Below are 123,913 nucleotides of genomic sequence, written 5' to 3'. Positions count from 1 at the left end.
CCAAAATATGTCAGTGAGTCATATGCTACATTTATATGTGAATTACATAGAATTTCCAAAAGTAAGCACATCTAGAAGGTCTTAAAATAGTCTTTACCTGGTTTTCTTCAGCTTCTTGTTCTTCTCCATACCTACTGATTCAGATTCTGCTTTCTTCACTCCAGTATGCTGGAGTAAGTCACAGAAACTGTGCAGACTTGGGTTTGCCATTTATTCTTACTCTGAACTTCACCTCAACTCTCCCTGATGTCTGGAGATGCTTTACTTCATCTCTTATTCATGCTTTCTCATGTTTCCCATGGTAGATGTTCCAGGCTTCCCTTGTTTAAGAAGTGCTTTTGAATTTACCTGTATATTATCTCCTTTAACCTCAACTGTATGAGGAAAGTCTCAAATTTGGTGGCTAGCCCAAGGTAGAACAAATGAAACTTGAACTCTTATCTTATGATGCCATGTTTGAGAGTCTAGCCCAATCACCTGTAGCCTTTTCTTCCCCAGCTTCTTAAGCGTTGAATCACTTATAAACTCAGCAGGTATCTGCCTTTAATTGGGTGAGAAAAGCAAGTCACTCACTTTTTGCTAAAAAAAAAACAACTGTGATTTGTCGCAACTCCTCTCAGACATCTGGCTTCTTTTTTTCTATTCCAAGGTTAACCCCATAAGACTTTTGCTCTTTATTCCAACCTTTCCTGCCTTCTTAAAACATTGCTGTCCCTACATTTTCAATCAGTCCTTAACTAGCACATTCTTTTACCAAATTCTCCCTTGACTAGGCTGCCTTTCAACTTACTTACCTTTGTGACCCTCACCATTACATTTCGCAAAAGACTAGTCCCACTTTATGCTTTCACCCATTTTTTCCCTCTCCCAAAGTCCCTGTTGAGACTTCGCTCTTGCGGATCACAAGTGACCAGTCACTGCCCTTTTCTCACTCAGGTCTCTTTAATGTTCACCATTGTTATGTACTTTTTCATCCTTAAAACTTGCTTCCCTTTTGCCTTTTGAAATATTCTACTCTCCTGGCCTTCTAATTGCTTGGACAGCTTTTCACATTCTCTTTCCTCACTGATTCCGCTTGCTCCACTTTATCCCCTGCCTTTACTTCTTGTGCAGTTGATCCTCAGATTCACACTTTCGGTACTGACCTCTCTCTTGAGCTTTGGTCATAGCCATTTATTATAAACCTGTGCCCAAATGTAGCCCCATCACCTTAGGCCCCACATATCTTAAACTTCAGTGAACTTCTTTTTATCACTAATCTGTATTCTCTGAATTTTTCTGTTTTATTCTCTCAAGGATATTATTCTCCTGCCTCCAGCATGACACTTTATAGTGCTCTTAGCTTCCTTTTTCTTTTTCCATATCCAAGCAGGTACCAGTTTCTTTCCATCCGTACAGCCAACATCTTACTGTGGAGAACTTTCAGATGATAAGGACTTACTTTGAGGATTAGAATAGTTTCTGAATTATTCCTATCCTCTGTTTTTTTTCTCTACACAGTTTTTCCAAATTAATTGTAAAAATATGGGACAAATCAACATTTCTAAAAGCTTCAGTAGCTCCCAGGCTCCCTCTATAGGGTGAAATCTGGATTCCTTAATAGATTCATGAAACTGACCTTTTAGTTGGACTTAAATATTGCCAAGCACATTTCTTAGTCTTATCCAATTTTCTCTTCAGAATTCTTCCACCTTTATTATTTAAACATACTCTTCACACTACTTTCTTGAAACTTTCCCTGTTGTTTCAGCGCTCCAGATTTGAACTCCAATAGCTATTTTAATGGAGAAAGAAATGGCAACCCACTCCAGTATTCTCGCCTGGAGAATCCCATGGACAGAAGAGCCTGGTGGGCTACAGTCCATGGAGTCACAAAGAGTTGGACACAACTGAGTGACTAAAGAGAGAGAGAGAGAGCTATTTTTAAACAAATTTATTAAAGTGTAGTTGATTTACAGTGTTGCATACAACATAGTGATTCAGTTATATATACATTGTTTTTCATGTTCATTTTTCATTATGACTTATCACAGGATATTGAATATAGTTCCCTGTGCTATACAGTAGGGCCTTGTTGTTTGTCCATTCTATATGTAATAGTTTGTATCTGCTACTGCTAAACTTCCAAGCCATCTCTTCCCTCACTCACCCTCCTCCTTGGTAACCACAAGTTTATTCTCCGTGTCTGTGAGCCTGTTTCTATCTCATAGGTAAATTCATTTGTGTCGTATTTTAGATTCCATATATAAGTGATATCACATGGTATTTGTCTTTCCTTTTCTGATTTACTTCACTTAGTATGCTAACCTCTAATTCTGTCTATGTTGCTGGAAGTGGCATTATTTCATTCTTTTTTATGGTTGAGTAGTATTCCATTGTACATATGTGCCAGATCTTTTTTATTGTTCATCTGCCGGTGGATGTTTAGGTTATTTCCATGTCTTGGCTATTGTGAACAGTGCTGTTGCAAATATATGGGTGCATTTATCTTTTTGAATTACAGTATTGTCTGGATATATACCCAGAGGTGGGATTACTGGGTCAGATGGCAACTTGCTTATACTTTTAGTTTTTCAGTTGTGCTACATTCTGGTATTAAGTGTTTTTAATTTATTATGTATATATATGTATATATGTGTACATGTACACACACACACACACGTATTTTTTGTCTCTTTGTTAAGATGAAAAACCCTTGGCAACCAATTCCATGCCTACATAGTAGACATCTAATACAGACTTGTTATTGATGAGGCAAGTGAACGATCCCAAAGTAGAATGGGGCTACTTGCAACCAAGAGATTTATGGATCATGCAGACCACAAGTGATATGGGATAAGATTATGGGAGAGAATTATTTAAGGAGTCTCCTTTCTTAGAATTAGTTAGTGTTTTAGTCCATGTTCACATACTGCTTCATCTTTTTGGGTACCCTGGGAAGCAAATAGTTACAGGGAAGTGCAAAAGTCTTGGGATCAGAGGAATAGGACTGAGGAAAGGGCCAGGTCTGTCGAAGTGTCTAAGGAGTTTCACTGCACTCCTGTGGCTCAGCGGGTAAGGAATATGCCTGCAATGCAGGAGACACAAGGGACAAGGATTCAATACCTGAGTCAGGAAGATCCCCTGGAGGAGGAAATGGCAACTCAGTTCAGTATCCTTGCCTGGAAAATCCCATGGACAGAGGAGCCTGGTGGGCTACAGTCCACAGGGTCACAAGAGGCAGCGATTAAGCCACTAAACCTGTAGCCCAAGATAGGGAAAGTACCAAAGGCAAGAAGGCCAGGAACAGAGGATGACCCATCAGGAAATCGGCACATCTGGATTGGACAGTTTGCCTTATTAGCACCACCAGACATGGGGTGAATGTACAGTAGTGAACCAGAGAACTAGAGAGCTATGTCAGGCTTCCCTTTCACCATTATCCCTGTTTCTGTCATTCACCATCCTTCCCTCCTTTGAAAAGCAAAAGAATCCTTTCTTCTAAGATCTGTGCTTTAAAGCCCAGTCTCATCTACTTCCTCCTCTGTCTTCATCCTTTCTTTTCTGATGGGTTTTTCTTCCAACTCATACCCATATTTAAGTCTCTTCTTCTACCTTACAACCCCGTCTTTAGCTCTTGATTTCACTTTCCCTCTTAAAAAGAATATTTTACATTTGCTTCTGTAATCCTCCTCACATTTTACTCCTAAACATAGTATAAACTGGCTTTTGTTCTCACCATCCCCTGAAATTGCTTTTGCTATAGTCCCTGATAACTTCCCCCTTGCTCTGTCTAGTGGATACTCTTCAGTTATTATCTAACAGAATTTGTTATAGCTTCTGACATTGACAGTTTCTTCTTGAAACTTTCTCCTCCTCGGTTTCTCTAACACTATGCTTGATTTTTCTTCCTCTTCCAGCCCTTCTCACCACTACTTTTCTTCTCCTTGCAGTGTACTATTTCTTGCACCTGGCTCTTAAACACTGCTACTTCCTAGGGTCTTTGAGCAAACCTTTTTTTTTTTTTTTTTTTAAAGAGAGCTCCCTTGGTGGTTGTGGGGTTTGGAGGTGATATAGATAAAGCACCAGTCCGCTTTATATAGGGGCTCTTTTTGCCGATACTATTACTGTCTGTATCATATCTCTGAATCTACTCCCTCCCTGCTTTTCCTGCTTTAGTTCACATTCCTATCATATTTTGTTTGGATCACTGAGTAGTTTCTCTATTTCCAATTCATTCCCCATAATCCTGTTAGAGATCTTATTTTTTTTTTTTTACCCCCTGCAGTTTGATCATAATCTTCTGTGGCTTTTGAATACCTTCATTTATTCATCAAATATCACTTAAGCACCTGGAATATGTTTTCCCCAAATATCTTCATGGCTTGCTTCCTACTAGAATAATAGTTTCCATGAAGGGAGGGACTCCTGACTGCCAGGATATAGCTTATTGTGTGGAACAAGGTAAAACTCTGTTCTCATGCGAATTATCTTCTAGTAGGGCTTGACGTCCTCTGCCAGTCCAGCTAACCTCATTCTTGCACTGCGTCACCCTCATCCTAGCATGCACCCTGAGCTTCAGCCTCTTGTATAGTTTTTTTTTTTTTTTTAGCCTCTTGTATAGTTGTACAAACTTCTTGCTCTGCCTAGGACACCCTGTCCATTCTCTTGTCTAGTTAATTCCTATCCATTCTTCAAAGCTCAGTTTTCAGATATCAGCTTCTCTAGAAGTCCTTTTTGCAACAAGCCTTTATTAGGTGTTCCTCTTTGTGCTACCATGGTACTCTGTGATGACCTTTTTAGCATTCTCATTTCAATTGTATACTTGTTTCTCACTACACCCCACTCCTCCCACACTAAGAACAAGGTATAATATTTTATTTCTGCATTCCTAACATTGGGCAAGTCTCATAGATAGTATACTTTAATAAATGTACTATGCATGAATTTAGTGGTCAAGATTCATGTTTAATTTCTAAGGAACTGATCATAATGGTAGGACAGATGACTGGAGACATTTCTTGTTTATTGTAGTAGATCACTTTTGCTGTTCAGATTTATTTTCCCCCCAGAGTCTGAACCTGTAGTGCCATCTAGTGGAAGTAGCTGCAATAAAAAGCTATCAGTTCAGTTCAGTTGCTTAGTCGTGTCCTACTCTTTGAGACCCCGTCTTTGAGACTGCAGTCCGCCAGGCTTCCCTGGCCATCACCAACTCCTGGAGCTTGCTCAAACTCATATCCATCGAGTCAATGATGCCATCCAACTGTCTCACCCCCTATCATCCCCTTCTCCTCTTGTCTTCAATCATTCCCAGCATCAGGGTCTTTTCTAGTGAGTCAGTTCTTTGTGTTAGGTGGCCAAAGTATTGGAATTTCAGCTTCAGCATCAGTCCTTCTAATGTCCAAGGGACTCTCAAGCATCTTCTCCAGCACCACAGTTCAAAAGAATCAATTTTTTGGTGCTCAGCTTTCTTTATAGTCCAGCTCTCACATCCATACTTGACTACTGGAAAAACCATAGCTTTGACTAGAGGAATCTTTGTTGGCAAAGTAATGTCTCTGCTTTTTAATATGCTGTCTAGGTTAGTCATAACATTTCTTCCAAGGAGCAAGCGTCTTTTAATTCCATGGCTGCAGTCACCATCTGCAGTGTGATTTTGGAGCCCCCCAAAATAAAGTCTTTCACTGTTTCTATTGTTTCCCCATCTATTTGCCATGAATTGATGGGACCGGATGCCATGATCTTAGTTTTCTGAATGATGAGTTTTATGCCAACTTTTTCACTCTCCTCTTTCACTTTCATCAAGAGACTTTAGTTCTTCTTCGCTTTCTTCTATAAGGATGGCATATCTGCATATCTGAGGTTATTGATACTTCTCTCAGCAATCTTGACTCCAGCTTGTGTTTCATCCAGCCCAGCATTTCTCACGATGTACTCTGCATAATAAGTTAAAGAAACAGAGTGACAATTTATAGCCTTGACGTACTCCTTTCCCAATTTGGAACCAATCTGTTGTTCTATGTCTGGTTCTAACTGTTGCTTCTTGACCTGCATACAGATTTCTCAGGAGGCAGGTCAGGTGGTCTGATATTCCCATCTTGAAGAATTTTACAGTTTGTTGTGATCCACACAGTCAAAGGCTTTGGCACAGTCAATAAAGCAGAAGTAGATGTTTTTCTGGAACTCTCTTGCTTTTTCAATGGTCCAGCGGATGTTGGCAATTTGATCTCTGGTTCTTCTGCCTTTTCTAAATCCAGCTTGAACATCTGGAAGTTCATGGTCACATACTGTTGAAGCCTGGCTTGGAGAATTTTGAGCATTACTTTGCTAGCGTGTAAGATGAGTGCAATTGTGCAGTAGTTTGAATATTCTTTGTCATTGCCTTTCTTTGGGATTGGAATGAAAACTGACCTTTTCCAGTCCTGTGGCGACTCCTGAGTTTTCCAAATTTGCTGGCATATTAAGTGTAGCACTTTCACAGCATCATTTTTCAGGATTTGAAGTAGCTCAACTGGAATTCCATCACTTCCACTAGCTTTGTTCATAGTGATGTTTCCTAAGGCCCTCTTGACTTCGCATTCCGGGATGTCTGGTTCTGTGTGAGTGATCACACCTTTGTGGTTATCTGGGTCATGAAGATCTTTTGTGTACAGTTGTTCTGTGTATTCTTGCCACCTCTTAGTATCTTCTGCTTCTGTTAGGTCCATACCATTTCTGTCCTTTATTGTGCTCATCTTCACATGAAATGTTCCATTGGTATCTCTTAATTTTCTTGAAGAGATCTCTAGTCTTTCCCATTCTGTTGTTTTCCTCTATTTCTTTGCACTGATCACTGAGGAAAGCTTTCTTATCTCTCCTTGCTATTCTTTGGAACTCTGCATTCAAGTGGGTATACCTTTCCTTTTCGTCTTTGCCTTTCACTTCTCTTCTTTTCTCAAATATTTGTAAAGCCTCCTCAGACAACCATTTTGCCTTTTTTGCATTTCTTTTTCTTGGGGGTGGTCTTGATCCCTGCCTCCGTACAATATCATGAACCTCCATCCATAGTTCTTCAGGCACTCTGTCTATCAGATCTAATCCCTTGAATCTATTTGTCACTTCCACTGTATAATCATAAGGGATTTGATTTAGGTCATACCTGAATGGTCTGGTGGTTTTCCTTACTTTCTTCAATTTAAGTCTGAATTTGGCAATAAGGAGTTCATGATCTGAGCCACAGTCAGCTCCCAGTCTTGTTTTTGCTGACTGTATAGAGCTTCTGCATCTTTGGCTACAAGGAATATAATCAATCTGATTTCAGTATTGACCATTTGGTGATGTCCATGTATAGAGCCTTCTCTTGTGTTGTTGGAAGAGATTGTTTGCTAGAGCCAGTGCATTCTCTTGCCAAAACTCTGTTAGCCTTTGCCCTGCTTCATTTTGTACTCCAAGGCCAAATTTGCCTGTTATTCAAGGTATCTCTTGACTTCCTAGTTTTGCATTACAGTCCCCTACATTGAAAAGGACATCTTTTTGGGTGTTAGTTCTAGAAGGGCTTGTAGGTCTTCATAGAACCATTCATCTTCAGCTTCTTCAGCATTACTCATTGGGGCATAGGCTTGGATTACTGTGATATTGAATGGTTTGCCTTGGAAACAAAGAGAGATGATTCTGTCGTTTCTGAGATTGCATCCAAGTACTGCATTTCGGACTCTTCTGTTGACTATGATGGCTACTTCATTTCTTCTAAGGGATTCTTGCCCACAGTAGTAGATATAATGGTCATCTGAGTTAAATTCATCCATTCCTGTCCATTTTAGTTTTCTGATTCCTAAAATGCCGATATTCACTTTTGCCATCTCCTGTTTGACCACTTCCAATTTACCTTGATTCATGGACCTAACATTCCAGGTTCCTATGGAATATTGCTCTTTACAGCATCGGATTTTACTTCTATCACCAGTCACATCCACAATTGGGCGTTGTTTTTCCTTTGGCTCCATCCCTTCATTCTTTCTGGAGTTATTGCTCTACTGATCTCCAGTAGCATATTGGGCACCTACCGACCTGGGGAGTTCATCTTTCAGTGTCCTTTTTGCCTTTTCATGCTGTTCATGGGATTCTCAAGGCAAGAATACTGAAATGGTTTGCCGTTCCCTTCTCCAGTGGACCACATTTTGTCAAAACTCTTCACCATGACCCGTCCGTCTTGGGTGGCCCTACATGGCATGCTCATAGTTTCATTGAGTTAGACAAGGCTGTGGTCCATGTGATCAGATTGGTTAGTTTTCTGTGATTGTGGTTTTCAGTCTGTCTGCCCTCTGATGGAGAAGGATAAGAGGCTTATGGAAGCTTCCTGGTGGGAGAGACTGACTTGAGGGGGAAACTGGGTCTTGTTCTGATGGGTGGAGCCATGCTCAGTACATCTTTAGTCCAATTTTCTGTTGATGGGTGGGGCCGTGTTCCCTCCCTCTTGTTTGACCTGAGGTCAAACGATGGTGGAGGTGTTGAAGATAGTGGCGACCCCCTTCGAAAGGTCCACAGTGCAGGGCATGCACTGCCGCCCTCAGTGCCCCAACCCTGCAGCGGGCCACCGCCACCCCACGCCTCTGCCCGAGACTCCTGGACACTCACGGGCGAGTCTCGGGCGGTGTCTTGTGGGGTCACTGCTCCTTTCTCCTGGCTGTGGTGTGCACAAGGTTTCGTTTGTGCCCTCCGAGAGTATAAAATCTACACTGTGTAAAACCTGGACAGTGCACGCTGTTCTACTCTGTTTATTTTGAACAGAGACAGGGAAGGGAGAACTTGGTTGGGTTACATTATTGGTGCTTTTATTTCTGTCTAGAAATTCACTATACCTTGAGGTGTTTCTAATTGTGAGATGTAACAAGTGTAAATATTCCTTTATAAGGGATATTTTGTGATAAATGGGAAACTCTTCAACTTTGAGGTGTATGATGCAATGGCTAGAATGATCTGAGCTTTGATGCTCTCCTTGTGTAACTGCTTTTAGGTCAGAGTGGAACTAAATAAGACTTAAGTTCCATTATTATTAATACTTAACTGCCTACCTTTTCAGAGAAAATTTTTCTGTTGTGTAATTCAAGATCTTCTTGTTCTTCTCACGTGACTCCTAATTGTCTGATCAAATTATTTGCCATGACCCCAAACATTCTGTAGTTGTTGTATCAGGAAGGTGCACCTAATCATTATTGGTTTGGTATAAATATAAGCTCTTCTTAGACTGTTTGTACATTAAGGCAGACACTGTTCATCTCTCTGTGTAAATTCCACTGCTATACTTTTAAGCTCATTAACCTTCTAAAAAGCATCTGATACGTTATATTAAACAAGTTTAATGTGGGTAAATGCTTTGTGATCATGTCTTTCACATAAATTTATCTTCTATATAAATATATATACAGTTAAGTTAGTAATAATATAAAGAAAATGGCACATTTAGAGTCTGGATTCTGTGCTGCATGTGGTGATGATTCTTGTGATTCAGGTAAGAGCAGCTGTTGTGGAGTACTCATCCTGTTGTGTTAGAGCATGGATCATGAAAGTCTCGCTTTGCACTCTTTATGATGTTGCTTTATAATTTAAAATATGCTGTTTTTTCCTCTTAGGGGTCTTTTATGGCTTATATTTAATGAACATGCTGACTTCCAAGATTAACATGAAAATTTTGATTTAGAGGTGACCCTTTGTTTGGAATATGTTTGCCCTAGATATCTTCTTAGCTTATGGCTTATTCCCTATCAAAATGGTAAGTCTTTGAGGGCAAGGACTGTTGTCTGTTAAATTCTATGTATATCCACAGTGTCTAGATGCATGCCTAGCCCATATTTGGAGCCCAATAATTATTTATTGAATGGATGTATGAGAAAATTGAGGCATGGCTAGGTAAAGACATTGGTCTAAGGTCACATGAGAAGTTACTGGCCGAACTGGGTAAGAATCCATGTTTTATGACTCCTACTCTGTTGAGTGATTCAGTACAACACATTGTCTCTAATCAGTACTGGGTCCCCTGCCCTGGGCCCTTTGCTTTGAAAGAACCGACTATGGTGGCCCTTCTCCAGTTACATCCTATCCCAGGGGCCAAGAAATTCTAAGAATACATTTCCCTACTACTTTACCCACCCTGCCTCCCCAAACGCCCCATGACACACACATATTCCAGCGAGATTCTTACTACCAGGGACCCTTGAAATTCCCTGACAAATAACCGGAAGCCTACTTTCAGGGCCTCTGCCAGCTCTTCTTTGTAGGCAGAATAAGTGTGCCCACATCTAAACCTTCCGAGTTGTCAAAGGACAGCTGTTGCAGGTGATGGAGCTTGATCAAATTTGTTGAAATATCCATACACGTGTGTGACTCCCCTCTATAGGGTGGAAGGAGAAAAACAGATCCTGGGCTGGATGCCTCTGTTTCTTCTCTTGCTTATGGTCCCTCACTGTTAGTGACAGCCCTACTTACATGGTAAATCTGGTTCTCCTCACATATTAAATGTCATTTAAAGGAACACTTAGTGAATATCTGTATTAGACCAGACCTTGTGCTTGGCATTTTCAAATGTGTTTTCTCATTTATGTGTTCACCTAAGAAGACTCAGAAGTGACTTGCTTAAGGACCCACAGCTGATAAGGTGCCAAGCTAAACGCAGTCTCAGGAGGTGTATCCTCAGGAAGTGTTAAGTATTCCACATTTATCAAGACTGACACACATATAAACGTGCACATATAATGCAATTGTATGTATCTTTTATATGTGTCTTGTATATGTGTCTTATATATTATATATGCCATATAAAATGCATAATTAAATATTATATATATCCATGTGTATGTATATATCTGTGGGGTAGATGTTTGTGTTACATATATACATGTGTATATAGATCTTTGTACTGATAAAATAATGTTTTATTAAAAACACATGAACAATTTAAAAGAGTGTGAGTAAATAGTAAATCTCCGATGCCAGGCCTTGAGTCAGAGACAACCAAACATTCTGTAGTTGTTGTAGTCACTTTTTTGTTGTTGAAGATACTCATATATTTTAAAACTTTCCACCAACGAGTTTGAACTTTTTTTAATCTGGAAGACTTTAAATATAAGTTGTATACAAGTGGAGAGAAAAGGATAACACATCCCCAAGTATCCATTACTCAGCTTCACCAGTTAATAGCGTTCTGTCATTCTTATTATTCTTAAGGTACTGATTTGGAAAAGCAAAAAATGAGGAATTTCAAAAAAAATCTGCTTCATTGACTATGTTAAAGCCTTTGACTGTGTGGATCACAACAAACTATGGAAAACTCTTAAAGATATGGGAATACCAGACCACCTTATCTGTCTCTTGAGAAACCTGTATGCAGGTCATGAAGCAACAGTTAGAACTGGACATGGAACAACAGACTGGTTCAAAATTAGGAAACGAGTACATTAGGGCTGTATATTGTCACCCTGCTTATTTAACTTGTATGCAGAGTACATTATGTGAAATGCCAGGCTGGATGAATCAATCACAAGCTGGAATCAAGATTCCTGGGAGAAATGTCAACAACCTCAGATATGCAGATGATACCACTCTAATGGCAGAAAGTGAAGAAGAATTAAAGAGCCTCTTGGTGAGGGTGAGAAGAGGAGAGTGAAAAAACTGACTTAGAACTCAACATTCAAAAAACTAAGACCATGGCACCAGGTTCCATCACTGTGACAGATTTATTTTTCTTTTCAGGGCTCCAAAATCACTGCAGACAGTGACTGCAGCCGTGAAATAAAAAATGCTCCTTGGAAGAAAAGGTATGACAAACCTAAACAGCATATTAAAAAGCAGAGATATCACTTTGCCAGCAAAGGTCCGTATAGTCAAAGGTATGATTTTTCCAGTAGTCATGTGCAGATGTGTGAGTTGGACCGTAAAGAAAGCTGAGTGCTGAAGGATTGATGTTTTTGGTGTTGGAGAAGACTCTTGAGAGTAAGGAGATCAAACCAGTTGATCCTAAAGGAAATCAACCCTGAATATTCATTATGCTATAGCTGAAGCTCCAATACTTTGGCCACCTGATGTGAAGAGCCAACTCATTGGAAAAGACCCTGATGCTGAATGAGGTGGTTGATTGGCATCACCGACTCAATGGACATGAGTTTGAGCAAACTCTGGGAGATAGTGAAGAACAGGAAAGCCTGGCATGTTGCAGTTCATGGGACACGATTTAGTGACTGAACAACAACTTATTTGAAAAGGTTTAGATGTAAAGGTGGAAAATTTTGACTTTTTGTCTAAATTTTTTATTTTTAAAAATGCCATACATAGTTAAATACCAATTTTATATATTTATTTTACATTTCTTCCTTTATTTCAGAGAGGACTCAGATGAGAGTTAGACATTTAATAATGTTTTTATAACAATAAATACAACTTACTTGATATGTATGCATTGTGTTTCATGTCATACTGTTTTCTTTGCTGGATTCTGTGAGACTGCAATTTTACTTTGTTATAATTGGTCTACTTTCTGTTTTTTGTTTTTTTTTTTTTTTTATCTCCCTTCATTTGGAAGAGCTGTTGAAAATGATAAGCAAATAAATGCCATTTTTTTTTATCATTTCTGTGAGTGATAGAACTTGAAAGTGATGAATATGTAAAGGCAGACTATGATTTAACATAGAGGATTTTCTAGTTCAAATGACAGCTCACTTTTCTGAGCTAAAGTGCACCCACATCTTGGTAGCAGCATTTAGAGCGTGAGTAGATGATAACATTTCATGGCATGCAGAGAAGTCTATACAGTATTTCCAGGAATGTTGCTAGGAAATATAAATAAATAATGTTTCTAGTTGCAAGGAAATATAAATAATCCCCACCAACTGAGGCAAAGCCTAGTTATTTATTTCTATAATGACAGCAACTATTTTTTTTCTGAAGTACTTATTTTCTAGGTAGCATTTAAATCTGCTCTGCATTTTAATTCATTCTTCATTTTTTGTACAGTGTACAGGACCTGAAAGCTTTTTCTCCTGTTGTTAATGAGGAGCATACCTAATATTAATGAGGTGTTTTCAGGAAACTCTAGTGTGATAAATACCTTCTGTCTTCTGTGTTCCATGCCTCTCTTTTAGACAGAATTCCATCAAGAGAAAATCTTCAGAGTGATACCATCTGGAGGGCTGGGCTGGGGAGGGGCCTTGCAGGGAAGATGCTCCTGAATATCTGTGTGAGAGGAGCTGAGAGCCAGCAGGCTGGGTAGAAAGAAGATTCAAAGGCTTTCTTGGAAGCTGCATTTGCAGAGCAGAACACTTTTTCCTCATTTATGTATCCAGTGTGGCTTGGTGCTGCCACTGCTCCAGACTTACATTGTCCAGTGTGAGAACCACTAGTCATTAAGTGGCCTTTGAGCACTTGAAATGTGGTTAATACAAATTAGAAATGGTGTAAATGTAAAATGCATGCAGGTTTTAAAAAGATTTATTATGGAAAATGCAAACTGTCTCATTTAGTAATATTTTATCTTGATTGCATGGTAAAATATTTTATCATTGATTGCATGTTAAAATGATACACATTTTAAATATAGACTTTTTTTAGAGTAACTTTAGATTTACAGCAACACTGAGCAAAAAATACAGAGTTTTTATGTATGCATTTTCTGCCCCTGCCCCAGCCCAGTACACACAGCCTCCCTCGCCATCAATATCCTGCACTAGGGAATTACCTTTGTTATAACTTGTAAACCATCACTGATACAAATTATCACTCAAAGTCCATATTTTACATTAGGGTTCACTCTTGGTTTTGTTCATTCTGTAGATTTTGACAAATGTGTAATGACACATATCCACCATTATAGTATCATACAGGATAGATGCACTGTGCTGCATTTATTTCTCTCTTCTCCCCAAACCGTTGGCAGCCTCTGATCTTTTTATTGTTTATTGTCTACAGTCTTGCCCTTTTCCACACAGTATGTAGTCTTTTCATATTGTGTCCTTTCACTTAATCATATGCATTTAAGAATTTCCATGTCTTCATTGCTTGATAGTTCATTTCTTTTTAGCACTGAATAGCATTCCAATATATGAATATACTGCAGTTGCTTGTCTTAAAGTGACAATATTTTAATTAAAGTCTATTAAATAAAACCTATTGCTAAATTTATTTTCAGTTGTTTCTTTTTTACCTTTTAAATGTGGCTTCTAAAAAAATTACATAGACTGTTTAATTAAATTTCTGCTGGATAGAACTACTTTACATCTTGGTAAAACAGTGTTACTGGTAGAGTTAATCTTTAATACAACCTTGTTCAAAAACCTGTGGAAGTTTTGCGGCCTCCGACAAAGAAGATTCTTCTCTAGTACTTGCTTGGGTCTGGTGCCTCTGTTGCCCTCAAACTACTTGGGATTGCCGTGCTCCTCCCCCAGCCCCTTCCAACAGAGACTTATGTTATTTAATTGATTTCATCAAAGACCAGATGATAATTGACTGGGTCTTTTACTACCATACTAGTTTCTCTGGGGCACATGAGTATGGGGTCTGTGGCCAAGTGGCTTTAAAATAAAAAGCATTTTCTTAGAAGAACTGAAATAAAACTTTATGAGTTCATGAGTACCATCTTTCTAGATTCCTTATATATTCGCAGGGTAGCAGTGGAGACGCAGACATAGAGAACAGACCTGTGGACGCAGTGGGAGAAGGAGAGGGTGGGGTGGTTAGAGTAGCACTGGAGCATATACACTGCCATATGTAAAACAGAATTTGCTGTGTGACGCAGGAAGTTCCTACCTAGTGTTCTGTGGCTGCCTCGGGAGGTGGGAAGGGGTGGGAGGTGGGAGGGAGGGGACGTATGTATACCTATGGCTGATCGATGTTGATGTATGGCAGAAATCAATGCAATGTTATAAATCAAAAATAAATTTAAAACAGTAGGAGTTACCTTTTTTGTTTGAACTCTTAGAATTTATCTTTATATGTGATTCATATAATGTTTCTAAAAACTAATTGAAATAGGAGTTCATAATCTAATTCATTCCTCTTTTGTGTTCTCAATGATAGTGACATTGCCTGTCAGTGGGCCAAAACTGGTTCTTGGAGCATGACAAAGATCTTACTCTTTAGTGTATAATGCATATGCTGAGTTGTTTCAGTTGTGTCTGACTATTTGCAACCCAGTGGACTGTAGTTTGCTAGGCTCCTCTGTCCATGGGATTCTCCAGGCAAGAATGCTGGACTGGGTTGCCATGCCCTCCTGCAGGGAATCTTCCCAACTCAGAAATCTAATCCAGGTCTCCCACACTGCAGGTGGGTTCTTTACTGCTGAGCCACCAGGGAAGCCGCACATGGGGCCCTTGCTGCTGCTGCTGCTAAGTCGCTTCAGTCGTGTCCGACTCTGTGTGACCCCATAGACGGCAGCCCACCAGGCTCCGCCGTCCCTAGGATTCTCCAGGCAAGAACACTGGAGTGGGCTGCCATTTCCTTCTCCAGTGCATGAAAGTGAAAAGTGAAAGTGAAGTCACTCAGTCATGTCTGACTCTTCTCAACCACATGGACTGCAGCCTACTAGGCTCCTCTGCCCATGGGATTTTCCAGGCGAGAGTAGTGCAGTGGGTTGCCATTGCCTTCTCCAACATGGGGCCCTTCAGTTCAGTTCAGTTCAGTTCAGTCGCTCAGTCATGTCCAACTCTTTGCGACCCCATGAATCACAGCACGCCAGGCCTCCCTGTCCATCACCAACTCCCAGAGTCCACTCAAACTCATGTCCATCGAGTCGGTGATGCCATCCAGCCATCTCATCCTCTGTCATCCCCTTCTCCTCCTGCCCCCAATCCCTCCCAGCATCAAGGTCTTTTCCAATGAGTCAACTCTTCGCATGACATGGCCAAAGTATTGGAGTTTCAGCTTTAGCATCAGTCCTTCCAGTGAACACGCAGGACTGATCTCCTTTAAGATGGACTGGTTGGATCTCCTTGCAGTCCAAGGGACTCTCAAGAGTCTTCTCCAACACCATGGTTCAAAAGCATCAATTTTTCAGAGCTCAGCCTTCCTCACAGTCCAACTCTCACCTCCATACATGACCACTGGAAAAACCATAGCCTTGACTAGACGGACCTTTGTTGGCAAAGTAATGTCTCTGCTTTTTAATATGCTATCTAGGTTGGTCATAACTTTCCTTCCAAGGAGTAAGCGTCTTTTAATTTCATGGCTGCAATCACCATCTGCAGTGATTTTGGAGCCCAGAAAAATAAAGTCTGACACTGTTTCCACTGTCTCCCCATCTATTTCCCATGAGGTGATGGGACCAAATGCCATGATCTTAGTTTTCTGAATGTTGAGCTTTAAGCCAACTTTTTCACTCTCCTCTTTCACTTTCATCAAGAGGCTTTTTAGTTCCTCTTCACTTTCTGCCATAAGGGTGGTGTCATCTGCATATCTGAGGTTATTGCTATTTCTCCCGGCAATCTTAATTCTAGCTTGTGCTTCTTCCAGCCCAGCGTTTCTCATGATGTACTCTGCATATAAGTTAAATAATCAGGGTGACAGTATACAGCCTTGATGTACTCCTTTTCCTATTTGGAACCAGTCTGTTGTCCCATGTCCAGTTCTAACTGTTGCTTCCTGACCTGCATACAGGCCCCTGCTGAACCACAATTTCTTGTAACATTTTTCTCTTTGGTCTTTTTCATATGTTGCTCCTTCTGCCTGGACATACCACCTGCAGCCCCTCCCCTTCCTTCATACACAGCCTTTGCCTGGATAACTCCCAGGAGTCTTTTAAAGTTTAACTTCCTCCAGGAAGTCCTCCCTGACCACCCAGCCCCACTCAGGCCTAGATTGTGATCACAATCTTTTATTGTGATTGTCCTTACTATTGCCCTTGCCATATATTATTATACCTGTACATTAAACTCATCTGTCTTCATTACACTGGGAGTTCTTTAAGGACAAGAATTATGACTTATTTTATTGATCTTTTTGTCCTCTTTGGTTATTATAGGGCCTCACACAGTATTTATTAAATAAAGCAACAATTTTTCTATGAGATTTATTTTATATAATTCTATTTAAAAGGAAAAAGAAACAAAAAATAAAGCCTTGATGTTTTATTTAGCTTGTAAAGCTTTACTGCTGATAACAGTATAATTTCAGATTGACATTTATAAATGTTAAGTATAGCTCCCAGGTGCCTGTTATTACCCCTGTAAAACTCTCGGTGAAATGTACCTGACAATCCTAGGAGAAGCAGATTGGGTGTTCCTCTCAGCTGGGGGCAGGGGCTGGCTTGGGGAGATACCAAGATAGGAAGCAAGGGTGTTGTTTTTCAGAAGTTTGGAGGTTGGTGAGAGGTACAGATTCATGAATGATAGTGATCATTTTTCCTTACATTTGTATCATTTTTTATAGTTTCAGTTCAGTTCAGTCGCTCAGTTGTGTCCGACTCTTTGCAACCCCATGAATCACAGCACGCCAGGCCTCCCTGTCCATCACCAGCTCCCGGAGTCCACCCAAACTCATGTCCATTGAGTCGGTGGTGCCATCCAACCATCTCATCCTCTGTTGTCCCCTTCTCCTCCTGCCTTCAATCTTTCCCAACATCAGGGTCTTTTCAAATGAGTCAGCTCTTCGCATCAGGTGGCCAAAATATTGGAGTTTCAGCCTCAATATCAGTCCTTCTAATGAACACCCAGGACTGATTTCCTTTTATAGTTTACAGTACACTTATTCTTCACCAAAGTCCTGTGAAGTAGATATTATCAACTCCATTTTAAGGATGCTGATAATAAAAGCCAGAATGTGTTATGAAGGTAAGAGAGTCTTTTTTTTATTTCTTTTCTAGACTTTAGGTATTTCCCTCAAGTCTGAGGTCCACAAGTTTTAAATCTGTAGCACCTTACCAAATTCTGCACTTTTCCTTTGTATAATATTGTGGAGGTACAACTCAGGCTGCAGCTTCACTCTTAGCAGCAGGAACTTCTCTCTAATGAATGACGTACTCCATACTGACAATTTCTCAAGTGAGGTGCATGAGATTAAGTCAGGTCAGTTGCTTTTCTAATTTATCAAATCTTTTTATATGTAATCCTATATATTTACCCAAGATGAAGGCTATGATTGCAGCTGTTTGTGCAGTGGACAAAGACTGGAAGGGCGTGCACAGACATGGTAATCGTTAGGGTGGTGGATTTAGAAGTAATTTTTTCTCTATATAAGTTAAAAATAGTATATAATTTTTAGAGTAAGTACATACCCAAGTTTTTTGCACATTAATTAAGGAAAGCTAATAGTCATCCACTTTGAATCTTACTAGATACTTAGCTAATTTAACTCAGTTGTTGAACAGCCATTTTCTCTCTGTCTTTCCACCTCCCATCAAGAAATCTCCCACCCTCTCCTCTCAGTAGCATGATAGTACTCTCTCAGAGTCATTGGCTCAAGCCACAGCATCATACCACATTTATCTGGAAAGATTTGTTTCTCTATTTCATGACCTTGTCATTCCTCTTGAGAATCGGGCCTAATGAATTCTTGCTTTTCCCCTCCTGAAGCAAATTACTTTGTTCCAAAGAGGTCAATCTTGAATTTCTACTGTGCCTCAAAGGGGCATGGATCAAAAATCAAAAATTAAAATGAAACTGGGAGCAGGAAAATTAGTTTAGAGTCTTGGGCAATTGTTCACTTGAGAGAAGATGCTGAATTAGGAACCATAAGGATGAAGAGGAAGTAGATGGATTATAGAGGCAGTTTGACAGGCCGATTAATTAGGCTGTGTTAGGGATCAAAGAAGACTCTCAGACCTCTAGCTTGGATGACTATGTAGATACTACAACTCACAAAAATGAGTCTGTTTTGGATGTGTTTAAAATGAGATAACTTTGGATGGAGGTGCTCAGTCAGTAGTTGGAAACATGTCTGTATCAGGAGAAGGGGATGAAAACTGGAGATAAAAATTGGAGAATTATCAGATTTCTTTTTTTGGTAACTACCAAAAATACATGTGATCTTTCAGTTAAAGTGACCCTCTTCCTTTGATTCAAATTACCATCTGCTTCATAATATATATTTGAGACATTTTTACTATTTTCATACTGTTAATGAAAGGATTCTGGACCATCATTTGCCCAGGGAGCAGCTGAGTACCTGAAACAGAGAGGAAGGTCAAAGGGAAAGAATTGATCATTTAGTGAACTCAGAAACTGTCTGTGCTCTGCATATAACAGACTGTGGGTGGTCTTCAAATGATAAAAGAGAATTTTCATGGCCCTTTCTGGCAGTGTAACTCCAGAGGATTATTTTGGTTTTGTTTCTGGTTTGAATCACAACTTGGTTCCTAACGTGAATCTGAGCAGAGACCTCTAGGCCTTTTCTTTCCACCTGGTAGAGAGCTGGCTCAGAGTTGGCACACCCATGTGAAAGCTCTTAAACAAAACTGGTCACCCTTTGTGCTGCCATTTCAACTGACCAGTGGTTCAATGACATGTATACGTACTGTATATGTATATGTATACATAAGGCTGAGTGCCAAAGAATTGACGCTTTTGAACTGGAGAAGACTCTTGAGACTCCCTCTGACAGCCCAGAGATCCAATCAATCTTAAAGGAAATAATCAAGCCTGAATATTCATTGGAAGGACTGATGCTGAAGCTGAAGCTCCAATACCTTGGCTACCTGATGCAAAGAGATAACTCATTGGAAAAGACCCTGATGCTGGGAACGATTGAGGGCAAGAGGAGAAGGGGATGACAGAAGATGAGATGGTTGGATGGCATCACCAACTCAATGGACATGAGTTTGAGCAAAATCCGGGAGATAGTGAAGGACCGGGAAGCCTGGCATGCCACAGCCCGTTGGGTCACAAAGAGTTGGGCACGACTTAGTGACTGAACAGCAATGGAATATGTACTGGAGGGTTGCCTGACCTGCTTTACAATAGCGGGTAGATAGGTAGTGTGATTATTGCTTTTCCTTAACTGAGCAGGACACATCTGTGGAGGGCCCTGGAAGCCCTTGACAGGAGAATAACCTAGTACAAGCTCCTGAGCTTTGGGGGGCACCCTTTCTAACAAGGCCATTTCCACAGTTGGGATCTTCCATAGCATCATAGTTCCCTGCTCTTTCTTTTCTTGCAAATACGTAGAGCGTTCATGTATAGAAGGGTCGCTCTCTACTGTAATGAGGATGGGTGACTACTCTCTACTTGAACGCTTGGCCTGATGAATCGGGTGTAGCTATACCCAGCCTAAGCACTCCATTCTAATGAGCTCAGAGGATTGCTCTGCTCTTTCATATTTGCTTGGAAGTTTTTTCCCCAAATAAGCCGCCTTTTTTTAATTCGAAAATTAAAACATGTTTAAAGGTTACTTCCCACTTACAGTTATTACAGAATATTGGCTATATTCCTCATGTTGCACAGTATATCCTTGAGCCTATCTTACACCCAGTTGTTTGTACCTCCCACTTCCCCACACCTATATTGCCCCTCCCCACCTCCCCACTGGTACCCAGTAGTATCCACTGGTTTGTTCTCTACATCTGTATGTCTACTGCTTTTTTGTTATATCCACTATTTTGTTATTTTTTTAGATTCTGTATTTAAGTGATATATAATTATACAGTCTTTCTATCTTTCTTTAAGTTGTCTTTCCCCAGCTTATTTCTCTTAGCAGAATGTCCTCTATGTCCATCCATGTTGCTACAAATGGCAAACTTTCATTCTTTTTTATGACTGCTGCTGCTGCTGCTAAGTCGCTTCAGTCATGTCCGACTCTGTGCGACCTCATAGACGGCAGCCCACCAGGCTCCCCCGTCCCTGGGATTCTCCAGGCAAGAACACTGGAGTGGGTTGCCATTTCCTTCTCCAATTTTATGACTGAGTAGCATTCTATTGTGTGTGTGATATAAACACACATATCACATCCTCTTTATCCATTCATCTGCTGATGAACACTTAGATTGCATCTATATCTTGGTTATAAATAATGCTGCTATGAACATTGTGGTGTGTGTGTCTTTTCAAATTAGTGTTTTTGGTTTTTTTGGGTACATGCCCAAGAGTGGAATTGCTAGATCATATGGTATTTCTATTTGTCATTTTTTTGTGAAACTTCTTACTGTTTTCCACAGTGGCTACACCAATTTATATTCCCACCAACAGTGTACCAAGGGTTCCCTTTTCTCCACATCCTCACCAACATTTGTTATTTGTGTTCTTTTTGATGATAGCCATTCTGACAGGTGTGAGGTAATATCTCACTGTAGTTTTAACTTGCATTCCCCTCATGATTAGTGATGTTGAGCATCTTCTCAAATGCTTGTGGGTCATCTGCATTTCCTCTTTAGAAAAATGTCTATTTAGTTCTTCTGACCATTTTTTTAAATTGAAATATAGTTGATTTACAATGTTGTGTTGTGTTTTGCTGTACAGAAAAGTGATTCAGTTATACATATATACATATTCTTTTTCAAATTTTCCATTATGATTTATTATAGGATATTGAATATAGTACCTTGTGCTATACAGTAGGGCTGACCTTGTTTATTTTATATATAGTAGTTTGTATCTGCTAATCCCAAACTCCTAATTTATCCTTCTCCCTTCTCTCCCTTTTCTCCTTTGGTCGCCATAACTTTGCTTTCTATGCCTGTGAGTCTGTTTTTGTTTCAGTAAATAAGTCCATTTGTGTCACATTTTAGATTCCAGGTGTAAGTGATTTAATATGGCATTAGTCTTTCTCTTTCTGATTTCACTTAATATGATAATCTCTAGGTGTGTCCACCTTGCTGCAAATTCTTCTGCCCATTTTTAAACTGTGTTGTTTGTTTTCCTTGATGTTGAGTTGTTGGATATCTATCCCATATTGGTCATATCACTTGTAAATATTTTCTCCCAGTCAATGGGTTGTCCTCATTTTTGTCAATGGTTTCCTTTGATGTGCAGAAGTGTTTTAGTTTAATTAGGCACCATTTATTTATTTTTGCTTTTGTTTCCTTTACATTAGCAAAGTGAAAAGTGAAGTCGCTCAGTCCTGTCAGACTCTTTGTGACCCCACGGACTATAGGCTATCAGGCTCCTCTGCCCATGGGAATTTCCAGGCAAGAGTACTGGAGTGGGTTGCCATTTCCTTCTCCAGGGGATCTTCCCGACCCAGGGAGCTTCGCAACCCCAAAAGATCTTGCTGTGATTTATGTCAAAAGGTGTTCTGCCTCTGTTTTCCTCTAGGAATTTTATAACATCTGGTCTTACACTTAGGTCTTTAATTTGAGTTTATCTTTGTATATGGTGTCAGATACATCCTCTTTTATATTTACATTATGTAGCATTAGGGTTAGTGTCCCTTTTGCATGACTTTGACCAACACAGAGATGTTTTACTCTACAAGGACTGCAAAAAGGATTTTAGTGAGAAGGACAGAAAAAAGAAAAAAGCTGTCTTCTATTTTGAGAGCCCCAGGACAGAAAAGATTGTAATCTACCTCTAGCCCAAAGACAGCCTTAGTACTTGGCAATTTAGTTTAGTCACACGGAGCCAAAACTGCCCCTATCACTGAGTTCTACTTGTTTGAAGATTGGCCCCACACTGGTTTTGTTTTTCATCTTTTCATGCTCTCTGGTCTTTTGTGACATTTAAAATAGTAACTTGTGGTTTGAGAAGGCCATTAGTCAATTCAGTTCCTTTAACAGCATCCACCTGCTGAGCCATTGTGCTCTAGTCTTCAAGTGTCCTCTGACCCGGTTTGAAGCAGTAGCTATTTGGACAAGGTTTTCCCTTGTGTCCCAACTGTTCAAATATTAAACATCTATTCTTGGTCAAATAAGGGGAAAAAAGCTAAGTTGGTCATATCTTTTCCTGTCATGGTTGCTTTGACATTCATTTGCCCTTTCCAATATACATTTGATACTTAATAATAACTAATTTTATTAATTATTTCTTATATGTTAGTGTTAGGGACTGAATTGTGTTCTCCTGAATTCCTGTGTTGAAGTCCTACCCGCCAGTACCTCAGAATGTTACTGTATTTGGAGATAGGGCCTTTAAAGATGTGATTAAGGTTAAATGGGATAATATGGGTGGACCCTAATCCAATATTACAGGTGTCATTATAAGAAGAGGAATAGACATCAGAGATGTGTGTCTGCAGAGAAGAGGCCATGTTAGGACTCACTGAAAAGGTGGCCATCTGCAAGCCAAGGAGAGGGGCCTTAATATGAACCAAACCTCGCCCTTTCCATTGCCCTTTTAAGGCTGACGCAGTGCCTTAAGAGGCTAACACAGGAGGGTAAAGAAAGTCTCCATAAAACCCAGAGAAGAGATTTTTAGAACTCCTCTCTGGATCCTGTCTGGAGTCACAACTGAACCGGAAGATTTTAAGACTTAGCACTTACTAGTATGTGTATAGTTAATACCAAAGTCATTAAATTTAAACTTGACCTTCAGTTTGACAATTAAAAAAAAAAAAAAAAAGATGAACCAAACCCACTGACTCTTGGATCTTGGATTTCTAGCACCCATAGCTATAAGAAAGTAAATTTACTTTCTTGAGCCACTCACAGCCATCTCCCGGGAATAGCTGGGTAAATGTATTTGCAAATAAATATTCTTTTTCCTTTCCTTTATATATTGGTTAACATTGTGCGTCACAAAGGTTATCAAAAGATCAGAAACAGATATAAGTATACATATAAGAACATGCAATAGAGTAAAATATTATAAAAATTCAGTGGGGGTAAGGAATTAATGAGTAGTTTTGGAGAATCACTTGAAAAAATAATAGTTAACTCCCTTACCTCACAGATTATACTAAAAATTAGCTTCAGATGAAATAAAGATTTAAATGTTAAAAAAGAAACATGGAATATTAAAATATAAAGATGATCATTTTTATATCATCTAGGGGTACTGAAGGCATGTAAGCATAAGTACTAAAAGAAGAAACAAAAATGGAAAAAACTGATAGATTTGATTATATATAAACAGTATATTCGGTCCTGGCAGAGTTTCCGTGCTCCACATTTGTGAACTCAAGGAAATATTTATAACAATTAAGCCTATTCTTCAGGTATTTTTGAGGCCTAACAACACAGAACATATAAACTGGTCTCAAGAGACATTTTGGATCATCTGGTAAAGACTGCACCTCAGCAGGTTACAGCCATCTTCTGAAGTCTTAGAGATCGTCCCCAGGGGACTTTTGGGATCACATCAAGGTGAAGTTAGAGTGAGTTAGGAGGAGGCTTGAAATTTCACTGCCAGCCCCTTTGTGAAGTAGGGAAGGGCTGTGGTGGAAAATGCCCAAGTGTAATTGAGGAAGCACTGAATCTCTTCCAGGGAGAGGGTCCATCTTCCTTATAGATGGCTGCAGATCTTCATGAGCAGTGAAGCTGAAAGTTTCAGTGAGTCCTCATAGTTTAATACATATAATATACAGGATAGCCAATATTTATATAACATATACGGGTGGATTCTTTATCAGCTGAGCCACAAGGGAAGCCCAAGAATACTGGAGTGGGTAGCCTATCCCTTCGCCAGCAGATCTTCCTGACCCAGGAATTGAACTGGGGTCTCCTGCATTGCAGGGGGATTCTTTACCAACTGAGCTATCAGGGAAGCCCCTCACACACACAGTATTAGACTTTTTATAGCACTTTTACAAATGACCATGCTTTTTCAGAAATAGTATGGTTGTGATGAGAGATTTGAGTTTGAATGCTTTTTCAATCTGTTGTCTGTATAATCTTTGGTAAGTTACTTAACCTCTCAGGACCTGTTTTCTCCTCTGTAAAATGGTGACGGAGCTTGGGTCAAGGTGATACCCATCTTATAAGGACTGAAGAGACAAATACCTAATATGATGTTTGAGACATAGGAGGCACTCCATTTCTTTCCTTCTCTAAAGATTGTAATTTGTGTCAGGGGATCTCAAATTTCTATAATAGTAATGATTATAAAGGTAACATTCTCTTCAAATATATCTCTTGTTACACAGTGATTCTTAATTCCAACAGTGGGGGTGGAGGTGGTGATTTATGTATGAGGTGGTGATTTATGTATTATTAAAAAGCACCCCCACATCCTCAGTGAGAATCCTTGGTCTACTTTGATACCCCAAGGATCTCTTGCTACTTTGATATTTTTACTCATAGCGTTATTTCAATGAAGTGAGGATTTGCCTTCATGGGAAGATAATACCTTAAACAAATGAAAAAGATGCCAGGGAGCATTTTTTTCTTGGCGTGGGGGTGCATGGGGAGTTTTGATGAAAAGAATGGTGAAAAGACAGAGTACTCAGGGCCTAGAGGAGAGGTGATTGGGCTGTATGGGAGAAAATGGATTAAAGGGATGATGAGTGGAACTGAAGACAATCACTATTTTCCTCATGGATCCACATTTAGCAGGCTGTGACTTGGCTTCTTCTGGGGGCCACCTGCTGTCTGTTAATAGAAACTACTATCTTTATGCTGTAAACGTCTCACGTTTCCAGTCTCATCTACCCTTGTTATGAGACCTGGACCCACCACTTGAGTCATATAGGGCTATCTGAGCCAACTCATCAAAGTCATATTTAAGTACCATAAGATCCTGGAATTTTATCTGTGAAAACCTAATAGTTCTTCTTATGATACATAAATAGTTACAAAAAAATCTTGGCAGCTGCAAATAAGGAAGGCAAAGAGAAGGGAAATGGTTACAGTTTGCTGTGACCCTCTCACAGGATAGATGAACTGAGTATTACTTTTGTTTAAAGAGTGTGATATAGGACGAAGATATCCATAAAGTTCTTATTTGAAGTGTTGTTTAGAGTTTTGGGTTCAGTTCATTTCAATCACTCAGTCATGTCCAACTCTTTGCAGTCCCCTGGAGTGCAGCACCCAGTTCCTGTCCATCACCAACTCCCGGGGCTTACTCAAACTCACGTCCATTGAGTTGGTGGTGCCATCCGACCATCTCATCCTCTGTTGTCCCCTTCTCCTCCCACCTTCAATCTTTCCTGTCATCAGGGTCTTTTCAAATAAGGCAGTTCTTCACATCAGGTGGTCAAAGTATTGGAGTTTCAGCTTCAACATCAGTCCTTCTGATGAATATTCAGGACTGATTTCCTTTAGGATTGACTAGTTGGATCTCCTTTCAGTCCAAGGGACTCTCAAGTGTCTTCTCCAACACCACAGTTCAAAAGCATCAATTCTTCAGCGTTCAGCTTTCTTTATAGTCCAACTCTTACATCCATACATGACTACTGGAAGAACCATAGCCTTGACTAGACGGACCTTTGTTGGCAAAGTAATGTCTCTGCTTTTTAATATGCTATCTAGGTTGGTCATAACTTTTCTTCCAAGGAGCAAGAGTCTTAATTTCATGGCTTCAGTCACCATCTGCAGTGATTTTGGAGCCCCCCAAAACAAAGTCTGTCACTGTTTCCATTGTTTCCCCATCTACTTGCCATGAAGTGATGGGACCAGAGCCATGATCTTAGTTTTTTGAATGCTGAGTTTTAAGCCAACTTTTTCACTCTCCTCTTTCACTTTCATCAAGAGGCCTTTAGTTCTTCTTCACTTTCTGCCATAAGGGTGGTGTCATCTGCATATCTGAGGTTATTGCTATTTCTCCCGGCAGTCTTGATTCCAGCTGGTGCTTCATCCAGCTCAGCATTTCTCATGATGTTCTCTGCATATAAGTTAAATAAGCAGGGTGACAATATACAACCTTGATGTATTCCTTTCACTACTTGGAACCAGTCTGTTGTTTCATGTCCAGTTCTAACTGTTGCTTCTTGACCTGCATACAGATTTCTTAGGAGGCAGGTCAGGTTGTCTGGTATTCCCATCTCTTGAAGCATTTTCCACAGTTTGTTGTCATCCACACAGTCAAAGGCTTTAGCATAGTCAATTAAGCAGAAGTAGATGTTTTTTTGGAACTCTCTTGCTTTTTCAGTGATCCAGTGGATGTTGGCAATTTGAACTCTGGTTCCTCTGCCTTTTCTAAATCCAGCTTGAACATCTGGAAGCTCATGGTTCACGTACTGTTGAAGCCTGGCTTGGAGGATTTTGAGCATTACTTTGCTAGCATGTGAGGTGAGTGTAATTGTGCGGTAGTTTGAGCATTCTTTGGAATTGCCTTTCTATGGAATTGGAATGAAAACTGACCTTTTCCAGTCCTGTGGCCACTGTTGAGCTTTCCAAATTTGCTGGCATATTGAGTGTAGCACTTTCACAGCATCATCTTTTAGGATTTGAAATAGCTCAACTGGAATTCCGTCACCTCCACTAGCTTTGTTCATAAGGGATCTTAAAATTGAAAATGCTAAGGATACTTCTTAGGCCAGACAGTTAGATTTGAACTGAAGAGATAAGATAATGCTGCAGGTCAAATTATGACTTTGAGAAGAGACAGGCATATCATTATCTGGGGGAGCCATGCAGTTCATAGACACAGAGGCTCCTAGGGTGACAACTCCAGACCCCCCTTCTAAGTGGTGACTTAACCTCTTTGACCCAGCAGATTCTATCAGTAAATAAGGCTTCCTGGGAGTGTCTGCTTGATCCTCTTCTATGAGCAAACTTCCAGGGACTACCTAGGCTCTGTCCTTATTTTGTCATTAACTTTATAGTGTCCAAGTACTCAGCAATGAAAAACAATAGACAAAACAATGTGCGATTTTGTGATAAATTGCATTTGTAGACAGAAGAGAAGAGTGAAATCAGAGACAGCCTAAACAAAAAGTTTTGCCTGAGGGAAGTAGAATTTAAGGAAAGGTAAAGGAGAGCATTTCTCAGGTTCTGTTTTTGTGACTGTTAGTTTTTACTCATGGCTTGCATACTGAAACTCCTGGATGACTGATGTCAAAAAAGGAATAAGACAAGGTTAGAAGGAGAAAGGCGCTCAGGCATATATTGGGACAGTGTGAATTAGAGTAGCCAGTTGGCTGTTAGGAGACTTACCAGCTGAAGGGAGATTAGGAATTACAAATTTCATTAATAGAAGCCTTACTATGCAGTAATGACCCCCTGCATATCCCATCCCCCAATTAACAATGAAGAGATTGAAGTCAGTGTACACTTATAACAAATCTGGGTATAGCTGGTAGCCAATAATTCTCAAAGTTTGACTTGTTCCCTCAAATTGTTATACTTCGGAAATATTCTAGCTTTTGGCATCCAGAGTTGAGCTTCCCTAGATGTGGCGTACATTGTATCCTTGCCTTTGTACTTCAGGTAATACGAAGCATCTGTTGTCTGATGCATCCGCACACACCGTGTACTCAGAGACAAGGCCGAAGAAACAACGTGGGCTGGGAGTGGTTGCATTTTCAGTTCACTCTCTGAGTTTGAAAGTGAAAGTCGCTCAGTTATGTCCGACTCTTGGAGACCCCACGGACTGTATAGTCTGTGGAATTCTCCAGGCCAGAATACTGGAGTAGGTAGCCTTTCCCTTCTCCAAGGGATCTTCCCAGTCCAGGGATCGAACCCAGGTCTCCCGCAATGCAGCCAGATTCTTTACCTGCTGAGCCACAAGGGCCAGCATTATTCTCTTCCTACAGAAGACCTTTGAGAACAAGCTGGGAATGCAGCAGAGATATTTCAAAGTCCCCTGGGAATTTGCCCTTTGGCAATTAAAAATTTTTTTAATATTTTACTCCTCTACCAACTACTAGTATGATTTTGGGCAAATTATATAGCCTGAGGATAGCTAATTACCCACACTTTACCCTGGGCCTCTGGATCTTCATCTGAAAAGTGAAAGGACTAGGAAAGAGGATTCTGAAGTCCTTCCACCTCCTAAGATTTGAGAGTTTAATAATTCCTGAGTAGTAAAAATCAGATTTTTTTTTTTTTTTGATACTAGGGCAATGGGTTTGTGCACTGATATGTATTCTCCCTCAAATGGGAGATTTGCCTCAAGCCTACTGTATATTCCCAGGTGGAGACTTGGCAGGCTGGTAAAGCCTAATGTAGTTTCCTTAAGAAAACTAGAAACTAGACCAAGTCACCTTGCCTTTGTTCATAGGCTCCTATCATTTCCACTCATTCATTTATTCATTCATTCAACAAATATTTATTGAAGGTCTGCTATGTACTAAGTACTAATCTTTAGAACCTGATCTCATGCTTTTTATCCATTTTCCCTTAAACTAATGTTCTTTGACAAACTAGGCAGACAGCAGCATAGGAAATGTATATTTAATCCTTCTCTTGAATGGTCAGAACTCTAAAGTCAAGTTTTCTATAACAAAATGTAATATAAGCACAATTGGTCCAAAGTGCCAGGGAGGGCAGTATGCGCCACGTGAAAAATACAGGGAGGGAGTTAGAAACCAAACATCTTTTCTATCAGAGCTTCACTTCTCAGGGCCTCATTTCAAAGGTTCATTGCCCTTGCTTTTGGAAGTCTCTGCTTCAAGGAAGTTACATGGTTTTGTTGCCTTAATTTGAACTTTGACTAGGCAGAGTCCTGAGATCTAAATTCAGAGTGAGAGAACTTGGGATGAAAATCAGGCAACACTCTCACCAGACTTGGTTTGTAGAGTAGGAAAAAAAGGAAAGGCAAGTGGAAGCTCCAACCAGCTGAGGGTCGTCCCAGCAGGAATTCCTGGTTGCCTGAAACTGAGTTCTGGCTCTCTGTGCTGAGGCAGCAGCCAGAGAGACAGAAGCTAATGCCTAATTTTAGGAGGCAAACAGGTTTGTTTGCTTCCCTCTTTTCTAGATACTTTTCTACTCTACGTCAGAGTTTCTTAATCTCAGCCCCACTGACTTTTGGGGCTGCGTAATTCTCTGTTGTAGATGGACGGCCTGTGCATTGCAGGAGGTCGAGCAGCATCCCTGGGTCCTGTCCAGCAGATGCCAGTGGTACCCCCACGTTGTGACCACAAAATTGTCTCCAAAATTTTCGAGTGCCTCTGGGGGTGGCACAGAATCACCTGGTGGAGTCCCCCTGCTCTAGATGCTGGTGAAAACTGAGGTGATCACTGTCTGATCAGGATATAAAGAAGAAGCCTCAAATCTTATGATAACCTAGTATCACACACGGTCAAGATGAGAGGTCCTTTCCCCGGACCATTCAAGGATAAATGTCATCTGAGAAGTAAAATAGCATCAGTTTGTTTTAAAAATAAGGTGCTGACATAGTTTAGAAAATCAGTGTCACCCAACTACATTTTTTAGTTCAAATTATGATCATTTTCTACATGTTTTTCTTGGCATTTGTCAGGTGGGAGGAGATGCCAGGGCACTTTTGCATTGAAAAGTGAATCATTTGACCCTTCATTAAAATGTATGCGTGCATGCTTAGTCACTCAGTCGTGTCCAACTCTTTGCGACCCCATGGACTGTAGCCCTCCAGGTTCCTCTGTCCGTGGGATTCTCCAGGCAAGAACACTAGAGTGGTTTGCCATTTCCTTCTCCACAGGATCGTCCCAACCCAAGGATCATACCTGGTCTCCTACACTGCGGGCGGATTCTTTAGTCTGAGTCACCCGGGAAGCCCGCTAAAATGCAGCCACCTCTAAACTGTGAAGTGGCGGTACATTATCAACTTCTAACTGAATCCACTACAGTTTAATTTGTGGATTATAAAACATGGAATATAGTGCAATCAGAACTTTCTAGAAACTTCCTCAGAGCACCATCACAGCAATATAGCTGAAGATTCAGAGACAAAAGAGATGCAATATCCTATTATCTTACTTCTTGGGTGGGGATGGTGAGGTCCCTGAGATATGGGGATACACTTGTCCCACATGCATTTTACTTGGTAGTATTAATACACTTCTCTAGTTCAGATGAATTATTTCTCAACTTTTAATATATGTCTTTGAAGATAAATTTATCTTGTTCATATTGAAGTCTTCTGTGGGTTGCTTTTGGCTTCTTTTTGCTTCTTGATCTTATTTGTTCACTCCTGAGTTCTAGACATGAATTCATTTCCCCCCAGAAATATAAAACTAGGTCATATCTTGTGGTGAAATAGTTCTGCAGATTCCTGGGATTCTGAAAATAATAGCAATAAGATACCATTACAACCATTCAGCAAACACTTATCAAACACTGAAAGTCTCCCTTCCACTGTATGAGTATATTTCTTGTTCAGAAATGGATTTGTTTTTCTGTATTTTGATGATATTCTATTGAGGCTGCATGGTGTCATGGGTCACTAGGGGAAATGAGATGACTTGAGTCTCCCCTTAAAAAGGGGGATCATCCTCACAGCAAACAGAAACTGAGAGAGGAGCTATGGGCAAGCTCCTAGATGGAAGCAGAAAGATGACTTCTATCTGAGTTCTCAACCAAGGAATGTGTGTGACCTGAAGTGTCATCATCAGTTATAATGTGTATCTCAAGTAATGATCTCTTCACTTATTTTTAAAAAAATGATTTAAGGTTATCCCCCTATAGTTCTAGAGAGAAAGAAGTGAAGCTATAGCTAACCAGGTGACAGTATATAACTCTTTGCATACTGCATGTGAACATATATTCATGTATGTCTTATTTTATTTAAAAAAAAGATTGCAAATCCCTGCTCTAAGGGAATACAAGATAAAGATGAATAGGCTATACTTTATAGGTCAGATTATCTAGTTGTAGTATATTAAAAACTCATTTACAGTGTCATGAGAATCAAGGAAAGAAGAAAGGGTTCCTTCTAATGAGATCCTCAAAGGATAGTTTCCTCAGAGAAACCTCCCTCCAGTGACAACCACGGAGTTTGGAAATGATGGAAACTGGTAGGTTTCCTTACAAAAAAATCTCTTCTGTACACTGCACCATAGTGTTTGGAGAACAAGAGAAAAAATGAAAAGCAGGTTGAGAGATCCCCAGCCAAGATGGTGGAGTAGAAAGACCCTGAGCTCATCTTCTTTCATGGGCACACCAAATCACAGCCATTTGCAGAACAGCCATTGAAAAAAACTGGAGTCTACCAGAAAAGTTCTACAACTAAAGACGTAAAGAAGGAACTACAATGAAACAGGTAGAAGAGGCAGACTCATGATGTAGGCAAGTCCCCTACTCCGAGGTGCGTGACCCAAAAACTGGAGGATAATTACCTTGCAGAGGTACTCCCAAAAGAGTGAGAAATCTGTGCTCCACATCAGGCTCCCCAGCCCAGGGGTCCTACACTAGGAAGATAAACTTCCAGAACACTTGGCTTTGAAGGCCAGCGGGGCTTACTTTTAGGAGATCAAAAGAGCTGGGGAAGAAAGACTTCACTGTTAAAGAGTGCACATAAAATCTCACATGCTCTGGAACCCGGGCAGAAGCAGTAATCTGATATGAGCCTGGGTCAGACCTACCTACTGATCCTGGAGAGCCTCCCAGAAAGGTAGGAAGCAACTGCACATCACCCTGGGAATACAACTGCTGATGGCAGCCACTCTGGGGAGCTTCTGTCATGTGGACACTGACAAACGCCAGTGTGAAATTCTGCCTGTAGCTCATTAGCACCAAGACCTGGCCCCACTCAACAGTCTGTAAGAGTCAGCAGTGCTCGGGTGTCTCTGGCCAAGCAACTAACTGGGCAGAGACACAGCTCTGCCCATCAGCACACTGGGTGCCTTAAGACTACCTGAGGCCATAGCTGCCTCTGGATGTGGCCTTACCCACCAGAGGGCCCAGGACCTAATTCCATCCACCAGTGGGCAGGTACCAGCCCTAGAATCCTCTGGGCCTGGATGCTGCCTTCCAGGAAGCCTGTTCTAGCCTCTGGGCCAGTTTCAACCACAAGGGGGCAGACACTACATGCAAAAAACCACAGTCCCAAAGCCTGCAGATCTAGCTTGCCTACCAGCAAGTCAGACCCTGCCCTGAGAACCAGATGGGCCCCAGCCCTGCCCTCTAGCAGGCCAACACAAACTTTGAGACACTCAGACCCTGGTCCCAACGGTATCAGGAGTGCCCCTCCCCCCTCCCCCAGCAATCCAAGACCAGCTCTGGGCCCTGCAACCAGATTCCAGGACATAGATTTGCCCACTGGTAGATTGGCACTGACACCCTTGCTCTCACTCACCAGACAACATTACCAGAGTTCTTTGGACCCTGACTCCAGCCATCCGTGACCCAACACTAGCCCTGGGTCCCCCTGAGGTTCCATAGTCAGCTGCCTCTGTAGCTAGCAGCCTCAACTCATGTGGATAGCCTGGATGCCAATTGGACCAGGGGCCAGCCAAGCCTACTAGACCTCCCACATAGCCAGCCTGCAACAACAGGAGGACCCATGCAACCCTCATATAAAGTACTCAAGAGCATATAGTTTGGGTGATGAGAGGCGAGTGTGCTGTTGGGACTCCTAAGAGGTCTCCTACAAAATAGCACTTCTCCAAGGTGGGAAAATGTAACCAACCTACCAGATACATAAAAATACAAACAGCTTAGCAAAATGAGGTGACAGGAAGATGTTCCAGACAAAGGAACAAGATAAAACCTCAGAAGAACCGAGTGGAGCTAGGCAATCTACCTGGGAAAGAGTTCAGGGTAGTGACTGTAAAGATGATCAAAGAAATAGGGAGACACAAAAAGCGAGAAGTTAAAGGTTTTTAACAAAGAGAAAATATATAGAACAACCAAACAGAGGTGAAGAATAGAATAGCTGAAGTGAAAAATACACCAGAAGGAATCAACATTAGAGCAAGTGATGGATGAGTGAACTGAAAGACTGTAGTGGGAATCACTGATGCTGAACAGAAAAAAGAAAAAATGAAAAGAAATGAGAGTTTGAGAGACCTCTGGGACAACATCAAGTGCACTAATAGTCATGTCCCAGAAGGAGAAGAGAGAGAGAAAAGGACTGAGAACATATTTGAAGACATAATAGCTGAAAACTTCTCTACTCTGGAAAACGAAATAGACATCCAAGTCCAGGAAGTGCAGAGAGCCCCAAGCAGGAGCCAAAGAGGAACATATGAAGACACATTGTCATTAAAATGGCAAAATCTAAAGGGAAAAAAATATTAAAAGCAGCAAGGGGAAAGCAACAGATTACATACTAGCAAACTCCCAGAAGGCTATCAGCTGACTTTTCAGCAGACACTCTGCAGTTCAGAAGGGAATTGCCCAATATGTTTAAAGTGGTGAAAGGGAAAAACCCACAACCAAGAAACTTCTAGCCAATAAGACTCTCTCCTTCAGATTCCATGGAAATATCAGCAACTTCACAGGCAAGCAAAGGTCAGCACCACCAAACCAGCTTTACAAGAAATCTTAAAGGAACTTCTCTAAATTAAAAAGAAAAGGCCAAATCTAGAAACATGAAAAGTATGATGGGAAAAAGCTCATAGGTAAAGGCAAACATAAAGGTAGGAAATCACATCATGCACAAAGCTAGTAGGAAGGCTAAAAGACAAAAGCAGTAAAAATCGTCTATATCTTTAGTAAGCAGCTAAGGGATACATAAAACAATGAGATGTGAAATGTGATGTCAAAAAACAGTAATCAAGATGGGAGGAGAGCCCAAATGCAGAGTTGTACTTTGAAATTAAGAGATCAGCAGCTTAATACAATCATCTGTATATTTTATTGCTATTTAAAAGCCTCATGGTAACCACAAACCAAAAACTTATGCTAGGTACACAGAAAAGTAAAAGGAATCCAAACATAATACTAAAGATGGTCCTCAAATCACAAGACGACAAAAGAAGAAAGGGGCAAAAAAGCCTTAACAAAAAGAACCCCCAAACAATTACAAAAAATGACAATAAGAATATACATATCAATAATTACTTTAAATTTAAATGGACTAAATGCTCCAATCAATAGACATAGAGTGGCTGGATGGATAGACCTGTATGTATGCCACCTACAAGATACTCACTTCAGATCTAAAGACACAGAGACTGAAAGTGAGGGGGAGAAAGATATTCCATGTAAGTTGGAATCAAAAGAAAACTAGGATAGCAAAACCTATATCAGATGGATAAACTTGAAAACAAAGACTGTTATAAGAAACAAGGACACTATATAATGATCAAGGAATCAATCCAAGATGAAGATAAAACACTTGCGAATATATATGCACCCACCATAGGAGCACTTAAATCCGTAAAGCAAATATTAATGGATGGAAAGGGAGAAATCAGCAGTAACTCAGTAATAGTAGGGGACTTTAAAACCTCACTTACATTAATGGACAGATCATCCAGACAGTGTAAAGTCTCCAGTTGGTCTAATGTGTCATTTCAGGCTAGTGTTTCCTTACTGATTTTATATATATTTATCTAACATTTAATTTGAAAGCATCAGAATACATATTCTTTTCAAGCACACGTAGAACATTCTCCAGGGTAAAGCGCGTGCTGCTGTGCGGCAAAGCAAGCCTTGGTAAAATTTTAAAAATTGAAATCATATAAAAACATTTTTCCAATCACAATGCTCTGAAACTAAAAGTCAACTATAAGGAAAAATGACTACCAAAAAAAAAAAAAAAAAAGCCCACCAAAAACCCCCCATGTGGAGCCCAAAGAGCATGCTACTAAACAACCGATGAGTCAATAAAGAAATCAAAGAGGAAATAAAAAAAAAATGCGTGGAGATAAATGAAAATGAAAACACAATCCAAAAAATCTGTGCAAACAAAAATCTATACAACAAAAGCATGTTGTTTATAGCAAAACAAGCTTAACTCAGGAAACATGATCTGACCTGATCCCCACAGCAGCCCCAAAAGAAAGGGTTTCCTCTAATTTAATTACTTGCAATTTTTGTAATCTTTGCAATTTTTATAATATCCATGTACTACCTTATCCATGTATACAACATTATATTTTTAATTCAATCACTATTTTTTAAAAATAAATGTTTTTTTGTTTTTTTTTTAACCATACTCAAAAAAGCAAAGCAGCTAACAGATTTTTGCCTGCCCTTGAGGACTTATCTAGGCAAAGAATATATGTGCCTTAGAGAGTGTAAGGTATTACAAATTATACAGGCTCACCAAGGTGATGTGAAATAAGAGGACCATTAGGAAATGGGTGAAGGAAATGTGGGCCTGAATTACCATAGAGTAGAGATTTCCAAGAAGGGAGACACAGGGAGCAAGGACAGAGGGCAGTAGTAGAGAGCCGAGAGAAGGAGGAACCTTAGGAAGAAAAACCTAGAGAACTGTGACCGCAGAGCTGAGGACTTTAACTTTGATGTGACAATGCCCTGAGAGTCACTTTAGCTTGCAGAGTAAAGGAATGCTACGATGAAAATAGCATCTGAATTTTTTTATTCTGGCACCGAGTTTCCTATCACCTGAAAGAGAGTAAGATAAGTACAAGATTCTAGAACTAGTTGGGGCATAAAATGATGAAGCTGGATTAGGGTAGTCTGAAAGACATGGGCAAGGACTGTACAGCTTGGGATCAAATTGACCTGAGGACAGATGGGGGACAAGAATAGCTCTAAGGTTGTGAGCCTGGTGCATGGTGGTGGTCACTGAGTAAGGGGGTAGTGTTGACTGTGACTTCATAACTCGGCAGTGTATGCAAAGTCTGCATGCAGAAGAATATTTAGGAGGAAGTGTCCTACCAATAATTAGAGCCAAAGGACTGAAGGAACAGCGGGAAGTCTCAGCAGGAAGGCTAGTTGGTGAGCGCCTTGTCAAGTCTCTAGTCCACAGGGGCTTTGTTGGGGGGTGGGCATTGCTGGGTGGGGAGAAGCTGCTTATGTGATTATGCCCATGTTTCTTTGTGCAATTCAGAGTAATCAGGGCCAAATATCTCTTTCTCTCCAGTAAGATGTTTTCCTTCAAGGATGACTCAATAAATGAAAAGGTGTTTGAATTTATACAAATATTTGAATTGTATAGAGTTGCTTTTCCTGTAAGTCTGTCAATGAGGTCTATACTCGTTGTTAACAAATGCTTACCTTTTACAATAGCAGTGGAAATAGTGCCTGCTGCCCTGACATTATTAATGTTTCTCTCTGAGGCTGGGGGCTGCTTGATTCTTGATAGGGACACAAGCACAAACATATGCAGAGGATCCCCAACACCATTTGTGATTCATCTCACCTGTCATACGAATGACTTTGCATGTTTCTGTGTGACCAAGGTCTGTTATTTTAGCATCAGATAAAAGCAGAGTGGCAAGAGTGCCCAGTCTACGCCAGAATAAGCAGAGACACACAGGGAAGCCTTTGAGTTCAGCAGCTGTAGGTGGCTTCGCCTCTTAATCTCTGAGTCTGTAAAGGAAGAGAAAAAAGTTCAGGATCATAGAGGAAAAGGTGATGTCTTCTGCATGTGGCTGGTTAACAGAGAAAAGTACCCCCAAAGCAGAACACGTTGTTCCTAATATAACTTGTGCCCTAAGTTGGGGGGAATTTTGTAACCCATTCTCCACCTTTCTGTAATTAGCTTAAAAGCAGAGCTTTCCCTTTCCTGAGAGATGTTCCATTCTCTCTTCCAGTCCAGTGAGCACTCAGCCAAATGAAAAACGATGCCAATAAACAGATTGCTATTGGTTACCAAATAAAAAATAGGCTAAACCAACAGCTACCGCCAGTCCTTGGTTTCAGACACATTTTTTTCCCTCTAGACAGTGACCTTTACAGGTTCTGTGTCATTTGCTTTCATCACAGCGCCACCAAGTAATGAGAAAATATTGTTCTCATTTTGAAGTAGAGAAAGGCAAAAGTGAAGAATTAAATTACTCTTTACTCTATTTTCTCCCTAGATAGTCCAATGTCATTTAGTCCATTTCAACGCTGACACTTAATAGCTGTGTGACTTCAGGCAAGTTTAGGCAAGTTAATCTATATGTGCTTCAGTTTCTTCATCTATAAGATAGGGCTAAAATAATAATCAACTTCTTAGGGTTCTTATGAGGATTAATGAATTCATACGTATAAACACTTAGAACAGAACCTGGCCCCATAGTAAGCACTCAATAGGTATGAGCTATAAAAAACAACAGTAACCCCACTCAAGCCTGATAAACATTACTTCCATTAAGTTGATCATTTCTAAATCCACCTCCTTAGCCCCAATTCTGTCCTAAATTCCCCATCTGTATTTATAGTTACTAGAGTATGTCAGTTTAAAAATGTAATATTCAGCAAATATTTTTGAGTGCCTGTTGTTTGAATTCAAAGGAGTCTAATAAACACCCTCTCCCCCACTGAGCTCTGAACCAGTTAATGAGTAAGACCAAAAAAGTGAGGCAACTGGAAGACTAAAATCACCTTTGTTCTTGATAAAGCTGATAATAAAGAATTAGGCTTTGTCTGCAGGGAAGTGGGCTGCATGCATCTTAAGACCCGGGCCTGCTTTCTCCTGCAAGGGCAAATCCTGCCCCTGAAAACTGATGACTCAGAGGAGCTAATTTCTGGTTAGCTAGAGAGAAAGGAACATAATTCCTTGTGTTATAGAATAACGCAAGCAGCTCAGCTCTTGTGTTGAGCTACTTATGCTTCCCCTAATAAACTCACTGATGGGGTGAGTTAATTCCTCCTCCTCTGAGAAAGAGTGAAAGAGGGGAGAAGAGAGAGACCAGAAGGGTTACACTGGTGGTAGAGGTCTCTTCCCGTGGAAGAAGTCTGTGGCGTAGGGATGAAGCAGCCTCCCCCAGACTTGTCATGTGCTGGGTCCTATGCTAAGCACCGGACATCTCTGCCTTTGTACGCAGTGGACACTTTCAACACAGCACCTCTAAAATCTTTAATTTCCTCCCAAACACGTTGCTTTTCCTACATTTTCATTATTGTTGTTGTTGGTAGCATTACTAACCTCCTAAGCAATCTGGGTAGAAATATCAGACCCCTCTCAAGTTATTCCTTCTCTTGTCCTGCACATTTGTGTCACCAAGGCTTGTAGATTATTTTCTTCATTAACTTTTGATTCTTCCCCCTTTCCTTCCCATTGTCACTGCCCCAGTTAAGATCCTTGTAATTTCTCGCCCGGACCTGATATAGGCTCCTGACTTCATGCCTTTCTAGTCTATTAAAGTCATTTTTCCCCTTCAAAACCCAGCTTGAACTCTTTCTCATCTATTGAGCCACTGTACTCATAATAACTCTTTCCCCTAGATGCCATATCCACCCTGATTAACTTCTCTTATGACAACTGTGCTATTCATCTTAGTGTTTCATAGGACTTACAAATTGCTTTTCATGTGTTTGGCACTCAATAGATACTTGTTGAATGAATGACCCCAGTTAGCAATAAGAGAACACAGGATATAAACCCCACAGGCTCATTCAGTTGTTTAAAAACTTACCCTGTGCGTGGTAAAAAGGAGTTATGTTAGTTTATGTTGATTTTTGAGCTATGTCACACTTCTAAAAGTTGTATATAGTCCTAGTGCTGGTATATGGAGCACTTGTTCTAATGTATCCAATAAGCATGCGCTGAAAAAGAACCTGCTCACTGAAAAAAAGCTGTGCTCAATTTCTGTGGCTTGTTCAGTTATTGCCATTTCTATTAGGAGCATTCGTTATGTAGTTTGGAGCTTTTAATTGAGATCTAAACTGAGATACTCTTGTTAACACTCCTTGTTTTAAATGCCTAACACTTCATTCTCCCTTCTCTTCTGGGAAGGCCTTTCATCCAGGTACTATCTCATTGGTCTAAGTACAGGTAGCTGACTGAAGTTGAGCCTTTCGGGGAATGTCGAGTCAGGCTGAGGGACTGACCTTCAGTCTGGTTACTCTCTTGAGTGAAAGAGACTTTTACAGGTAAGAGCTCTTGGCAACCATATTTTTCCCTGTAGACTAAAACAAAAGAGTAAATTAGAATTTACTAGAGAATAAACTAGAAATGAGAGACAAAGAATACCAATGGAATTTAAGTTCTTGGTTCCGGCTGCTCCTAAAGTCATACTGTACTTCTTGACCTTGGTTTCATGAGATATCCTAATACCCTTTTAGCTTGGGCCCGAGTTGGTTTTGTCTTGTGTTATAGGCAATTAAAAGTGTTCTAATTGGTACAGTCATCAATTTGTTCCACAGGATAGTGGAAGAGCTCTCTTTTTCTCATGTAGATGATTTTTTTTATTAGATACTGCTTTACCAAAGAAATCCTTCTGAGTTAGACAGGGCCTCAGAATCCTAAACACTGCTCTCCAGGCAGTAAGAAGGCATACAAATGAAAACTAATTGTCAGCTTTGCCCTATAGGCCATAAATAGTTTTGTATTAGTTTTGTTCTTACATAATGCAGTCTCAACTGGAATTGTGATTGAGGTCTCAGTGAAACTTTCTGTGCCCTGGTACATAATTTATCTGTTAAAGAAATTAAATTTTAATTTATACTTGATTATAACCGCAATACATTCATACCACAAGTGTGAAGGAGCCCACCTGTCACTTTGATATCCCCTGTGGCTTTGGCAATGTTGTTTTCAATCATACAGGAGTAAGTGTTGTTGATTGTGACGTTGTAGAGTACGGACACAACCTTCATGGTCACATTCTCAGAGTTCAGCTCAAAACTAGTGTTGGAGACGTCTGAGAAGTTGGCTCCCTGGTCAACTTGGGATGCCCAGACCACTGTGGGCTGGGGAAACCATCGGGGAGCCTCACATCGTAAGCTCTCCGAGCTGGCGTTATAGTCCACGTTCACCTCTGGGATGCTGAAGGCTGCAGGTCAAAAGGACAGATGTCAAGCTTGGACGATAAGACAGTGTAGTCTTTGAGGTGCTAGGTCTTGCAACAAAGACACTGAAGTGACTCAGTACTTTCCCAGTGGGCTGTGTATGGCTCATTGTATCATAGATGCAAAAAGTGATTTGCTCACAATATTGCTATATATCACAACATTCTGGCCAATATCACAAACTCCGAGGACCTACGTTCTAGATGTAATTGTTACACAAATAAATTTCTCCGTGTAAGAGGAGCTCCAGTGATCATACAAAAAATTTTATTAGCTAGGGAAGTTGGGTGTTTATTTTCCCAGGCACCCTGTGAAGCCTCCTGAATTTTATGTATTTTTCTGCCTGGAGGGTAAAGTTAGGGTGGGGAGGGAGAAGGAAGAAAGAAAGAGCATTCACCTATCACCCACAGAAATTCCATACACAGGACTTGTCATCATGGAGATCTGAAGTTTGCTTGGGTAGAGATTGCCCTGGTATCCATGAATAAAGACAGGCATTTGTTTTCTTCTAAGATGATGCTCCCTGGGCTGGCAAGTACATTTTGAAATTAAAACTAACTTCCTCATCTATCTAGGCAGAGAGACACTTGTAAAAAATGTTAAGTTGTGGACTTTGGCCAGTAAATGTTTATCATGCCAAAAAGGCAGGATACACATTGTTAATATATTCAGCATCTTCCTTTGCCCAGGACTGTGCTAGCGTTGAGTGAGAAGTAGAAGGACAGCTTTGCTATACCCTTAAAGAGCCTGCAGCATAGCAGGGGAGACCAGACTCACACACTTGGAACAGGTTAGGAATGAGCTCCTGGGAGATGATGTGGGAACCTGAGTGTACATGACAATGAACCTCCATTTATAGAGGGTGTGCTCCGGGCTATGGACCAAATTCTAGACATTATTTCATTTGTTTGTCAAAACAGTCTCAGGTATATCTATTGTTGTGACCACTTTAAAAAATAAATTTTTAATTCTGGAATGATTTTATTTATCTTTTGGCCATGCACAGCAGCATGTGGAATCTTAATTCCCCAACCAGGGATCGAACACGTGCCCCCTGCATCGAAAGCGTGGAGTCTAAACCACTGGACTGCCAGGGAAGCACATGGAGTAATTTTAGATTTATAGAAAAGTTGAAAAGTTAGTACAGAGGGTTCTTGTATACTCCTTACCCAGTTTCTGCTAATATTCCGCTAACATAACCGTGACACATTTGTCAAAACTGAGAGACTATTAATATTGTTTATATATTACTATTAACTCCAGACTTCATTGGATTTTATCAGTTTTTCCACTAATGTCTATTTCCTATTCCAGGATCCCAATCAGAATGTCACATTGCCCTTATTTGTCATGTCTTTTTAGATTCCTCTGGTCTGTGATATGTTCTCAATCTTTCCATGTTTTTCATGACCTTGACAGTTTTGAGGAGTACTCAGTTCAGTTCCGTTCACTAGCTCTGTCGTGTCCAGCTCTTTTGACCCCATGGACTGCGGCCTGACAGACTTACCTGTTCATCACCAACTCCTGGTGCTTACTCAAACTCTTGTCCATTGAGTCGGTGATGCCATCCAACCATTTCATCCTCTGTCGTCCCCTTCTCCTCCCGCCTTCAATTTTTCCTGTCATCAGTGTCTTTCAAATGAGTCAGTTCTTCGCATCAGGTGGCCAAAGTATTGGAATTTCAGCTTCAGCATCAGTCCTTCCAATGAATATTCAGGACTGAATTCCTTTAGGATGGACTGGTTGGATCTCCTTGCAGTCCAAGTGACTCTCAAGCGTTTTCTTCAACACCACAGTTCAAAAGCATCAATTCTTCTGTGCTCAGCTTTCTTTATGGTCCAACTCTCACATCCATACATGATTACTGGAAAAACCATAGCTTTGACTAGACAGACCTTTGTTGGCAAAGTAATGTCTCTGCTTTTTAATCTGCTGTCTATGTTGGTCATAGCTTTTCTTCCAAGGAGCAAGAGTCTTTTAATTTCATGACTGCAGTCACCATCTGCAGTGATTTTGGAGCCCCCCAAAAATAAAGTCTGTCACTGTTTCCATTGTTTTCCCATCTATTTGCCATGAAGTGGTGGAACCGGATGCCATGGTCTTCATTTTTTGAATGTTGAGTTTTAAGCCAATATTTTCACTCTCTTCTTTCATCTTCTTCAAGAGGTTCTTTAGTTCCTCTTCACTTTCTGCCATTAGCATGGTATCATCTGCATGTCTGAGGTTATTGCTATTTCTCCTGGCAATCTTGATTCCAGCTTGTGCTTTATCCAGGCCAGCATTTCTCATGATGTACTCTGCATATAAGTTAAATAAGCAGGGTGACAATATACAGCCTTGACATACTCCTTTTCCTATTTGGAACCAGTCTGTTGTTCCATGTCCAGTTCTAAATGTTGCTTCTTGACCTGCATACAGATTACTCAGGAGGCAGGTTAGGTGGTGTGGTATTCCCATCTCTTGAAGAATTTTCCAGTTTGTTGTGGTCCACACAGTCAAAGGCTTTGCTATAGTCATAAAGCAGAAGTAGATGTTTTTCTGGAACTCTCTTGCTTTCTCAATGATCCAGCAGATGTTGGCAATATGATCTCTGGTTCCTCTGCCTTTTCTAAATCCAGCTTGAACATCTGGAATTCACGGTTCACATACTGTTGAAGCCTGGCTTGGAGGATTTTGAGTGTTACTTTGCTAGCATGTGAGATGAGTGCAATTGTGTGGTAGTTTGAACATTCTTTGGCAGTGCCTTTATTTGGGATTGGAATGAAAACTGACCTTTTCCAATCCTATGGCCACTGCTGAGTTTTCCAAATTTGCTGACATATTGAGTGCAGCACTTTAACAGCATCATCTTTTAGGATTTGAAATAGCTCAACTGGAATTCCATCACCTCCACTAGCTTTGTTTGTGGTAATGCTTCCAAAGGCCCACTTGACTTCACATTCCAGGATGTCTGGCTCTACGTGAGTGATCACACCATCGTGGTTATTTGGGTCATGAAGATCTTTTTTGTATAGTTCTTCTGTGTATTCTTGCCACCTCTTCTTAATATCTTCTGCTTCTGTTAGGTCCATGCCATTTTTTCTTTTATTGTGCCCATCTTTGCATGAAATGTTCCCTTGGTATCTCTAATTTTCTTGAAGAGATCTCTAGTCTTTACCATTCTATTCAGGAGTACTAGCTAGATATTTTGTAGAATGTCCTCTATTGGAATCTGTCTGATGATTTCCTCATGATTAGACTGAGATTATGGATTTTGGAGAGGAAAACAATAGAAGTTAAAGTGCCGTTCTCATTATGTCCCATCAGAGAGTGCATGCAATCAGCAAGACTTAATCATAAGGATGTTAACTTTGATCACCTGGCTGAGGCTGTGTTTGCTAGGTTTCTTTGGAAATTGGACTTCACTAACACACCTTAAGTGTGGTGGTTGGGGGAGCAGGGAAGTTCTAAGCTCCACCTCCCAGAAGGGGAGAGATCTAAAAATATTATTTGGAATTCATCTATAAAGAAAATTTTCTTTATCTCACTCATGTAAGAATAGACTTGTGTATTTATTTTCTACTTAGTTATAATTTAACACTATGTTGTTTATTTTGTTGCTCAGATCATTCCAGCTTTGCCACTGGAAGTCCTTTCAGCTGGCTCCAGTGTCCAGTGACTCTCTTAATCCCTATTTTAATATGGAGAAGCTAAGTCTCAGTGAGGTTACCTTGCCCAGGCCACTGTTATGTGCCCAGGTCTGTCTCTAGATCTGTGCTTCAAACCATTACATATACATGTCATGAGAGTTCCAAGAAAGACCTGTGCAGACTAACTTAGGCTGGGAAGTCTCAGAATACTTTCTATCTTTCAAGGCTCATATTAAATGTCAAATTCTTGGCATGGGGGCCTTCCCATACCTTTACTCCCTATGCATTTGGATATGATCTCTGAATCCCCAAATCACTCTATATTTTCTCTTCAAGCATTTAATACACTTGTGGCTCAGTGGTAAAGAATCTCCCTGCCAATGCAGGAGACCGAGGTTTGATTCCTGGGTTGGGAAGATCTCCTGGAGGAGGAAATGGCAACCCACAGCAGTGTTCTTGCCTGGAGAATCCTGTGGACAGAGGAGCCTGGCAGGCTACAGTTCATGGGGTTTTGCAAAGAGTTGGACACAACTGAGCAACTAAACAAAAAGCACTGTAGGACTTCCCTGGTGGCTCAGACGGTAAAGCATCTGCCTACAATGTGGGAGACCCGGGTTCGATTCCTGGGTCGGGAAGATCCCCTGGAGAAGGCAATGGCAACCCACTCTAGTACTCTTGCCTGGAGAATCCCATGGATGGAGGAGCCTGGTAGGCTACAGTCCACAGGGTCGCAAAGAGTCAGACATGACTAAGCCACTTCACTTCACTTCACCAATTATTATAGATTTTACACATATTTCTTATCTCTGCCCTGACCCTCAACTCTATAAACTCTATACTATGAGCTCTGGCTCTAGAAGGAAGGACAATTATCTTTGTTTTCTTAATCATCTTTTTACTCTTACAGTATCTGAGTCCCTTGTACATAAATTCAGAAAACGTTAAATTTAGTTGGTAAGGAAGTATGGATTTCACGGGAGAAGGATTAGTGAGTTTATAGGATAATATTGTTTTGGTCATTTACCTTTGAACTTCTCCTATAATGGTTTCCACTGCTGTGAGTCCCTGGAGGTACTGATTTCAGACTTGGGCTAGAGCCCACTTAGAACAGAAAAGTCTCAGACTGGATTATAAATAGTCTTCTCTCACTAGCAAGACTGAAGGCTACCATAAAAGAGAAAGAACAGAGAGCTACTAGGGAGAAAAAGTATTTTGGAAAAATATCTCAGGGGATATATGAGAAAATTCAGAAGAGACTAGAGTCCTGAACAAAAGATTTTAAGACTTAATATTATAGTGGGTTACTTGTGGAGTTGGTGTGGGTCTTAGACAGCAAGGATGGCTACTAACAGAATTCAGATGGTCTTTGTTGGATATTAGTCACTCATGAGCTATTCACACTCTATAGTCTCAAATATCTCCTGGCCCTTTCCGTCCCACTGTGCAAAAGTAACTTACCTCCAGTTTTATATTCGAGGTTAGCATTCCCCTTGCCCTTAGAAGTGATGATGTAACACTTATAGGTGCCAGCATCTGTGAGTTGTACATTTTTCAGCCTCAGAGAGGCATTACCAACTATTACTTGATCAGAAAACACTGCTGTCCGGCCTCTGAACATTTCATCCTGGTTTGACAGGACATCTTTGCCTTCTTTGAACTCATGGACCAAGCCCATGACACCTTCCTTCAGCCACTGTATCACGATATCAGCAAGTTTGATGTCAGGTTCAAAAGTGCAACTTAGGATGCCATCCTCCCCGATGTTCCCAGCTGAGGTGAGAGTAGTGACTGTGATGGAGTGTCTTCCTACAATTCAGGAAACAAGGGTCAATGCCAAGGGAAGCTTTGGAACATCTACAACCAAATCCTTCATCATTAAAAAGCCAAACAGTGACTTCTGTAAAAAATTAGAAATATACAAAACAGGAGAGTCATGAAAAAAGAAGACATAATAGAGCATTAAGACAATAGTTTTGATACCTTCAGCAGATCTGCCAATAGCTGATAAAAAAAGCTATACTATAGCTTTTTGAGACCAAGCAACCAAAACCTTGAGACCAAACAAGAGGAGAATGTATTGGACTTGAGTTTTGAAGATGAGAATTCCAATCCTGGCTTGGTCAGTTAACGAGGTTTTTGAACTTGACTACACCTCTGGGTTTCAGAAAATTGGAGGTAAGGATATCTGTCTTACCTACCTTAAAGAGCTCTTGTGAGGATCAAAATCAAATGGATGTGAACTTGATTTGCAAACTGTAATTAGCCATATAAGGTGATTGTTATTCTTTGTTAACCAGAAGTGGCATAGAAATGAACTCTCATGTTAACTAAATGTGGCTAATAATTCTGAAGAATGCTAAATTCTAAAGTGCTGTTACTTTTATCTCCACCTGAATGATAAGGAAACGAAGGCATAGAGAACAGAAGTGACTTGATTAAGGTTAGAGTGCTAGCTATGGTGTAATGAAGAATGGTACTTAATTCAATTGATCTGGGGCCGAAGATAGAAGTCACACCCTCCTCTCCAAACATATCACAAGTAGAAGCATTAATTAGGGTAATAGTCATGTCCACTGGCTCTTCTGCACTTGCCCACTCAGTCTGTAAAGGATTGACCAACTCTTCTTGCTGTACTGGAGGCTGCTGATTGAGGATGTTTGTGGGGTGGTTTAATTAACTGAATATTCTTGAGAGCCTCCTTCTGTGATTTGGATGTGGAGCTAAGGAGAAGGATGGGTCTTTGAGCTCCAGAAGAGAGTGGTACAGGCCCAAAGAAGTGTGGGGGAGACCATGAGAGGAAAAAATGAAGGGAGTCCCCCATCTCCAGTGCTGTCTTAGATCCTGAAGGTTTTCAGGTCTAGTTTCTGTCCACCCTCCTTTAAACAAACACTGATTATAATGGTCTGCACAAACATCTCTTTCTTACAACCAAGAAAGTCCTACATATGATGGGTGCTGAGCACTTCTCAGCTGGACTTCTCAGCTTCCTTGTTGGTGTTCCTGCCTCTCATCTTTGCATCCAGGTGGACCTTAAAGAACAATCTTAACATCTCAGTTTTTTTTTCTTTAATACTGTTTTTTATTTTTTAGTTCTAAATTTTTGTTTTGGCTGCACTGGGTCTTCATTGCAGTGTATGGGCTTAGTTGCCCTGTGGCATGTAGGATCTTAATTCCCCAAACCAGAGATGGAACCCACATCCCCTGTACTGGAAGGCAGGTTCTTAACCACTGGACCACCAAGGAAGTCCCCATGTCAGTTTTCTAATCACTGACCTTCCATGACTGCCAAGGGCTATGAAGTAAACTTCAGACTAATAGCATGGCCTTCAAAGTGAAGTACTGCGGGCCACATAGGAAATGCACATATATATTAGCTCTTATTGCTGCTTTTCCAGCCATACTTTCTACTACATTCTATACTGTAGTTTGCTTATCAAGCAATTTATTTATTTGTTGCTTTCAATGGAAAAATACATAAGCAAAGGATGCTTGCTATTTTTCAAATTTAAGAGGTTAACATTTTGAACATAGGGATATCTTTGGCCTCTTGTGTCTTCCAGCCCATAAGAGGTTGGAAATGTCTCATTAGCTCCTAGGCCTTTGTGAACAAATGAAGGTAATGGATGTGGGACAGAACTGGAAAAGAGAGCTAGATGAATTTATATTATAAAGAACAGAGAGCTACTAATGGAAGAAAAAATTATCAGTAAAAAGGAGACAGAAGAAACAAAAGCACGTGCATAGGCTGAGTTGGAAGGATGTTTTGGAGGCTTTAGAGTATGGGAAATGAGAGGCTGTGGCGTAACTGCCATGAATGGCCATCTATGTGGGAGATTTGGGAAAAAAAATATGAAAGAGAGTAGTATGCAGTTTAGCTGTGTAGTATGAGTGCAACATACCCCACCCTCTGCCTTTTCTTTCTTGCCCTTTTGTGCTGCTCTAATAAAATTCTATTTTTATTTTTGCAAAGATGTACTTGATTTTTTTCAATAAAAGAAATAACATTAAAAAGTTCAATGTAATAACAAATTTGACACATCTGCTCTTCCTGTACAGAATCCTGGAACAGTGGGGCTCACAGGCTCTAACAGAGGACCTCATCATGAGGAAGGAGTTTGCCCTGCCTTGGCATTTTCTTTTCATTATTTTTATTTATTTGCCTGCGCCAGGCCTTACAGCACATGGGATCTTTAGTTGTGCCATGTGGGATATAGTTCCCTGACCATGGATCACATCCAGGCCCCCTGCACCGGAAGCGTGGAGTCTTAGCCACTGGACCACCAGGGAAGTCCCTTGCTTTCGTATTTTCTTGAACATTGCTTTAAATATTTAATTTGCTTTTTATTTGTTTTTACTTGACAGATTGATATCCAAGATATTGCAGGCTAGTACTGGTTGTAATTGTACTGTGCATCTTGACACATACCCTTGTTCATCTTGCACCTACAGTTTATAGTTCCTTCTTCTTTATCACCAATTGTCTAAATCCTACTTATATTCAAGGCTATTCAGACTGAGGGATTCACATGAAACCCTTTTTGATCTGCCAAAACAAAGTTAATAGATTCTCGGGAGGCGAGAGGGGGGATCGGGATGGGGAACACATGTAAATCCATGGCTGATTCATGTCAATGTATGGCAAAAACCACTACAATATTGTAAAGTAATTAGCCTCCAACTAATAAAAATAAATGGAAAAAAAAAGTTAATAGATTCTCTTTACTCTTCCTGAACGCTTTTCTTTGCCTTTATTGTAGCACCTGTCTCCTTTTACTTTGTCTCTAGTCCATCTCTGGCACTAATTCGTAAGCTTTTCAAAGGAAAAGCTGTCTTAATCATATTTGTAAGTCCTGTAAATGTTTTGATGGTTACTTTTATGTGTCAGCTTGACTGGATCACAGAGTGCCCAGCCATTTGGTCAGATATTCTGGGCTTCCCTGGTGGCCTGCAATGCAGGAGACCTGGGTTTGATCCCTGGGTTGGGAAGATCCCCTGGAGAAGGAAATGGCAACCCACTCCAGTACTCTTGCCTGGAAAATTCCACGGATGGAGGAGCCTGGTAGGCTACAGTCCATGGGGTTGCAAAGAGTTGGACACAACTAAGGGACTTCACTTTCACTTTCTGGGTATGTCTGTGAGGATGTTTCTGGGGGAGATTAGTATTTGAATCAGTAAAGGAGATCACCTTCCTTAATGTGGGTGGGCCTCATCCAATCAATTAAAGATCTCATAGAACAAAAAGGTGGAGCAAGAGGGGTCTTATGCTGCCTTTGAGCTGGGACATCTGTCTTTTCCTGCCTTCAGTCTTGAACTGTGATTTTTTGTGATTTTGAGCCTGCCCATTTTTAGGCTAGAACTACACCATCGGCTCTTCTGGGTCTCACACCTTTGGACTCAGACTGGAACTGAACTATCTGGGTCTCCAGCTTGCTAACCACAGATCTTAGGGCTTCTCAAAGTCCACAATCACGTGAGCCAATTCCTTCTGAATTTCACTCTCTCTCTGCCTTTCTCTGTCTCGCCTCCTCCCTACATCCCCCCGTCACACACACACACCCACACCCACCCTAACGGTTCTGTTTCTCTGGAGAACCCTGACTGATAAATTTTGGTACTGGAAGTGGGGGTGCTGCTGTAATAAGTACCTAATAAGCATATGGAGGAAGTTTTGAAACTGGGTAATGGGTGGAGGCTGAAAGAGCTTTGAGGTGTGTGCTAGAAATGTGGATGTTAAGGGCCATCTGGTGATGTCTTAGATGGGAAATGAGGAACACATTATTGGAAACTGGAGGAAAAGCTGTCCTTGTTAGAAGGTGGCACAGAACTTGGCCAAACTGTGTTCTAGTGTTTTGTAGAAGGTAAAACTTGTGAGCCATAAAATTGGATACTTTGCTGAGGAGATTTCTAAGCAAATTGTTGAAAGAGAGGTTTATTTATTCCTGACTGCTTATACTAGAATATGGGAAAGGAGAAAGATGAATTGAAAAAAAAATTGTTAAGCAAAAAGGATCCATAACTGAGATTTAGAGAATTCTCAGCCTATCAATATTGCAAAAAATGAGAAGACTATTCTGAAGATAGCACTCAGGGTGTGGGTGAACATCCATTTGATAAGGAGATGATATGTATGACTCATGGATTTTAACAGCCGCCACAACAGAAGCCAGGAATAGAGATAGGATTATATATTGCCAGCTTGGTACAGAAAAAACCTAAGGGTATAGAAAAAGGAGACAAAATGAAGGAAGGCTACCAGACTTCTTAAATCCTACAGTAAGACCAGACCACGGTGCTATTCAGCTCTATGCTTCAACAGGCCAGGGGACCTCTCTTGGAACTACTCCGTGTGTGATATTTTGTCATGGCAACCTGAGCAAACTAAGACAAGTGCCTAGTGCTGTTTCTATAGAGAAAAATAATGTTTGTTGAGTGAATGAATAAATGAATGAATGAAAATCAGTTGAAATCAAGACACTGTTTGAAATAATGATTCTATCCAAAGTGATTGTAGGAGTAAGGAACATTTGGCAAGATTATCCCATCTAAATTTTGGGGAAATGTGAGTCAGTGAAAAAAAGAAAAAGCAATGAAAATACACCATGATTCTCAATAAAATCTTAAAGCAAATGTAACTATTTTAGAGCAAGGGTAAATTTGATTGTAGTTTATAAAGTCCCATTAAAGTTGAATTGAAAAATTACTTTTTAGAAAAAGTATATGATTAGCACAATTTATGGAGAGAATGAAATGGTAATGACTTATCTTAGTTCAGTAATTATGTTACCAAATTAATTTTAATGTGTTGGCCTTGAGCCCACAGGTGGAGAATTTGTTGAAATATCTCTTGGAAAACGTAATGATTAAAAGTAGGCAGCTGTGGAGTGCCCCCAGGGACCCACCGCCAGCTCTAGCTCATTTAAGGTTGCATTAAAGATGTGGCAGATGGAATGAGTGCACTGTTGATTAAATCCCCCCTCCTTGTAGCAAATCAGGGAGGAATAAAAGCCAGTGAGAATTTTAAAAACCATGAGGACCTAGGCATTGCTTTCACACCCAGAAAGCAGTCAATAAATACTTATTTGTTAGGTGAATAAATGATGGTTACAAGTGATAAAATGAAATTTAATTTGCAAGCAATAGCATACAAATATTGCTTCTCTCAAAAAGAAATCTGTTTTCAATTTGGCCAACAAATAGTGGCTCAAGGAGCTATGTTCTAGGAACCACAGTCTGGTCTAATGTGACTCTCCAGGTCTCTTAAACACCAGGGGCTCTTGTGTGGCTGGTTGAGGGTAAAAGGACTTTAAGAGACGGTTAGAGTTTTGTATCTACTGTTAAACAGGCATGGGTTTTAAGAATTCCACTGGTCTCTTAAGATTCCATCAAACCTCTTTAAAGTTAGAAGCCCCAACAACTCTCTGAAAATGAATTCTCTAGCTCCTGGGGGCTAATTACCACCACAGCTCTGGTCTGCATGCAAAATGAGGATTGTCAGAGGGCAGCAAGCTGAAATTGGAGCCTTTCTGTTTTCACATGGATGGGCACTATTCAACTGCCATCTGCAGTAGGAATAGGAATCTCTTGGAAAGTGGGGATATAGGTAACACAAGGCAGGGATTCTTTTTTTTTTTTTAATTTATTTTTAATTGGAGGATAATTGCTTTACAATGTTGTGTTGGTTTCTGTCACATAGCAAGGTGAATCAGCCATTAAGTGTTAATCGCTCAGTCGTGTCCAACTCTTTTGCAGCCCTATGGACTGTAGCCCACCTGGCTCCTCTGTCCATGGAATTCTCCAGCCAAGAATACTGGAGTCGGTAGCCATTCCATTCTCCAGGGGATCTTCCTGCTCCAGGGATTGAACCCAAGACTCCTGCACTGCAGGCAGATTCTTTACCATCTGAGCCATCAGGGAAACCCTGAATCAGCCATAAGTATATATATAATCCTGTCCCTCTTGTGCCTGCCACCTGCCCCCCCCACCCCCAATCCCACAAGCACCAGGCTGAGCTCAAGGCAAGGATTCTTTATAGAAATTATGATTCTGGGATGCCCAGTACCACTGGATGAAACCTGGGAAAATGAACTTTCCTTTGAAGTGACTCAGTAAGTTCTGTGGATTCCAATAGCATGGAGAGCTTTCTCAGCATCCACTGCAGCCCGCTGTCTGGATGGGCACCATAGCCCATGGTGGAAAGGTGGAAACGCATAGGCTTAAGCCGGCACTGCTGGCACCTGGGGAAGCACCTGTCAGCGCCACTCTCGCCAGAGAAGAGGGCAGGGTGGAGGAGAACAGTTGCTTTGGGAGAAAACATTAGAAAGGATGCTAGGCCAGGCTAGTGAAAGGAGCAATGTAGGGAAGCAGGTTGGGCTCCAAAAATCACTGCAGATGGTGACTGCAGCCATGAAATTAGAAGACGCTTGCCCCTTGGAAGAAAAGCCATGACAAACCTAGATAGTGTATTAAAAAGCAAAGACATGACTTTGCCCACAAAGGTCCGTATGGTCAAGACTGTGGTTTTTCCAGTAGTCATGTATGGCTGTGAGAGCTGGACCATAAAGAAGGCTGAGTGCTGAAGAATTGATGCTTCTGAACTGTGGTGTTGGAGAAGACTCTTGAGAGTCCCTTGGGCTGCAAGGAGATAAAACTAGTCAATCCTAAAGGAAATCAGTCCTGAACATTCATTGGAAAGACTGATGCTGAAGCTGAAGCTCCAATACTTTGGTCACCTGATGCAAAGTACTGACTCACTGGAAAAGACCCTGATGCTGGCAAAGATGGAAGACTAAAGGAGAAGGGGGTGGCAGAGGATGAGATGGTTAGATAGCATCACTGACTCAAGGGACATGAATCTGAGCAAACTCCAGGAGATGGTGAAGGACAGGGAAGCCCAGTGTGTTGCAGTCCATGGGGTCACAGAGTCAAAAATGGCTTAGAAACTGAACAACAGGGAAGCAGCAGCAGAGCCTGGCATGTAAGAACAGGTATCAAGCTCTTGGGTGGTCAAGTCCCAGCTCTGCCACTTATTGGATATGGGACCTGGGCAAATTTTCTAATTTCTCTATTCCATAATTTTTTTAATTAAATTATCTGTAAATCCCCATAATCTGTAAAATGGGGATACTAATAATAGCTCCCTCAGAGGGTCTCTGAAAGGACTAAATGATACAGTGTAAGTAAAGAGCTTAGCATGGTACCTGACTTGCCACGTGTTGAACCTTAAATCAATGATATTGATGACCATTATTAGTTAGAATCATTTAGAAAGATTGCAGATCAGCACACAAGGAGGAAAGAAATATTTTACTAAATGCTTGCAGTGATTCAGTTTAAGCCAGATAACAACCTTGAGAGGTAGGAATTATACTGTTCTACCCATTTTATGAATAGGATAAAGAAGCTCTGTGGGATTAAATGGCTTGCCTAAAGCCCTATATCTAGCTAGTAGTGGAGCCAGTATCAAACTCAGTCTTGACTGAGTTTTTCCTAAGCCTGAATGTGAAAGTTGTTCAGTGGTGTCCAACTCTTTCCAGTCCATGGAATTCTCTAGGCCATAATACTGGAGCGGGTAGCTGTTCCTGTCTCCAGCAGATCTTCCCAACCCAGGAATCAAACCAGGGTCTCCTGCATTGCAGGTGGATTCTTTACCAGCTGAGCTACCAGGGAAGCTCTAAGTCTGTATTCCTTCTATCACATTTTGCTGATATCCAGGGCCAGATTGAGATATGTGGAGAGCCTACCCATGAAAACAGTATCCCCACCTCCTGTAAAAATAAAAACAGTTAAAAACCTTAAAAGAAGTATAAGAAAGGTCAACATCTATTTGATTTCCCAGATGACTCCAGTGAAAAAAAACGTATCAATTTCTTTTCAAACCACTTCAATGTTTGTGTTTTGGTGCCAGACTACTGCTACTGCTAAGTCACTTCAGTCCTGTCCGACTCTGTGCGACCCCATCCCTGGGATTCTCCAGGCAAGAACACTGGAGTGGGTTGCCATTGCCTTCTCCAATGCATAAAAGTGAAAAGTGAAAGTGAAGTCGCTCAGTCATGTCTGACTCTTCGAGGCACCTGCCTTATTGTTTATCCAGTGACCAAAGATGGAGCATCATTAGGAGGCAGTGTCCAGTGTCCAGGATTCCCTAACTTCAGAGGAATTGCCTGGAGTGGCCAGGAAATCGTACAAGTTTTAGGAGGTGCTGTGTGAATGCATTAATAATAGCAAATGATTAATGGCACTGATGGTATCAATGTAAACAATAATAGCAGCCCATTTATTACACATATATGTGTCTGGCACTTTATAAACACTTTCTCATGTAATTCCCACAATGACTCTCACTATTTTACCAGTGAGGTTCTAGAAAGTTAAGTTACATCCCAAAGGATACACAGTGTTATCCCTGAGGTTAGAGCAACTCCGATCTCTAAGTGTTTCTACCACCCAGAGCTGTTCAAAGTTACCCGCGGGGTGGGTAGCAGACTAGCTACCACAGACTAGCAGAGTACCATCAGGGGCCTTTCCACTGCATCTCCCTCCTTCTTACAGGGTCACCCACCAAGGCTACCCTAAAACCAGCCTGATGGGAGCTGCTCAGCCTCTCTTACCAACCAACCACCTCGAATGCATTTGGGGTCCATATTTAGGGTTTAGAAGGCGTGGAATGCCTATCAGAAGGTGACCTATACAGCCTCAGGAAAGTTACAAAGAAATAGATTTCTTTTCCTGTATTTGGAAATATCTTTATCACCTGTGGTCTCAGGAATAAGGCCTGCAAGGTACACCAGAAAACATCCTTCTGTGTTACGGCTCTGTGTTACATGAGTGTCATGGGTATAGGGCAATGGGTGGGAGTGTGGGTTCTGGAAGCAAATGTCCAGGGCTTGAAATGCAATTATGTGTTTGTGCCTGGTTGCTAGCTGTGTGCAACTTTACACAAGTTTCTAATCAGGACATAGTAATATTTATCTCTTATTTGTTGTGAGTTGTAAATCAGATAAGTTATTTGGCACCATGAGGTGAACACAAAAAGGATTTGAAAAATATCACTGCCACCACCACCATCATCTACCTAATGCTATTTGCTTAATTTCATTGTCTATTATATTAATCCAGCTAGCATTTTATCTAACTCATTTAAAATGTGGTAATGTCGTGCTCTCAGGTACTGGTTATGGTTCTTTTAATAAACAGGCAATTGAGAAAAATCCAACTAAATAGTGTTAAACTAATAAACAGTCCATTTAATCCAAAATAGCCAGCTTTTACTTTCTGAAGGAGAAAGAAAGCAGAGAACCTTTCATTGGTGGTAGGGTTTTAATATTATTGGTAGCTCATGGCTGAACCGAGTGAACTGTGACCTCTGTCTATGTATTTACCCCTCCTTGCCTCTGTCCACTTGTCTATTCAAAAAACACTTAAAGAGTCTTCTTTGTATTCAAGGAGCTGTTGCTACACGTTTGGAATCTGGTTCCCTGACCAGGGATCAAACCCGGCCCCCTCTACCTTGGGAACTCGGAGTCTTAGCCACTGGACTCCTAGGGAAGTCCCCGTTTTTCATATAGAATGTACTGTTCTGTGTCTTGCTCTGTTGCTCAACATTATGTTTCTCATTTGAGAACATACATCTCTCAGTCACCATGAAATAGAAGTTAAGATCACAGCAGTATTCCACAGTATCCAGTGTTGGTGAGGACATGACGCCCTGGGTCCCTCATACACCTCTGGTTAAGAATAACTTGGTAAATCACTTTGGAAAATGAAATGACAGTATCTACTAGGATCTGTTTATTGGCTTTTTGGACATACTGTTTTGTGAAGTGCTTATTTTAAGATACTAGAAAAGGAATTAAAAGTAAGCAACAACTAGGTCCTACTGTATAGCAAAGGGAATTATATCTAGTCTTCTGGTTTAAACCGTAGTGAAAAGAATTTTTTTTTTAAAGAATGTACATATGTGTATAACTGAGTCACTTTACTATGAAGCAGAAATTAGTACATTATAAATCAACTATACTTCAACAAAGATTTTTTTAAATAAAAAAGAACTTAAATGGGTCATCACTTAAAAAAAAAGGAATTAAAAGACAGCAAAACAAAGCAGGAAGAGGAACATTAATAAAGATAAAAGCTATAATTAATTAAATAAGGAAATCAGAGAAAGTAAAAATAAAACCAAAACCTGGTTCCTTTAAAACTACTATAAAGCTAATTAACACCTTGTAAATCTATTTTAAGATGACAGAAGGTTGGGGGAGAAAGAGCACCCAAGATTAGGAATAGGAAGAGATAAGATAAAGAGAAAACAAATTATAAAAGAATATTAGAATGAAATAGGCTAGTGAGCTCAGAAACAGATCCATACACATTTGGATACTTGATTTATGATAAAAATAACACTAATGAGAAGTAGGGGAAGGATAGTGTTTTGACCCATCTTAACCACTGTCTTTGCCCATGCACAAAATTATTCTAGATGGTTGTAGATATAAATGTGAGAGGTTAAACATTAAAGCTTCTACAAGATAACCTAGAAGAAAATATTTATGACCTTGGAATAGGTAGATGTCTTAAACAAACTGCTTACAAAAAATTCCTGGTATAAAGAAAAAGATCAATTGGACTGTGTTAAAATTGGGAACTTCACTCATTGAAAGACATCCTTAAGAGAGTGAAAAAGCAAGCCAGAGAGTAGAAGAGATTTCTCAATACATATAACCAAATTGCACTCAGCATATAATTCCTACATATCAAAAGAAAAAGATAACCCAATAGAAAAATAGATGAAAGACAAAATACACATTTTTATCGATAAAGAAAATGGAGAAAGATGCTAATATCTTCTCTATGCAAACACATCCACAACGAGTTTTATTCATTTAGGCCTTGTGATTACTATTTAGTGGCAGCACACACAGTGGAGGAGAGTGACAGAGAGAAAAGACAGCTGGAACCATAAGAACTAAAGTTATCAAGTGACAGCTTTGGCCACAGTCTAAGTTAAAATAAATGTGTTGGCCTGAGTCAGGCGCTTCAAGGGAAATGAAGCAAATGACTTGCTTCAGAGAGGACAGCTGCTGGTCTAACTCATTCAATGTCTTAATCTGGCATCCATAATAGATGCTCCTGAGACGTGGCCTACACAGAAGAGAGGACTGTTCTTGCAACCGACATCAGTTGACTGCCTTTGGAAACTCACCATCCGCGCTGCAGTGGCGTCTGTTTCCCACATGGAACAACAGTTATGACCAGTAAGTATTCTGTTTAAGAACCCTGTCTTTGAAGACCTGATGTTCTTCAACACTTCAGCTGAAGCCTCATTGCAAAGGAATCATCTACTCAGGTCACCTGTTGATAGAATAGCTCAGCCAAGGCACTTAGCTGTGATCCCAGGATGACAGCTTCAGCACTGTGTGGTGAAGACAACAGTCCGAGAGACATTCCATTTGTTTCTCTCAACTACCTGGGGATGTAGATATTGTTTCCTCCACGTCATATATGGGGGAGCTGAGGTCTGGGGACTAAATGACTAAGGGGCAGAGAACACAGCCAGTAAGTAGAAGAACCAGGGCTCTCCTCTAAGGCGTGCTGGGTTCAGACCCTGTGTTCTTGCCATCTACACATTAAATGATTAGGGACTTACCGATCATGGTAATGCAGGAAATCACATACCTGAAATACCAAACCCGATGATAAATGCAATTGCTCCAGCCAGAATAATGATGATGCTAATAATGCTATTGAGAGAGAAAGAAACAGGAAATTATTCCGTATTCCACTTAACATGCCGCTGTGCAACCTGGGCTCACACCTGCCCTTTGTAAGAGCTTCTATATAAAGACTCTCAACTTTTTCTTCAGCATATGTCCTTTCCTAGAAATAGGTGCCCCAGAAAGGGATCTCAACAATCCCATCCTCGGCCCCCTGGGTGCTGGGATATATTAAAGGAGTGGCCCTTTTGTCTGACTATGTGCATCATCTTACTCTCCTATTTCCAGATCAGTGAAGATCAGACACAAAGACTGCTGGGGAAAACCCAATGGCATTTCTGTAATGCCAGGTGCCATTTGAGGGAGACTAGTTCAACCCTTAGCCCACCCTGAGCATTACTGCATCCCTCTTATTACATCATTAATCTATCTGTTTTGTCTCCTTTCATAGACTTTAAACTCCACTAAGGACAGCGGTCATATCTTTGCTTTATACCCACTAGTTCGCTTCACTCTGTAGATCCTCAGTGAGAGTTTGTTTTATTAAAACAGTAAGAAGTTTATTACAGAGAGCTTAGGAAATACAGATAAGCAAAAATAAGACAATAAAGTCACCTGAAACTCCACCATCCAGACATAACAACTGGTAACTTCTTGATATGTTATCTTGCCAGTTTTCAATGAGCAGATTAATAAATGATGTTTAGGAAATAAACAAGGAAATGCTGCTTACATTTACTAAGTGCTAGAATTATGTCATAGACATGTTGTTTTAGGCACCATTTATGGACTATGTCATTTATCCATGTGATAACCTTGTGAGGTAAACAAACATCTCAATTTTACAGGTGAAGACATGACATAGGGATAGGAAGCTTCTTCCCTAACTTCACACGGTTGGTAAATGGCAGAGCTGGGATTAGAATCTGTGTCCAGACTCTGCACTTGACTGCTTCCCACACTGCCTCCCAGGAATGGGGGTTCAAGATGGGGTGTGTCCCTCCTCTCTGCCCAGAGGAACCCATTAGGGGATACCGGCTTGAGCTGCTGAGAGTGACTCAGACAGAACAGAAGGTGCAGGTCAGAGCTGGCGTGGTGGCAGAGCAGTCCCTGGGAAGCTTGCCCAGCACTGCCTGCTCCGGTGCACAAGTCATCAGGCAGGTGTCCTCCGCCACAGTCTCATTGCTGCCAACGCACACATTGCCTGCGCCCACACTGATGTTATGCAATAGGCAGGACAAAAGAGAGGCACAGGGAGGCAAAGAATGACGCCATGGAGAGAGAAGGGAAGCACAGGGCATTTTACTTGCTGCCCCGAATAGGCTCATTGTACCCAGTTGCCCTCAGCTCAGGGATGGGCCCACCAGAGAGAAATGATAGACTCACGAGGAACAAGAGTAAACAGTTCCCCTAGAGGTTAAGCCCTCATGAGGTATAGCCACAGGGACAACAATTGAACAAGCAAAATGATCACTAGGACTGACAAGGTGTCTGCAGTTGATTCCAAGAAGAGACCTCATTTGACCACTCCCCCCTTTCTTTACACACCTAGGTGTGGCCTCAGATATTATTGGGCCGAGTGTGTGACAATAGCTCAACAGGCTCATAGCAAGAGGTACTGTCCGGCTCTCTGACTACTGAGCTGGACAGAGCGGACTTGCATTTGTGACCCAGGAATCACTTACCTTGGGTGAATTACTTTGTCTCTCTGAGACTCAGTTTCTTTATCTTTAAACTGGGAGTAGGAATAATTCCTGCTCCATCTGTTATAAAAATATTACAAGTTGAAGTGTGCCTCTCCCTACTCACATTTTGAAGTCCTGACCCCCAGGACCTCAGAATGTAACTATTTGGCAACAGTCACTGCAGATGTGATTAGTTAAGATGAAATCGTATTGGAGTACTGCTGTGCTTAGTCGTTAAGTCATGTCCAACCCTTTGCAACTCCATGGGCTGTAGTCCGCCAGGCTGTTCTGTCCATGGCAATTCTCCAGGCAAGAATACTGAAGTGGGTTGCCATGCCCTTCTTCAGGGGATCTTCCCAACCCAGAGATCGAAGCCCAGTCTCCCGCATTGCAGGCGGATTCTTTACTGTCTGAGCCACCAGGGCAACCCACACTGGAGTTCCGTATGACTGGTGTAATCCCTTCTCCAGTGGATCTTCCTGACCCAGGAATCGAACTGGGGCCTCCTACATTGCAGGCAGATTCTTTACCAGCTGAGTTACCAGGGAAGCCCCTGGAGTAGGGTGGGCCCTAATTCAACATGACTGGTGTCCTTATATAAAGGGGATAGTTGGACACAGACACTCACAGGGAGAACAGCATGTGAAGATGGAAGTGGAGATCTAGAAGCCAAGGAACACCAAAGATTGCCAACTAATACCGGACGGAAGCTAGGGGTGAGGCCTGAATAGATTCTTCTCATGGTCCTCGGGAGGAACCACCTAGACTGCTAGTCTCCAAAACAGTGAGACAATATTTTTTTTCTGTTGTTACCCAGTTTGTGGTATTTTATTACAGCTGCCCTAGCTTTGATCTTGTTTTAAGATCAAAATGGGCAATGATTGTTGCATATTCCATACAAGGCTATTCATATGTTTCTTTTTTTTTTGTAAAAAAAATGTACCTCTGGCTATTTGCTGCATGCTTCTTATTAAAAGCTATGACTTAAAGCTGGAGAATAACCCAACTGGTAATAATAAAAATATCATAAGTATTTTGGTATATCAAAAAGAGCATGTAGTAAGCTTGGTGCTAAGCATTCAGTGCACATTTTCTCATTTGTTTGAATGATCAGGTCCTGGTCTCCTTAATTTCTCTCATATTCCTCCATTTCTGTCCCCACTGCTCCTGGTCACCACCATGTCTAGCAGCATTGTTGCAACACTCTCCTGACAGTCCTGCTTCTAGACTAAAACCTTCCTAGCCCATGCTTCACCCGGCCAGAATCAGTGGTGACTCCAGAATGTTTTATTATGTATTTATTTCTGTCTGCACGGGGTCTTCGCTGCTTCGCACAGGCTTTTTCTAGTTGCAAGTGGGGGTTTCTCTCTAGATGCAGTGCACGGCTTCTCATTGCGGTGCCATGGCTTCTCCTGCTGCAGAGCGCGGGCTCCAGGCATGCAGCCTTAGTAGCCGTGGTGCTCAGGCCCCAGAGTGTCGTGGTGCACAGGCTGAGCCGCTCCACTGCACGTGGATCGTAGTTCTCAGACCAGGGACGGAACCTGCATTGGCAGTTTTCTTAACCACTGGACCACCAGGGAAGTCCCAGAATTTCTGTATGAGTGTGGCTTAGGGGAGATGACCCAGTTGAAATGGGGCTGAGGGTGATACTGAGGCAGTATAATGCTGTAATCACGTCATGGCTTCTGGGTCCAGCCTGAACAGGTTCACATCCCAGCACCACTAGGTACTAACTGCGGACCTTGTTTCCATTCCTTCCTGTGAAGACTGAGTTGACACATTTTAAAAGGTCACCTAGAACAGCGGCACACAGGAAGCTTTAATCAGTATTAGCTATTACCATTCTTGTTTTCCTTCTGTGGTTATATAACAAGCACAGGTTTCTAACTAAATATACATTTCCTTGGTGGTGCCAATGGAAATGCTTGTGAGGACCACCCGTTGCTTAGCTACGGAGCTACTGGTCAGAATGACTACAAAACTAATCATACTAGTCCTGTGCTTAAAACTTCAAGTGCCTTTCCATCTCCCTGTGGTAAAAATCCACTTTGTGATGTAGACAACATGGCCTTCCAAAGGGAGTCTTAGCCCTCTCTCCCCAGCCTTGCTGCCTCCCACACTGCCCCTGGCATCCTGCACTCCAGACCACCCTTCCAGCCCGCTGGGCCATCACAGATCTCCCTGCCACAGGCCTACCCCCTCTAACGGGGTGGGTGGACAGCAGAGACACTGAATAGGTACCTGGACCCTCACCAGCAGGGAGGGGACAGTGGAGATTGTACATCACAGTCAGAGCCGCTGAGCCCATCTCCCTCACCCCCAGGCCCACATGCTTTCCCTGCACTGGAAGCAGATCCCTGCTATCTGTCAGCAAGTTCCCTCTCTAAGCAGAAATCACCTTGAGGTTTGTGCTGAGCTGGTATTCCCTTGGGAAACAGCTCAACCTCCAGAGCCTTGGAAAGAGAAGCAGGAACTATCAGAGCAGCCAAATGAAATAATTTCTGTCTGCTGCTTGTTAATTTTTTAAGAAGATGAATAAAATATTTCACATAAGGTGTTCTTACATTGCTTTTTGGTTTTTACTTCCCCAGAATAATTTCTAATAACTAATGCTACAGGAAATGTTTAATGCAAAACTGTGTCTTCTAACCAACTGCATTGGAATTCACAGTGCTTGTTTGTTAGACTCTCCTGACAAAGAAGCCCAGATGACAGCCAGTATCTTTGGAGGATTTGTTCACTTAATAAACATTTATTAAGTACTTCCTAAGTGCAGGACATTGTTCTGGGCACTATGGAGGAAGGAGACAGATGAAGTAAACCAAATGCCTGCCCTCAAGAAACTTACAGTAAATTGAGGTAAGACACACACACGTAAAGCATACACAAACATACATTGCACACACAGACACATGTACATGCCACTGTAATAAGACATAATGTGGTGAGGATTTCAGTGAAGAGAGGAGCAAGTTCTCACAGGAATTCTAGGAAGGTAGGAAGTTATTTTCAGGGCTTCCCTGGTGGCTCAGCTAGTAAAGAATCCGCCTGCAATGTGGGACACCCGGATTCGATCCCTGGGTTGAGAAGATCCCCTGGAGAAGGGAAAGGCTACCCACTCCAGTATTCTGCCCTGGAGAATTCCGGGGACTGTATATATTCCATGGGGTTGCAAAGAGTCAGACACGACTGAGCGACTTTCACTTCACTTCACTTCACTTCAGAAACTTATTTAAATCTGAGAGAAGTAGGGAGAATCAAAGTACACTTTCATGGACAAATTTCAAAGAAAGTAAAGAGAAAGGCTTCATCCAAAAATATGTTTAGCTAATTCATGCTAATATATACTCTGTATCCAAGGCAGAACCAAAAAGAAAAGTTGTTTCTGCTGCATTGCACAGGGTCAGGACTCGAGCATCACACCCTAGTGCTCTGGGCCCGCGGAGGGGAGTTTCAGGGGCTGCAGACCTCAGCCCTTCAGGGGAGGGGCCCGCCTTACAGCCTGGTAATCAGCATAAAACATCCACACAACCTGAGGATGGCCTCGCTCACTTCTCTCATGTGTCTTTGCTTCAGCTGCTGGCCCTCTCTGCGGCACTTGAAAAAACGAGGCATTTCTGTTAAGACGTGCTGTGTTCCCGAATAACCTCATGTTCTACAAAATCACACAATGAACGTAATAGGGCTTATGGGGAAAAAAATAGGGTTAAGGGAAGACCATTCAAAACCCACATGACTCTGTGATCAGTCTCTTAAGAGACACAGTAATTGGTACCTTGGGAGATGACTTAGCAGCCAAAGCAGGCAGCTTAGTAGGCCCAGAAGCTGCTGCAGGGAAAATTTTAAATGCACAGAAATCACTGAGTGGAAACTCCAACTTAAGGTGATATGAGGCAGTGAGGTTGTGGTAAAGGTGGGTACAATGGCGGAAAGTGGAACCTGGGGGGTGCAAGGCCGATGTGGGCCTCTGGGGTGGGAGCCCCAAGTGCATGGGTTCATTTAAAATTAAAAGAAAAATAGAACAGAAAGCCATACTCAGCCCTTCCCACTGACACTGTCATTCTCTGCTGTTTCAGCTCCTCTCGCCTTGGAAAAATTTGCCTGTGACTAAATACTATGTCCATGTTAAACTGTATCAGTCCTCTCTTTTCCAACCACATATGAGCTAATTGATTTTATAGATATCTATATTGCAGCATACAGACTATAGTAATGAGTTACCAAGAAACAAGATTGATGATTCCCTAACCCTGCAGTTTCAGAAGTTCCAAATAGGCAATCCCTTTGACCTAACAATCACTCCTCTAAATGGGGTACCACCTCCTTCTGGCTATATGAGACCCTAATAAATTTTATTTTCAATTCCTTGTTGAAAAAGAAGCAATGTTTAATCTTCTTTGGTTTATATTTTATGGAATGTGTTATTAATATGTGCTTCCAAAATTGTCTGAAATTCCTAGAAATTTATCAATTCAAGGTCTTTGCTATCCGTGATACGTCCGGTTATAGTGTAATTGGTCATAATTCCAGTTATTATCTTAAAATGTTATCTCACTGAAACAATCAAATTTCCTTGTCAATTGCATTGAAGTGAACTCTCATCAGGTCTTTAAAAAAAAAAAAAGAAAGAAAAAAAAAAAAGAAAAGAAAACTGGGATGAGATACCTGCCTTTTAAGGACCAACTCTCATTGTATCAGAGATCCCTAAGGATGATTAAACAATAGCTAATGCTTATCGGTCCTGTTCTGTGCAAGTGCTATGCATCCAGAGTCTCGTTCATTCCTTACAGTAATGCCTTGAGGCAAGTGTCACTTCTTTACCTTTTACATGTGGGGAGACTGAGGCTTAGCTTAAGTAAATGACCAAACTCTCACAGCTAGCAAGTGGGAGAGCCAGGTCTCAAACCCAGGGAGTCCAGTTTGTGAGCCTGTTCTCCTGAGAGCCATACTTGTAGAAAAAGTGCCACATGGCAGGCGGCTGCAAGTTTGGAAGGCACCCTCAGCCCCACCCATGAATATCTTCTCTGGCTCTATTTCTGAAAACAAGGACTTCCCAAATTTGCTATGCCGTTGTGTAGAGCAGTCATCCGGTAAGGCATCTAATGCTCTTTGTTTTATTCAGACATTAATGGTTTCTCTGTTGTCCAGATTCTGCCTCCTTCTCAAATACCTGGAAAACAGAGAGACTGTATTTCTTATAGATTATCAGCTTACCTCTACTTGTGCCACTGATAAATGATTAATACTCTGAAAACTAGATTAAGTTAGCAAATATGGGATTAATCTGAATAAATTCTACTTTTAAATATTACAAGCAGAATATTTGAGTAAATCAAGTAAATATTTGAATAAATCAAACATATTGCTTTGTTTATAAACTAATGAAGTAACTAGGTTTATAAAGGGATGCTGAAATTGAAGACATTTATTACAGCCTATCCAAAAAGTTTCTCTCTCTTTCCTTTTTTTTTTTTCCCCAGAGAAGGAGAAAAGAAATTATTTGTGGCTCAGAGGGTAAAGCGTCTGCCTGCAATGTGGGAGACCTGGGTTCGATTCCTGGGTTGGGAAGATCCCCTGGAGAAGGAAATGGCAACCCACTCCAGTACCCTTGCCTGGAAAATCCCATGGACGGAGAAGCTGGTAGGCTACAGCTCATGGGATCGCAAAGAGTTGGACACGACTGAGCGACTTCACTTTCTTTCTTTCACTTTATCTTTCTATGTGAAGCACTGGGCTTCAAGGTAAAACTATGTACCATTCTCAGATATCGATTAGTGTAGGTTTTAGGTTTGTGAGACGCTTAGATTGTTGAGTACTCAAGTTCTTTCTTTCCCTGAGGAATCCAGAGTGTGTTTCCCTACCTCTACGTTCCTCTCCTTCACCTCTTCATTTTGGAGAAATCAGGGCCGGTGTAAATCCAAGAAATGAGATCATAGAGTGGATCAGAGAATGAGCAGCAAGAGTAGGGAGTGGAGAGTGAAGAAGAAAATCGGCAAAGAGAAGGAGCTGTTCCTGGGAGCTTGAGGAGAGTGTGTAGAAGACGGGGCGTCCTTTCTGGGCAGCCCCGCTCTGCCCATACTTCCCTAATGACAGCGGACAGCATGGCTTTGTGTTGGGGAAAGGGATTTTAAGAAACTGTGTATGAGAAGCTTGGGTGCTTTTGAGAGCCAAGTTGAGGAATCCTCTCTTCTTTCAAGCTGCCACTAGGCGTCATGACACGGGATTGTGGGGTCCTCCAAAGCTGGGGCCCCAGGATTACATCATACCTGGGGCCCAATGCCACAAAACCAGAGAGACTTGACCAGCAAGTGGATTTCATCTTGCACACCGACTTCTTTTATGTGATTGATGGTGGTGGCCTAGGATATCATGTTGGAAAAGACTGCAAGTCTGCCTCTGGGCTCAGCAAGAGAGAAGACCACCATTGATAAATGATTTCTAAGTGATCACATGGGCCCTGTCCCTGGGTTAGCAGCAACACATGAAAGGGGGCTTTAACTGGCTGATCAGTACCAACTACCTGAGTCTCAATAATTTAGTTCAGTTCAGTTCACTTCAGTCATTCAGTCATGTCCAACTCTTTGCAACCCCATGGACTGCAGCATGCCAGGCTTCCCTGTCCATCGCCAACTCCTGGAGTTTGCTCAAACTCATGTCCATCGAGTCGAGGCTAGTTTAATAGCAAATTGAGGCTAATTTAATAATAAATCGAGGCTAATTTAATAGCAAACTAATGCCAGTCCAATGGCAATGTTAACTGACTGCATATTTTGGCATAAATATGCCCATATTTTAAGAAGAACACTGATTCATGTGTATATTTAGGACAGTGTTTCTCAAGCTTAGCCTTACTGATGATTTGAACCAGATAATTCTTGGTTGCGGGGCTGTTCTGTTCATTGTAGGTTGTTTAGCAGCGTCCCTGGCCACTAGCTGGGATGCCAGTAGCTCCCCTGCCCTTCTTGTGATAACCTAACACCATCTCCAGGTGTGTCACCCAGGTTGATAATCCTGGATCCAGGAAAAACAGGATCAGGGTGGTGATGTGATCAGAAGAGAAGCCTTTTGAAGAATAATTAGTAGAGAGGACTAACTGTAGTGATGATCATTCCAAAATGAAATAGGCTATATGGGCCTGTTCTCCATCACCCTGGAAGCAACAAAGCCAGTAGGTGAAAGTGCTAGAGGTTAGGTTTAGATTCGCCATAGAGAGAAACTTTCCAACAGAACTCTGTCGCTCTGGCCTGAAGCTGCAGCTCCCCGTCACTGTGTGTGGGTGTGCACCCTGGGGTTGAGCAGCCACTTAAGGAGAGAAGAGGGAAGGGAAGAGCTTCTGGCACTAAACAAGGATTGGAACAATCCCAAAAGTCCCTTTCAAACATAGTAGTTAAATGATTCTGTAATCCGATACTCCCTGGCATTTGCTCTGGCTTTGCCATTGCCAGAGTTCTGTATTCTGTACCTGCCTCCTAAAACCTTTGTTAATCATGTAACAATGATAATTGATACTGAGTGTATGACCTCATTAATCCCCACAAGAGCCCTCTGAGGGAGGTGATAATATTTGTGTTTCATAGATGGGGAAACCGAGGCCCACCATCAAGGATCTCATCCAAGGGCTTCATCCCTGGGAAATTAGACTCCATCATCCATGGCCTTCATTATTATACTCTATTTTATATAAATCCAAGTTTTGTAAACTCCAGTGTTCAGATCTGTGCTGAGACTCCTGTTTTGTACAGTTGTAGCTGGTGGGAGGACTACGTGGCCAGTTTTACATGGACTGAAGGAGTCTCCCTCTATCTTATATCTGAAACCCTGAAAGGAAAACAGGAAGGAGGAGTGTCAGGTGGAAAAATATAGAATGTTCATAACTAGACACCACCTTTCCCCAGACAATGTTGGGTTTGCGGCAAAGCCCTTTTATTTTATTCTTAAGCCAGCTCTATTTATAACCGTCCCCCGATTGCCCACAAAGCCCACATTAGCATTTCATCAGCCGGGTGCACAAGCAGAGTGAGACAAAAGTCAACACAAGATTGATTACTAGTCCTTTTCCTAATCATACCTGTATTTCCCGTTCCTCCTTATTCTCACCCCGGAGGAAAAAAAAAACATTTCCAGAAGATTCCTTCAGCAGCATAACTGATCTCATTGTGTTTAACAACAAACACACTTCAAACCTTTTACAAACCTCCCGTGAAGTGTCTGTACTGCTAGAGAAGCCAGGTGTCCTCTAAGTGGTCTGTGTGGCCTGCACTGTAACGGCTTAGTTGTGAGTCTCTCAAACCGGCCTTGAGGAGACGCTCACAGCACCCAGGGGGAGGTTTGGCTGCTCACAAGCACGTTGTTTTCATGATCACAGTTGTTTGGGCTGCTCTTCTTTCACCGCTGCCTTCTCCCCGGCTTGCCCTGCACCACCTCAGTCTGATCATTTCTGGAATGGACGACACTTAGAGAAGGCACTGTGTCACCCTTGCCCCTTATCAATTCCTCACAGAGCCCAGCTCTCATGATCTGAGGGAGCCCTGATGGGAACAGGGGCTGGTATTGTTGAGAATGGTGCCATTCATCCTTTGGTGGTGGTGGATTAGTTGCTAAGTCATGTCCGACTATTTGTGACCCTGTGGACCATAGCCCACCAGGCTCCTCTGTACATGGTATTTCCCAGGCAAGAATACTGGAGTGGGTTGCCATTTCCTTCTCCAGGGGATCTTCTCGGCCCAGGGATCGAACCCATGTCCTATGTCTACTGCATTGGCCAGCAAATTCTTTACTACTGAGCCACCGGAGAAGCCCATCACCTTTGCCATACCCTAAAGCCACAATGCGGAGAAGGCAATGGCACCCCACTCCAGTACTCTTGCCTGGAAAATCCCATGGATGGAGGAGCCTGGTAGGCTGCAGTCCATGGGGTCGTGAAGAGTCAGACATGACTGAGCGACTTCACTTTCACTTTTCACTTTTATGCATTGGAGAACGAAATGGCAACCCACTCCAGTGTTCTTGCCTGGAGAGTCCCAGGGATGGGGTCGCACAGAGTCGGACACGAATGAAGTGACTTAGCAGTAGCAGCAGCAGTAAAGCCACAATGACTGTTTGGTGTTGTATTCCTTGACCTGCCTACAGGATCACGCACTGTCACTGAAGGAATTCAGATAACTGCTTGGGCTGTATCCTCTCAGAACACCTAACCCTGGGATTAGTTCACTGTTTATTCATTAAGAAAACCAGAAACAAGTATGTCTGTCTTCCTCAGAGCTTTTCTGTAGCCAAGCACATATATCTGTCCCAGGCAGTCTGAAGTCTCCGCACCCTGAAATGGGACATAATGTCATATCTGTTGACTCCAATGCTTCCACCATTCACTCTCTATTTCAGTAACACTAGAAAATATCCCAGAGAAAAGCAGGCCACTGTGTCTTGGAAATCAGTAGGGATATGGTGCCCAGTCTTCCAAAAGCCCTACCAGGACTACAAATCTGCTGCAAATCCTCACCTGCTAGAACCCGCATTCTCATCTTTTAGACGCGGGCACAGCTCTCCAGGTGTGGCTGTTGGAAAGGTTTTACGGATGGAGATGAGGCCATCAGGCTGGCGGGCCCATCCTCTCAAGACCTCGTCTGTCTGTCTGAGCTGCACCCTTCAGCTGCCCTGGCACTGCCTTGCGCTAACAAGCCTCGGTTGTCCACACCAAGGATGGTTCTGAAACCCAATGCAGGGGAGGCGCTCCCTGTCCTAGGAACCACAGCCATCCTCGAGTTGGACTTCCCTGTGGACCTGTCTGCTACAGACACGAAGTTCCCTGGCCTTCCTGGACTCTGCACCCTGCCTCTGCCCTGGAGCTGGGTTTGAACCCAGACCTTCTTGTGATGATTTCAGACTCTGCTCTTGGTCTTTCCCTTCTGGTCCAGCCTGAGTTCTGGTGCCTTGGTCTCAACTTTCTCCTGTAGATTCATGGGTTCTGCATTCCCCTGGTACTACATGCAATAAGAACCTACTGTGTTCTCCAATACCCACCCCCAACTCCTATCCCAGACCCGGTGAGCCACCCTAACCCACTGAGACCCAGGATCCGGCACAGACCCAGAGACTGTTACAGGGCTACAAGGAAACACAAGATTTCTTTTAATCTTCTGAGTGAGACTTCTCAGAACCCATTCAGATACCATATTCTAGTAAAAACTTAAGACTGAAATCTCAAGTATTGATTTGAGAATGAAAAGTGAAGCATGCATATAAATTCTCAAAGTTTAAAGTTTGAACACAAATATAAGCTCAAGAAGAGTTTACATAAATTTGTGGATACTTTATCCCATTTCTTGCCCCACTCTGGCCCCTACCTCCATGTTCCATCTATTCAACATTACTTTGGGCCTCTAAATAGGCCAGGCTGTTTCTCATCTCTGGGCTTTGTTCACGCTGTTTTTCCTGTTCTTGGAATATGGTAGGCAGTTAATGTTTGTTGAATAAGTGCTCCACCTTAGAAAACGCTTCCCTCAGAGTGTCTAACACATAGTATTTAAAACTTGTTGAAGTAATGGTTAAATTAAATATCAGTACTGTGTTACTAATGGAAACTAAAACATTCTTAACTTTTGAGCATCCAATCATGGCAGAAATGATCATTTATCTTCCTTTTTAAAAGAAGATATTGGGAGTTTGGGATTGACAGGTACACACTACTATATTTAAAAGAGATAACCAACAAGGACCTACTGCATAGCCCAGGGTACTCTGTTCGATATTCTGTAATAACCTTAATGGGAAAACATTTTGAAAAACAATAGATACACACACACACGTGTATATACACACACACGTGTATATACACACACACGTATACACACACATATGTATAACTGAATCACTTTGCTGTACATCTTAAACTAGCACAACATTGTTAATCAGTTATATTCAATATAATTTCTCTCCATGGATGACTTATGAAATAGAGGAGTCCTTAAAGGGGCTTTGCAGACAATGAATGTTTAACTTTCCAGCAACAGTGAATATAGATACATTAAAAATAACCATCTTACTTTATACATGTTTAAAATGCTGAGAAAAACAAAGCAAAACCACATGCATATTATTTTTGAACACTTGCTTTTGCTAGCAAGAAAAAGAAGTGAGATGTACAGAGGCTGAACATGAAGGAGACACATGAATCCTGGGAGGGAAGAGAGTGCTGAACAGTGGCTGGCCATGCTTCCCAGTGGCCAAAAGCTTCCGTCTTAAGAGTCATACAGAACACAGAGACAGCTAAGGGGCCACACAAGCTAGGAGCTCCAACTGGAGACTCAGGTAAGCTAGGACCCCCACTTCCCCAAAGGATGGTAGCCTTATCTGGTCTTAATTTTGAGTGAAAAGAAAAAAGTACTCCCCTGAGTCTGGGTATATATCATTCAGTCATCATGCAGTTTTGAAGCCTGAATTCACAATACATCCAGCCCCAAAGAATCCTAAACCAAGAATCAAGGTTAAAGAGTTCCTAGTAGGTAAAGTTTCGATGCTTGATAGAAGTTGAAGGAAATATTTCTGAAGAAATATACTTTCCAACAGATGAATGGATAAAGAAAATATGGCACATATCCACAGTGGAGTACTACTCAATCATAGAAAAGAATGAAAAAATGCCACTTGCAGCAACAGGGATAGACCTAGAGATGGTCATACTAAGTGAAGTCAGACAGAGAAAGACAAATATCCCTTGATATCTATTATATGTGGAATCTAAAACATGACACAAATAAACTTAATTACAAAACAGAAACAGACTCACAGACACAGAAAACAAACTTATGGTTACCAGAAAGTGGGGGGGATAAATTAGGAGTTTGGGATTCACATATACACACTAACACATACGGAGTAGATAACCAGCAAGGACCTACTGAATAGCACAGGAAACTATCCTCAATATCTTGTAATAATCTATAATGGAAAATAATTTTTAAAAGGATATATGCATGTGTGCCAAGTTGCTTCAGTCATGTCCAACTCTTTGTGACCCCATGGACTGTAGCCTGCCAGGCTCCTCCGTCCATAGGATTCTCTAGGCAAGAATACTGAAGTGGGTTGCCATGCTTTCCTCCAGGGAATCCTCCCCACCCAGGTATCAAACCGATGTCTCCTGCATTGCAGCTGGATTCTTTACCACTGAGCCACTAGGGAAGCCTATATATATATATAGACCTGTACGAATTTCAGTTGTAAAGATATATATATCTGTACAACTGAAACTAACAACATTGTAAATCAACTATATTTCAATGAAAATATTTTGAAAATTAAGAAATAAATCATTTTCCCACCTCAAAAAAGAAAAAAAAGATGAAGAAAGAGAAAGAAATATACTCTCAATCCAGGCTCCAACAAATTTCTGCAAATTAAATTCCCCCAAATCAGTTCATAATAAAAAAATCATTAAGTACACAAAGAAAAGACTAACATGAACAAAAGTTGGTAGAAACAAGCCACAGATTGGAACTGAAAAGACTTTGAATATTGAAACTGCCGCTGCTGCTGCTAAGTCACTGCAGTTGTGTCTGACTCTGTGTGACCCCATAGACGGCAGCTCACCAGGCTCCCCTGTCCCTGGGATTCTCCAGGCAAGAACACTGGACTGGGTTGCCATTTCCTTCTCCAATGCATGAAAGTGAAAAGTGAAAGTGAAGTCGCTCAGTCGTGTCCAACTCTTAGCGACCCCATGGACTGCAGCCTACCAGGCTCCTCCGTCCATGGGATTTTCCAGGCGAGAGTGCTGGAGTGGGGTGACATTGCCTTCTCCAATTGAAACTGCTAGATACAGATTATAAAATAAGCCTTTCAAATTTGTTAAAATAAATGGAAGAGGGAAGGCAAGCCCGAGAAAGGAACAAGAGACTAAAAAAGCTGATTACAAAAATTTGAAAAAGAACCAGACAGAATATATAGAAATGAAAAATAAATAACTGAGTTCAAACTTACTGAACAGGTTAAGTAGTGGATTGGATACAACTGGAAGAGAGAAATAGTTAATCCAAAGTAAGAGTGGAAGAATTACTCATGGTATAGTATGGAGAAACAAAGAGTTTAAAAATATAAAAGAGGGGATAGAGGATCAAGAGGGTAGAGAAGGGGGAGCTCACTTCCCCCCACAAACATATCAACAATATACTCCCCATGTGGAAAAGAGAAAAGCTGCTGGAAATTGGCACATTTCCTGTACAAACAAAGCTGCAAGATAGATCTCCACATAAAAGTGTAAGATTAAAAAAAAAAAAAAAGGACCTCAGTATGTGACTGGTGCCCCTGAGGGATCTCTAAGGAAGAGAAAATCCACAGGGGCAGACCCCCACCAGGGGAGACGGCTCGCCTGCTGGGAAATCCCCTCAGACAGAGGCGCTGGAGAAGCCTAGACTCTAATTATGTGGAGAACCCGTGCTGGTTTGCTAACAGTCAGGGCAGAGAGAGACCTGAGCTAGTGGTCAGGTCAGGGAATTTCATCTGCTGAAATTTGTTGTGGCCTGGGTTGAGAGTACATTTCGCTTTCTTCCTTCTTTCTTTTTTTTTGGTGGGAGAACCACCAGGGAGAGAGCCCCCTCACTGCACTTCCCAGTCCGAAGAGGAGAACTTCCTGGTTGGGCTCACTCCACACCACAGTCTGGCAGGAGATTTGAGCAGAGATCTGGTCTACCTGTGCAGAGCCAAAGCTGGGCACCTGGGCGTGATGAAACTGAACAGCAGAGAGGGGTGTCAGCAGGCACACCGGGCAGCGAGGTGAGGCAGCCAGACACTGCCAGTGCACGCACCACAAGAAAAGACAGCAGTGGAATGCTGGATCTTAGGCAGACAAGCCCTGGGAGAGGACTTGACTTAGCCGTGTGGAGACAGCCAGGAGGGCCTGGCCCAGGGAAGCCATGGAGCCCATTGTCAGCATGCATGGCGGCGGAGGACCTGGTCGCAGCAGACGTTGGCACCACAGGAATGCACAGTGGCTGCGGACGGAGTCTCAGGCAGACAGGCCCTGGGCAGGAGAAGGCAGGAGTTCATTTCCCAGTGGGATCGCTCAGGCTCCACTCACCCTACACTGCAGCTTGGTGCTGGATCTGGGGTGGACACATCCTGGGGAAGGTCTGCACAGAGGCCGCCCAGGTCCCCACTGGCAACACGGCACCTCAGTTCTTGCAGCCACAGCACCTGAGCCCCCAGCCCCGTCACACCACAGCCTAGCACTAGGTCTGGGATGAAGACAACAGAGGAAGGGAGATGACCTTGGACTGCTTCTGTGTATGGGTTCACTGTGACCGCGCGGGCCTGACTTACTTCAGTGGTCACTTCCTTTAGGAGTAGGCATATACTCAGGGGCGATGGAGCTTGATTGAACTTGGGGCTTCTACTGCAACAACTGGGGAGCAGACCCTGCCTCCCAACAAGCTGGTGACAGTCACGGAACAGTGAGGGGGCCCTGCCCCTACATCCAGCCAGGCTCTTGGTTGTGACCCCTACCAAGAGGATGACGGCCAGCACACTGAGGAAAGACATGGCTGGCATGCACATCCAAACCCGGCCTTGGACCAAAGATACTGGATTCACACAGTCTACACAGGGATACTCCCACATAAAACCAACCCTTCAAGACCACAGTAGGTAACTTTTTCTCCTAAATTCACAGAGACAGAGAAAGTTAAGTAAAATGGAAGAGCAGAGGAACTGCTCTCAATGAAAAGAACAAGAGAAATCCCCTGAAAGAACAAAGAATGAAACAGAGCTCACCGGTCTACTGGAACCTCAGTTCAAAAAGGAGGTTATAAAAATGTTAAAGGAATTAAGAAAGATTATCAATAGAAATGCAGATCACTGTGACAAGGAACTAGAAACCAATCTCGGGTGAGAAAGTCTAGGTGTACCAATCAAAATTAGACAATTCAATTGCCAAGATAAAAACCAATCTAGAAGCAATGAATATCAGACTAAATGACACAGAAGAAAAAAAATTGAAAAAAAAATGTGATCTGGAAGATAGAATATTGGAAACCATCCAATCAGAACAGCAAACAAAAAGACAAATGAAAGCAACATACACGATCTATGGGATAATATAGTAATATAAAGCATTCCAACCTACACATAATAGGGGTTTCAGAAAGATAACAAAGAGCAAAGGGGATGGAAAAAGTATTTGAATAAATTATGGCTGAAAAATTCCCAAACCTATAGAAGGAAACAGATATCCTGGTACAAGAAGCACAGAAAGTCCCGAACAAGATGAACCCAAATAGACGCATGCCAAGACACCATAATAGCAAAAATTAAAGAGAGGATTCTAGAGGCCACAAGAGAAAGACAAACGGTCAGTTACAAAGGGACCCCCAAGGCTATCAGCTGATTTCTCTGCAGAGACTTTGCAGGCCAAAAGGGAGTGGCATGATATATTCAAAGTCATGAAAAGGAAAAGGAAAAACCTGCAACCTAGGATACTCTACCCAGCAAGATAATCATTTAAAATAGGAGAGATAAAGACTTTGTTACACAAGCAAAAACTAAAAAAATTCAACAATACTAAATCTACCCTAGAAGAAATACTCAGAGGTCTTCTCTGAAGAGAAAAGAAGCAAAAATCCATAGGAAAAGGAAAAATCAAAATAGGAAAGGTAAATATATAGAAGTATTGAAGATCACATAAATAAACCAGTATATAGATTAAAAAAATGAAAAATTTTTGTAAAAAGTGACTATAACTGTAATATCAGCAAAAGGATAAGCATGAAGATGTAAAATAGGACATCAAAATCACAAAATGTGGGTGAGGGGAGTATAAAAATGTGTACCTTTTAGAATGTGTTTGGATTTATGTGACTATCAGTTTAAAGAAAGTAGATATAGTTATGGGTCAACATACTTGAACTCCAGGGTAACCACAAATCAAAAACATACAATAGATTCACGAAAACCGAAAAGAAAGGAACTCAAGCATGTTATAATACAAAAGAAAACCATCAAATCAGAAAAGGAAAAACGAAAAGAAGAAAAAGAAAACATTAGAGGAACAGATTCTTTCCTAGATTTTTCAGCTATTTTCCAAGCAATTTTATGATGTCATCTTTTATGCTGGGATTAGGGACTGGGAACAGGGGCTGGGAACATGCAATGAACTGTTCATTCCAAAGGCAGAGAAAGAACTGGGTAGAACGGAGAATGCAGAGTGGGACGGCAGGTGTGGGGGATGGGCCCCTCATGCTCCCTCTCCACTTCCGTCTGGGGCTGTGCTTGTCCGGATGCCCTCTATATGGTCACTGATGCCATGCAGCCAAGGGGTACATGAGACTCATCTGAGTAGTCCAGGCTCCAGAACCAGCCCTGTTTCCACAATACCTTAAGGCAGACTCAGAGAGCATAACTATTTTCACATTTGTCTGCCAAGATTTCTGGGCTTCCTTTCAAACCCTTAAAAAAGGATCCTTTTTCTATCCACTTTAACCAGTTATGCAGTATTACCCCAGACCCATAATTTAATCATTTTTTCCAGGCAGTTGAGTAACTGGAGGACAAATCAATAGCATTTGTTCTGAAGTTCCTAAGAAGATACCACATTCTTTCAGCTCCCTTGCAAGCTACACAGACTCCTTGTTCTTTTGTGTATGGCCTCCCTCAATAGTGGCAATGTGTGTCAGAAACTGTCTCCTTGCCCTCATTCACCCTGTACATTTCTCTGTCTGACACTTTTCATATTGTATTAAAATGATCTATTTATACATTTGTGTCTTCTTTAATCTCCTCTCAATTTCTCAAGAACAGGAACTGCACCTTTTTGTTTTTGTGTAATAATAGGATGTTAAATTTAAAGTTTCAACTGAGATTCAAGATACAATAGATGCTGCATACCAAACTGAGACACCACATCACTTTGTAGAGTTTAAAAATGGAATCTTTGACAACCAGTTCCATGATTCTTAGCTACCTCAATCAGATGAAGGACTATAAAACAGAATCAAAGTAGAAAGAGAAGATTTGTAATGCTATTTCTTAGGAGAAAAAAGCTTTTTTCTCTGCTATGAGCACATACTCTTCCCCCTCCCAACACACAAATACAAAGCTTAAAGTTGGGGTGTGGTGGGGACACCATGGACTATAGAAAAAGTCATACTTAAGAAATTTAATGTAATCTAAAACATAGGGGCTTCCCAGACAGTGCTAGTAGTGGTTAAGAACCTGCCTGCCAATGCAGAAGACATAAGGGATGTGAGTTTGATCCCTGGGTTGGGAAGATCTCCTGGAGAAGGGCATGGCAACCCACTCCAGTATCCTTGCCTGGAGAATCCAATGGACAGAGGGGCTTAGTGGGCTACAGTTCATGGAGTCACAAAGAGTTAGACATGACTGAAACGACTTAGCACAGTATGTATAGCATAAAACAGGTCAATGAGAGAGAGAGAGAAAGAAAGAGAAAGATAATATGCATTGGAGGTCACCACTCTTTCACGGGGCTTCCCAGGTGACTCAGTGGTAAAGAATCCACCTGCAGTGTAGGAGACATGGGTTTGATTCCTGGGTTGGGAAGATCCCCTGGAGAAGGAAATGGCAACTGACTCCAGTATTCTTGCCTGGGAAATTCCATGGACAGAGGAGCTTGGTGCACTGCAGTCCATGGGGTCTCAAAAGAGCTAGACACAATTTAGTGACTAAACAACAACTCTTTTCATAAAATAAGGAATAGATGAGTTTGTCCAACAGGCCAGATATCCTGGAGCCATAATGAGTTCCCACCAATAGGATTACCTGGGAGATGAGACCTGAGCATTGAGAGTCGTATGTGAAGTAGACTTTTGGGGAACAAAGCACTGAGGGGACATCAGCCAGATGATGAAGAGGACAGGTTTTCATCAGAGGCTTCAGAAGTTTCAGCATGTATTTCTCTACTGAATGTACTTTAAAAGGTCAGAGGAAGATAAAAATAAAATCTTGCTTTGATTATAACCTACTGGTCATGTTGGATCAATATATCAGTCACATTTATTCCCCTAAGTGTCAGACATAGTGCCTGACTCATCCTAGACATTTGACAAATGCCAAACTGAGCTGACTGATTTTGGCACATACTCTTCTATGAATCAAAACATGTCCATGAGGCAGCCCAAATGGATGGCAGCCCATATTTTTATTTCAAGGTTATGTCTATTTAAATTACACTTTGGGGAAGATTTTATGGAAACAATTAAAATCACCTTCTAAATACAAATATAGATTTAGATATCAGCTCTTATTTATTATGCGTAAATATAGTCAAGCTCTAGAGATTTACTCCTATTGAAAATTCTATAAACCCCAAACATCTTGTGGTCTGGTTTTTGACAATGTTACAAAGAATTATGAATCCAATAGAAAAGTTTAACTGAAACCAATGGACATGTAGGAAAGTATCCAAAGGTATTACATGGAATCTGCACAGAAAACAACTTCAAAAAAATCCTCTTCCTCAACTTCTGTCCTTACTAGCTCCCCAAACTTTTCCCTTCTCAAAAATTTCACCAGATTTTCTCTGAAATCCACTCCCTTGTCTCTTCTTCCTCATAGCCTCAAGTCCACTCTCAGCTGCAAATCCACCCTTCTCTTCCCTTTCTCTTGTACCATTTCCAGACTTCTCTGCATGGTTTACTCCACTGAATTCATAATCAGGAGTGGTTGGGTGAGCAGGCTTCGCAGAAAACACCAAGATTTTCCTGAGGAGTTGTGGGGAGAAAAAAGAGGCTGTGAACTTCATTTTCCTCTAAAAGAGAGACTTGCCAAAGGGCAGCATGAGAAGCAATAAACTATAATGGAGAAGAATCTGAAATATATATATGACTGAATCACTTTGCTGTATGCCAGAAACTAACACACTGTAAATCAACTATACTTCAATCAGCAAAAATGAACACCAAAGAAAACCTGGTCTCTGCTTTACTACCTCTGGGACTTTCTCCACCTCATAGTAGCTCATCGTTAGCTTGATTATGAAGTGAAAACTTACAAGAGATGTATTGCTTTTGTTTTTGTTCCTGATTAAAATGTATAATACATTTTATCTCATTCGTCATTGATGTGAAAGTGTTAAGTCCCTCAGTCACGTCTGACTCTTTGTGACCCCATGTACTGTGGCCCATCAGGCTCCTCTGTCCATGGGATTCTCCAGGCAAGAACACTGGAGTGGGTTGCCATTCCCTTCTCCAGGGGATCTTCCCAACCCGGAGGTTGAGCCCAGGTCTCCTGCTTTGCAGGCAGATTCGTTACCATCTGAGCTACCAGGCAGGTCCCTTAGTCATTGATACATGGATGCAAGTGAGTGTTATTAGTTACTTTACTGGGAGTAGGCTTGGATGGTAAATTAAGAAGGAAGAGACTAAGCCATAAGAAAGAAAACCTCAATGATGAGGAAAAGTGGAAACGTTAGATACGAAATTTGCTATTTTCCTTTTCAAAACGTTGGCAGGGTTAGTTCTGGTCCTGGAAAAAGGCTTATGTAAAAATTCTTATTTTGGGGAGTCTCGTTGTCTGGTAGGAGTGTGAATTGGAGCAAACCTTAGGGTAGGGCTGGGGCTTCCCTTGTGGCTCAGCTGGTAAAGAACCCACCTGCAGTGTGGGAGACCTGGGTTCCATCCCTGGGTTGGGAAGATCCGCTGGAGAAGGGAAAGGCTACCCACTCCAGTATTCTGGCCTGGGGAATTCCATGGACTGTATAGTCAGTCCATGGGCTGCAAAGAGTCGGACATGACTGAGCGACTTTCACTTCACTCAGGGTGGGGACAGAAGGACAGTTTGGCCATGTGTACCATAATGCTTCTGTGTGCACAGTGAGTCTTGATCCAGGGATTCTACTTCTAGGAGTCTACACTAAAGAACCAGCAGAATGCATTTCTAAGGTCATTAACTATAGCGTTGATTAAAATTAAGATAGTAGTTGTGGGCAAATAACTGAAAGCACTTACATGTCCGAGATGGAGAAGGCAATGGCACCCCACTCCAGTACTCTTGCCTGGAGAATCCCATGGATGGAGGAGCCTGGTAGGCTACAGTCCATGGGGTCGCAAAGGGTTGGAGATAACTGAACGACTTCACTTTCATTTTTCACTTTCATGCATTGACTTCACTTTCATTTTTCAATTTCATGAATTGGAGAAGGAAATGGCAAGCCACTCCAGGGTTCTCGCCTGGAGAATCCCAGGGAAAAGGGAGCCTGGTGGGCTGCCGTCTATGGGGTCGCACAGAGTCGGACACGACTGAAGTGACTTTGCAGCAGCAGCACATGTCCGAGAATCGGGAACTGAGTAAATTAAGGTTCATCCCTAGAGGCGATGCTATGTAGTTGTAAAGAAATATTTATGTGAGAAATGGTCGCAAAATTGGTAAGCAGAAAGTAGCTTCTAAAAATAATATGTACTGTATGCTACCATTTATTAAATCTAAATATGGAGAAAAAAGGCTGAAAGGATATGTTAAAGGTGGTTATCTCCAGTTTCAGAATGGTATAGATTTAGATATTTTTTCTTTTGGGCTTTTCTGTATTTTCCAAATTCTACCCACTGTCCCCATATTACTTTTGTAAAACAAATAAGAAGAACATATTTTAAAAAAAGAAAACATTGCTCTATTTTCTCTAGGTTTGAACTCTCTTTGAGACAATGTATGAACAGGCATCTTTCAATGAGATGCTCCCACAAAGTTGTTCACTTACGACAATTTCCTGGATCAATGGTTTGTACTTATCATAGAACTCCCACGGGAAAAGCCAGACCCCAGTGAACGCATGCTAGAAGTTACCCATAACTGGTTTTTCTTCCTTTAAGTTAGCATGCATGTTTTTCATAGCTCAGTAGGTGATTTATAAGATGCCTGAGGTGATGGAGACCAGACTCAGTTTGGGGGCCCAGGTGAACAGCACCAGGAGCCCCAGTAAACAGCATTTCCTTCACATTTGGACGCCTTTGGGGAATGCTGATGAAAGCCACCATCCTGGGCTTCACTGCTTGACAGTTTACGTGTATTAAACAGATTATCTCACAGACCCCACACTTTCTGCCTCAGGTAATTAGCATTTACAAACAGATAACACGTTAAGAATAAATGGAATATGCTGGGATCACTCTTGGTGAAAATGCTTATTTGCTGCATGTATAAAAGTTGAGCAACTAGAGAGTAGCCGCCGCTTGCCACAACCAGAGAAAAGCCCACGTAGCAATAAACACACAGCACAACCAAAAAATAAATAAATAAAAATTTTTAAAAAGGTGTATGGGTCTTGGTTTTTTTTAAAGGTTATCTTCCTCCAATGAGCAAGGCAGTTTCTCTATGAAAGATGTAGACATGTCAGGTAATGCAAGAGAGCTGTGTGTTGCCTTCACTGTCACTGTCGTGACCATCTTTTGTACCTTATCGCCTTTGATCCTCAAGGTGCTTCTGGGAGGCCTATTTATTGTCCTTAATAAAAATGAAGTGACTGGCATAGGACCACACAGGATAAATTTGGAAAGGAAGGTCAAGTCAGGCTCCCCTGGTTCTAAATCCATCTTTTCTTTTCCCATCTACCGTACATCTGAAGAGAAATAACAACACTCCACCCCTTCCGTTCTCCTCTGCTCTCAGAGCTCTCACAGCAGACATTACAAAGATTATTTGACTTTGACAGATAGATGACAAACGAGATGTGAGGATCTGAAAGATGGTGTGGCCCATTCAAAGCTTATCTGTGTTTGCTGTTTCAGTCAGCTTTTCATGACAAATCAAATAACCTTGTTCTATCCTTTCTTGGTAATAGCATACTTATAGCAATGCCCTTGAGAGGCTAATGATTTCTCCCGTAAGTATGCTCCCTCTGGGCAGTGCCTTCCACTCTAGGGTACTAAACTGTTAGGGTCGCATTTAATGTCATTTAAATGCCACCATGGGGACTTCCTTGGTGGTCCAGTGGCTAAGACTCCTTATTCCCAACGCAGGGGGCTCAGGTTCAATCCCTGGTCAGGGAACTAGGTCCCAAATGATCTCACATGCTACAGCGATGATCAAAGATCCCATGTGCTGCAACTAAGACCCAGCACAGTCCAATAAATAAGATAAACATTAAAAAATAAATCTCACTATGCTACAATTAAGAACTTTAAATAAACTGTGGGCTCTCACAGGGAAGTGACGCCCTACCTTTCAACTCTCACCTTCCAATTCCCTGGAGTATCAGATAATTTCTATCCACACCTAACATTCTGCTGGATGACTGGAAGGACCAAAATGCCATCACTCCTCAGAGAGTCAGTCATACTGATGTCCACTGGTAGTGTGTGAATGATGGACAGGTCTATTAAAGGCTCTCTCCTGGGAAGAATTCCAGACATTGGGACAGTGGGGGGTAGGTAGGGATTAGAGACCCTGAGGATTTAGTCCTGACTAAGCCATCATTTGCTACTTGAATCTACCCCAGCCGACAATTCCAGACTCTGTCTTGGACATTTGGCTCTGGTGCCCGGAGAACAAGAGAGTCAAAGCTGGCCACATGCCCACGTTCTTTACAGAGCACGTGTGAGGCACTCCCCCCAGGGACCATAGCCAGGTCAGAGCATCCTCCCTACAAACAGATCAGCTTAACTCACCTCCTAGTTGTAAGCAAATTAGATGATCACTTATGAACTGGGATGATAATAACATCCTAAAAAGATGAACTAATTATTATAATGAGAGAGCTGTCAAAATAATACCCATGTTTATTTAGTATCTGTCATTTCAAGAATATGGGGCGAGCCAGTGCTGTCACTTCATGAATCCTCCCTACATGTTTATGAGGGAGAAAAAAAGTAGAGGTCATTCAGGAAGAATCCCTGTAGAAGGAGGAGGGCTGAAAATGTGATGGTTTTGGATCTCAAGATGGATGGGCAGTCCCAGAAAGGAAAATGCCCACCTGCTCTTTTCCTCCTGAGCATTTATTTGCTCAGCCCTCCATGCTCCCCTGGGCTCCCTCATTTATGTACATTTTTCTGTATAAGACTTCTGTTCTTTTGTAATTACTCCAGGCCCTAGTTTCCCAAAGCATGTCCTGGTGTATATTAATATCATTTTTAAAAGGATTATTTTATAGGACTTTTCAAAAGCCCTTATTTTTGGTTATTGTTTGTGTTTTTATATTTTGGCAGCAAGGCAGACACCTGGGCCCCCTGCAGTGGAAGAAGGGAGTCTTAACCACTGGACCACCAGGGAAATCCCTCTAAAGCTCTTAATATGCTAATATGCATGGTGAATGTCCCAGAGGAGTATGTATGTGTGTATGTATTAGGTTGAACTATTTGAAATCCCTCTTTCAGAGGTCAAGAACAAGTGAACACTGGCAATTTCATGTAGCCCAACCTAAGAGTATTCAGCACTTCCGATCTTCTTTGACTACAGAACTCTTGTGGGGAAATTTTTGCAATATCGTTGTCCTCAGAACTCCCTTTGGGAGCCACTGTTTTAAGTACTTAATATAGAGAGTGTTAGGTGCTTGAATGGTGTGTGTTACTTGGACCCCAATATGCTCACGTGTAACAGGATAATGGATTGAGCAGAATGGGAAGCAAGCAGATGTGGGAATCCCGCCAGGCCTTGGGGTTGAGTTTCTGGGAAGGTGGCCCAGTATGGCACTTCCCAACCCAATAAACATGCAGAAATGCACATTACTGTGTAGAGTCACAACCGCTGCGGTATTAAGGTGTAAGGATTTTTTTAAACTGTAAAAGTGCTTTAAAACATTTAGCTTTAATACATAAAGGCTCAATGGAAGAAGCAGAATATGAAAGGGTACACACTGTATTACTATGTAAAAATGATTTACGGTTGGACTTACAAAGGGCAAGAACAAAAAAAGAAAACAGTCATTTATAGTGATAGAACTATGGATGATCTTTTGTTTCCTTTTTAAAAAAAAAATCCTCAAGTGTTATTCTACTGTTTCACAGGAAAAAAAACCAAAAAACAAAACCAGCCAAACAAAAATTATACCAGCTACTCCTTAGGCTTTGAGTTGACACCAGAATGTCTTCTGAGAAAGTCCCAACACACCCCATCTCCATTCTTTCCACCTCTCCATTCTTTCCAGATGGGAAGGTGGTATCAAGGAGATGATGACCTTCCAGCCAGAACTTTAGTCAATCATGTCCCACTGGCTCCATCACTTACCTTAACAGCCCTTCTGCCTCCACATCCAGACCAAGAACCAGCCCGCCCACACAGATCCCCAAGTTGACAAGCATTCTAATACCCAATGGCTATTTTCTAACGTCTGCGTTTAAATTGTTTTTGACAGGATCCTATTAGCAACACTCTTTATAAATGATGATGAGCTTTCTCAGCAGGGCCTCAAAACCCTGTTGAATCCCCAGGTTTCAAAAATATGGTACATTTATAGTGAGAAAGGAAAATAGCAGAAAACATTCCTACCATAAGCATACAGTTATAGCTACAGCATGGAGTGCATGGATTTTGTGGGCTAACTGAGAATCTAGCTCGCATTTTTGAGCTGTGTCCATGGGACAATGTCTTTCCAGTCTAGCTTAGGATGCTGCCCTAACAGCCCCTCAGCTACTTGTTGGTAAGAGGGTAAGTTTGTTGCTGAGGGTTTTCGCCACAGCTCAGTTGTAAAGAATTCACCTGTGATGCAGGAGACATGGGTTTGATCCCTGGATCAGGAAGAGCCCCTGGAGAAGGAAATGGTAACGTGCTCCAGTATTCTTGCCTGAGAAATCCCATGGACAGAGGAGCCTGGCAGGCTATGTATAGTCCATAGGGTCACAAAGAGTCAGACAGAGCTGAGTGACTGAGCAAGCACACATGCAGTTGTTGGTGCCAAGGAACTCCTCTGTCCAGGTCTTCAGGCAGTGCCTGGCCTGCAGGAGAGACTTCCGGGGCATCCCCAGGGCTTGGCAGGGAATACTTCTAAGTAAGGGACATTCAGAAGTCCTGCTTCCTCTCCATGCCCCACTCCCAGATCAGCCTCATTCCTAGACTCTAGGCAAGTAGCCATATGCAAGCCACCCCCAGCACCCCCTGGATGCCATCCTAGAGGATACGGTATGAGTAATTGCCAGGAGGCAGAGCCCCTCCACAGGGAAGTGTCCGCAGAGCAGGGCCCACATCAAAGGTGGCTGTGGCAGGGGCTTCAAACTTGGATAGCTCTTGCTGAATTGCCATGACCATATATTAAGGTCTTTGGACAAAGACCCCCTGACCTAAGACCATCAGAATAACATCACAACTTTCCCATCAACCGACTTCTCTCTTAGCTGTGAAGAGAATCACAAAGACTTGGATCTTCATCAAAAAAGTGGAGACAGAGGAAAAGGATAGGATGCTGCTTCCCTGGACATGTCAACATCTTGACTGGAATAATTCCTCTTTCACATGTATCCTGCCAATGGGCTTCCCACCAGGACCTGTCTGGAAACCTAACCTCAGGCTTCAAGGCTTCCAGTCCAGGCTCCTCTGGGGTCTGAAAGAAGCTCCCTCCCACAGGGCACTTGCTAGTACACAACTTAACCTTCCCTCGTCTCATAGGACTTTATCCTGACCCTGAAGTTCTAAAGGGCAATTGTCCCCACAATTTTATATTCTGTTCCTGTACCCCGAGGCTTTTTGGCAAAGAGTACAGTCAATCATCAAATGCATAAAATGAGTGAAAGTCTTCCCCCTTATTCCAGAGGTGGGTTCCCTGTAGGCAGAGCGTGGTGGTTTTGAGTTGTGTGGACAGCAGAGGAGAGCAACTACCACCAGGCCAGGCATAGAGAAGCAGAGGACAGCCCTAGGAGGTGGGACCGGTGTCATGGGGCGAGAGGGAGAGGGTAGCGTTATGGAACGAAGTATTTCAAGAAGGAGGTCGTGAGACATTGTGTGTTGAATACTGATGTGGAGACAAGATCAGATCAGAGAAGCTGACATTAGATTTGGCAATGTGGAGATCACTAGAGACACTGACAGTAGCAATGTCTCAGCACAGTGGGGACAAAACCCCAATGGAGTAAGTTGAGGAGAGAATAGTAATAGAACCCATGGTTTACATTCTCTGCCAAGTGCTTTATAGGCATCAACTCAGAAATTTCTCACAATCTTACACTGTAGATTCTAATGTCATGCCCATTTTACAAGGGAGTACCTCATGCCCAGGAAAGATAGAGAACCTGCCCAGGGCCACACAGCTGGAAAGTGGTAGAGCTGGAATTGCACCCTAGCCTCCCTGTCCAGGGTCCAGTCTGTACTGGGAGCCACCCCCTCACGTGCAAATCATAAGATCACTAGCTTTGAGCATCTTTCAACAAGTTTGCTGTGAGGGAAAAGAGAGGGGGTGGGAGCTGGAAAGGTCATAGGGCTGACTCTCAGGACTTTCCTTTTAAGCTAGAAACACAGATGTGCAGGTGGCATGCTGACACAGACACTGGAGGAACAGAGGAGGAGTGAGGATGCTGGCCAGACAAGTAGAGAGGAGACAGATCCAGGCAGCAGGGGCCTTGCCCTTTGCTCGGAGCTGGGCTTGTCCTCTGGTACCAGGAGGGGAGGAAGAGAAAAAGGGTGCAGATGAGTGTGGCAGGCAGCTGTGGAAGAGAAAAGATGGAGGAGTCAGAAGTCTGAGGATTCCCATTTTCTTGGTAAACGATAAAGTAAGATCATCATCTGAGACTGGGATGGAGGGCGGGGTGGAGGAGGCTTGCAGGAGGCCTGAGGGGAGGAGAGAGGTTTGAAATGGCCTTTTGGGAGGTGAGGAGAGAGGAGAACGCAATGAAGAGCCAAGACAGGAAGCAAAAAGAGACAATTCAATACCCTGGCACTTTATGGATGCTCTGTTTCTCCACTCTTTCATGCTTTTTCTTCTATGAAATTTCTCATTCTAAATCTGCAGAGAAAGAAAGAGAGGAAACTGCCAGCCCTTTCTCCCATTACTGCTGTGCTGGGAGTGGTAGGAATACATTTGAAAGTGATGTGATAGTAAATCTGAAACACTCCAGGCAGAGGCTTGGGAACTGAGGAAAGCCAACATAAAGAGAGATACAAGCTGGCTTTCTTACCTGCAGCACCCCGCCCCTGTCAAGAAACCATACTGACTGTGGAGAGAGAGTGCCCACCCCCGGCAGCCAAGTGCTTTCCCGAATCTTTCCCAAATCTCACGGAACAAGGATCAAGAAGGTGTTTCAAGTCCACTGAAATCCCAGAAGAATCTGGACACAGAGGACCCTTAGGCTGAGCTGCTACTTTAGGACTGGTTATTTCTCTGCCTCCCTCTGAGTCACTTTGTTATTCTGCAAAAACAATAAGAGGGGATCACTGAATATGGGTGTCTAACACATATAGCACTCACTACTAACTATGAGCAAGGTGCTGCTCTGAACTCTTTTCATGTATCAACTCATTTAGTCTTCACAACAGCTGTGAGGCTGATACTATTATTAACTCCAATTTACTGAGGGAGTGAAGATACAGAGAGGTTAAGTAACTTACTTAGGGTCACTCAGCTAGAGGAAAGCTGGAATATGAACACAGGTGAGACTAACTCTAGCACCAACATTATTTCCACTTCTTCCTATGTCAAAGGTAATTATGGGTGAAGCTTTGGTCTCTTAGATCCTTGATGTTTGGGTAGATTGTGGTCAGTTGGAATCGGTTTTTAGCTAGGGTCATGGGGCAATATGGAATCATTGAAAGAGCATCATTCTACCCATTTTTTTTTTTTTTTAATTTTTTTATTAGTTGGAGGCTAATTACTTCACAACATTTCAGTGGGTTTTGTCATACATTGATATGAATCAGCCATAGATTTACACTTATTCCCCATCCCGATCCCCCCTCCCATCTCCCTCTCCACCCGATTCCTCTGGGTCTTCCCAGTGTACCAGGCCCGAGCACTTGTCTCATGCATCCCACCTGGGCTGGTGATCTGTTTCACCATAGATAGTATACATGCTGTTCTTTTGAAGCATCCCACCCTCACCTTCTCCCACAGAGTTCAAAAGTCTGTTCTGTATTTCTGTGTCTCTTTTTCTGTTTTGCATATAGGGTTATCGTTACCATCTTTCTAAATTCCATATATATGTGTTAGTATGCTGTAATGTTCTTTATCTTTCTGGCTTACTTCACTCTGTATAAGGGGCTCCAGTTTCATCCATCTCATTAGGACTGGTTCAAATGAATTCTTTTTGACGGCTGAGTAAAATTCCATGGTGTATATGTACCACAGCTTCCTTATCCATTCATCTGCTGATGGGCATCTAGGTTGTTTCCATGTCCTGGCTATTATAAACAGTGCTGCGATGAACATTGGGGTGCATGTGTCTCTTTCAGATCTGGTTTCCTCAGTGTGTATGCCCAGAAGTGGGATTGCTGGGTCATATGGCAGTTCTATTTCCAGTTTTTTAAGGAATCTCCACACTGTTTTCCATAGCGGCTGTACTAGTTTGCATTCCCACCAACAGTGTAAGAGGGTTCCCTTTTCTCCACACCCTCTCCAGCATTTATTGCTTGTAGACTTTTGGATAGCAGCCATCCTGACTGGCGTGTAATGGTACCTCATTGTGGTTTTGATTTGCATTTCTCTAATAATGAGTGATGTTGAGCACCTTTTCATGTGTTTGTTAGCCATCTGTATGTCTTCTTTGGAGAAATGTCTGTTTAGTTCTCTGGCCCATTTTTTGATTGGGTCATTTATTTTTCTGGAATTGAGCTGCAGGAGTTGCTTGTATATTTTTGAGATTAATCCTTTGTCTGTTTCTTCATTTGCTTTTATTTTCTCCCAATCTGACGGCTGTCTTTTCACCTTACTTATAGTTTCTTTTGTAGTGCAAAAGCTTTTAAGTTTCATTAGATCCCATTTGTTTATTTTTGCTTTTATTTCCAATATTGTGGGAGGTGGGTCATAGAGGATCTTGCTGTGATTTATGTCGGAGAGTGTTTTGCCTATGTTCTCCTCTAGGAGTTTTATAGTTTCTGGTCTTACATTTAGATCTTTAATCCATTTTGAGTTTATTTTTGTGTATGGTGTTAGAAAGTGTTCTAGTTTCATTCTTTTACAAGTGGTTGACCAGTTTTCCCAGCACCACTTGTTAAAGAGGTTGTCTTTTTTCCATTGTATATCCTTGCCTCCTTTGTCAAAGATAAGGTGTCCATAGGTTCGTGGATTTATCTCTGGGCTTTCTATTCTGTTCCATTGGTCTATATTTCTGTCTTTGTGCCAGTACCACACTGTCTTGATGACTGTGGCTTTGTAGTAGAGTCTGAAGTCAGGCAGGTTGATTCCTCCAGTTCCATTCTTCTTTCTCAAGATTACTTTGGCTATTCGAGGTTTTTTGTATTTCCATACAAATTGTGAAATTGTTTGGTCTAGTTCTGTGAAAAATACCGTTGGTAGCTTGATAGGGATTGCATTGAATCTATAGATTGCTTTGGGTAGAATAGCCATTTTGACAATATTGATTCTTCCAATCCAGGAACACGGTATGTTTCTCCATCTGTTTGTGTCCTCTTTGATTTCTTTCATCAGTGTTTTATAGTTTTCTATGTATAGGTCTTTTGTTTCTTTAGGTAGATATACTCCTAAGTATTTTCTTCTTTTTGTTGCAATGGTGAATGGTATTGTTTCCTTAATTTCTCTTTCTGTTTTTTCATTGTTAGTATATAGGAATGCAAGGGATTTCTGTGTGTTAATTTTATATCCTGCAACTTTACTATATTCATTGATTAGTTCTAGTAATTTTCTGCATTCTACCCATTTTTAACTGCACAACCTTTAAGCAAAGTTGCCAGTTTATTTTTATTATCCCAGCAATAAAATGAGGGGGTGTACTGACTTTCTAAATTTTCAGGCTCTGAAAGGATGTAATTTTTACTGAGTTTCAATCACTTCTTACTCCTGCACTTGCTCATCTAGAGTAGCCACCTGGAAGAACCCAGACCCAGGGGTGATAAATCACAGGCCCCAGGCTATTCTGGGCTCAGCACCCTCCTTGGCTGGTTGAGAACTCTAGTGCCCCGGTGGTCTCTGGTCTCTGAGGAGTTGTGCAGGTGATGAGCTGAGTTCTGCTTCTAGTGGCAGGAGATGAGGCAGAACTGATTACAAAGGTAATTGTCTAATCAAAGTCAGTATAGAGGTCTAGGTAGGAACTTGTTGGTTCTGCCATTGGCTGACCAGGGGGACATTGTACAGTCACCTTGATTCAACATTTGCATCTATGAAATGGAGATAATTATGAGTATGGGGTGGTTTAGTTAATTAACCATTATCTGGTGCTTGCTCATAGCTCTGGAGTTCCAGTGGCCCAGTGAAGGCTGTGCCTCAATCCCTGATTAGTGCCTCATGGGAAGACTTAGATACTGAACTTGTATATACAAGGACCTTCCAGACTCATCTCAACAACCTTAATGCTTGATACTGGCAGAGTCAGACAGTTATTCTAAACCCTGGCCCTCCTCAGGTTTGCAGAAGAATCATCTCATAGACAACAGAAGTAGGGTGGACTCTTTTTTCCAAACAAGAAGCTGAAAAACTCTGAATATTCCCAGAGTGTTGCTAGAGTGACCTGTCTTTAAGAAACGCCAGTAGCAACTTATCCAAAGTATACTAGAATGCATATGTCATAGCCATGTGTCAGCACTATAGAGGGATTTGCAGATAAAGACTCTAACAAATAGCTCTTGGGATGTGCCAGGTACAGAACTGTCACATGTCATTCACACAACTCTAGGAGTTAGATTCTATTATCAGCCCATTTCATAGGTAGGTAAATTGAGGTCCACAGACCTCAAGGTGGCACACAGATTTGAACCCAGGCTGTGTGATTCCAGAGCCTAGAGGGATAGCCGTGGAGCTACACTGCCTCCCTACAACAAGAGACAAGACAAAGGCCAGGCCCTTGAGAAGCCAACCCCACAGAGGGAAGGAAATGGGCACAGGAACAGACATCTATTAACACGGCCGACCACGAACATATAAGGAAGAATTAATTGCAACCAGAAAGGCCGGGGAAAGCAAACTCTGGAAGATGGTGAAGGACAGGGAAGCCTGGCGTGCTGCAGTCCATGGGGTTGCAAAGAGTCGGATATGACTGAGCGACTGAACAGAAACAAGAAAAGTCCAGGAAGACGTCACAGCAGCAGTGGCACTTGAGCTGAATGCTGAGAGAAAGGAGTGGCCTTGTAGCAGGTGGAGAGGGGGCTAGAGCCACGCCATCAGGAGAAAACCTACGCCTGTGTGGGTGGGAACACAGGTACCTCCTGTTTAGATCTTCAAAGTGCAATTTATCTCTTTTTCCAACTCTCTATTTAGTTCAAGAGGATGGGCCCTCAGGGCCCTGAAGTCTCAGGTTTTTTAGGCTCAGAGGATCTGAAACTTGGGCCCATCTTTTCATATCACGATGAGTTTCAAGTGTCATCATGGCCTGTGATGAGATCCTCCCCAGGCCAGGCCTTGGTAAGATTTTCTCAGTAGGCAAACTTGTTATGTTGCCAAGCACTATTTTGTCTGGCCATCAAAGACTGGTATGTCTGAGCCAGCCACCAGCTTGAAAACTTGTGGGCAATGGGGAACCAAGCTTTTGGAACAAAGTTCCCTGAGCCTGCTTGTTCTAGCCTCCCGCATTCTCTGTTTCTTCCACCTTCCTCTGGGAGAAAGACATGTCTTTGCCATGTCCTCCTTCCTTTGACTTGTCTTCATCAATCCCATTGAGGCTGGTGACTTTCCCCAATCTTAAATGCTTCAAAGAGCTCTCTTCAGATAGAAGAGACAGAATGGAATAGATGACGATTCCCAGGGAGAAGAAAGGAAGGAAGAGAGGGTGGGAGGAAGAAGGGAGGAAGGGATGGGGGAGGGGAGCAAAGAAGGAGAGCAGAGTGACAATTTGAAATCCATGCCAACTGGGCCTCACTTGGACTTCAGCTTGTGTCTCTGCTTTCTGGAAGGAGAGCAATCAGATGCAACAGCTATGTGATCTTCTCCGTTCACTGCTCATGCTCAAGGCACCCACAAAACTAGACTCAAAGGGTCCCTGCCTCTTTCTGGTCTCATTTGGACTCAGGAGCTACTTGGCAGTATGCCCCCCTCATTTTCTGTGCAAAGCCACATGAGTTCTGCTAAATGCTACATAGGCCATATTCTCTGCTGGACTGGATCTCCTGACCAGCACCAGGCCTGTGTGACACCCCCACCAGCCCTGGGTGCTCCATGAAACTGCTCTGTTGACATCCACGAGACCCCTCAATCCTGGTCTTTATCCTGCCTCTCCCACCATTTGCTCCCAGCTCTTTCTGACTCACCTTCCTCTGCCCTCCCTTAAACATGGGTGTTCTTCAGCTTCCCATGCCAAGCCCCTGGCTCCTATCCTTCTATGGGCTCTCCTTAGAAGACATTCCAGGTGACTACTCCCTGCCTCCTACTTCTGAATCTCACACTGACATCTCCAGCCCTGGCTTCTCCCAGTTTCAGTCTCAAGGCTTCCACTGTCCTCTGAGCACCACCGCCTAGAGGTGATCATCACCACCTAAGGTTCCCAGGGGAACCCTGAATTGAACACATGCCAAAGTTAACTATTTCTCATCCTTGTCTCTGTTTCCCACCTCACTGTACCTAATCCAGGAACACGGGGGTCACTCCAGGCTCCAACCTTCGCATCCATTCCTATTCTCTACCACCCTCCATTCATTTACCAAATACCACCAATTTTAAGTCCAAATGTATCTTGAATAGGTTTCCTTTCTCTGGACCTCAGTTATCATTCTCAATTTCAGGTCCTTATCTTCCTTACCTATTTCCCTACCCTTTCCCTGTCCTCATATCCATCCTCTATGCTGCCTCTGGAATAACCTGCCTAAGATGAAAACCACCAGGTTTCCTCTGCTAGAGACCTACGATGGCTCCTCATCACCCACACCAAATTCCCGGCTCTGAGTCTGCTAGAGGAAGGCCCAGCATGACCTGACTCAGCCTCTCCAGCCTCGTCCCAGCACTCCCTGCCTCAAACTTCAGGCTCTGATGATGATACAGAGTAGCTTGTAGCTTTCCAACACCTGACACTGCTTCATGAGCTTTAGTCTATCATCCTATCCTATCCTATCTGACTCTATCCCCTCTGCCTAGAGGGCCCTTCCCATCCTTCTTCACCTGGATCATGCTAATTAATCCTCAACACTTAGCCCAGCCATCACCTGGCTCAGGAATCCTTCCCCAAATTCTTAAGTTAGGGAAGTGCTCCAGTTTTATTTTGCTCTATTGTCTCATGGTTTATCAACAGAAGGTTGGAATTGTCTGTTTGGGAGTCTTTCTTTCCCATTAACCTAAAATCTTGTCAGTGTTTTAACTGCCTTTGACCTAGTGCCTCATGCACTGCTTGGCACATAGTAGGTGTTCTGTTAATACTGTCGACTGAATGTAAGCCCTTCAGAGAAGGGACCACTACTTCTCTACCCATGGATTCCTAAGGGGAGTTCATGCGTGCTCAGTCGTGTCTGACTTTTTGCGACCCCAAGGACTTTAGCCCACCAGGCTCCTCTGTCCATGGAATTTTCCAAGCAAAAATACTGGAGCAGGTTAACATTTCCTACTCCAGGGGATCTTCCTGACTCAGGGACTGAACCCAAACTCCTACATGTCTCTTGCATTGCAGGCAGATTCTTTACTGTTGAGCCACCGGGAAAGACCCTCCATGATCTCTTCAATAAGTGGTGCTGGAAAAACTGGACAGCTACATATCAAAGAATGAAATTAGAACATTCTCTAATAGCATACACAAAAATAAACTTCAAATGGATTAAAGAGCTAAATGTAAGACCAAAGACCAAATACTATACAACTGCTAGAGGAAAATATAGGCAGAACACCTTTCGATACACATTGCAGCAATATTTTCTTTAGATCTCTCTCCTAAAGCAAAGGAAATAAAAGCAGAAGTAAACAAATGGGACCTAAATAAATTAAAAGCTTTTGCATAGCAAAGGAAACCACTGGCAAAATTAAAAGACAGCCTACTGAATTGGAGAAAATATTTGCAAATGATTTGATGGATAAGTGGTTACTATCTAACATATATAAACAGCTCATACAATTCAACATCAAAAAAACAGACAACCCAATTGAAAAATAGGCAGAACCAAACAGACATTTCTCCAAAGAAGATATACAGATGGCCAATAGGCACATAAAAAGATGATTAACATCACTAATTATTAGAGAAATGCAAATCAAAACTACAATGAGGTACCATTTCACACTGGTCAGAATGGCCATTTTTAATAAGTCTACTCATAAGAAGTGCTAGAGAGGACGTGGCGAGAAGGGAACCCTCTTACATTGTTGGTGGGAATGTAAATTGGTGAAACCACCATGGAAAACAGTATGGAGGTTCCTCAAGGAATTAAAAATAAAGATGCTGTATGATCCAGCAATCCACTCCTAGGCATATCTGGACAAAACTATAATTCAAAAAGATACATGCACCCCTGTGTTCATAGCAGCACTATTCACAGTAGCCAAGACATGGAAACAACCTGAATGTGCATCTATAGATGAATGGATAAAGAAGACGTGCTATTGAGATACAATGGAATACTACTCAGCAGTAAAAAAGAATGACAATTTTGCCATATGCAGCAACATGGACAGACTTATAGGACATTATGCTAAGTGAAATAAGTCAGACAGAGAAAAACAAATGCTGTATGATACCACTTCTGTGTGGAACCTAAAAAACTGCAATGAACTAGTGAATAAAACGAAGAGCCAGACTCACAGGTTTCGAGAACAAACTAGTGGTTACCACAGGGAGAGGGTATGGAGGAGGGGAAATAGAGGGGTAGGATATTAAGATGTACGAACTAGTATGTATAAAATAAATAAACCACAAGGATATATTGTACCACACAGAGAATATATGCAATATTTTATAGTAGCTATAAATTGACTATGAGTGTATGTGTGTGTGTATAAGTCGCTCAATCATGTCGGATTCTTTGCAACCCTGTGGACTGTAGCCCTCCAGGCTCCTCCGTCCATGGGATTCTCCAGGCAACAATATTGGAGTGGGTTGCCATTCTTTTCTCCAGGGGATCTTCCTGACCCAGGGACTGAACCTGTATCTCCCACATTGTGGACAGAGTCTTTACCATTTGAGCTACCAGGAAAGCTCATATATAATCTTTAAAAATTGTGAGTCACTATGTTGTGCATCTGTAACATATAATATTGTACATTGATTATACTTTACTTTAAAAAAGCTGAAACAAAATGTTCCTTGGGTGAGGTCTGCTTCCACTGATGACCTTGAAGGGAAAGGGGGAAGAGAATTCTGACCACAGAGCTTCTAAATGTACCGTGGAGGTCAGGCTCAGTGGAACCTGCGCACAGACATCCCATCCCCCTGAGCATGAGTTTTGAAGGTAGTAAAAGCTCTCTGGTAATTATTTAAGGAAATAATCCACTGGGTCCGCAGAGGATGGCAGATCCTCCCATGAACTCTCCCATACCACCAATCTCAGTAAAGGTGTGAGTATGAATTAAGGAAATTATGGCAAAGAAAGAGGCTTGTTAGGGCAGAGCCCTCCAGACCCTGCTCCCCACCCAGCCTGCCATTGACCCCCTTCCCAGGGGCCTCTTTGCACAAAGATTCAGCCACCCTGCTGGCTCCTCACTGCTTCTGTAACCACAGAGCATGAAGAACTGCCGAGGCATGCTGGGGTCAACAAGAGGAACCTCTGTGGATTCCAGTGGGTCTCTGAAGGGTGGGATCTGCATTTTGAACACCCACCTCCTGCTAATCCTCCTGCAAAACCAGTCAGGCTGGTTGTAATGTATTATTAGAAAGCCCACACATTCTTCCTGGGAACAACAGACCCACTTGTTGCATGAGGAGTGTCTCAGTGGAACCAAGGAACGAGGGGAAGGGGGCCTTTGGGCAAGGAGTGGAGTCAAGTGTGACACGGGGGACAGAACTTGGGTTTCGGAGTTAGGTAGGGTGGATTCCAACGCTGCCCTGCCCCTTCCAGGCTGTGTGGCCTTGAGAACGAGACGTAACCCCTCTGAGGTGATCATGAACGCTCACAGGCTGTGGTGAGGATTACAGGCAGCCACTGTGAGACACCTAGCCCAGGGCACAGAGAAAGAAGGTGCTGGCAAAAGGCTAGGTCCTCTGACGTAGGTGTTTCTTGGGACATCCTCACTGGACAGAAAAGTCCAAATGGAAGGGAGCAGGGTGTCCTCGCAGACACAGGAAGGGGAATGCTGCCCAACAGCCATGCAGTCACCGAGTGCCCCCAGCCCCTGACTCAGGACTGGTGGCTTCAGGAGGACACCAGTGAGGGAGCTGATGTTTTGTTTTAAGGAAGAGTTTTCTAGGCTGCCTCTAAGAAGTAACATTCTCTCAGTCTTTTCAGAAACTTCACTGTTAATCTGAGGTTAACCCTTCCTCCCTCCCTGCTTTTCCTTTCACTGGAAAAGACACAAATAACCCTAGAACCAATACCCACCAGTCCTCTTAAACATCATCACAAGTTGTGACCAAAGGTGAATCACCAACCGTTTCAGGAAAACTCTTCCTTCACTTTCCATCTCTTTCCTTCTGGAAAGGTAAGCAACCGCCTGATAGATAAACAGGCAACTAGAGGGAGCTCTGTGAGAGGAGCAGAAGGTAAGAGATGGGGCTTCCTTCATCTCTGGGGAGTTCGGCTCATTCTGTCAATCCTCTTCCTCCATCCTCTCAGCTCTGCTGATGGACCTGCCCTACCGCAGTTTCCAGGGCCACAAGCTCCTCTTGCTGCTGCTTCTTTATGTCCTTCCCCTGTCCCATCCCAGGCCCTAGGGTGGGCTGACTCTGGCCTTCCACAAAGTTTTGTTTTCTCATCATCATCATCATCATCAGAAGCAGCAGGGGTCTCCTCTCCAAGGAACCCCCAGGAAAACTAGGGACCCCACCCCAGAGCTGGGGTGGAGGAGGGGTGAATAACTCAGCAGTACTGGGAAGTCAAACCCACAGAAAAGTCTAAGCATGCTCACCTCCTTCATCCTGGGGGCTTATAGAGGGTTTCCCTGCATCCCAGCCATCATCAGTCATAGATTCCCTCCCACCTCATCGAGCAGCCCCACGCCATCCTACATAGGGCCCCCACAAGAGCCTTAATGTCCCAGCCTGGCACACACACTTCTTGGTCTAGAGCTGTCGTGGCAGGTGCCAGCCCTCCCTCCATGGCAGAAAACCAATCTGACCATGAATGGGGGCTTTGAGTGGCCGGGGTGTGATGTTAAATCTAATTATCTTAAGCTCTTATCTGGCCAGGCTCATGCCAGCCCAATGCTGGATCAGATAAGAGTACCGGTGGGGACCTATGGGATGGCCCAGCAGTCTTCAGCAGCCCCGCAAGACCTCACCGCGGTTCCCTGCACCTGTAAAGACAGAGAAGAGAGCACTACCTCCAGAAGATGACCTGCCCCAGGGAAGCCATGGCGGGGGAAGGGGCCCTTCCTGCAGGGCGCTGGATGCTGGGGTGAGTGGAGCTGCCGCTGCCCTCCTAGTGCCGTGACTCACAGCCGGCTGGGGTGCGCTGTCCTTAAATAGTGGGTTCAGCCGGGAGTGGTCGGTGCTGCCGTGCACAGCTCAGGTATGAGGAAACAGCGCTGCTCTGCAGAAGTGCCTGCAGGCAAGAGGCTGCTCGTCCCAGCTAGGGAGGCCTGGTGCACGCAGAGCCACCTTGCCAAGCCTTGACCCAGGGGAGAGAGTGGGAAGGAAAAGCTTCCCAGGCCCCCTGCTTCACACACATCTCTTCTGACTCTGCAGAGGGAGCACTCCAGAGGGAGAGTGCATCTCTACCCAGGAACAGATAGGAATGGCTCAGAGTGGCAGGTCTCAGGGCGGGAGGCTGGGAGCCCTTCCTGTGTGGCTGATGCTCAGACAGAGGCTGGGTCATCCCTGGTGGGATCTCTCATGGAGGGGGCTCATGCCCAGGGACCTCAGAAGGCTGTGAGCCCAGATGACAAGAATGTGAGTCTGACACTTGAAACGGAGTTCACCTTGGGGCCCCTGAGACTGTGCTGCTGGGTGAGCAGATCTCTCAGTTAAACGGTGAGAGGTCCTGCCCCACCCCCATCACAACTAGTTTGAGACTCCAAAACGACAGGGAATTTACCCTCCCTAGACAATATTGTTGGTGGAGTGAGTGATAGTCACTCAATTGCATTGGACTCTGTGACCCCATGGACTGTATCCCACCAGGCTCCTCTGTCCATGGGTTTCTCCAGGCAAGAACACTGGAGTGGGTTGCCATTTCCTTCTCCAATTGCTGTCGTGTGAATGGGTTAGAAAATGTGGTCTCTGACCTTTCATCCAGCGCTCAGATTTCCAGCAAGACAGAAATCTAGGGCCCAAAGCTCACTCTCTCTGTATTGCTTTCTGCACCCCCTCCATCCCCTCCGGAGGGGCACCCTGGATAGGACGCATCCACGGACTGGCTGGTTCACCAACTACAGGCTGGCTGACTGTGTTTATTTCGGGGTAAAGATGCCCCAGGACTTCAGCAGAATGACTCCAGGGTTGGTGCAGAGGCTGCTGGAGTAAGCACAGAGCACAGGTGGGAAAGGAAGAAAGAACCCGGTGATGGAGAGAAGACAGCAGGGAAGAGGGTAATTTAATGGTGGGAAGATCTTTTTTTTTTTAATTTCTTATATATTTTTTCTCTCTGGGCTTTTTTTTAAACAATTGAAGTATAGTTGAATTACATTGTTTGTGTTAATTTCTGGTGTACAGTGAGGTGATTCAGTTATGTATATATATATATATATATATTTTTTTTTTTTTTTCCACTATAGGTTGTTACAAGATATTAAATAGTTTCCTGTGCTATATAGTGGTGGGCTTCCCCGGTGGCTCAGTGGTGAAGAATCCACCTGCCAAGCTGGAGATGTGGGTTCAGTCCCTGGGTTGGGGAGATCCCCTGGAGGAGGAAATGGCAACCCACTCCAGTATTCTTGCCCAGAGAATCCCATGGCCAGAGGGGCCTGGCGGGCTACAGTTCACAAGGTCGAAAAGGATCAGACACATCTTAGCAATTAAATAGCAGCAGCTATATAGTAGGGCCTTGTTGGTTATCTATTTTATATACAGTAGTGTATATCTGTTCATCCCAAATTCCTAATTTATCCTTCCCCTCTCCCCTCTTTTGTAACCATTGTCTGCTTTTCATGTCTGTAAGTATTTTTTTTGTAAATAAGGTCATTTGTATCATTTAAAAAATTCCACAAATAATTGCTATCATATGATATTAATACTTGTCTTTCTCAGTCTGAGTTACATCATTTAGTATGATAATCTCTAGGTCCATCCATGTTGCTGCAGATGGCATTATTTCATTCTTTTTATATCTGAGTAGTATTCAGAGTCGGAGAAGGCAATGGCAACCCACTCCAGTACAGTTGCCTGGAAAATCCCATGGACGGAGGAGCCTGGTAGGCTACAGTCCATGGGGTGGCTAAGAGTTGGACACGACTGAGCGACTTCACTTTCACTCTTCACTTTCATGCCCACTCCAGTATTCTCGCCTGGAGAATCCCAGGGACGGGAGCCTGGTGGGCTGCCGTCTATGGGGTTGCACAGAGTCGGACACGACTGACGTGACTTAGCAGCAGCAGCAGCAGTATTCAGAGTATATAGGTACCCACATCTTCTTTATCCACTCCTCTGTCAATGGACATTTAAGTTGCTTCCATGTCTTGGCTATTGTGTTTAGTCTGCTGTGAACATTGAGGTGCATGTATGTTTTTGAATTAGAGTTTTCTCCAGATATATGCCCAGTGCGGTTGCTGGATCGTGTGGTAGTTCTATTTTTAGTTTTGTAAGGAACCTCCATACTGCTTTCCATAGTGGCTACACCAGTTTACATTCCCACCAACAGGGTAGGAGAGTTATGGGAAGATCTTTCGAATCGTCCCTCATGTGACTTTGGGAAAATTCCTTTAACTTTCTCCCAGACACCTCTTCCTGGGCTAGGGTGTGGAGAACCTGAGGGGGTCCACATGGCTTCCCTTTCCCTGGAGTAAGTACAGGGGTGATGCCAGGGACTTATGAGGTACCCATGCTAACTGGATCCTTTCTGGGTCTGGGGAGGATAAAGGAAGTGGAGCTACAGTTTCCATAATTCCTATACATCTGACCCTCCCCAAAGGCACAGGTTTCTTTTTTTTTTTTGTAAACTTTTAATTTTGTATTGGAGTATATAGCTGGTTAACAATGTTGTGATAGCTTCTGGTGGACATCAAAGGGTCTCAGCCATACATATAAATGTATCCATTCGCCCCTCAAACTCCCCTCCAATCCAGACTGCTAGGTAACACTGAGCAGAGTTCCCTCTGCTATACAGCAGGTCCTTATTGGTTATCAGTTTTATACTGTGAACATGTCCATCTTGCTTCTTTTAGCTTGCTCTGGTCGCCACCACAAAGTACCACAGACGGAATGGCTTAAATAATGGAAATGCCATTTTCCCACAGTTCTGGAGGCCAAAGTCCAAGATTGTGGTTTCAGCAGGATTCTTCGGAAGTCTCTCTCCTTGACTTAAAGATGGCTGTCTTTTCCCTGTGTCCTCACATGGTCTTTCTTCTGAATGTCTCTGCATCTCTCCCCGTCTCTCCCCAAGGCCAACCTGGAGAAAACAGAAAACAGACTTTGTGTTTGTTTCACACATCTGCTTTACCTTTTGTCCTAATCCTAAACTGTTCTTCTATCTTATAAGCACAGCAGTCATATAGGATTAAGCCCACCCTAATAGCTATGGCAATCCACTCCAGTACTCTTGCCTGGAAAATCTCATGGACAGAGGAGGCTGGTAGGCTACAGTCCATGGGGTTGCCAAGAGTCGGACATGACTGAGCGACTTCACTTACTTACTAATAGCTGATAACTTAATCACCTCTTTGAAGACTCTCCATCTCAGGGCTTCTCTGGTGGTCCAGTGATTGAGACTCTGAGCTTCCATTGCATTGGGTGTGGGAGCAATCCCTGTTTGGGGAACTAAGATCCTCCACGCTGCACAGCTTGACCAAAAACAACAACAACAACAACAAAAAACCCCAAACCCATCTTCAAATACAATCACAGTCTGAGGTACTGAAGGTAAGGACTTCAACATATGAAAATTTTCAGGGGAGGATGCATTTCAGCCCATAAACACCTCCATGCCCCTTCTCTCTCTCCCTATTAGTATCTCTTAAACTTGATCCCTCAGCACTTCCCACTTGAAATGGATTATTAAACAGCCTCCTGTTTCATTGTCCCTTTCTGAGCCTGCCCCTGTAAGTGCCAATCTCCCTACTCCTACTCGAGTGACTTTTCTAAAATGCATATCTGATCAGACCATGTTCTGGATGGAAATGATCTATGGTTCCTCAGCGTCCATGGTCTGGCCTCTACCAACTTCTCCAGATTCTGCTCTCACACCCCCGCTCTTGATCTGTGTACCAGGCATGCCGAGCTGCTCTGGGCTCCCCCAGATGCCGCACTCTCAAGCTGCTCCAAACTGCCTTTGTAACACGCTGCTGTGTCTGCCTTTCCCTCGTCTGTGATCAACTCTATAGGAAACTACTCTTGATGACTTCCACCTGGCAGGTGCCATGCTCTGGGCTTCCATGAGAGCCTCATACCTACTTCTGAGTTCTAAATTATGACTGGAGACTTCTCTGACTCCTTCACTAGACACTCCTTGAGAATACAAAGGCATCGTGTTCATATTTTATTTATTTGGCTGCAGTCGGTCTTCATTGCTGGTTGCTGGTCACAGGTTTTCACTGTTTGCGGTACAAGGGCTTCTCATTGTGGTGGTTTCTCTTGTTGCGAATCATGGATTCCAGGATTCATGGGCTTCAGTAGTTGTGGCACGTGGTATCCAGAGCATGGGTTGAACTGTTGGCACACAGGCGTATTTGCTCCGTGGCACGTGGGATCTTCCCAGACCAGAGATGGAACCCATGTCCCCTGCATTGGCAGGTGGATTCTTAACCCGTGGGCCACCAGGAAGTCCCCCTTGTTCATTTTAATATTTCACACCAGCATAAGGCATACACAGAGTAAGGGGTGTTACATGTTTGTTGAGTAAATGTACGTTTTTCTCTCACAGCACACAATGACAGTACTATTTCCTGTCTAAGCATCTATCACATCACTAGTCTGTGAGCAACTAGGGGATAAAAACGAGGCCTCGTTCATCTTTGTGTCACGGGTCCTAGCACCACACCAGATGCTTAAAGAGGACTTGGTAATATTTGATGGATAGGTGAGCAGGGATCAAATCGTGTGTGATTCATCAAACACTTTTCAGAGCAGATGTTTTGTGAGCTAGATTGATGATGTTAAAAGCAAGAGAGAATGAGTTGCCTTTGAGATAGGAGAATAGTTTAGGACTAGGACAAAAGGCAAAGCTGATCTGTTTTCTCCTTGTCAATTCTGGGTAGACAAAGATCAAGACTAACAATGTATCTAGAGCTGAAAGATCTTCTCCTGAATTTTTTAGATTATTCAAGCAGCCTAGTCACCTGGAGCTCTATTTTCTCACTGAATAGCTATATGTCTCCCTGTGCACTGGTTTAAAGTTTTCTCCGTAGCCTATCCTGGCTGATAGGGAAGCGCCCACTTAACATGTGTCACAAGAGGCCATGAGCTCACATGATCCTGACCGTAACCCTGTGGGTGAGTTTTGCCAATGGGAAACTAAATCTTAGAGAGTCATGGATTTGTTCAAGGTCAATAATGTGAGCTTTCCCAGGCCTACTTGCCTGTGTGTATAGAAAGGATCACAGAATGATAAATACAATAAAACTTTCACTACCTCCTGAACTCTTTCTGAGGACCTCTGTAACATGTCCTGAAACTCTCAGAGGTAAAAACCTCTGGCAGACTACAGGTTTTTACCTCTGAGAGTTTCAGGACATGTTACAGAGGTCCTCAGAAAGGCAAACCGTGGAGGAGTCTTACACTGAAGACACCAGTGACTCATGCCTTCATACCGCTAAACCTCTGTGCAGTGCCCTCCTGCACTGATCCTGGGCTGGACGCTGGGGTGTCACCAAATGTGATGCAGGCAGAGGCCTGAAGGATGTGTGTGTCTTCAGACTTGCCCTCTCTGGCTGCTGAAGGCTCTCCTGCTGCCTTGTGATAAAGTCGCTGGCACAGAGATGAGCCACCCCAGTTGAGAGCCCCAATCAACCAGCCCTCGCTGAACTGCCTGCTGGCTGTGGCCCATGAGTGACCTTAGGGGAATACAAGAATCGACCAGCTGAGCCCAGCCCAAATTGCTGACCTGCATAATCACCAACAAATAAAATGTGGCCTTAAGTCATTATTTCTGGGGTGGTTTGTTCCATAAGCAAAAGATACACTGTTCTTTCATCTTATTCTGCTCCATGTCTCTCTCTGGTGGGCTCTGCCTCTGAAGTCACTTCCGAAGACATCTCATCACTCCCGCTTCTGCTAAGTCAACCTCAATATCTATATCCAAAGTGTTGTCTGGCTCCCACATTATAACGGTGTTCCATGGCGCACCCAGCAAGCTATGGCATATTACACACACGTGTGCACGTGCGCGCACACACACACACAGATTAACATTTTTTTAAAGTTTTTCTGTTGCTTTTTTTTTTTGATATTGAATCTGCCTTCGGGAAGGAAATACTTGCTGCAAGCAACCTCTACACCCACATCTCTGGACCTTTTCATCAATATTTTAGGACTTTTCTTACATACTAGTACCCTCTAAAACCTGCTCTGAGAAATACTTTGTGTTTTTCAGGGCTGTGGAATCTTACTCTACTCTGCTAGAGGCAGAGATCTCATGATACTTAGCAGAGCTGAGAAGGGCAGACTTTGTGTCTTAATATAGCAAACTTCAAAAAGGCTAATTGAAAGAAATGCTGACATCTAGTAAAATATTAAGGAGCTATCATTTCGTTTGAGACCCTGACTTTCTCTTGCTGGCTCCTGGTGCTCTCTCGTCAGAGAAGTGCTGGCTGCTCTATCACCCGACAGGCTAGGGACCCACATTTAGGTAGATGCCAGGCTTACTCTCTGTTCCCCCTCCCTTATCCTCAGTGAAGCTCTCAGTCATGGATTCCTGGCAGTCCTTCCCTGAAGTTCACCAATTTACAAGTTGGTGTGACCCTTGCTGTCATCACAGAGTCACCATGTACTGGAACCTGAGTGAATTCACTGCCACTTCCCACCTCACATCCAAGGAAGACGTTGCTAGTTGACCATGGGCTTCTTTTCTGTTAACCTGTGACACCAGAAATGCTTCAAACTAGCATCCAGGCTCTGGGATATGTTCCCTGTATTCCTTTGCTAGGGCTGCCATGAAAAAGTACCATAAACTGGGTGACTTATTTAAACAGCAGACATTTATTTTCTTACAGTCCCAGAGGCTGGAAGTCTGATATCATGTGATGACAGAATTGGTTCCTTTGGAGGCCTGTGAGTAAAGGATCTGTTCCAGGTCCCCCTCCTTTACTAGTGGATGGCTGTCTTTTTCCTGTGTATTCATATTGAAACGGAGGGGTGGGGGGGCAGGGCACAACTTTTGAAAGGATGACATAGCCCAGGGAGACAACATAAACTGATTAGAATCAAATGGGTCCAAGATGGCGGACAAGTCAACTTTGACTAGATCTTGATCCTCAGTATACGCTCATTGTAACACATCAGCAAGCTAAATGACATACCCAGAGGCACCATGACAGTTCCAAGGCTGACCATCAAAGACCAAAAAATGGGTGGTGGCCCAATTCCTGGAAATCTCTGCCCCTTCCCCGAAATGTTTGGAATAATCCTCCCACTCATCAGCCAATGAAATTATCCAGCCCATAAAAGCGAACCACGCCACATTTTGAGATCATTCTCACCTTCTGAGATGGCCCACAGTCCGTCTGTGAAAGTGTTTCTCTCTAAATAAATCCACTCTTATCTATCATTTTGTCTCTCACTGAGTTTTTTCAGTGATGAGACATGAAGAACCAGAGCATCATTAGGTCCTAAAGCCAGGTCTGTGATCTCAGTTGGAAGACTGTGGGTTTTAGCTGGGATGGAGTCCAAGCACATGGGTTCAAGCCTCAATCTGAGGTAAATTGTTTTGATATCATATTTCCTCTGTATCCCAATTTCCCATTTATATAAGGATATGAGTCATATTAGGACTCATCCTAATAAACTCATTTTAATTTGATTACCTCTGCAAGACCCTATCTCTAAAAAAGGTAACATTCTGAGGTACTGGGGTGGGATTCATACTGCAGTATGTCTTTTTAAGGTGACACCGTTCAACTTATAACAGTTTTCTAGGTGAGGCTCACTGTTCCTCTCTTTATATGCTCTGCTGCTCCAGACTACACACACACCCCTTGCTCTGAACAGGGTTCAAGATCTGAGGGAGAAAGGTCAGGTGTGAAGGTCATTTGCTTCTGGCATGCCTAATCCCAGGCCAGTGATGATGTTCCTGACCTAGCTGGTAAGATGTGGTCACCAGCAGCTTCAGGCTCTGTGTGTGTCCTTTCCCAGAGCTGCAAGTTAACAGAAAGGACAGTTGTGAAAGACTGAAATGTTCTTGGTTATTGTTGTCCCTCCTCAGGGGAGGATTATACTTCGCTTTTCCATTGGCATCAGGATTGGCAATGTGACTCATTTTAGCCTATGAAAAGCAAGCGTTATTTCTGAGAGGAAGCTGTAAGAAGCACTGTGTATGTGGTCTTAGTCTCTCTTCTGTACAAGATGGGCAGTGTCCTAGGTGGAGCATGGGTCATCACCTTGGGTCCCAGAGTAAAGTTGATGGGGAGCAGAGCTTACCTCAGACCATGATGGACATGTGGCGTGAGCACATAATAAATCTTTCTTGTTACAAGCCACTAAAATTTAGGAGTTGTTTGTTACTGAGTCTAACTGCTTACCCTGACAATAGAGAAAGATTATGTTTTACTTAAGAATATAAATGTGGAGTGAACAGAAGGATAAATTCCAAATGGATAAAAGCTAATCAGTGAAGCCATAAAAGTATGAGAAGATAGTAAGAATTACCTTCATAACCTCAGAGTGGAAGAACGGCTTCCTACTTATAACTTAAAATCTAGAATCTATGACAGAAAAGATTGACAAATTACATTACTATAAAAATAAAACACCACATAGGAAAACAAACAATAGTAACACCAAGGAAAAGAGCCAAAATCCCAAACAAATCCTGTAAATGTTGTAAATTGTTTACAAAAATGGCCAAAAATTTCTTCCCTTTATTTACACCCTCAGGTGCTCCCTTTCCACCCTGAATCCAGCTTTACTTGCTTTGGCCACTGAGGCAGTAACAAATGTGATGCAAGTAGAGGCTTAAAAACACTTGAGCTTTGGTATGTACTTGTTTTCTTGCTGTTTTTGGAACCTGTGACCATCACGAGAAGAACACCAGACTAGCCCACTGGATGACGGGTGACCTTCTATTGACAGCCAGTCAACCACCAGGCCTGGGAATGAGGACATCAACCACCGGCTGACTTTAAAGCATACTTGAGCCCAGCTGATACCTTGTGGAACAGAGATAGACTCTTAGCTGAGCCCAGACCATAGCACTGCATTGGCTGTTGTGATGAGCTGAAAAGTTCGGGGATGGTTTCTAACACACACATACGTGCAAATAATGGATGCAATAAGCCATATGAAAAGGCAAACAACCAATGAAGAAAGAAAAAAGTTATTTGCAACTCATATCACAGAGGGTTTACATTTCTATGATTAAATTTTCCTTGTATAAAGTTCTTATCATAAAATATAGAAGACCAACAACCCAATGGAGAAATGAGCAAAGGATGTGAACATACAGTTCACAGTAAGGGAAATACAAAGAGCTTTTTGAAAATATGCTCAATCTCATTCATAATGAGATAAATTCAAATTAAAACTACACTGAGATGCTATTTTCACCTATCAGATTGGTAACAGTACCAGAGTTTGGCAACACACTGCCCTGGCACTTGTATACTGCAAGTGGGTGTATAACCTGATGGAAGGCAACTTAACAATAGCTATGAACATGATGTTGCCCGAGTTTGATCCAGTAATGTGCTTCTAAGAATTTATCGTATGAACGTGCTTATACACAAAGTGGTGTGTGTACAAGGTTATTCACTGCAGTATTGTTTGTAATGGCAAAGGACTGGCAACAACCTAAATGTCAGTCATTGGAGACTTGTTGAATGAATCACAGCACATCCAGGTAATGAAATACCAACTGCCAAAGAAAATAAGGAAGCTGGTATGTGCTGATGTGAAAAAAATCCTAGATGCGCTTTAAAAAATAAAGCAAGATGCAGAAGCACATATACATGCACCTGGATTTGCTTCTATATGTGTAGAGACTTAGAAAAGGACACACAGTGATCGGCTGAAGTATGTGCAAGTTACTTATGGGATGTAGTGGAACATGATGGATAGTGGACAGGGGTGAGAAGGAGACTTTTCGTCACATAGCTTCTTGCAGTTTTTAAGTTTTGAAACTTATTATATATTCAAAAATTTAAATAATCAAATTAAATGTTTAGTAAAGGATGTAGGTATGGATGTGTTAAATTGACCACGGAATGCAAAGAAGCTGAAGCTCAGAGAGGTACTCCAGCTAGCAGATGGTGGCAGAGCCAGCGTCTGAGCATGGGTCTATCTGACTGTAAAGTTAGGAACTTGGGAAAGCCCAGGCTTCTCTAAACTTCCATTTTCCCAGCTGTAAAATGGGACCGCAGTGACACCAGCCCTGCCTACACACGGAGCAGAGGGGAGGTGCACCCTGATGAGCCAGTGTAGGTGAAGGTACTTTGCAAACCACAGACAGCTCTAACCACAGACACTCAATCAGTATCCACATGCTTGATGAAATACAGCCTTTTATTCTGGTCTCACTATTGCCAAGAACGGAGGGCTGAGCAGTTTACGTATATCATCTTTTCATCTAATCTTCATAACAAACCTGGAGATGAAGTATTTTATTCCCATTTCAGAGATGAAGTTATTGAGATTCAGACAGGTTTATTAATCTAGCTGGCATGTGACACAAGTGGGATTTGAGTCTGTTTGACACTGAAGTGGTTGCCTCTCACTTATTGCGTCTGTCTGTGTGTGTGCGCGGGCGGGTACAGAGAGGGGAGGGAAATTGTCCTATCCCAACCTCAGGAATGGGCTGCTCACTGTCTGATGGGCACAGCTGGGATTCATTCCCATTTTTAGATTTGCTTGTGCAATTCCCCAAGTGGGCAGCCTCATTTTCTTCTCCTTCCCTGCCCAAATGTTGACCATCCTTCAAGACCCAATCAAACCCATCCTTCCTTTTGAATACAGTCATGGCCCCATCCCTTAGCAGTAACCTCTGCTTTCTCTAAATTCTCAGTTCTCTTAATGTCTTGATTTTCAGTTTTATACACTTTGGAATAGTAATTTTTTGTGTGTATATGTCTTATTTTCCTTTAATGATGTTTCATTCCTTATGGCTGGAAACTGTCTTATTCATCCTTGTAAATGAGATAAAGTACGTAAAAGGCCTAGCTCAGGGCTTGAAAAGTGAAAGTATTAGTCACTCAGTCGTGTCTAACTCTTTTCAACCCCATGGACTGTTGCTGGCCAGGTTCCTCTGTCCATGGGATTCTCCAGGCAAGAATACTAGAGTGAGCAGTTATTCCCTTCTCCGGGGGATCTTCCTAATCCAGGGATCAAACCCAGGTCTCCTGCATTGCAGGCAGATTCTTTACTGTCTGAGCCATGAGGGAAGCCCAGTTCAGAGTTTGCTGCCTAGCAAATACTCAACAGAAGTGATTCTCTGGACTTCCCTCACAACATCTGACACAGTGCCTCGTGCCTGGCATCTGCTCAACAAATGATTGCTGATTGAAAATGTAGCCGTCTTGAGGGACCAGGAGACACACAAAAGAGGAACATCTTACTGAGAGAAGGCAAATGTCCATGGAAGAATCTGGTGTTAGATAGATTCAGAAGTGATGGCCCAGTGTAATCAATTCCAGAGCTCATGGTCTGACTGGAAAGCCAGGTTCCCTACTCTGCCCTGACCTTCCATAACAAGCCATGTACCCAACTCCCAAGGTGCACTCTTAGCACAGATGCCTGAGGCCGCATGGACTTAACCCAAATAACTGAGAGCAGGTGTGGCCCAGTGAGAGTGGAAAGATCCCTATGAGTTCAGGTTCACAAACATATTGAAGGTGACCTACTGTGTGTCAGAGATTCTCATGCATGATGTCTACTAACTTAACCTTCCCATCAAGCCTTGAGTTTAGAATAATCATCCCCACTTTACAGATGAGGAAACTTGGCATCAATTCGATAGTGATCAATGTACAAAGACACATACACTATCACCACCACCACCACCATGACACATCTTGCTTAAATCTGAATAATAGTAAGTGATTGAACTGAGTACTTTTATAGCCATGAGGAGAGTGATGGGGATAGATACCTAGTACATGAGAAACTAGTTACTGGCCTGGTTAACCCACCACTAAATGAATAGGAGGGGAGGATGGAAACTTGAGGGATGGATGACTGACATATTAAACTCAAGCCTCCAAAATGTGACCCATAAGGAGAGGCTGATCTAAGATTTTTAGATGAACAAAAACATTTTTACTAATTATCTCACACTCAAGCAAGTAGGCCACTAGTGTCTAACAAGCTCCATCCCACACCCATAACAGGTAGGTAACTGTTTCTGCCTGGATTAGCCCTGCCTGGCATTTATCCATCAAAATAATAATCAAAACTGAATAAAATTTGATAAAATATCATTCTTACCAAAATTTCATCTTGAAATAGGACGTTATGAGGATCCTGACAAATAGGATAATAAAGATCAACGAAGTGTTTATGTGAACTTGGTCCCTGATGAAACTTGTAGTCCAAGCATGGATTATTTGAATTCTGATAATTAAAAAAAAAAAGATTCACATGGCCCACACCCAGGGATTTGTGGTTGTGTGGCTCGCTACTGAGAAAAACTAAGCATCAATTAAAGCTGCCACATGGGAATAAATAATATTTATTTTTAGAGTTTGGGGGGGTGGGGCGGGCTTCTCTCTCTTATTTCCTCTACCTGCTTCTAAGTTTCAGAGGCCTGGGATCAGATTTTGTATAATTTCATACATGGGCTTGTTGTATCTTCCAGGTATAATTTCTAAGCAAGTCATTTCCCATCAAGTTGCTGATTCCAAGGAGTCAAACACTGTAATAATCACTGTTGACATTCAGTCTTCATCTTGGTCCCTTTTTGGTCACGAGATATCCCACACATTCCAAGCTAAAGCCAGAGGTTGCCACCAAATGATCAAAGGGATCTAGTGCCTTAAGAAATAGTGGATCCATTTATAGTGGAAGGAGGGAGGGGGAGAGGCTCATTTCTAAAGCAGATCAGGAAGGCACTATTCAGGGTGATTAGCTTAGGCAAACAGAAATTGGTTCACTGGCAGGAAAACACAAAGCCACGCTGGAACCTCAAGCTGAAACCATGGTTTCAAGTGACTATTTTTCACTCTCTGAAATCACATTCTTAGAGGATTTTCTATTCTCTATCCCAGCCAAAGGCCAGGGCCTTGTAAATCATTCTCTTACCCCAACAGTAAAGCCCATGGTTTGTTCCTCGTCTTGCCATTCTTGATCTACAGGAAACCAGACTCCTAGCTGACTCAAGTGTCACTCCTTTTTGGACTGGTACAATTAGGTGGGAGCTGCCACTTGACCCAGCAACTGGGTTGGCCAGTGGCTCCTGCTGCTGTTCATTTAAGGAGGGAGGCAGGCATCCTTTAAGGACCCCTGGCCAAAGATCTAGACAGTCCTTTAAAAGGGGTCTGGAGGCCATGTGCATATTGTTGGGCTTCACCTGACACTGATCTGCTCTGTCACTTTGACAAAGTCCTATCACCTTGCTGGGCTCAAGTTCTTCAACTGTAAGATTACATCGGTGATAATCTACACGTGTTTATTTGAGTCTAAATTTTTTATTTGTTTATTTATTTTTGGCTGTGTTGGGTCTTTGCTGCTCCATGGGCTTTTCTCTAGTTGTGGTAAGTGGAGTCTACTCTCTAGTTGCAGTGTGCAGGCTTCTCATTGCGGTGACTTCTCTTGTTGTGGAGCAGGTTCTCTAGGGCACATGGTCTCAGCAGTTGTGGTTCCTAGCTCTAGAGCACAGGCTCAATAGTTGTGGTGCACAGACTTAATTTTTTCACAGCACGTGGCATCTTCCCAGACCAGGGATTGAATCCTTGTCTCCTACGTTGGCAGATGATCCTTTACCACTGAGCCACCAGAGAAGCCCAAGTCTAACTTTTTTAAACCAGAGACTCAGCTACCACTGCATTGGCTTCTATTCAAAAGACATGGTCTTTTCTGTAGCTGTTAGATTCTGTTTCCTAAATACAAGGGACAGTTTTATAGTGTGCCTTATGGGATTTACTGGCTCATTACAGTTTTAAAAATAGAACAGGTCACATAAAACTCTACAAACTATCTCCCTGAGGCTGATAGAATTGGTAGCAAAGAGGCAGCATTTTCCTCTTTCAGGATTGAACTTCAACATGCATGTGATGTTGGCATTGGAGGGATTTGTGTGCAGTAAAGCCTCCAAGTATCAGAGGAGAGAGAGGGGAGATGCCAAGGCACAGAGCTCTTGGTCTGAGCATCTGAGCTCTTGCATCTGAGCTCTTGGTCTACCACCTCTTAGCCTGCTGGCTGTCTTCCCTCCAATCATGCTCAGCAACACCTTATCCACCTTCCAAGATTTCAAAAGTCTCCCCCATGTTGCCTTCCTCAATCCTTCCCCTCACTCCCCTCCTCTTTTCTCTTCATAAGCACTATTTTGTTATAATACACTGCTTTGTACCATGGATGTTTGTGCCTATGTTTCACTTTCTCTCTCCCAGGCAGGGTCACATTGTAACCATTGGGTCCCATCACAGAGCACCTGCACATGGTCCTGCCACGGGAGGTAACTGGAGGACTGTGGGTGTGAAGATTCACGGACCTGGTTCCCAGTTCCTTCCTCTTTTCCATGTCATGAACCCTCACCCATTTCCTGTGTTCTTGGATCTCAAAGTTCATCCGCTAACCACTTTATTGACTGCTGTGGCGGGCCCCATGATAGGCCACCTAGATCTCTCTGGAAATGAAGGAATTATTTCCCCAGGTCCCAGGAGTGCTGCCGGCAGTAAGCACTCAGTCGTTAGCCCGTGATCCCCTGCAGAGCTAAAGAGAGCCCTCCCTCCAAGGTCATGGCTACTTTCTCGAGCAAGCCCCACGAATGACTGGGTTATAAAAGCCCAGGTGTTTGGTAGAACTCTGAAGGGCCACCCCAGCTTCAGAGCTTCCTGTGGGATTAACCAAGTCCTTTATGAAGACTGTATCATCACCCAGCTTCTCCCTGTGCCCAGTTCTGTTTCCTTCCCTTCCCTTTTATAGAGCCCTCCCTAATGGAAGTCACGCACACTAACCCAGTCTCAGAGTCTGCTTCCAGGGAACCTAACCTGCAACAAGTAGCTGCCCAGCACAAGACACATTTCATTGGGGGTTAAAGTGGGGAACAAGCAAGTCCCTGCCCCCTGGAACATTCCTTCTACTGGGAGGAGACAGAAAATAAACAAATACACATGGGGTAAGTTCCAGTGGACAGAATAAGGAAGTTCGGAAGTGATTCAGGAAGTGGAGGAGGAATGCTATTCTTAATGATTAGCTGAGAAGGCTTCACTGATGAGTAACAACCTGAATAAAATAAGGAAGAGTGACGGGGAGGTATTTTGGGAAAGAGTATTGTAGGCAGTTAGAATAGCTACTTCAAAGATATTAGGCCAAAGGACTAGTGAGCACGATGGTAGCAGATGAGGACTCGGAGAGTCAGATAATGGAGGGCTTTGTAATCCATCATAAGGATTTTGGATTTTATCTGGCATGAGAATGGGAAGCCATTGAAGATTTTGGTTAGAGTCACATAGAATTTATATGAGCCGACCTTAAAGCATCACTCCAGATGCAGTGAAAAGAATAGATTGGCTGGGGGTGGAGGAGGTGGTGGAGATGGATGGGGAGGGGGGTTGTTGACGCAATAAAAGAAGCAGGAAGACCAATCAGAAGACTATTACATCAGTCTAGGAGAGAATCAATGGTGGTTTGTGCAGCTGTGGTAATGGAGATGGTACCAGGGTGTTAACTGGGTGGGGAGTAGTACAGGGATGGGGTGGGGGAAGATCATAGAGGATGACTTCCATTATTGTAGACATTCTAGTTTCTTTATTGTGTAATATGTTCATAGGTATTCATTATAGCATATTAAACAATAAATAAATGGAAAAGAAGGCCAAGCGTTGACCAAAAACAAATTAAAAAAAATGAATATGGCATCAACAAAAGATTATAATTCATTCATTTCTATACATCTGAAATTTAAAGGAAGAAACACAGAGAGACGCTTATTCAAAATCCAAGAGGAGATGGTGGATAAGTCTTAAATTCAGAGCCTGGATATAAATTTGAGAATCATCAGCATCTAGATTAGGAAGTAAAGTACGGGAATAAATGTGATAGAAAAGATGTCTGAGGGCAGAAATGGGAACATTACAACATTAAAAATTTGGAGAGCTGAGTAGAAACCAGAAAATGTGACTGAGAAAGAGAGGTCAGTGAGGAAAAAAGGAGAGGTTATCCCCTGGGTCAAATGATTGCCTGAAGGGTCAAGTAAATGAGGTCTAGGAATTGGACTAGTCAAAATGGAAGTCGTTGATGATCTCAAAGTTTTAGTAGGGTCCTAGAGATGAAAGCACAATTGGAGTGAGATCAAGAGAAACTAAGAGGCTTAAAAGTGAAAACAGCAATCATATAAATAATGCTTTTGTGGAACTTTCTATAAAAGGGGTGCAGAAGAAAGAGATGGTAGCTGGAGGGCTGCATAGTCAAGAGAGGGATAGTTTAAGATGAGGGTTATTATTCATTCTTCAGTGAATATTTATTGAGCACCTACTAATTTTCAGGCACAATATTATACCTTGGGAAAAACCCCTTAGTTTTGCTCTGAGTGCCCAAGGCCACCTAAAGGCAGCTCTGTTTGACAGTTCTATGTAGGTTGCCAGCACCCAAGCACACACCAGAACATCTCTTTACTTTCTGCATCAGGGTTTTCTCCTGAATCAATCTGTATCCTGATGGGAATTATCCAGTTGAGAGGAAAAACTGATGATGCAGGAAAGAGAAGAGTCGACTGCAGGAACAAACTCTTGAGTGGGCAGAAGAGAGTGGGATGCAGTGTACAGTTGGGAGAGTCAGACTTAGGCAGGAGCTGGGACAAACTGTCCTTTGTGATAAGTGGGAGGGGAAAAATATGGGTAAGTTTGCAAGTGGGTGGTTGACTTAGGTGTGGGAGTATGTGCATGTTCTTCTCAGATTAATTGCATTTTCTCAGTGAAGTAAGTAGCAAGGCCAATAGCTGAGTATTGAGGTCTGAGGATTTGGGGGGTTGAGGTTTGAGGAAAGAAGAAAAAGTATAAAACACTTGTCCATAACATTGTCCGACACATGCTCTGTGCCAGGCAGTATTCAAGGCTCTTGGGATATGCCAGTAAACTGAACAGAGATCCCCGCCCATGCAGTTTCACATTCCAGTGAATTTACTAAAGAAATGTATTCAGTTTGCCAGGCAGCACTTCGGACCCACTTGAGATTAAGAATCAAGTCTATACATGAAAGTGGTCACATGATTTAGCAGTGATCAGTAGCTTGAGGGCATTTTTGAATGCTCATTATAGAGGAAGAAAAACTCTTCCTCTATGCTCTTAGATTCAGTACCTGAAGCCAGCAAACTGAACGACAAAAGACAGAGTAACAGGGAAAACTTTTCTTTCGCATGTACATGACGGCCTCACAGAAAATAAGGGAAAACCCAAAGACGGAGTTAGACCCAGGTGCCTACATAGCACTTTAACAAAGGGTAGTAAATCGTGGACTCTTGAGACCCCTTGGACTGCAAGGAGATCCAACCAGTCAATCCTAAAGGAAATCAGTCCTGAATATTCTTTGGAAGGACTGATGCTGAAGCTGAAACTCCAATACTTTGGCCACCTGATGCGTGGAGCCAACTCATTGGAAAGACCCTGATGCTGGGAAAGATTGGAGAAAGGAGAAGGGGACGACAGAGGATGAGATGGTTGGGTGGCATCATCGATTCAATGGACATGAGTTTGAACAAACTCTGGGAGGTTGTGATGGGCAGGGAAGCCTGGCATGCTGCAGTCCATGGGGTCGCAAAGAGTTGGACATGATTGAGCAACTGAACAACAATAAATTGTGGAGAAGCGACTAGACAAAGGAAAGTGGGTGTTTGGGCTTTTAGTGAACTATGGGAAGGTGACTAGGAAAAGTATGGTAGTAAAGGTTATTGAGTCAGGCTTGTTATGCAGACATAGTCAGTGCTGTCTCCAGCGATAAGAGTCATCTCTGGCGATTAAAATTTTTCTCCTCTTTCTGGTGCTGGAGAGGGAGAAATCTTTATAAATGTAAATTTGTTACCCTTCCAAGGGGAAATTTATGCCCTGTTTTCAGGCAGAAATGGGAGGGCAGAGTTTCTCCTGTATATGCTATTTCTTAATTGCCTTCAACTCAAAATAACCTGTAAGTCAAAGTGGTATGTTTGGGGGTGGCTTATTATGATCCCCTTCATCAGCTAAGGAAGTCCTGATTTCCAACAGAGCAGTGTTGGAAAATATGAAGCAGAAATAGAAAAATTAAACATAAAAACTCACACTTTTAAATGTCTGTCTAAAACTATAGAAAAGCCAACTTTATTTACGAATCCACCTCCTACTCCCACACTTCTTTATATCCCCATTGCCATTGCTCTAGTTTAAGCTCTCGGTTCTCTGCTGGACTATTTCAATAGCCTATTAACTTATTCCTCTTTTCCAATATTTTCCCTCTTTACGCCAGCCTATAAAACCTCATTAAATTACTTTTCCATAAATATAACTGTCAATGTGTCTTGTCACTCTCCCTCTCAGAAGCCTTTAGGAGACATTTATGGCTTCTCATTCCCTACCGGATAAAGTCTAAACTTATTTTTATTTTCCATGCTCTTTTCAATCTGAGTTCCCAAATATCCTTGCCACTTGAGTATCCCCATATTCCCTTACCTGAATATACTGCTCCATTTAGACTATTAATAATTTATTCAAAGGCCCTTAACCATTGCATGTTCCTGACACGTGTCATGCTTGTCATTTGAAATATACAACCTTGTAATGAACTTCTCCACACTCTCAACTAGCATCTCTCCCTCCCCCCTAACACTGACCCCCTGCCCTATCTAATACTACCAATTGTTTATATTACCCCTTTAGCTCTTACACATTTGAAACTGATGTTATCATTTATATGTCTGTTTCTCACCTCCTCAGTTGGATTATAAGCTCTTTGTGAGTGGAAGCCATGCCTTATGCTGCTCTGTCTGATCCTCAGCACTTTTGCACTTGGAAAGTCAACACTTTTTCAGCATTTAACTTTGTATGCTGACTCAGAGACAAAAGGCATTCCATCAGGGAGCCTTCATGCGGCACATCTGATTGGTGGTTCCAATTACAGGAAGCTCACACGAAAAGCTACCTCCCATTTGTTTTCACTCCATTAGGAAATGCTTTGTGTTAATTCAACATTTTGTTCTATGACCCATTAAGTCAAGCTACTTTGAAAGCAATTTAATTAAAACCCTGGGATTTTGCAAGATTGCCAAAAATTCAGTCTCTCTAGGCAGAGCTATGGTTTATCAAAGGTGGCATTTTCAGATATCAGCATAGCGGTGGATAAGCCCAACAACTCAGGCTTGTTTATGAAGTTCTGAGAAGTTTCTTCTACCTTGATTGAGGTCATTTGTCTGGTAGGGAGATTTTGCAGGGATTTTGCAGATGTAGGTGAACTGTCAAAAAGCTTCAACATAAATAACACAGCCTCCTCTTCCCCACACATATACACACATATCCCCTGTTTATATGTCTAAATAAACATAATAGCAACCTGGGTGTGCCAGCACAGCCCCAGCAATTACAGTTAAAAACAGCAATTACCACTGTGTAGCATCTAAAGTTCTCCATTCCCCAAATGAAAAGTCACCCTGCTTGAAACTCTTTTCTGCACTGAGAACTGTCATTTTCCCAGCAAAGATTTATTGAGAGCTTGTAAATTTACCAAAGGTAAATGGAGTTGCAGTAAACCATACAGAGAAAAATAAGACTTGGGTTCTTTCCTCAAAGAGTTTATAATCCACTAAATGGAAGACGGGTAATATTAGCATAAGGTAGCTAAACTCAAGTTTGGGTGCCAGGAGACATGTGTACATCAGAAACAGTGGCAATACACAGAAAAAGGGAAAGTTCAATGGGAGGAGAAAGGACAAGTCAAGAAAGACATCAGGAAGGATGTCTTAAAAGATGCTCAATTGATTGACATTTCCTTAATAAGTTAAACATAAAAGGCTTCCCCGGTGGTGCAGTGCTTAGGAGGCTGCCTGCCAATGCAGGGGACAAGAGTTTGATCCCTGGTCAGGGAGGATCCTACACACCACTGAGCAACTAAGCCTGGGCTTCAACTACTAAGGCTGTGTGAGGCAACTACTGAAGCCCCCGTGGGTAGAGCCAGTGCTCCGCAGCAAGAGAAGCCACGGCAGTGAGAAGCTTGTGCAACTGCAATGAAGAGTAGCCCCTGCTTGCCACAACTAGAGAAAGGCCACATGTAGCAACAAAGACCTACTGAAGCCAAAATAAATAAATACAGTTTAAAAAATATTACCGTGTAACTCAACAACCCTCTCAACACACATACTGAAAACAGGCACAAAAAACTCTTATACACAAATATTGATAGCAGCCCTATTCACAATAGCCAAAAGATAGAAACAAGTCAAATATCCATCAATGGACTAATGGATAAACAAAATATGATCTACCCATACAATTGCATATTTTTCATCCACAGAATGAAATGATGTGCTGATACGTGCTACAACATGGATGAGCCTGGAAAACATTATGCTAAGTGAATGAAGTGAGGCACAAAGGCCACAGACTGCATGATCCAGTGTATATGAAAAGCCTAGAATAAGTAAATCCATAGAGACAGAGAGCAGATTAGTGGTTGCCAGGGAAGGGAAAGGGGCAGGCAGAAATGGGAAGAAACGGCTTCATGGAATTCCTTGGGGATGATAAAAGTATTCTGGAAATAGTGTGAATGTACAAACTGTCAATGTACAGTACTGAATGTACAAAATGTCACTGAACTGTACACTTTAAGATGGCTAAAATGGTAAATTTTGTTATATAGGCGTTTGCTGCAATAATACCAATAGAAATACACACAGTTGACCCGAGGATGCGGAAAAACCTGCAGGAAAACGGCATGCACAGATACAAGTGGATCTGAAACTGCCTGGTGGTGACTTCAAGAGTTTAGGTGTGACTGGTGCTGGTCACTGTGACCACCAGAAGAGCCCCTACACACTTCCAACCCCCACCAAGTGTCCCTACACAGTTCCAAATCCCACCAAGTGTTTTTTTCCCCAATCCTTACCTTCTTAGCTATTCTCTAGCATTGAGTCTTTCAATAATTCAGTCAAGAAATATCTGTTAAGAGCTTACCCTTTGCCATCATAGTTTGCGGCATTAGCAACGCTGAGACACTAGACCCTGCAGTTTTCTTTCCCTTAGCTTCCACCATATTATATCAGCTTCATCTCATGGATCCAGTTGTTCCTTCCACCAAAACACAAACAAATACCCCCAAAAGCTAGACCTCACCCTCATACCACATAGCTAATGCATTGGCAAGTTGTGTCATTTTTCCTTTCAGAACACAGGTTTGGCCTCATCTCTCCACTTCTACCGTCCATGTCCCAGCTGCTACAGCATCTGTCTGAGATCATCTCAGTACCTCCAGCTCATCCCCCATAGCCACACTCCACGGCCAAAGCAGGCAAAGTGACTCTTCCAAAAAGTAAATCACATCATGACACTCTCCTACTCAAAGCCTCCAAGGAGGTCCCCCCACACCTTAGAGTTAACTCCCGAATCCAGCAGGGTCTTGTTCTGTGACCTGACTACTGCTTTCTCCTTTGCCCTCAGCTCTTACTGCTTGCCCCCTTCCTCACTCTGCTCCAGCACCCCCTGGACCCTGGCCCTGCAGCCATTCCCCAAACACACAGTGGTTTCCTCACTCATCATCTTTACCCATCTTGTTCCCACGCCTGCAATGCTCATCTCCTTTGGCCACGTCCTCATCTCAGACCTCCACTCCTGTCATTTTCTGAAAGCCTCTCCTTATGATTCAGTCCAAAAGTGCTGCCCCTACTCTCCCTTCGCCTCCTTTCCCTCTCCCCACAAACCTTCTCAAGCCCTTATTCTGCTTTATTTTCTCCATGGCACTGTTTAAAACCATTTTATTTTTGTGTGTGTCTATTGTATGCATTATTTTACATTAGAATAGTAAGCTCCCAGAAGGTGACTTTAATCTCAGGTCTTGGAGAAGCAGAGGGGAAAAGGGAGGAACTCCAGGTCTCAGATTCTCTTCCTCATTTTCCAAAAAGCCAGGTTAGCCCCGTTTTGGGCTTTGCACACCCTCTTGGTAACCTCTGTTTCCATAGAGCTGTTTCTCGAAGTGTGGTCAGTGCCCCAAGGCATCCAAATCCTCTGGGATGCTGCTTAAACATACAGATTCCTGGGACCAAACCTAAATCTCACTGAATCTTTATGTCCATAAGGTAGACCCTGAAACCTGTGTTGATATTTAAGCTCTCCAGGAAATTCTTGCGCTTGAATCAAGCTTGAAAACCACTCTTTTGTAATTTCAGTAATTGCCTTTCCTGACTTTCAAATCTGTGTTTCTACTTCTTGTTTCTAAAGGATCCCCAAAGTTTGTTGATTCTGTTTCCTTGCATATGTGCATGCGTGCTAAGTCGCTTCAGTCATGCCCACCAGGCTCCTCTGTCCATGAGATTCTCCAGACAAGAATACTGGAGTGGGTTGTCATGCCCTCCTCCAGGGGATCTTCCTGACCCAGGGATTGAACCTGCATCCCTTACATCTCTGGTACTGGCAGGGAGGTTCTTTACCACTGGAGCCACCTGGAAAGCCCTGATTCCTTACCATCTCTTAAATCTCTGTGCTCTGTACACACCCGTTCATATGGCTCAAGCATCTTGACTTCATCTGAATCACTACAATCATCGTTGGACTCGTGTATGTTTGCCTTCTAAACCACTCAGCTAAACCATGTCACTTCCCCTTCCAAAAACCACCAGTGGTTTTCCATTCTCCGCCTGGTGGGCTCCCTGCCCATCACTTTTTAGATTCTTCTTTAAGAAGGACCAGTTTCTGCATCAGTTTCTCTGGGAGACTTCTCTTGTCTCAGCTGAAATGTTTTTTCTTTCTTTTATGTTGCCCAAAGAACTCTGCTATTAATATTTCTTTATGGTACTTACTCATTTTGCCTTGAGTAGAATTATTTATCTGTTTTATTTCCTGTAATTCATGAGTTCTATGAGTGCATGAAATGTGAATTATTTATCTTTCTTCAATCCAGAGGACAGAATGCTCAATAAATATTTGTAGTATGAATGACTGAACTCCTGTTTGGTTCAAAATACACTTTGTCATTCTGTGTTTTTTTTTTTTTTTTTCTTCCTGTAGTTAAGAAGAAACCCACAACGTAGTAATTCAAAAAATTTGGATCATTCATTTCTGCCATAGGAAAAACACTGACAGTCACGTACTGACATCTAGTTATGATAATAATCAATTTAGATATTATAATGAAATTCAAAAACAAATTTATCATCATCAAGGAACATAAAACCATTTACTAATTGTAACACAGAGCAAAAAACCCTTGAGTTCTCAATCATGGACACAAAACAGAATTCTAAATTAAATGTAAAGACAGTCTGTTGTGAGTTTTCAATTTGTAAAGTAATTTAAACATAAAATGGTGAGAGTCGATATTCAGAACATCACCCTTCAAGGTAATTTTCCCTTGTTCCCTAGTTTGGAATAATTTATCCTTCTAAGAGACGGCAGATGTAACGCTTGGATGAACTGTGGGTGTCTGAGGACAACTGCCCACATTTGTCCCCGTCACTGCAGGTCTCTTCTACTGCTAGGCTGAGGGAGGCATGTCCACAACATTGTAGCAGAGAACCCAAAATGGACATTTTTCCCCAAGAAAATGATGTTATAGATGAGGTTACCTATATAAAAATAAAGTTTTTATTGTTCTGTCATATTTTAGGTTGGGACCTAGCCTGGTAACATAACCATATAACTTTAACAGTTTGGGCAAATACATATTAAATTCTTATCAACAGACCAGCTTTTGAAACACCCTCTTCCTGCATTTTTAACAGTTAGAAAAAATCCTCTCCTTTCCTCATTTAGTCCTGTTGACCTTGCCAAATGTCCTTAGGTCCTTGCCTCTAATGACTTGTCCTGGGTGTGGAAGATAGCACAAATGGGCATAACATTTGCTGAATCACACTTTAAACCCCCTACAAGAGGCATTACTTAGAAAGTAAGAAAAAATAATACAAAAATGAAACTGTACCGACAATGAGACATTGAAGATAATTTTGAAATGTTCTTTCTGTTGAAATGTTCTTCCTGAGATTTATTGCTATTATACTCTATTCATTTGTGCAAAGAACAATTTATTTCTCACACAGCTCACCCCAAACCTATGCTGCTGTTCTCGTCTGTCTGCCCAGAAATCATAAACTCACAAGGTTGGAGGAGCTCTTGGAGATCATCTTGTCCAATGCCCTCATTTGGCCTGCACAATGAAGTTGCTTCCATTTTATCTTTATTGTAAATTCTATAGGCCACAATGTTCTGAATGCTTTCTATGCATTCCAAACATAGCCTATTGGGTTTCATATTGAACCAGCTCTGATTAAAAAACTGCAGGGAAAATTAATACATGGTGAGTCTTTGGATAATACAAGTCAGAAAATAATTCCAGAAGCAATTCTGTAAAATGGAATCCTGGAAATAAAAGACCACAGACTCACAATTTTAGATTAAGACTCTGTGAGGGAGTGAAAGTCACTCAGTCACATCTGACTCTTTGCGACCCCATGGACTGAAGTCCATGGATTTCTCCAGGCCAGAATACTGGAGTGGGAAGCCTTTACTTTCTCTAGGGGATCTTCCCAACCCAGGGATCAAACCCAGGTCTCCTGCATTGCAGGCAGATGCTTTACCACCCAAGCCACCAGGGAAGCCCTGAGACTCTGTGGGCAGGAACAATTAATAGGAGAAGCACCTAACAGCAATGGCTTAACTCCCAGCCTCCTTGGCCCTTTGGAAATGAGCTGTTTCTTTCATCTAACTTTTTGGAAACTAGCTTAGTAATTTAAGCAAGTAGCTAGAGACCTTTTTATAAGATCTATTTTTGTGGTCAGGGATCTTTTTGTCCAAAACCTTCTCTCCCACCCCACCCTCACAATCGGGAATTTCTTACGGCACAGGAAAGCTTGGAGCAGGAGCACCAACACAAGGGCGTTGTCTTCTGGGGTCTCTTGTGGTACAGGAGGGTTTTTAAAAAATTAATTTATTTTAGTTGGAGGATAATTGCTTTACAATATTGTGGTGGTTTTTGCTATACATCAACATGAATCAGCCACAGGTGCCCATGTGCCCCCCATCCTGAACACCCCTCCCATCTTCCTCCCCACCCCATCCCTCTGGGTTGTCTCAGAGCACTGGCTTTGGGTGTCCTGCCTCATGCATCAAACTTTCACTGGCTATCTATTTTACATATAGATATACATATGTAAAAATGGTAATATATATGTTTCAATGTTCTTCTTCCAAATCATCCCACTCTCGCCTTCTCCCACTGAGCCCAAAAGTCTATTCCTTATATCTGTGTCTCCTTTGCTGCTCTGCCTGTTGGATCATCATTATCATCTTTCTGAATTCCCTATATATATGTCAGTGTACAGTATTTGCCTATTATACAAAGTGGAGTAAGTCAGAAAGAGAAAGACAGATACAGGAGGGTTATGGGTGCTCCCAGAGAGGGTGAGTGGGGTCTTCTTTAGGTAGTAGAGAAGATCAGGAAATAGAGGAAGATGACAGAAAAGCAAATATGCTATACATGGATGCAGATAGAAAACAATTGAAAACCAGAAAGAGAAAATAGCCTCTGATTCAAACTCAAATCGACTCTTCAGCCAGGTCAGTTCCACCTTTATCTGAATTCTCTATTGAGAGTCCCTGCAATATTTTGTTTTTAAAAAGAGTTATATTAAGGAGTGTTCAAAAAGACTTGATAACCATTGGTTGAATTTGATTCCCTCCATTTAAATCAATTAAGACATTAAGTGAGCACCTGCTACTTTTTGTGAATTATGCTGGTTTCTGGGTTTATAAGGATAAATAAGACACACTTCCTGCTCTTCAGAGGTTTATCATCTTGTGGAAAAGACAGACTCATCAGTCACCACAGCAGAGATGATAAGAGCTATGGGAACACATACAGAAATGAAGGAGCAATTAATTCAGCTTGAGAGAGTAAAAAAGCTGTAAAAAGATAACATCCGAATTGGACTTGGAATATGTTAGAAGTTTGTCAGGTGGACAAATAGGACGGGTGCACTCAAGGGCAAGTGTGGGCATCTAGAATGAGAGAAGTAGATCCCAACTAAATTCATTTTCTCTTGCTTTCCTTTCATCCTATACATACATTCCTCATGTGTACTTGATTTATTTTCCCCCTCATCTCTGCTTTATTTTAAAACAACTTTGTTGAGATATCATCGACATAAAATGAACTGGACTGATTATATATAGTGTGTGATTTGAAAAGTTTTGAAATACGTACCCATCCATGGAATCATCACCACAACCAGATAGGGACAGTATCTGCCATCCCCAATTTCCCTACACCCCTTTGTCATTGCTCTCTCCCACCCCACCCTGGTGCACCTCACCCTCTTCTTCTGACAACGACTGATCTGACTTCTGACATTCTAGGTTAGTTTGCGTCTTCAAGAGTTTTGTAAAATGGAATCATATGGTCGATACTTATTTTTGTCTAGCTTCTGCCACTCAGGCTGATTCATGTTGTTGGGTGTATCTGCAGTTCATTCCTTTGTACTCCTGAGTAGTTTTCCATCATCTCTGCCTTTTCTTCTGGGTTGGTTTATTCTTTCAGTGCTGTCCGGCTATCTCATGGAACTCACAAGGTTTATCTTTTATGGCTGCCTGAATGATTCTTGTTCTGGCCCCAAGTTCAGAAATTTTGGAGAAGGGCTCTGACTGCCCTATCTTGAGCCAGATACTCACCTCTGAGCCAAAGGACT

General features: G+C 42.3%; 1 protein-coding gene and 1 non-coding gene across 2 annotated transcripts; one reads left to right on the top strand and one right to left on the bottom strand.

Annotated features, from left to right (window-relative positions):
• Positions 1 to 23,187: 23,187 nt before the first annotated feature.
• On the top strand, positions 23,188 to 23,310 carry LOC122678571. The gene has a single exon (XR_006336224.1). It is a non-coding gene; the product is annotated as a small nucleolar RNA SNORA26 (small nucleolar RNA).
• Positions 23,311 to 30,647: 7,337 nt separating this feature from the next.
• On the bottom strand, positions 30,648 to 97,051 carry VTCN1 (V-set domain containing T cell activation inhibitor 1). Its single transcript, XM_043877289.1, has 6 exons — positions 96,939 to 97,051; positions 57,811 to 57,875; positions 45,598 to 45,945; positions 40,216 to 40,494; positions 36,933 to 37,102; positions 30,648 to 30,937 (listed from the first exon to the last, which is right to left on the bottom strand). The coding sequence occupies exons 1-5, from the start codon at positions 96,968 to 96,970 to the stop codon at positions 36,978 to 36,980; spliced, it is 849 nt and encodes a 282-aa protein (XP_043733224.1). The 5' UTR covers positions 96,971 to 97,051; the 3' UTR covers positions 30,648 to 30,937; positions 36,933 to 36,977.
• Between the last annotated feature and the right edge of the window lie 26,862 nt (positions 97,052 to 123,913).

This window comes from Cervus elaphus, chromosome 20 (genome assembly GCF_910594005.1).
Source record: "Cervus elaphus chromosome 20, mCerEla1.1, whole genome shotgun sequence".
NCBI classification, from domain to species: domain Eukaryota; kingdom Metazoa; phylum Chordata; class Mammalia; order Artiodactyla; family Cervidae; genus Cervus; species Cervus elaphus.
Note: the sequence above shows the minus strand (reverse complement) of the source record. Positions and strands in the feature narration are given on the sequence as shown.

Excerpts from the sequence above, each read along its gene's own strand:
- VTCN1 (XM_043877289.1), bottom strand. The coding sequence starts at position 96,970 with ATGGCTTCCCTGGGGCAGGTCATCTTCTGGAG. Across the intron at positions 57,876-96,938 it reads GGGCAGGTCATCTTCTGGAG|CATTATTAGCATCATCATTA; the intron begins GTAGTGCTCTCT and ends CTCTCTCAATAG. Across the intron at positions 40,495-45,597 it reads CCTCGAATATAAAACTGGAG|CCTTCAGCATCCCAGAGGTG; the intron begins GTAAGTTACTTT and ends TTTGACCTGCAG.